Source organism: Ochotona curzoniae, unplaced genomic scaffold, assembly GCF_017591425.1.
Source record: "Ochotona curzoniae isolate NIBS_2020 unplaced genomic scaffold, NIBS_Ocur_1.0 contig_2723, whole genome shotgun sequence".
Lineage (NCBI taxonomy): Eukaryota > Metazoa > Chordata > Mammalia > Lagomorpha > Ochotonidae > Ochotona > Ochotona curzoniae.
The window spans coordinates 289,682-407,445 of NW_024465573.1; the positions used below are offsets into that span (position 1 = coordinate 289,682).

The 117,764-nt window shown below is 42.6% G+C and overlaps 3 protein-coding genes across 5 annotated transcripts; all 3 read right to left on the reverse strand.

Moving 5' to 3' along the window:
* Positions 1-11,528: 11,528 nt before the first annotated feature.
* CHEK1 (checkpoint kinase 1) lies at positions 11,529-33,560 on the reverse strand. 3 transcript variants are annotated; one of them, XM_040976758.1, is made up of 13 exons: positions 33,474-33,560; positions 32,775-32,859; positions 31,483-31,706; positions 30,295-30,359; positions 30,136-30,205; positions 25,582-25,770; positions 22,708-22,812; positions 21,468-21,563; positions 19,668-19,776; positions 19,277-19,454; positions 18,885-19,016; positions 13,367-13,468; positions 11,529-11,733 (listed from the first exon to the last, which is right to left on the reverse strand). In XM_040976758.1, the coding sequence occupies exons 2-13, from the start codon at positions 32,837-32,839 to the stop codon at positions 11,638-11,640; spliced, it is 1,431 nt and encodes a 476-aa protein (XP_040832692.1). In that variant the 5' UTR covers positions 32,840-32,859; positions 33,474-33,560; the 3' UTR covers positions 11,529-11,637. The 3 variants fall into 3 exon arrangements, with proteins under 3 accessions (XP_040832692.1, XP_040832694.1, XP_040832693.1); XM_040976760.1 differs by lacking the exon at positions 31,483-31,706 and having other exon boundaries at positions 33,474-33,546; XM_040976759.1 differs by lacking the exon at positions 13,367-13,468 and having other exon boundaries at positions 33,474-33,515.
* Positions 33,561-38,450: 4,890 nt separating this feature from the next.
* Positions 38,451-73,303, reverse strand: STT3A (STT3 oligosaccharyltransferase complex catalytic subunit A). Its single transcript, XM_040976757.1, has 18 exons — positions 73,235-73,303; positions 71,056-71,181; positions 69,580-69,640; positions 64,245-64,366; positions 62,552-62,697; positions 61,099-61,189; positions 60,019-60,125; positions 55,874-56,038; positions 52,276-52,456; positions 51,427-51,582; positions 48,936-49,027; positions 47,745-47,900; positions 47,336-47,524; positions 46,043-46,159; positions 45,831-45,933; positions 40,629-40,817; positions 39,840-39,955; positions 38,451-38,727 (listed from the first exon to the last, which is right to left on the reverse strand). Exons 2-18 carry the CDS (start codon positions 71,141-71,143, stop codon positions 38,689-38,691), a joined length of 2,118 nt encoding a protein of 705 aa, XP_040832691.1. The 5' UTR covers positions 71,144-71,181; positions 73,235-73,303; the 3' UTR covers positions 38,451-38,688.
* A 3,614-nt stretch (positions 73,304-76,917) lies between these two features.
* Positions 76,918-94,760, reverse strand: EI24 (EI24 autophagy associated transmembrane protein). The gene is made up of 11 exons (XM_040976761.1): positions 94,701-94,760; positions 90,541-90,653; positions 86,893-87,038; positions 86,347-86,407; positions 84,648-84,714; positions 83,518-83,642; positions 83,098-83,217; positions 82,694-82,805; positions 82,003-82,114; positions 81,561-81,635; positions 76,918-78,120 (listed from the first exon to the last, which is right to left on the reverse strand). Exons 2-11 carry the CDS (start codon positions 90,580-90,582, stop codon positions 77,958-77,960), a joined length of 1,023 nt encoding a protein of 340 aa, XP_040832695.1. The 5' UTR covers positions 90,583-90,653; positions 94,701-94,760; the 3' UTR covers positions 76,918-77,957.
* Between the last annotated feature and the right edge of the window lie 23,004 nt (positions 94,761-117,764).

A 117,764-nucleotide genomic window follows, 5' to 3' on the forward strand; every position in this document is an offset into this window, starting at 1 on the left:
TCTTACTACTTATTATGGTATGCAGACCTCAGCCTGCCCTGGACTCTTGAGTTTTCACTCATTAATAGAGTTAACAACATAGTGATGACAAAAACAATTTTGCTTTAGCTTATAATGCTCCATCAAAATACTCAGTTCACAATGACTAAATCTCTATCATGCATATTACTGAATCATCTGCACAGCATAGCTAGACAGGTAGAAACGATAAGCATTCTCTCACCTTAAGGTGTTTTCACATATAACGGTCCCATCTGATCTTCAGAAAAGAGCTCAGAAGGGTAGCTAGGAAAGAGAGCATCATCCTTACTTTATAAATAAGGAAATGTGACACAAAGATATTGATTTTTTTTTAAACTCCTTGTCCCAAGTTTATCAAGCTGGACCCATATTCCAAAACCTAATCTGCAGAATCTCAATCTGAGCTTTTCTCTCTCCACTGGACAGAAACAATCCCATCCTCCTGGCCGAGTCCACACACCTGCCGAAAGACACCTGAGCTCCACTGGGCCGGGGCTCTTAGCAATGTATTCTGCAAAGCAAAAACCTCCAATTTGGATCAAATTCAACTTATTTTTAGATTATTTTATGAATAAAGCCTAAGAAATCTCAGAAAAACATGCTTAGAAAGTTTTATTGTGTGTCAAGTTAAAAATGTATGCACACACAAATTATGGCCTCACCGCTAAAAATATTTGTAACTGTTGGGCCCGGCGCGGTGGTTAAGGTCCTCGCCTTGCATGCCCGGGATCCCATTTGGGCACCAGTTCTATCCCGGCAGCCCCACTTCCCTTCCAGCTCCCTGCCTGTGGCCCGGGAAAGCAGTCGAGGACGGCCCAAAGCTTTGGGACCCTGCACCCGCGTGGGAGACCCGGAAGAGGCTCCTGGCTTCAGATCGGCATAGCATCAGCCGTTGCGCTCACTTGGGGAGTGAATCATCAGACGGAAGATCTTCCTCTCTGTCTCTCCTCTCTGTATATCCGCCTTTCCAATAAAAATAATAATAATAATAATAATAATTAAAAAAAATTTGTAACTGCTTTCTCATCAATAATTATTGGCTGCGAGAAAATGGAACTTGTCTCCAAATTTTTGAATGAACACGATTTTGAACAAATCTACTTCTATATAAAGTGGTACTCAAGAATAAAGACCAAAACCATGAAACTAAAATTCCAAACACATTCTCAACTTGAGGTACAGAATGCAGGAATATTAGAGAAGAAGGTCGGCCAACATTACAAACTAGTTTTGTTTCTGAGAGGAAGGGATACATAGCTGTTAGCTAAAGATGATGAGGAAAAATTAAAAAAAAAAAAAAACATTTTAAAAAAGGGTTAGAAGTTCTGGCTTCCATTTATGGTTGAATGGTTTGAGTTGAACTAACCCTTGCTCCAGATGAAAATTATACATTCTGATTAAATACGAAGAAATGGGAGGGGCCCGGTGCAATAGCATAGCGGCTTTTAAAGTCCTTGCTTTGGATGCGCTGGAATCCCATATGGTCACTGGTTCTAATCCTGGCGGCCCTGCTTCCCATCCAGCTCCTTGCTTGTGGCCTGGAAAAGCAGTCAAGGACAGCCCAAAGCTTTGGGACCTGAACCTGCATGGAAAACCAGAAAGAAGCTCCTGGCTCCTGGCTTCAGATTGGCTCAGCTCTGGCCATTGCAACCACTTAGGTAGTAAGCCATTGACAGAACTTTCTGTCTCTCCTCCTCCATGTATATCTGCCTTTCCAATAAAAATAGATAAATCTTTTTAAAAAATAGGAGGATGTTTAACTTTTTAGGAGTTAAGATATTTACATCCTGTTTCAAACTGCCTGGGTTCAATGCCTCCATCAACTCTAGCTTCCACCTAATCAGATTCTGCAACAGTGACAGCTCAAGTATTTGGGTTTGGTCAGTGTGTTTGGCTCAACTGGCTAATCCTCCTCCTCCAAGTGCTGCATCCCTTATGGACACTGGTTCGTGTCCCAGCTGCTCATTTCCCATATAGCTCCCTGCATACAGCCTGGGAAAGCAGTGAAGGATGGCCCAAAACCTTGGGACTTGGAACCTGTAGGGCAGACCCAGAGGAAATTCAGGCTCCAACCTTCAGACTGGCTCATCTCTGGCTGTTACAGTCATGTGGGGAGTGAACTAGCAGATGAAAGAGCTTTCTGATTCGTTATCTTCAAATTTGGGGGTCTAATCTGTTATTCTCAAGCCTCTTCCCTAACATTGCAGCTGCTCTGCCAGCTCCAATCTGTTTTCTCTCAATTAGACTGGCTTTTTGCCACTCTGTGATGTGAAGCACACACTTTCAGATCTCATCTAGCATTTTCACAGCTTTCTTCTGAATTCCTTCCAAATTCATTCCCTCAAATCCCCAGTGGCCGGGACTGGACCAGGAAGAGGCTGGGAGCCAGGAATTCAATACATGTCTCCTATATTGTGTGACAGGAACTCGAATACATCTTCTTTAAGATTGATTTCTTTTTATTTCAAAGGCATATTTAGAGAGAGTAGGAAAGATAGAGAGGGAAAGATCCATCTGCTGCTTAACTCCCCAAATGGCCACAACCACCAGAACTGAGTTAACTGACCCGAAGCCAGGAGCCAGGAACTTCTTCCAGCTCTTCTATATGGAGGACCCAAGGACGTGAGCCATCCTCTGCTGCTTCCCCGGAACATAAACAGGAAGCTGAGTCAGAAGTGGAGCAGCCAAATTAATCTTTCATTTGGGTCTCTAATGTGGTAGGCCAAGCACTCGAGCCACCTTCTGATGCTCTCCTAGGTGCAGTAGCAGGGAGCTGGATTGGAAGTATAACCATGGGTGGCATTTTAACCTGCTGTGCCCGAGTCAGCCCCACAGATGTTTAGTACCATACTAAACTGTACCTATCTTATGTATGTATATGTATCTCAACCACTGCACACAATATCATACACAAGCATGGATTTTTTTTTCTATCAAAATTTTACCATGGGATGGTAAATCTATTTCTACTTCATAGCAGTTTGGATACAGCTTGAAATATAATAATGGATACATTTTTGCCTAAGTATAATAAACACTTGCTTCCTGGTGTTTTGGCCAAAATCAAGTATAAAAGTATAGTGTATATTACAGAAAAATTATGCATCTTGGGGGTTGGTGTTCCATACTAGAGTAGTTGGGCTTAAGTTCAACCTCCATTTCTGATCTTGCTCTCTGCTAATGTGTACCCTGAGAGGGAGTAAATGACTATTCAAATACTTGGCTAACACCCATATGGGAAACTTAGATGGAACTTCTGGCCTTTAGCTTCAGCCTAGCACATCCCCAAATATTGTGGCTTTTTTGGGGAGACAACAGTGTGGAAGTTGAGTACACCTAGTTCAGAATGCTTGGGATCAAGTTGTGAATTTTCAAGCATTGCAGATTTTCAATAGCAATGTTCAACCTTTAGTGTACACATAAACACATTTGAGGTTAAAAATAACACTACTTAAGATCAGCCGTTTTACAGAAGTTTTTAATATTTACAAAATTTAAGAGCTAGTCTGTCCAAATGTGAAATTTTAAGTTCCTCACCTTTCTGACACAAATTCCCAAACCAAGTCTTACTATCCTTCTATTAACTTTTTGCTAGCAATATACTGTGGTGCCTTCCTTCCCTGGTATTAATTCATTTAGTCATCAAATATCTATTTGGTCTATAAAGAGGATATACAATAGTGAAAAGGAATGACCATGTCTCAGTTTACATGTTGGTGGCACAATCAGAAAGCAAGTGAGTTCAGACAATCTCATGAAGGAACCAGCCAAACAACTGCAAGGAATTCTGACAGCAGATCACTAAGCACCGAGGCTCTGTGAGCAGAGAGGACACAGCACAAATCACGAAAGGCTTGAGAGGGAGGACACGGCAGGAATGACGAAAGGCCCGGTTAGGCTTTTTAGAGTTTCAAGTCCAGCCTTGACTCAATGGAAAGCCAACGGAATGAGATCAAATTTAAGAAAGAAGATGAGTTATTTAAACAACAGATTATTTGAGAAGGGACAGGCACTAGGCAATGACAAGAGTGAAAAGAGGGAACACTGGTTTTATTACAGAACATAGGCAATAAATGAAGGAACAGCAATAGAAACAGAAGTGGATAGCTACATATATTGTGTAAGTAGTGTAATGGGGCGCCATCATTGATGGCACTCACCACTTGTCAGGTTAATGGATAGCGGAAAGGGCACCAAAACGGGAGTTTCTGCACCCTGCCCTTCCTACCTCTTCTGCATCATTCAAGCTAATCACGAAAGGTGCACCCTACCCTGCCTGCCTTCCGCTCCATTCAGAAAAACTGACAGCGTGCAAATTACTACGGAGGCTCCGTGCACCTGGTCCCTCCTGCCTCCTTAGTGTACTAGACTAGGGTAACTACAGGAAAACTTTGGGCTCTGGTAACTCCCTTCCTGCCTGAAATGTTGTTTATACTGCATGGCTCTCAATCTGATTGGAGGATGAGAGGTAAAAACCCCTGACTGTGGCAGCTCAGCGCAGTGGCTCCTGGAGTGTAGCAGGAGCTGCTGTCACCAGGCTTGGGAAATAAAGACTCCTCCTAACATCCTACACTTGGGTCCAGTGTGATCTCTTTTGCACTCCGCAACAATAGATAGATCTGTTGATTTGTTGTTTCTGTTGAACAGCTATTTATTGTGTACTATAACGTTGTCATGCACTACTCTTAAGTGCTGGGGAATCAGAACTGACAGGACAGCTAAGGCCCTTGACCTTAAAGGGCCGATACATTAGATTTCGTATGGGTAGACACTGAATATATAAGCAAAATATACTATAATGTCAGGCAATAAGCATTAAGATGAGAAGTAAAAGCTGACAGATGAGGATTTTTTTTTTTAATTAAAAGATTTCTTAAATTTGAGAGACAGAGAAGGTGGGGAAAGAGAGAATTACCTGTGGTCCACCCTCTGAATGTCTGACCAGGAGCTAAGGATACAATGTAGGTGTTCCACATGGATGGCAGAGATTCAAACACTTGAGCTATCTATCAGCTGCTGCCTCCAGGGATATGCACTTTGAGAAGCTGGGCCCAGGAGCCACAGCCTAGAATTCAACCCAAGTGCTCCAGTGTTAGACCTGAGCAATTAACCTAGGGGGGTAAACTCCGGCACAGAATATTTTAGGTAAGCTAGAGAAAGACTACAGAGATGGGCGAGTCAGCGTTGCGGTAAATGGGGGAAGCCGCAGACCAGGACACTGGCAGCTCATAAAGGAGCTAGTTCAAGTACTAGTTACTACACTTCCAATCCAGCTTTCTACTAACATGCCCGGGAAAATAGCAGATAACCCCCCAAATCCTTAAGTCCCTGCACCCATGTGGAGACCTGAGTTATACACTCTTGGCTTCATTCTAGCCCAGTGGATCTGCATACTGAGCCAGTCAATAGAAGACCTAACTCTGCCTCTCATACAGATATACACATTTTAGAGAATCAACATAGTAGAATAGGGTAAAGACACATTTAAACAGATGCAGAAACATTAGCCAGTGTGAAACAGAGAAGACACATTCTGGGAAATAGGAACGGACAGAACAACAACAAGTGGGCGCCTGGAGACATAGGAAAGCAGAGGATACAACAGTGTGGTGTTGCAGTGACTGATACCCCAGCAGCATTCAGGGAGTAGCAATCTGAACTGCACTACCATCTGGAACTCCACCACAAAGTGGGAAGGGGTATTCACTGGGAGCTCCAGAGGTGAACCCAAAGAACTGCCCATCCTGCTGGTCTGTTTGATTTGACCAGGAGCAGAGACAGAGCAGCTGGTCCCAAATGGGCAGTGCAGGAATACAGTGGATTTTACAGCCCAGTCCATCCCCTAGAGCCAAATCAGGTGCCATTTTGTATAGGAAGGCAAAGGCCATGGACAGTACAGCACATGTACTGTACTGGGAGTAGCTCACTTCTGGCTCAGTGAACTGCAATAACGTGGCATCCTACAGGTGCTACTCAAGATAGGTTTGGGTAGCCCTTGGACCTGATGGCCAGCAGATCAAGAACTAGTAGTGGCACATCAGGTACCATTTTGTACAGTGTGGCAAAGAATTTAAGACTGCAGGAACAATAGTGAGTAGCACTTGCACTGAGCTGGGAGCAAACTCACTGAACTCAGTTCATTGCACTGGTCCCACAGGGAAAATAATACTGACTATGGCATCGTCCGGTCAAAATACGTCTGTGTGGTCCTCAGACCTAACAGCCAACAGGTTCTGGCAAGATCAGCACCAATAATCTAGCTATATAGGGCATTTGGTGTCTCCCTAATCCTGAAAACTGGTCTACCAGAAGTGGGAGAAATGTACAGACAACAGTGCAGCCTCAGCACAATATCACAGGAGGTGGAGTAGTGAGCCAGGAGCTGGGGCTACCGAGACCATGGTGGAAGTCTAACATAAGAACTCAGACCTGGAACTCCCTGAAGGGAGTGGCAAACATGACTGCAAACAAAGAGCCGTGTACCAACCACAATAAGTAAAATCAAATTGTAAACCTTTGGGCGAAACAGCTTAGAAACAAACCCCAAGGAGAAGAATCTGCTAACCACAAGTACAATGACCAAGAGCAAAAGAGGAGACAAAAGCACAGTGAATATTACTGAAGACTCCCCTGCAAAGGAGCAAAAGCCTCTGCCAAGCTCAGGGTTCACTGAGGAAGACATCAAGAAAATGGGGCATACAGAATTCAAAACACTTGCTATAAAACTTCTTATCAACAACAAAAAGCACATAATACAGGAGTTTAAGAAATTTAAGGAACATGTCACAATAGAAATGAATCAAATCAAAGCTGATATATCAGAAATTAAGGATACAGTGGAGCAATTGAAAGTACAGCGGAGAGTCTCCAAAACAGAATTAAGGGGGCAGAAGAAAGAATCTCAGAATTGGAAGATATTTCTTCTCACCAGGAGGAAACAAACAAAAAGCCTGGAAGCAGAGCTGGGTCAAGCTTAAAAAAAGCATTCTATAATTAAGGGACACTATTAAAAGGCCAAATATAAGGGTTATAGTCCCAGAAGGTGCAGAAAGAGAATCTGAGTTTACAAATGTATTCAATGAAGTAATGAGGGAAAATTTCCCTAATCTAGAGAAAGAATTGGCAAACAAGGTCCAGGAGGGACACAGAACACCCAACAGGCTTAACCAAAAGCAATCTTCATCACAACACATGATCATCAGCTCTTTTCAATCGAACATAAGGAAAAGATCCTTCAATGTGCATGTGAAAAAAAAAAAATCAACTGACATACAAAGGAATGCCAATTAAACTCACAAGAGACCTCTCACAGGAAACTCTACAGGCAAGAAGAGAATGGAGCAACATATTCCAGGTTTTAATAGCAAAAAATTGTCAGCCCAAGATAATGTCAGCAAAGCTTTTCCTTGTCTTTGAAAATAAAATTCTTCCACAGTAAAGAAAAGTTAAAAGAATATGCCTCTTCCAAACCTGCTCTACAAAGCATACTTAAAGATATTGACAGAGAAAAAGAAAAGCACCCAACAAAACCAAAGGCAAATGTAAAGACCATCCCAGTAAAATAACAACAGACTAAATCAATAAACAAGCCATTGCTAAAATGACCAGATCAAGTTAACACCTGTTCATGTTAACTCTCAAAATGGATTAAACTCATCAACTAAACGTCATGGGTTAGTAGACTGGATTAAAACACAAATCCCATCTACTAAAAACAAAACCCATCTATTTGTTGCCTACAGAAGACATATCTTACCAACACAGATCAGGGGAAACTATGCCTCACGGATTTGGATTGTTTCGTCTCTTTAAAACACTTTTTTTCTCATTAAATTCTTCAAATACTCATACATCATACAGTAGCATCATTTTCTTCAAGAAGGTTCTTGATTTTCTTTTTCATTTCTTCAGGGACACATTAGTCATTCAGTAGTATGTCATTTAATTTCATGGTGTTTTTAATTTCATCTTTTCATCCTGTTGTTGATTGTTTCGTGGCTTTTCATTTAAGGGTACATATAGTAACTGTGTAATGGAGACTGTCATATCTATTCACGTGTTATTTAACTTCATGGCATTGTAAGCTTCTTTTTCTTCCTTTTGCTGATATTGTATTGTGGCTTTTCATTAAAGGGGATGTACAATAACTGTGTAATGGAGGCTATCATATCCAGATGTGAGGATACAATGCAGAATACATCTCTAGTTCCAGACCAAAGATGGACTTCCAATGAAACTATTAACGGTCTCTTGACAATAGGGTGCTGGACTGTCATTGTCTGTGCCCACGATGATGGACATACGACTGTATGAAGAGTTATACTATAGAAATAATGTAGGGGAACACTGATGGGGGAGGGGTACCTGGAGAGGGGTAAGAGAAATACCAAGGCCTATGGAACTGTATCAAAATAATAAAGAAGACATATTTTAAAAAATAATTTTGCAGAGGAAGTGACATTTGAACAGAGGTCTAAAATGAAGCAAATATGAAGGATTCCTAAGTATTCTGGACATAGGAAAAAGGGGGAAAACCCTGAAGAGGGAATGTGTTTCAGGAGAACAGCAATCTTGGCATGACTGATACAAGACAGTGGCAAATGAAGTCAAGGAGGTGGCCAGGGTGTGGTCACAAAAAGCTGTATAGCTAATACACAGAATTTTCCTTTTTCTCTTAAATATGATGCAAAGTCAGGAAAATAGAAAACAGGACAGCAATGTCTGATTCACATTTTAGGGTGATAACTCCTACTTCTTTCCTGAAAATAGAGTGACGAGGGACAGAGAACATAGAGATGACACTGCCTCCAACGAGGGCACAGGTGTGAAGATGGATAGATACTGGGTACATCTGTGGAAATGAACGGCATTTGCTGAATTCAATACAGATTATGAAGAAAAGCATTAACGATTGTTTGGATGAACAAGTGGGGAAGCTGAAAGCAACATTTAAAGATGCGAGCATGAGGAGCCGGGAGACAAATAATTTGGAGGATAAGAATGAAAGTGGAGTTTTTTGTCACAAGATGCCTTATTCAAGTAGAAATATCAGCAGGCTGTAGCTATAAAAGGCTGAAGCTCTGGGAAGAGATCAAAGTAATAGAAGACTTTGTGGCCAATACTAATAGTACGCAATTTTTTGGAAAGATTTTTGTTGTTGTTGTTATTGGAAAGGCAGAAATACAAAGAGAGGAAGATCTTCCAGCTGCTGGTTCACTCCCTAATTGGCTGCAACGGCCAGAGTGAGTCAATCTGAAGCCAGGAGCCTGGAGCCTGTCTCCTGTGTGGGTGCCAAGTCGCAAAGCTTTGGGCCGTCCTTGACTGCTTTCTCAGGCCACAGGTAGGGAGCTGGATGGGAAGTGCAGCAGCTGGGTTATGAACCAGTGCCTTTATGGGATCCTGGCAGATGCAAGGAGAGGATTTAGCCACTAAGCTATCATGCTGGGCCACAGACAATCCTTAAGAACAAAACTTTGTTTAAACACTTAATTTTCTTTTTTTTTTTTTTTAAAGATTTATCTTTTATTTTTATTGGAAAGGCAGATATACAGAGAGGAGAGACAGAGAGGAAGATCTTCTGCCCAATGATTCACTCCCCAAGTGAGCACAACAGCCAATGCTATGCCGATCTGAAGCCAGGAACCTCTTCCAGGTCTCCCACACAGGTGCAGGGTCCCAAAGCTTTGGGCCGTCCTTGACTGCTTTCCCAGGCCACAGGCGGGGAGCTGGATGGGAAGCGGGGCTGCCGGGATTAGAACTGGAACCCATATGGGATCCCGGGCATGCAAGGTGAGGACCTTAACCACTTAACCATCGCGCCGGGCCCAAGACTTATTTAATTTTCTTGAAAAGGCAGATATTCATACCGAGAGGAAGATTTTTCCATCTGCTGATTCACTCCCCCAAGTGATTCACTCCACAAGCAATGGCCAGAGCTGAGCCGATCTGAAGCTAGCAGCCAGGAGCTTCCTCCAGGTCTCCCACACAGGTGGCCAAGTCCAAAGGTTTTGGACCGTCCTCTACTGCTTTCTCAGGCCATAAGCAGGGAGCTGGATGGCTATGAACTGGAACCCTTATTGGATCCTGACAGATGCAAGGTGAGGATTTTAGCTACTAAGCTATCATGCTGAGCCACAGACAATTCTGAAGAACAAAATTTCTGGAGTCCCCTAAACAGCTTCAAATAAAGAAAATAGGTACGAATTTATCACGCCTCTGGATATATCTCAGTAACACAATTTTCTACCATACGTTAAATAGGCATAAACTTCACATGTTAACTTCAGACTAATAATTTTATATTTATCTTTAAGAAGAAATTCATGACCTCAACACATTCAAAAATTAATACATTTTATTAAGAAAAGCAAAGTTTTTATGACTTATTTATTTTTATCTAAAAGACACATTTATATAAGAGGAGAGACAGGAACAGATCCTGCATCTGTTGGTTCACTCCCCAAATGGCTGCAACGGCTGGAGCTGAGTCAATCTGAAGCCAGGAACTAGGTTTCCTCCAGGCCTCCCATGTGGGTGCAGGGTTCCAAGGCTCTGGGCAATCCTCCACTGTTGCCTTCTCAGGGCACAAGCAGGGAACTGGACAGGAAGTGGAGCAGCTGGGATATGAACTGGTGCCCATGTGGGATGCAAAGCTAGCAGGCAGAGGATTAGTCTACTCAGACACTACGCCAGCTCCAGACAAATAATTTTGCAGGAAAAAGAATCAGGAATCAAATCTGTTCTTGTGCTAGCTTCAGCAGTACATATATTAAAATCTATTCCTATCATAGCTTCCTTACTCCTCCTCCCCCACAGCTCCTCATTACCTAGAAGCTTGTCCACCAGGAAGTTCACAAAGTTAGATATTTTCCAAATAGAATTTATTTTTGTAGTAAAGAATTAAAATATGGCTGTGAAAGTAGGAAATAGTATAGAAAAATATTTAAGGTGTGCAACGGTAATTCTTAGATAAACACTAGAGTTTATGCTCAATTTGTTCCTGAAAGAGCAACCACTATTTCATACATTACTAACTACACTGGAAAAATCCCACATACTTGCAATTTTAATCAGTTGTAATTTAAAAAGTGGTTTACAGGAACCAGCCGTGCCCTTTTAAAAATTAAGTAAAATCTTGTATATATATTTTTTTGAAACTGACCTCATCATAGACTGACAGATCTATCCCTAAGTTATACAGATCAAGCTTTTACTACTCCAGCTTTATAATTACATCAACATAAAAGAAATGCTACAAAATGAATGAAACAAAGCATTCTGGTAAAAATGAGATATTATCTTGGTATAGATGCTGGTAAACTCTTATACATCAAAGGTTTTCATCCAATAGATTTTGAATTGTGACACTAAACACAGCTAAAGCAGTGTCTAATGAAATCCATTCATCCCTTTCCCCAAATTTTACTTACAATTAAGATATACACATTATCTGTATGCAGAACATACAAGAACTGGGAGGTATTTGGGTGAAGGGGAGAGGACACTTCAGGAGCTATTTGTTTGCAGTTTGCAGAACAGAAATCATCTTCTCCAGGAAGAATAATGTCAGCATAGCAGCACTGAGTTTTCGAGGAATCCCCAGAAACGACGGGTGGATCATGTGGCAGGCAGCCACACTTTCTGGTTGCTGACAACATCACTCAGCTTCCCTTTAATCTTCAGGAAGTGTCTCTTGAACTCCAATCCATCACCCTGTATTAGGAACAATATTCACAAACAATGTCAAGAGTCATGTCATAAAATCAAACTCTATTTACTGGTCATTAAAGAAAAACATCCTCGGATAAATCCAGCCACGATTCCATTCAGTTCCTCTTAGGGAAACCAAACAATCCAGTAGAAGAAATGGTACGCAAATAATTCTGAGAATTTTTCTGAGCATTTTGTTCCCACCAAACTAAACTCAAGAGAGCAGAAAAATTCTATACTGCTGTTTAAAATAATAGTGGACTTAAGTCAATTCCTACTTGTAGTAGGTAGCTGTAAATAAAACAAATTACGTAACTTGTCATAATACTAAGGAAACAAAGTCAACACACTGAGTTCTGACGATGATTTCTTAGTGAGTCTATAGCAAGTCCTTGGAAAACAGTATTACAACATTATCTCCATCATAGGGAAGGTGAACTCTCTCCAGCCTTCTTTAGAGCTGCAATGAGATTAACTCAAAAAGTGTCTGAAAATTCAACCAAAGATCATTTTATTTCAGCACAAAGTTTTTTGCTATTCTTTTATTCATAATATTAAATCTAAAAAGCAAGTTGTAATAAATGTTAAACACCATGTAAGTAGTTCCCTTATAGAATACATAGAATACACAGAATACATTCTATGACTCCCAGCGGATGTTGAAAACTGCAGTTGTATCAAATGTGTTATTCTATGTATTACTTGATCTTATAAAACACTTTTGACAATATACTATAGTAAAACTGCCAGCATCACTACTTTTGCAGTTAGGGGCCACTGTTTAGGAACAATAAGAAATGACTTGAATCTAAGCAATATGCTATCACAAGAATTGATCTGATAACCAAGTGGGTTACTGTGCACTTGAAAATAAAACGATGCCAGCAAAGATCTAGGCAGCTGGGATACTGTCCCTTTCTGGCTGCCAGGCAACGTGATCTTTTCCACATTAAAGGTGAACAAGAAAATATCCACTATACCATAGGTGTAAGCTGTATGTCACGGGGCCACTGTGCCACTGTAGAAAGATCAGCAACCCCATTAACTGCCCCTCCCTACATAAAGACAGCACTCAGTGTGAGAATGGAATGTACCTCCTTAATCAATAATCAAGTCTGTTAAATATTACCATGCACTCTTGGAGTTTTAATGAAATGTTTTTAATTTTCAATGTGTTTTGTAACCATATAAAAATCTATACTATTCAAACCTGATTCAGGCACACACTCATTCTGTAAGAAACACTGAAACTAAACTCAGGCTGTGTGAACAGTCAACTCGGGCAAGTGATTGGTTGTTTATGGGTTTAAACCCTCAATCTAATTAGTTGGATGAACTTTAATGCTGAGTCTTCAATCAGACTGATTATTTCAGTTAGGATGACAAAGGCCTGATTGCCGTCCCATGTGAGACAGAGGACACAGGATTCCACTATGCTACTCAGAACCACGGATCACTTAACACTTCCCAACTGCTTATTTCTGGGATTTACCTCCCAGAAGTTTTACTGTGATTGACTTTATTATAAAAAGAGAAATTGTAGCTAAGAGAGAACTAATATATGCAAACACAACGCTATTAAAAATTATCCACTTAAAAATATACTAGAAAGAATAAAATGAAACATTAAAAATACCTTAGAAAGTCGGAAGTCAACCAATATCTTCTCATCCATTTCTACCAAATTCACTTTAAAAATCAGTTTATTGTTTCTCCTGTCAGTGGTTGATATAGTAACCTAAGGCAAAAATAAATAAATACGTGAAGCAAGGCTGGACATGAGTAAAGAATATTCTTGGTTTATTTAAATATTTATTTTTATTTGGAAGGCAAATACACAGAGAGACAGGTATTCCACCTGCTGGTTCACTTCCCAAATGGCCGCACTGGCCAGCGCTGAGCTGAGCTGAAGATGGGAGTCAGGAGCTTCTTCCCTGGCCTCCCGCACGGGTGCAGGGGCCCAAGGAGTTGAGCCATCCTTCCCTGCTTTCCCAGGCCATAAGTAGAGAGCGGGATGGGAAGTGGAATACCCAAGCAGGAACCAGTTCCCATATGGGATGTCTGCTGAGATACTGTGACAGCAAAAATACTCTTCACAAAAACTATGTTCTTAGGTCAATGATACTTCTGAGATAAAACTTTCCAAACCAAGAATAGTAATAAGTATGCAGAAAGTCCAGATTTCTCTTCTCCCAGTGGCTGCATGTGTCCAACCCAAACTTATAAACATAGTACAGTTCCGCGAGCAGAGACTCTGCGTGAATTCTTACCACTGAGAGAATTAACATTTCATCAAATCATAACTGAAAGAAGAAACAAGTAAAAATAAAAATATGGGGCCAGCATTTACGATGCTAGCTACTCCACTTCTGATCTTGCTTCCAGCTAAGGACCTGGGAAGACCCAAGTGCTTAGGCTGCTGTCAACCATGCAGAAGACCAGGAGGGAGGTCCTGGTTCCTGGATTTGGACTGATGAAGACCAGGAAGCATCTCTGGCTCTCAGCTTTAGTTTGGCCCAGCCCCAGCTAGATGCTGCAGTCTATGTGGAAAATGAATTAGCAGATGAAAGATTTCTTTCCTTCCCCCTCCCTCTTCGTGTGTATGTAAAACTCCAGCTTACCAATTAAAATAAAAGTTAAAAACAAACAAACAAGAAAACATAACAAGAAGGAATGGACTAGCAGATAGAAGATCTCTCAGTGTGTGTCTCCTCTCTCTGATGCTCTTTCAAATAAGCAAATAAATACATCTTTAAAAAATCAATTGAAACAAACAAAAGCGCAATGGAAAATTTGAGAAAAAATGACCTAAATGCAGAAAACATCAGAGAATATACTTATAAGTAACCATGAAATAAGTAATAATGAAAGTAAACATTAAACTCTCCAATTAAAAGCCAGAAATTTGGGAGGTGAGCATTTGCCTAAGTAACACTCACACATCCGCACTGGAGTATCTGGGTTCAAAATATGGATCGCTCTGCTCCTTATCTCTGCTCTTAATGGAGACCTCAGAGGAAGCGGGCACAGCTAAAGTAACTCAGCTGCTTCCACCCACATGGAAGCCAGACTGCATCTCTGACGCCTGACGCCTGACGCCTGGGCTTTGGCTCAGCCTGGGGTTGCTGTGAGCATCTTTGTGAAGTCAGCCAACAGGAAATCCCTATCTGCCCATCTCTGTCGCTCTCATTCCCTCTCAAATAATAATTTTTAAATAATAAAAAAAAAATCATTGAGAAGCATGAACTAGCAGACAAAACATAATTCAATTATATGTTGCCTACATTCACTTTAGATTCAGAGACTGAAAGTTAATGGTAGGAAAATAACAGTCCATATAAACAAAAAAGAGAATCAGTATGGTTACATAGTATCATACAAAATAGACTAACAAAAATTGTTATGAAAAAATAACATTATATAATATTAAAAGGCACAATACATCAAGAATCTGATTGAGCAATTAAAACCATTCATATTTAACTATCAATCAAACCCTAGGCCAAACTGAAAGATTTCAAGTAAGAAATAGTTCAGCAATTACAGTTGAAGACTTCAACACTAAATTCTCAATAAGGAATGTAAAAGATGAGAAAAGAAGACAAATAAGGAAACATGAGATTTGAGGAATACTATGAAGCAACTGCACCTAACAAAAATATACAGAACATAAAACAGAACACACTTCTAAATGCACCTGGAATACCATCAAATTAAGACCTCAAGCTAGGTGTAAAAAAAAAATCTCAAGACTAAAATTATACAAATGGATTTTTAATTTTTTCCTTTTAAGATTTATTTTTATTGGAAAGTCAGACATACAGAGAGGAGGAGAGACAGAAAAATCTTCCATGCACTGGTCCACCCCCAAGTGGCCACACAGCCACAGCTAAGACATCCAAAGCCAGGAGCATCTTTAGAATCTCCCACACGGGTGCAGGGTCCCAAGGCTTTGGGCCGTCCTTGACTGCTTTTCCAGGCCACAAGCAGGGAGCTGGATGGGAAGTGGAGAAGCTAGGATACCAGTGCATTCAAGACGAGGACTTTAGCCACTAGACTACCACTTTGGGCCACAAATGGATTTTAATGAAATATAATTATAAATCAGTAACAGAAGGAAATTAAGCACATAAGTAAGTAATGAATCAAGGAAGAAATCACAAGGAAAGTTATGGATATGGAGACAGGTGCTATGGCCAAGTGGGTTAAAATGCCAGTGCTGTCATCCCTTGCTGCTCTACTTCTCACCCAGTTTCCTGCTAATGCTCCTGACAAAGTAGAAGCTGGACCAAATACCTGTGTTCCTGTATCCATTGAGACTCAGATGAGGCGCATGGCTCTTGGCTTCTGCCTGGCCTAGCCCTAACTACCGCAACTGGGGAATGAACCAACAGATATACCTTTCCAATAAATAAAAGAATGTGAAAAATTGTTTTGATGCATTGATAATGGATAAAAATAAAAACATGGCATATCAAAACTGACAGGAAAGAGCCATGTTCAGAGGTAAGCAAATTCAAAACCATAAGCATTTACATTAAAGATAAGACTGCTGTGGAGAAAGGCCAGCACCACTGCAAAGCAAGTTAATCCTCTGCCTGCAAAACTAGCATCCTCTATGGGCACCAGTTCATGTCTAGTTTGCTCCACTTCCCATCCAGCTCCCTCCTTATGGCCTGGGAAAGCAGTAGAGGATGGCCCAAAGTCCTGTACCCATGTACGAGACCTGGAGAAGGTTCGAGGTTCCTGGCTCCTGGCTTCAGATAGGCTTGGCTCTAGCCATGTGGCCACATGAAGAGTGAACCAGTGGATGGAAGATCTATCTCTCCTTTTCTCTGTGTATCTGTCTAATAAACACATCATCAAAAAAATCTGCCTTGCAAATAAGTAAATCTTTAAAGTAAAAAAGGAAAGAAATGGGTAAAATGCAATTCACCAAAATTAATTTTATGTGTGAATCAAAAGACAGTAACAAAAAAGGAAAAAAAATGAAAAAAAAATTCCAACAAAACAGAACATATTTGCAAATCAGGTATCTGAGAAAGTTGTGTTCATAATATATAAAGAATTCTCGCAATCCAATAAAAAAAGTTAAAATGACAATAAATTGAATAGGGATTTCTCTGAACAGATGGCCAGTAAAAATATGAGGACAGGCTCACTAGTAATAACAGAAATGCAAATGAAAAACAAAATGACTTCTGGTTTCCAAATGTCTCATCTTCTGCACTCAGAGAAATCTCAGGATTCAGTGTATTTATTGCATTACTCTATTTACTGCTAAAAACTAATAATCTATACATGATCAAAGATCTATAGTAATCTATAATGATGTATAAACTAGTTAAGCTTGGTTCCTTAAAGACAATAAATCTGAGATTGTAGAAAAAAAAAATTGAGATGACACTTCCCATACAGTAAGATGGGAATAATGAAAAGACCAAAACTATCGCCAAGGATCAGAGAAAACGGAAACCTTCACCCACATGGCTGCTTGGGATAGAAAGTAGTTCATCTGCTATGGAAAAATCTTGGCAGTTCCTCAAAAAGTTAAACATAAGGATACATATGCCAAGCAATTACACTGTTGCACACATGTAACTAATTGGAAACACATGTTCACAAAAAAATTCTGCACCAGAAGATTACAAATATCCATTAATGAATGAGTAAACAAAATGTATCATAGTAATCCAATGGAATATTACTCAGTCACAAAAAGAAATGAAGTACTTACACATGCTATAACACAGATGAACTTTGAAAACACGCTAAGTTAAAAAGACAGGTTCAAGTGAACACATTATATGTCCAGAAAAGGCAATCCTCAGAGATAGAAAGTCGATGGGCAGATGTTGGGAGTAGGGAAATTAGGAATGACTGCTAGTGACACAAAATTTTTTACTATGTGGATGAAATATTTTAAAGTTAGAGGTGATAGTTGCACAACCCAGTGAATATTCTAAAAATCACTGAATATGCACACTTTATATAAAGTGATGAATTTCATGTAATACAAATTTAATCTCTTATGCTAAGAAAAAAAAAAGAAAGACAAAGTGAATCAACTATGTAACTATATTGGTGACAGGAAAATGAGGCTGGTCTTAGATTTCCACACAGTAACATTTCCCCCTAATTTTTAATTTTGGAAACTTACAAATCTAACACCACCACATACTTCATGTGTCTTATTCACCAAGATATGCATGTTTCATTGTCTTCCCTTGTGTTTCCAAAACTAAGCTGCAGACATCACACTGGTTTATCTCGCCTGCAGGCCTGTTTCATCACATGGTCAAAATCAGACACTGGTATGTCAACATTACATATTATACAAATGCTCAGCAACATTTTTTATGGTGCTTATTACTGGTGCTGTTCCCATCTCGGACCAAGTGAAAAGACCCAGCTCTGTGCTGAGTTATCAGGTCTCTTCTGTTTCTCTCACACACAAAAATACCCTCTTTCTGTCTTTGATGATACTGATATTTTTCTGAACAAAAGATTGTTTAGAATGTTACTATTGTAATTCTGCTATAGTAATACAACAAAAACTGATAGGTTGGCTCAGCGATGGGAGAAAGTACAGTAACTGTTATTATGTTCCTCTGTCCTAGAAGGGAGTAAAATGTTAATGAACTATACATTCTTAAGAAAATAGACTCCAGCTACTAATTTCTAGTAACCCAAGTGAGGTCTTTTAAGAAATATTATTTTTCTTTTAAATTGTATTTACTTCTTCGTGACACAGGGACTCAGAGAAAGCTCTGTCTGCTGGATTACTTCCCAAATAACTGCAATGGACATAGCCAGAGCCAAAGACAGAAACTAGAAACTCGATCCAGGTCTTCACATGGATGGTAGGATCCCAATCAGCTGACCCATCACCACTGCCTCCCAAGGTCTACATCACAAAGAAGCTGGAGTCGGGACCTCTGGCTGGACACTGAACCCTAACATTTTGACACAGGATGTGGCATCACTAGGCCAAATACTCATTGAGTAAAAAATTTTTTTACTCAAATTTCTCCAATTTTAACTGTTTCCTTTTCAAACTAAACCATCACTTTATTTCAAAATAAAAATACTTTTTACAAAAACACTTAGCTTTTTCTGCATGAAATGACATCATGAAAATAAATTAAATATACCTGATTCATACAACTCTTCTTCCACTGATAGCCCAATTTCTCACAGGTCTCCTTCAAGCACTGGTAAGATTTGTCTGCATCCAATTTGGTAAAGAATCGTGTCATTCTTTTGACCAAGCGTTGCCAGGGGTTCTATATGTCAAAGGAAAGTTGAATAAATCTACTGGAACCAAAAGCAGTCACATTGTAATTATTTAATCTAAAACATTCTTTTTTTGTGACCCAGAATTATTTTTCCTGAAGGCCTGCTCTAATTCATCTTACCTTATCAAAAAATATGTACAAATTAAAGTATTAATACTATATAGCTAAAATTTACATATTCAAAAAAGGCACTAAGTCAATAAAAATAAAGGGCTGTCATTATTTGTTTGGAAAATCAGTTCTCTTACTTGTGAGGATCCTGGGGTGCCAAGTAATTGACTATTCAGAAGCATATGATCAGGACACGTGGGCTGGGAAAAGCTGATCCCTTGTACCAGCTTATCGATGTAGGAGGGACTGGTGTCCCATAAGGAAAGACCTGTCCGTGGCTCTGGTTGGGAACTGGAGTACTTCACATTTTCTTCACTGAGTAGTAAAACAGAGGGTAAATATGTCTTTAAATAAGTAAAATATGCCAGGCCTTCCTTCTACCACACAACCATTCTCACATTTTTAAGACCATATTATTAAAAATATAAAGACATAAGTTAAATACATAAACATAAAAATATATACATGCATTATTCTTAATAGCATGAATATACCACACTAACAGTTCTCACTGTTCATTAGTCTCACCTAGATGCGCTGTTGACTGCAGAAAAGTCCAGATTGGATTGAATGTGCTTAGAGAATCCACCAGGAGATTCTGACACACCACCTGAAGTGGCTCGGGGTCTCTTTGCCCCTTAAAAAAAAAAATACAGATACTTTCAAATAGTCTATGTAGGCAATCTGAAGTAAAATCACATTTGTATCAATTTACAAGAAAGGTGGTCAAGTTACAAATCTCCTAAGAACTAAGACTCATTTGTCAAATTAGGTATTCCACAAATCATGACCTATAAGTAAGTTCCAAGTATGGAGTATCATGCTAAAACAATCATGTTAACAGTATTTTTCACAATTAAGCAATGTTCTACCAAGAATGTGAAATATATCTGTAAGACCAAAACTTTTTAAAATAAAAAATAATATGGCAAGAGCAATAAATGTTAGTTGCTCTTGCCATCATTATTTGTTCCCTTAAAAAGGCTTTACCACAGGGTGGGCTTTAGAAGTAGCCAATATCCCCTCCCCCTAATCTTTGCCCCCAGCGGATACAAGAGAAAAAGAAAAAATCTGGGAAATTTGCCCCACCTTCCTCTATGTCTTGACTCTCCCCCACGCTAAGAAGTGGCCCACATGGGTATACATTCTTCCCAACCATGAAAACAACAGTAAAAGTGAATTAAAAATAAAGAAATAGATAAGATAGTTTTTGGGATGCCGACATCCCATAATGCAATGTCTGGGCTTCAGTCCCAGTTCTGCTTGATTCTAGCTTCTTGTTTGAGTGTACTCTGGGAACTGGCAGATGAAGGCTCAAGTGCTTGGATCTGTCAACCAACTGGGAAATGGGACAGTGTTTCTGGTTCCTGCCCTTGACCTGACACAACCCTGACTGTTGCAAGTATCTGGAGCATGAACCAGCTGATGGAAGACCTTTCTCTATCTGCCCCTGATTATCAGCCTTTTTTCTAAAAAGAAAAAAAAAAAAAGTGAAAATCAGATTTTTGCAAAATTTAAGGTGTCAAGAATTTGGTAGCACAAGTTAAGCTGCTGCTTTAGATGCTCACATTCTATACTACAACACAGGTTTGAATTCAACCCTGCCTCTCATTCTAGACTTCTGCCTCTACACAGGTGATGGTTTAAGTACTTGAGTCTATGCCACCACACCTCAGACCCAGACTGAGTTCCCTACTCCTGGTCTTGGCCTGGCCCTGATCTGTTTATTTAAGGCTTTGGGGAGTGAACCTGTTGAGAGGAAATCTGCCTCTTGTGTCTTTCTGGCCTTCAAATTAATACAATTAAAAACAAACAAAAACATGTTTTAAATTAGCTCGGCCTGCAGCCTTTTATAGAAAGTTTGGTACTATAAATTCATTGTTACAACTGTCAGCTGAACCTTCTTCGTGGGCAATCTGAACCTGTAGTTAGATTCCTTTTCTTTCCCCAAATGGATAATTCCAAAACCTGGACATTCTTTTGAAATTCTCATGAGCTTCTCCATCACCCCATTACTCAGACGATGTCATTTCCTATCCCATTGGAATCATAAAAACGTTAGAGAGAATCTACTAGCCAGCTCACATTAATCTTTAAGTTTCAGAGTTAATGTAATGTCCTTAAGACGAAATGTGCTTCCTATTCTTTGAGATCTGGTCAAATTCTTAGCACTAACACTCTTTCCCCTTTATTAAACAGAATCAACTTTTATATTTGTTTTTCCTAATAGACATTATAATCATTATGAAAGCACAGTTCTTTTATTGTTGATTTGTAATCATTTTTTTTTTTTTGCAGAGAAAAATGCTTGTATTTTAATAACATTACCTTTCTTGAGTGGCTTGTTGTACCATCTATCTTTTTTTATGTCTGGGATGGTAATCCGAGCGGATGGATTCTCAACTAGGATTTTATGTAGGAGAGCTGAAATGAAAACAAGAAGACAACACTCACAAAAGAGTAATTCAGATTAGAAGTCAGACAGTGGGGCCAATGTTGTGACATAGCCGGTTAGGCCACTACCCAAGACACCAGCATATCATATGGGTGCCTGTTCAAGTCCTGGCTGCTCTGCTTCCGATCCAGCTCCCTGATAACATGTCTGAGAATGCAACAGAACACAGCCCAAGTTCTAGGGACCCTCAAACCAAGTGGAAGACCCTTCTGGAGTTCCAGACTCCTGACTTCAGCTGGCACAGCCAGGCTGCTGTGGCCATTTGGGAAGTAAACCACAGAGTATGGAATGTCTTTCTCATTCTGCCTCTTCTCTATCGTTCTGCATTCCAAAAAACAAAGTCCCTGTAAGTATTTTTAATATCAAACTTCATTGCTACAATATTTCACATTCTCATGTAACTTCATCTTCCACAATTTTAGAAATAAAACTTACCAATAGTATTTTGAAGGCTGGTGTAGTACATTAAGCTACTATTTGCAATGCCAGCATCTCCTAAACACCAGTTAAATTTCTGGATGTCTCACTTCCAATCCAGTTCCCCACTAATGTGTCTTAGAAAGCAAAAGAAGATGGGTCCCTGCCACCCATGTGGGAGACCCAGATGAAACTCCTGGCTCCTGTCTTTGGTCAGGTCATCCATGGTCACTGCGGCCATTTGGAGAATGAACCAGCAGATGGAATGAACCAGCAGTTGAGGACGGCCCAAAGCCTTGGGACCCTGCGCCTGCGTGGGAGACCTAGAAGAGGTTCCAGGCTTCTGGCTTCGGATCAGCTCAGCTCCAGCCGTTACAGCCACTTGGGGAGTGAATCATCGAATGATCTTCCTCTCTGTTTCTCCTCTCTGTATATCTTTCTAATAAAAATAAATAAATCTTAAAAAAAAAAAAACAGGCTACTGTAGCACAATCTCATTCTTCGTAAAAGTCTATTTATAATATATGAATAAACATTTATTACATGTATCTACAACAAAATACAGAAGCACATATAATACTCGTGATATTCTTAAAAGCTACTTACTGAGATCTTAAAGTATTTTTTTTCTTAATAGTGTAAGATTTCATTATCTAAGAAGTCAGTATTTTTATTTAATCAAGATAACCTGCTTACCTAGAGGGGCAGAATCGATTTTTTTCCAAGGATTGAGGTACGTTTTTTTTTCTTTCCAATCAGAATATTCCTGACAACTGTCACTGGGCTGGTCCCATGGCAATTCTAAAAATGAAACAAGTCTTAATTTTATAAGGGTACATCTTTATAAAGATTTCAAGAAAAAAATCAGTATTATATAAATATCCATGAAGTTTCCTCCACTACAGCTTTCAAACTAAGAATGCCAATCACAGAAACTCTAGAGACACAAAACTAAGTATTTCCTGTCCAATTGTTTCCAAAAGTGTTCACATGACTGTGTATAATGCAGACCAGTACACTGGGAAGTGAAGCTACAGTGTACTACGCATCTCTACTCCTGAACAGAAGGACTTCCAGTGAAACTGTTACAGATAGCTAACAGTATGACGCCAGACTGTCTACCTTTGTCTATACCTACAGTACCACGATGAACTTGAATAGCAGAATGTCAGGCCTGTAACTGTTGCTTAAGTACTACACTAATATGGAGGGAATGGTGAGAGCGGACTATTGCGAAGGAGAAAAGGGAGGGAAGGAGAGGAAAACTTATACCTACAAAACTGTACCATGGAAATTAATAACTTTAAAAATTTAAATAACAAAGTGTTCAACATGAAGAGATGAATGTAATTTTTTAAATATTGTATGAGTTTATTTATTTATTTTGGTTAATTTATTTTTATTGGAAAGTCAGATACACAAAGAGGAGGAGAGACAGAGAAGATTTTCTGTCTGCTGATTCACTCCCTAAATGGCCTCAATGGCTGAAGCTGAGCCAATGCGAAGCCAGGAGCCAGGAGCTTCTTCCAGGCCTCCCACACGGGTGCAGGGTCCCAAGGCTTTGGGCCGTCCTCTACTGCTTTCCCAGGCCACAGAGAGCTGGATGGCAAGTGAGGCCATTGGGATTAGAACCAACACCCATATGGGATCCTGGTGTGTGCAAGGCAAGAACTTTAACCACTAGGCTGTCGCTCCAGGTCCGATGCTGTAATTATTTTTAAAGAAATAGCAGCAAGTGGATCTGGTGCAATGGCTCAATGGCTAAATCCTCCCATGCATGTGCCAGGATCCTCTTGTACCTGCTGGTTTGTATCCTAGCTGCTCCACTTCCCTTCCAGCTCCCTGTAGAGGATGGCACAAAACCTTGGGACCTTGCATCCTCATGGGAGAACTGGAAGAAGCTCCTGGCTTTGAATCAGTTCAGCTCCAGCCATTGTGGCCACTTGGGGAGTGAACCAGTGGATGGAAGATGTCTTTTATCCATGTCTCTCTGTGAATTTGCCTTTCCAATAAAGAGAAATCAAATCTTACATATATATATATACACACACACACCTCACTTAAAAACCTTTGTGTACATATTATGAATTTTATAAATAAATTTAAATAGATTATAACTTGGAATGTACTTAATGTTTGCGAACCATTCCCCAGACATTTCACATTGAAACACAAAAATATGTATGTTGAAATCCTAACCCATGATGTTTCAGCATTTGGAATGAGATTACTGTCCTTATTTTACCATTTCAGAGTACTTGCTCCTGCCCCCACACCTGCTCCACACTGCTTACAACACAGAAGATGTCTACTCAGAAGCCAGAAAAAGGGCTCCCACAAGAACACACTGAACTGATCTCCAGTATCACGAACTAAGAAATGTATATAAATTTGTTGTTTCTAAATCACTTAGCCAATGAGGCTTTGAGCATAAATCCAAATTTATTACAACATTGTTATTTAAACGTAACTAGTGGAGGTGTGGGCATTTGGCCTAGCAGTTAAGATGTCTGCTTCTCAGCGGAGTACCTGGAATGGATTTCCTCAGGCTCCTGCCCTGAGTCCAGCGCCCAGCTCAGGTACACCCTGCGGGCAGCTGTGCTAACTCAGTTAATGCATTCCTGCACCCACAGGGGAGACACGGACTCAGTTTCTGGCTTCTGGGTTCAGCCCTGGCCCAGCTCTTGTTACCTGGGGGCATCTAGAGAGAGAAGCAGATGGGAGTGTGCATTTTTCTCTCTCTCTCTCTGCTTCGCAAGTAATTCTCCTTTTCTTTTTTTTTCATTTTTTTAAGATTTTTTTTTTTTGCAGGGGCGGGAAGGGGGAAGGTAGATGTTCAGAGAGGAGGAGAGACAGAACAAGATCTTTTGTCTGCTGGTTCTCTCCTCAATAACCAAAATGGCCAGAGCTGAGCTGATCCAAAGCCAGGAGCCAGGAGCCTCCTCCTCCAGGACTCCCACGTGGGTGCAGCATCCCAAGGCTTTGGGCCGTCCTCGACTGCTTTCCCAGGCCACAAGCAGGGAGCTGGATGGGAAGTGAGAGTAGCCAGGATACAAACAGGCACCATATAGGATTCCAGTGTTCACAAGGTGAAGATTTAGCCACTGAGCCATGTTGCTGGCCCTTTGCCAATAATTCCTCAAAAAATTTCTTGAGGTTGACATGGTGGCACAGCAAGCTAATCCTGCACCTATAGCACCATTATCCTGTGGGGCACCAGTTTGTGTCCTGCCTGCTCCACTTCCCACCTAGCTCTCTGTATATGGCCAGGGCAAGCAGCAGAGCACAGCTCAGATCCTTGGACTCCTGTGGGAGACTCCTGTGGGAGACCCAGAAGACTCTGCAGGCTCCTGGCTTCAGACTGGCTCAGCTTTTTGGTAGTGAACCAACAAACAGAAGATCTCTGTGTCTCCTTTTCTCTGTAAATCTTTCAAATATAAATAAATAAATATTTTTTAAAAATTTTTAAATATTATAACATGAACTCCTTTGGCTTATTTCCTTGATTTTAGTGCAAGAAATTTGACTTTCCTTAGGACAGGAACTTTACCACGATTGAGCAGCTTTTACCTCCAGCCAACATTGCAGTAAGTACTATTCCACAGGACCAAACATCAACCGGCTCTGCATGAAAATCTTTTCTCTTCAGAAGCTCTGGAGCAACATAAGGTAAAGTCCCACACATCTTGTTCAACAAACGCTCACGATTATTATGCCGAAATACTGTGGCCAGGCCAAAGTCAGAGATTTTGAGGTTATCTAAACCAAGAGAAAGAAGGACGAAACTGAACAAACGTTTTGCAAACAGGTAAGTTTCTGTTGGAAAATCACTGCTGTTAATTGAAGTTTTCAGGACTACTTTACCTTAAGATGAAAGAAAAAAGAAATGCTTGTAAGAAAAAAATAAAAGTCATTACCATCTATGATAAAATGAAAGATTCATCTCTTCCATTAATTTAACAGAAGTATCATCAATACATATTAACAGTCTGGATTAGGTTAAAACAAAGTGCTGTGGTCAAAAGGAGCCATGAATACTCAAAAGAGTACTCCAAACTGCTGAGAGCAGAGCAGCACCTTTCATCAGGCAACAGAGGACAGGGAGGAGGCCACAGCTATACATCAGGAACACCGCAGGCAGGATGTCCAACCCACCTTACACCTGACAAATACTGCTGTAAATGAATGGCAGACACTGTGCCAGCCAGTATCAAGTAGTAGATAAATCAATGAAAAAGACTGACAGTAGACAACTGCAATGAAAAGTTATAAAAATATAGAGGACAACAAGGATCTAACCGAGAACTGACAAGTCAGGGAAAGCCATCTATAATCAGAAGTGTTAACCAGTAAAACCGTGTTAGAGGGCCATGAGGCAAAAGATGTCAAAATTTGAATATTCACTCTTAGAACTAGCATGTTCCTCTTTTAAGACCACTTCCATGGAAACAATCCCACAAACTCATAAACTTAAGTATATTTAAAGCAATACTATTTATAAACAACTTATATATCCATCTGTAAATAAAATATCAAGTTTTGTAAAATATGTGTACAATGAAAACTATGGAGATAACTGCTTAAAAAAACAAGTTACATTCACATTCACTGACAAACAGGGATGTGCACAATTTTTATCATAACATGACTCAAACATAAAGAAGGGGCATCATTATTGTACTTATGTCAGAAAGTTACAATGTCTCATCTAGGTGACAAATTCCTTAAAAACCAAGGACATTCACAACAATGTAATATTTGAGCACTCCTGATACTTGCATTTGATTTCAGAGGTAGCTAGAGTATTTTATCTTTAAACAGCTATCTGTATTCTTTCAACAGCTACCTGGTTGACACAATGTGAAGAAACCATTTAGATGAAGAAGTCTAGGTTATGGGGCTGGCACGATGACTCAACTGGCTAATCCTCTCCCTACAAGAGCCAGCATCCCATTTATTTGCCAGTTTGTGTCCCAACTACTTCACTTTCCAGCCAGCTCCCTGCTTGTGGCCTGGAAGAACAACAGAGGGTGACCCCCCAAAAACTTTGGAACCCCACACTCACACGGGAGACCCAGAGGAAGTTATTGGCTCCCGGATTCGAACCAGCTCATCTCTGGCCGTTGTGGGTACTTGCAGAGTCAGCCAGCAGACGGAAGATCTTACTCTCTGTATCTCCTTCTCTCTGTAGATATGACTTTCCAATAAAATAAATAAATAAATATTTTTTATTTCAAGATTTATTTTTATTGGAAAGTCAGGTATATAGAGAGGAGAGACAGAGAGAAAGATCTTCTGTCTACTGGTTCACTTTCCAAATGGCTACCAGGGCTGGAGGTGATCTGATCTGAATCCAGGAGCCACGAGTTTCCCCTCAGTTTCCCATGTATGTGGAGGGTCCCTAGGCTTTGGGCCATCCTCTACTGCTTCCTCAGGCCACAGGCAGGGAACTTGATGGGAAGTAGGGCAACCAGGATTAGAATTGGTGCCCATTTGGGATCCCAAGTGAGGATTTAGCCACTAGGCTACCGTGTCGGGTCCTAAAATAAATCTTTAAAATAATGTGTCAGTCTCTTATAAGGGGTAATCATTTAAACTACTCATGAATGACTATACTATTCCTTGGACTATGTTGTTATATACTATGTCTGCAATTTAACACTATACAGAGAACTGCACATAGTAAGTTTAAAACTTAAGGATATGGTATTATGTGGCCTACATCAAATCCACAATCAGATGACTTAAAAGCTCACTCTCTTAACACTGCTATGTCACTTCTCATACTTACAGACACGTGCCCCTTTGCCAGAGGGGTTTATGTAGCTTGACTTCCACCTGTGCTGCACTTTCCTTTCTCAACAGGCCACCCTACAATATTGCTTCTCACATGCCATATTTTCTAAATATCTAATAAATTTTATTGTGTGCCTTATGAAAAAGCTTGCAGAAGGCTAAAAAAATAAACCTCATTGTTGCACAAGATCTTGGAAAGTACATTGGCCCAACTAGCCAAGCTTTTAAATTCCCTTTAAATATTCCTGACACCTAATTATCCAGTATTTGAGTTTAATGTTATAAAAATTCACCACATCCATCTCCTGTCCCGAGGACCAGATAGTAGGGTTATGTTGTGCTGCCTCCTACGCTGCCTCCTGTCCTGGGGAGAGGTTCATGCCCAGTTTCCCACAAAGGACTAATCAGCCTGCTCCTCTGAGCCAGCTGAGGCCCTGAGATGCCACTTCAAAAGACATAAAAATGCTGGGGCCCAGCACAGTGTCCTAGTGGTTAAGGCCCTCACCTTCAACGCGCCGGGATCCCATATGGGTGCCGGTTCTAATCCCAGCAGCTCCACTTCCCATCCAGCTCCCTGCTTGTGGCCTGGGAAAGCAGTCGAGGACGGCCCAAAGCCTTGGGACCCTGCACCCTGTGTGGGAGACCTGGAAGAAGTTCCTGGCTCCTGGCTTTGGATCAGCGCAGTACCGGCCGTTGCACTCACTTAAGGAATGAATCATCAGATGGAAGATCTTCCTCTCTGTCTCTCCTCTCTGTACATCTGACTTTGTAATAAAAATAAATATTAAAAAAAAAAATGAGAGCAACTTGTAGTGGCAATGACAGTGTGGGGGATACAGCCACTGTTACCAGCTACTTTATCTGGCTCATTCTGAACCTGGGACACCCAAGGCCTATACCCCGATCAGAAGGAAGCAGAGAACATGAGATGAAAGTGCATCCTTCAGTAACTATTAACAGGGGTCTGAAATCTCAGGAAGAAATGGAACAGACAGATAGGAAACTTAGATTCACAAACTAAAAGCTATTACACACCCCTCCACACTATGTAGTACAGTCTATATACTTGCTGGTCAAATGACCCCTTCCTCAGCTTGTGCACCCCCTAATCTGGGACTGTGGAATGGTATTATATAACCAGTCCCCGTCCCAGGCTCACAAGAAGCCAGGCAATGGGAGGCGTACCCTGTCTCCCCATAGACACAAGATAAAAACAGAAACCTCTCTCTCTCACCTTTCCCCCTCTGTCTCCACTCTAACTCTGAATGTGTTTCTGTGATTTCTTCACTTTTTAAATAAACTTCATCACAAAAATGTCTAAGAATAAATAAACAATTTGCCATATTCCACAGAAATCTGTTCAATTTTTGAACAGATCCACTCATGGAGGTCACAAATGCTAACTTTTCCCATGTAGTTTTCATCAATATATTCTGAAAAACCACATTTAATAATCAGCAGATTTTTCCCTAAATTCTTCTAATAATTTTTTATTTTGCACAGTACATAGTCCTTTTATCATTCAGGTCACCCTCTGGTAAGTTTTTTGGCAGTCACAAGCTTGTCACAGCGTGGTTCACAGGAAACCCATTACTGCCCCAGCAGCACCACCAGAGTAGTACAAGACTGCTACATTCGTTATTACGGACACCACTTCGCGTTATGTGAACAAATCACAGTGACAAGCGTCAAGTTTGTTGCTTCATAAATGTCCTTCTAAATCTGTTTTGCTGCCAATAGCATATTACTCCACTGCACTTGGTTAGTTTCCTCAAATCAAATGTTGGATTTCATATTTTTTTCCTATACAAAGCAACTTACTCGATTTATCTATCTCTCTTATTTGTCAAATTCACTCACTTGTAAATACTTTTGAAAGCTTACTTTTTTGCTATAGAGCATTAAACAAAACAAAAATTACTTCCTCACACAGCTGACAGCTTTTAAATCCTCAGTCTACAATCTCACACTTTTACTAACCATCTCTCTCATTAAATGGCATCCATAAAGTAACTAATTTTCTTGTATCTTTATCTAACTAGGCCAAGGCTAAGATCCAGGACATTACAAAAGAGTCTTAGCTTTATTACTCTATTGAAGAACTGAGACAAATATTACATTTATTCATCTAGTGAGCGGCCCCTGCTCAGGGTCAGATTTCCCTCCGTCATCTACATCGATAATGAGAGCCTTGTTTAGTCCAAATAGATTGAGTCTTGTACTGTTCCTTGATTTCTCAGATTTTCTGCCCTTAGTAACACAAAAGCCTCGATCCCACCTTGCATGGCGGTAATAACAGAGGCAGCGTTTAGAAAATGATAAACTTACCTCTGTCATCCAACAGGAGATTTTCTGGTTTAATGTCCCTATGAGTTATTCCAATACCATGCAGATAAACCTAAGGGAGAGGCAGATGCAAACACACCAGAATTTGATATTTCATTCCTTCTAAGTTTAAGTAAAAAGAAAATAGACAACTGTACCTACCACTCCTGCCATGAGTTGATGGAAGAATCTCTGAGCGTCTTGTTCAGGCATGCCTATGTCTGGCTCTGCAAGAATTAATGATGACATTTAGTTTACAGGATAAACATAATTAGGTATCAACCACAATTTCTCAAGTCAAAATTTCTTGACATTCATGACTGTACTTTAGCAAACAGAATCTTAACATGAACAGAAGATTCAGGAGTCAACCAACATGCGCAGTATTGAACACGTATTTTCTCATTGGCTAAATGTCAAAAATAAACTAATACCAGAGGAATATTACAGAGCAACAACAAGCCACCACCAACTCAAGACTGCAAGTTATGCTTCAAAAGCTTCTGCATAATGTTAAAATTATCCTGATTTATTTGGTGTCCTTCAAATTTTCCTCTATTTCTTATAAATGCTAAGGCAAAGATTTTTACACTTCTGAAATATAATTGCTAATGTGGAAATCTAGAGCTATACACGCCAGTATCACTACGTATTTAACAGTCCTAAATTTCACAGTTTCTCACACTACAAATCCATGAATATAAAGTTTCTTCAAAACAGTATCATTAAGAAATGTTCTATTGACCATTATCCTTTTACAAGTAACTCTAGATTTCCATTACCTTCAACTTCCTCTTGAAATTCACACATTAAATCTTCTAGTAATGCTAGTAAATTAGCTTTAAATAACAAAGTTAGATTCACAGAAAGTATTACATGCACTTCTAAGTGTTCTGCAGTACCAATGCTTAATTTGCATGAGTAGCAAATATAATTTACTGAATATACACAAAGCAGTCCTAGAAAATTCCCAATTAGTTCCCTTAAAAAAGGAATATTAAAACATGTTTGATATGTAAATGTGTATATGATTTCATGTAACTATAATCTCTATAAGGAATTATACAAAGCAACAATGTTGCATTTATATTTCATCATGAAATAATTCATTAAACTACATAAAATGGTGATCTTGATTTAAAAAAATCTTGTATCACTTGAAAAAAGAAGTTTTCTTTCAGTGATTCTATATACACTTTCACGTGTTAGTACAAGCTGCCAAGAAAAAAAGACAATTTAAACTTATTCCAATTTCACTGTTGCATTAGTAATTCTGAAAGGACAAGGACCAAGTAACTCCTCAAGGTTAAAACAAATTTAGAAACACAGATTATCAAATATTTTACATACCTATTCTATCAAAAAGCTCTCCTCCACTACAGTACTCCAAAAATAGATACTGGATATTGCCTTCTCGCCTGTGACCATAGAATTTCACTACGTTCTCATGATTTAACATTTTATTTATACAGATCTCTTTCTTGATATTTTCTGGGCAGTCTATGGCACGTTTCATGTCCACAATCTTCACAGCGACTGCCTCTTCCGTGATTCTATTTACAGCAAGCTGAACCCTAAAAAAGGAAAAACAGCTAAAACATTCCAGATCTTCTGACATCATTTCTCTCAAATTTTCAAGATTAAACATGATGCCTTTAATTTCTACTTCCTCCATTAAAAAGAAACCAAGGAAATGGTTTCTGCCATGTCTTCGACTGATACTACTCATTTCTGAAACATAAACGGTTACAATACTTCAACAGTCATCATGGGGACAGGCATTTCGCCTAGGTTTTCAGATGAAGCTTAAGATGTCGATGCCGCAAATCAGAGTGCCTAGGTAAAAATATCTAACTCATCTCCTGACTTCTGCTTACTGCTAATGCGGCTCAAGCAGCTGGGTTTATACCGCAAGAGAGACTGGCGAGTGTCCCAGCTCCTAACCTGGGCAGCGCCAGGCCAGGATGCTGAAAGTGGGTCAGCCACAGAGCAGCAGATGGGAGGTCTCTGTTTCTAAAATAAACACATAAATTTAAAAAAAAAAAGTATGTTGGACACACACAATAAAATCATAAGCTATCTTTGGATACCTAGTATGTACATCCTACATCCATGCAATGTTAACAGCATGATCTAACATTTATCAATTTTATGCTAGTCATGCCTATAGTAATGTTCTAAGCATCCATGGAGTAGGTACCATTACCACCACCTTACAGGTCAAGTACACAGACACTTGGGAAGAGTGCTTAAGATCACACAACTACAATGTGACAGAATGAAAATTTGAAACTAGGCAGGCTATGTGCAGGCTGTGTGTTCTTTTACTCATTGAACCACTAAGCTTATCAAGATTGTGTATGTGGGAGGGGAACCCTGGATTTGCAGATTTATTCCGGCTCCTTACAAAGGAAATGTTAGAAACAAACAAAAAAAAATAAAGCCAGCAAAACATATTTGTGTGCGTGTGTGTGTTCACAACAGACAGTATGACTTCATAAGTCTTGCATTGCAATTGTAAATGTCTACTCTCTAGAGTTGGATGAATTAGAGTAGTACAATTCCAAACAGTGAAACAACGAACGTGCACTCAAGCAACAGATAGGAAATGAAGGCCAAGAAAAATAAAGATTCAGACTCACTCTCCATAGGCCCCCTCTCCTAGGGTTTGCACCAAGTCCCAGTCTTCCACAAAGGGCACTGCCATGACTCTACCAAGAACCACGACTGTAAAACACAGGAACCCGGTCAGTACGGGGAATGGGTGTGGGCGCCTGTCACCGATGAAGCCACCGAGCTTTGGGTCCCCCAGCTTCTGCTGCTTTCCCCTCAAGATCTCATCCACGTTTATCCCAGCCTTCAAACCGCAGCATGTTCCCCGAACGCTGGCTTTCTGTGCCCACCCCCGGGCCCCCAGGAGATCCCGCGGCGCGCAGGGTGCTGCAGGGGCCAACGCTCTCCGGGGACGCCCTGAGCCGCGGCCGGCAGAGGGTCCAGGGAAGCCGGCCGCCCGCAGCCCCTCCTCCGCTCGCCCCGGTCCCCAAGGCCGGGAGGAGCCCGGGGCGGGGCCGCGCTGGCCCGAGAGGCGGAAGGACGGCGCCCAGGCCTCCGGGCCCCCCGGCCGCAGAGTGGCCGACTCCTCCGCCCCCGACGCCGCAGCGCTCCCGCAGCGGGGACGCCCTGGCACGGCACTCCTCCACCCCCCGAACCCGCCTCTCCGCGCCAAGTCCCTCCTGTCTTCCTCGCCCGTCGGCGACACTTTCCTCATCATGCCCTGCCACACTAACCTCCGAACCGCTTCCCCGGATTCCCTTCCCACCCAACCGGCCACTCCTCCTCACCAGCCTGTCCTTTGCCCACCACCTCGGGAATCCGAATGCGGCGCTTTTCCCGCCAAAACTTGGTCGCGTCACGGCGTCGCAAACGAGCGCACCCTTGCCGTAAAGCACGGCCGCGCGTTTCCATGGCGGCCTCGGCTGAAGATTGGCTGCAGCCGCAGGGCTTTCTGAGAGGCGTTTCTGCCGCCCGTGGCCGAGTGACCCGGGGGTCCCGACGGTCCCTGACTGAGGAGTAGGGAACGTTTCCCCTCACATCGCCGAGCCTTGGCGACCGGGCCGACGTGGCTGGGCTTCCGCCGTGCTCGGTCACCGCCGAGGAAGCGCCGGCTGCAGACCTGCCCAGCAGGACCCGGTGCTGCGGCCCTCCTAGTCCTGGAGACGACGCCCTGTGAGGAAGGAGACTCCGGAGTAAGAGCCAGGAGTTGAACGTGAGAAGTGAGGTAAAGGCAGTGAGCGGTGCCGCAGGTTGTCAGAGCGCCTGTTCGAGACCCAGTCCTGCGTCCTGCTCCACACCTGGGTGTCAGTCAGTCCGAGTACTTGGATCTTGGGCCCCTGCCACCCGCAAGACCGTGTTTGGCTGGACCAGCACTAGGTGTGGGACTTTGGGGAGTGAGTGAACCAATGGATGCAAAATCTGTCACCATGCCTTGCAAATAAATGTAGCTTTAGAAAAGGGAAAGGACTCGCACAGTTCCTATGTAGTCTGGATAGAACTGATGTCTTTCTAGCCTAAAAAAAAAAGGGGGGGTATGCAGATTCAAACAGGATATCAGACAGTATATATGAGGTGGCACATGAGAATTGATGTTCCCTTCTGAACCCTCACTAAAACAATAGTAAAGGATATTTAAGAGAATGGATAATGAGAAAATGTTAGAAAGTGGAAAACATTTAGCTGAAAGGTACTGACTTAAATAAAGGTGAACCCAAAAGGTAGCCGCGAATCAGCCGAGAAGCAACTCGATTTACATCTCAGAAATCCCAAAAGGTTCAAGTTGAATTGGTGAGTCTAAGTTAAGGACAAAGTGAGGCTAAAAACAGTGTAGACTGGCCCTTATCCCCTTTCCTCCAGGCACCAGTGATCTCATTAACAAAACTGGTGTAAGACTGGAGAGGGTAAATACACGGCCTATGAACTGGGCTGCGCAGATGGCTTCTGCCTCAGGACCTTTCTGAAAGCAGAGGGACTGACTTTGTGCAAAGTCGAGCCTTTGAAATCTTTCCCAGAAAGCTGACAAACCTTTTCGAATTGCTCTTACGTATCTGAAACAAAATATTCCTGTCAGGAATTTCCCAGTTTAATGGTCTAGCCCAATCACAATAGATTGTCACCGATGTCAGTAAGTTCTGCCCCTAGCAGATCTTCCAATGAGCTTTTTAGGATCCAAGTCAAAAAAGCAGACAACCAAAAATTTGAGAAAGTCTTTAATTGGAAAGATGTCAAAACAAGGGAATATTTAACCCCACAAAAAGCTCTTAACCACTAAAATTATAGAAGAAAAGAATATATTAAATAGAAAAATAAAGTTGAGGAAGTGCCCCAGAAGAAAGAAGAATTTATATTAGATTATTTCAGAAGGTTCAACATCAAAATAAGCGTATTTTTCAGAAAGAAAGTTGGTGGAACCCACATGAATTACAAGAATATTTGCCAAAACCAAAGAACTTGATTTTCCATATGTAAAAACTCAAAGCAGTTAGCAAAATGAATGACTTGCTCAAAATACATTATTGGAAAAAATGTAAAACATTTTAGAGAAGACTTTAAGAGGTCTGCAATGAGAGTGGGAGGGAACAGACATGCCAAAAAAAAAATATTCAGGACAGCATTCATTAATCAGTATTTAGAAGATAACAGTGGGCCAATGCCTTCACAATACTCCCAAAGTAAAACTATTTTCAACCTGAAATTTTATACCCAGCCAACCAATTAATAGAATGTGACAAGAAACATTCAATATTCCAAGAAATTGATCTTCACACATTTTCTCAGGAAGTGGTACTTAGAAGTGGTAAAAAAGAGGAAGCAGAGTGGGGCGGTGGGGAATATTGTTTGGGAGGCAGGCATCACCTACTCTAGAGTGGTGGTTCAAGTCCATCTGCTGGTCCACTTAGAATCTGCTCCCCACTAATGAATGTACTGGGAAAGCCACTGAAGATGGCCTAAGCGCTTGGGCTCCTGCTGCCAAGGACTCCCCCATTCCTGGCTTTGGCTTGGCCAGCCCAGTCAGTTGTGGCTTTTGGAGACTGATTTAGCAAATGAACAGTATATCCCTCTCTGTCTCTTATTTGCCTGTTGTCATTCTTTCTTTCTTTCTTTCTTTCTTAAGATTTGTTTGCTTATTTTATTGGAAAGATTTACAAAGAGAAGGAGAAACAGAGAAAGATGTTCCATTCACTGGTTCACTCCTCAAGTGGCCACAATGGCCAGAGCCGAGCCGAAGCTAGGAGCCTCTTCTGAGTCTCCCACAAGAGTGCACGGTCTCAAGGTTTGGGCTGTCCTCTACTGCCTTGCCAAGCCATAGGCAGGGAGTGGATGGGAAGTGGAGCAGCTGGGACATGAACTAGCGCTCACATAGGATCCTGGCACATGCAAGGGGAGGAGTTTAGCCACTGAGCTACCATGCTAAGTCACTCTACCTTTCAAATAAATAAATGTTAGAAAAGAAAGGAAGGGAAGGGTAAGGGAGGATTTTAACACATACCCAAGAGATGTGCAACAAACTTGGAGAGTAAAGCCAAACCAAACTGGATTATATCCAAACCAAAAACACACCTAAACATGAAAACTGAGTGTGTCTGAAGATACTAAAAGGAGGCTGGCACAAATTATGGAAAATCTGAAGATAAATTACTAGCACAAAAATACAAGCGAAAAAATTCCCTAAAAAAACAACACATGGGAAGAAAAATTGTTATAAAACATTGCTTACTCTGAATAATGGTATAATCTAAATTATAATAGAATAGTACTAAATCAAATTATAAAATTAAAACTGTGATAAATATAATTAGAAGATGGTAAAAATGTGTATCCATTGGAGTAAAATAATGCTAAAAACAGTTTCAACACCATGAAAGTTGATACATGGTGCCTAAAATTGAAAAACCAAAAACATGGTGCCTAAAATTGAAAAACCAAAGTGGCAAAATAAAGCAAATGGCTTACTTATGTGAAAATAACAAATGTGTACATCAATGCAGTTGAAAGTTACCTCTGAAAAGTAGAAAACAGTGTTGCTATTTATTTGAACTGTTCTGAGTTTTTTTTTACACTAAGTGTATTATAAAAAGTGAAAACTCAAATTTAAGAAGGTATCTTCTTGGGCCCAGCATGATATAGTGGTTAAGGTCCTTGCCTTGAACTTGCTGGGATCCCATATGGGCACCAGTTCTAATCCCGACAGCTCCACCTCCATCTTGCTCCCTGCCTGTGGCCTGGGAAAGCAACAGAGGCTGGCCCAAAGCCTTGGGACCCTGCACCCGTGTGAGAGACCTGGAGGAAGCTCCTGGCTCCTGGCTTCGGATCGGTGCAGCACTGGTCGTTGCACTCACTTGGGGAGTGAATCATCGGACGAAAGATCTTCCTCTCTGTCTCAACTCCTCTCTGTACATCTACCTTTCCAAGAAAAATAAATAAATCTTAACCAAAAAAAAAAAAAAGATATCTTCTTGCAGCCTAGAAAGTAACAAAATTAAAATCCTCTGAGCAACAGCTGCTATTTACTCATACTGGAAAATGTAAGTTAGGATAACATCTTCAGCAGGGAAGAATTCTATATATAAATCAAATATTGTATTTACATGTGGTACACCAATTCTTATATAAAATCTAAATCTCACCCAAAGTTGAAGCACAGGATACAGAAACTGGCTTAGAAGGCCACATTCCCTGGGTATACAAGCAGACCAAGCTCTCCTTTGGCAGCACCATTTTGACTTAATCTAAAAGCCGTACAATTCCTATTTTTTGAACCAGGTAACACGTTACCTCGTTTTTTTAAATGACTTGCAGTCTATATACACCAGTGATATGTCTTATGTTATAAAACACAACATCTGACCGTACTTATTTATATAAGGCTATTTGTCATGACATTAAATATGCATGAATCACAGTGCTTTTGAGTTAAAAAGCTTTTAAAGTCATTTTTACAATCAGTACCTATTAAGAATAATCCCCCCTTCTATTTTGTGGCTTTATGTGAAGAGTTTCAAAACCAAGTAACTGAGATTTTTTCTTTCATAGCATAGAATAACAAATAGGCAGAGATTAATAAAGAAAATAACTCTCCTTGAATAACCACAGATTTAGTGAGTCTAAAGAATATAAGAAAAGGGCAACTTATTGTGTCATGGATAGTGAGTACATGAAAAGCTAGATTTCAAAGAGTTGTGTATATTTAAGTTGATTCAAAGTATCTTATTAAGCCCTATATGTAGTGTTGGAAAGGTTTCTTCCTCTGTGCTGATAACAGTAATTTCATTTTTGTCATCACTCTTCAAAACCACTGATTTTGTCACACTTGATTTATTCCTGCTTCAAAAAAGAAACCAGAAACCCTGGCTATCCCTTGAAGTACTTGTTGAGATCAGGTCTGGCTAAGTACCTTCTGTCCATTATGAAGTCAAAGAGTCTCTAAGGACAAGAGAAACTGAACAAGACATCCTAGCAACAAAGCTCTCTTTCCTGCCCGGAAATGGCATTTCTGTGGTCCCATATTTATTCATCTGACAAAAGTTTACACAGTATGTGCAAGGTATCGTACTAGGTGCTGCAATGTAAAAACCATAACAAAACTGCTTATACATGTAGGATCTGAGCTAGTCCTTGATAGTTTTCCTGATCTAAAAAAGAATTCCACAATTTGATTCATTTAGAAAGCCAAGAACATGGATGAGGATGGTTATCCTATTTTCAGCCCAGCATATACTTCTGCCTTTGTCAGATCAGTCATAATTCAAAACAAATAAGGCACATTAAAAAAAAAATCCCCCCTTTAATTGATCAAAGTAAAGCCATGACATTTCATTTGGTAACCTGCTCAGAATTATAAAAATCATTTAATTTGGCCCAGCCCATACTGTCCAGGACAAAACTTCCAGACAATTTTAATCCCATCCATCTCGGTTCTTATAAACTGTATATTTTTAAAAATCTTCCACATCTTAAACATGACGCTCTCAGTGCGAAGAATATTCGAGCTGGATGTGACATTTATGTCCTTGATAAGCCTCGATTATCCAGGTCCTTTACCTGCAATATAAAAATGCCAGTTTGATATTCATAATCAGATTAACTTTGGAAAGCTTTTCTAGTGAAATGCACTCATCCAAAACGCGAGGAAGTATTTTGGGTTCTGCTATCTGGTTTGGTGTTTGGACCATAAGCATACCAGATTAAAGACTGGTTTTTCTTTGATTAGCCTTTTAAAGTACTTCTGTGAGGGTAAGTGTAAATTTTCTATGCTCCACATAGATCAAGGTTTCTCTAGCTTATATAAGAGATAGAGTAACCGACTATGGGACTTCTTGTGACTAAGCAGTAAGTTCTTTTATGAGTGATGCAGTTCAAGAATACAAATGTGAGCATGTTTGACACTGATTACAACGCTAACTGGGATTCCTGCATTCCATGGCAGCCAGCTTCATTCCCGATTGCAGCTTCCTGCTGATACGTACCCAGAGAGACAGCAGCTAATGGCTCGAGTACTTAGGTCCCTGCCACCTATCTAGGAAACTTGAATTGAGTTCTAGACTCGTGGCTACAGCCTGGCCAAGCCCTGGCTGTTGCAGGCATTTGAGCAATGTAATAGCAGATGGGATATCAGTCTCTGTTCTGTCTTTCAAATCAATAAAAATAATTCAACACACAAATGGGTGGGCGTTTGGCTTAACACTGGAGACCACTGGAGACCTTGAACCCCATCATAGAGCACCTGAGTTCTATATCCTGCTGCAGGTCCTGGCACAGGGTCCTGCTAACATACACTTTGGGAAACAGCAATAATGGCTCAAGCAATTGGTTTTCTGGAGTACATGGAAGACACAGATTGTCCAGTCCTAACTGATGTAGGCATTTGGGAAGTGAGCCAGATGACATGAACTTTCTGTACCTCTGTCCCACCAAATGTAACAGTGACTGAAACATGCTGACCTAAGTGTCAACCAGAAAACAACACTGCAACAATTGCCAAAATGACAGACAATGGGGATGTCTCCTAAGAACAATCTTGAATGCCAGCAGATATCACAAGAAATGTCTCTTTTCTGAGAAATGCATGGCCCATTTTCTAAGCATTCCAGTTGATCTGCAGACATGAGAGCTGTTTTCTGAGTCGAGTTACCGCCGGTTTACCATCTGCTCACCTTGTATATCCTGACCAGCCAATGCTCTGTGGTATAAGCCTCCTCCAGCACATCAAGCTCAAAGTCTTTATTCCCAATCTCAGCATTTCGGACACGGTCAAAGCCTGGTGGACGTTCTAAAAAGGGACAAAAAAAGAACACACTTCTTTCTATGGTGCTGATTGCCTCAAAAGACAATCATAGGATGAAAGATCTTCCTCTCTGTCTCTACTCTTCTCTGTATATATGACTTTGTAATAAAAATAAGTAAATCTTAAAAAAAAAAAGAAAGAAAGAAAGTCTGGCACCACCCCGTGTCTCAGTGCATGAGTTTGAGTCCTAGCTTCGATCCCAATTATAACTTCGTGTTAACAAGCATCCTGGAGGCAACAGGTAGTGGCTCAAGTTATTAGGTCCCCGCAACATGCAGGCCATCTGGACTGAGTTCCAGGTTCCTGGTTGTGGCCTGGAGCATTTGAGGAGTGAGTCAACAGACAGGAAGGAAACCAATCTTTGTCTCTTATGAAAACAATTAATAAAACAAACAAACAAAAAATCTAGAGCTAGTTCTAAACTCTGACCCTACCACCAGTCATATGCCATTAGGAAGTTAATAACCTAAGTAACTTATTTGTACCTCAATTTCTTTGTATAAACTGACAGTAGTACTAGCATCTATCTTTAGGTTGCTAGGTTTTTGGGTTGTTTTTTAAGAGTTAACAGGCATAAAGCACTGTAGGTAGTACTTAGCATGTGAAAAACTCGTTAGAGTAGAAGATACCATTATTTATGCTGTTAAACCTCACTCACTGGCTTCCGTGTAGACCTGTCCAAAGCGGTAGTAACACATCTTGTACATGAGACAGTTGAGCAGCACTGGCGAACCTTCACGGTCTACTCGGAATTCCCCAGTTGGAGTATAATAGTCATTTTCCTTGATATGTTTGCCTGTGTCTGTGCTGCCTCCAATCCGAACCATCCAAAGAAACTTGTTGATATCTAGGAGAAAAACAAAAAACAAAAAACTGCTACATCACAAAGGTGGTTGGAGTAAAATAACCTAATGAAAAGGCAGCAATTTCTAACACAAAATCCTATGATACTTTTCTAAAGGAAAATGATAGCAATTAGCTTAAATTTTTAAAAATAGAAACAATGTGGGCATATTTTCCCCAAAACCTGTTAATGATTCTTACAAATTATTTTCCTAAGATCTTATATTACTAGTCTAGATTAAACTATAATTGAAACTACATGTGGGAGGCTGGCATAGGTAGCAAGTTAAGCCACTGCCTGCAAGGCCAGCACCCTATATGGGCACCAGGTTCTGGCTGCTCCATTTCTGATCCAGCTCCCTGCTAATGCACCTGGAAAAGCAGAAGATGGCACACGCGCTTGGAAAAGGATGAAATTCCTGGCTCCTGGCTTTGTACTGGCCCAGCCCTGGCAGTCACAGCCATCTGGGGAGTGAACCCGCAGATATAAGATCTCTCTGCTTCTCCCCTGATCTCTGTTAACTCTGCCATTCAAATAAGCAAATCTTAAAAAAAAAAAATTGATGTTAGGTATCACCTGACACCAGGCTACTGAAGGTTGTAGTCGCTACTCACAAGTCACTGCTAAGCACAGTACAAATTAAGATGTGTTATAAGAAAAAAAAAATACATACCAGATTTCTAGGACTTAGAAAGGAACAAAAGGAAAACCACAATGAGTAAGATATACAAATTTAATGTTTTGACACGGAGATCCAGTTACTTGAGCCGTTACCATTACATCACAGGGCCTACATTAGTAGAAGCTGGAGTTAAGCAGCCACCGCTAGGGCGCTGGGAATTTCATCCACGTACGTACTCACTGCCTACTTGTTTTTGAGCGTTTGACTATGAAAATCCTATTATGGCCCTTTTTCCCCCTTGGATTTAATTTTTTCATGGTCAAATCTCACTTTTACAGTCAAATGCCTTTAGAAAAAGTATAAAAATGAGTTTGCACTGCTTAGCATAAAAATGCCCAAAACAAGTAGGCATTTAGCAAACAGGATAAGATGCTACATCCCATACTGGACCACATAGGCGGAGGAGCTTTCTGTCTCTCCTTCTCTCTATAAATCTGCCTTTCCAATAAATACAAGTAAATCTTTTTTAAAAATGCAGACATGAGAATGGTATACTTATTTTGATATAGCTGATCGTTTAGAAAGACATTATGTGGCTCCTTCTGTATTTGTGCTGGACAGTGCACAGCATTAACCTAGGGGGTAACAGATTTACCAACAAAGTAGACAGACCAGTATGCTCCTTGCTGACCTGCAATTACAAAGTTACAGGCCACCAATGCATATACAAGAGAAGCTAACATTTAACACTCTGAGGCTCCGTGGGTACCGGGTACCGACACCTCCATCAGCTCAGGGTATCCCTCTTGGAATGTATCATTCTCTGCATTGTTCTTATGGACAACGGGGAATCAACTGCATTTATTTCACTGGTTAGTACAAAAAATATTACTGATCCATAAAAAATAATATTCCCACTAAATAATCACAAATGATTCTAGAAGACACCATAGCTGTTAAGAACAGACTCTGAGATCCAAACTGCCTCAGTTTGGATTCTAGAACTGCCTAGTCACTCTGTGTGACTCTGAGAAAGTGAATTAATCTCTCTATGTTTTGGTTTCTTCATCTGTGAAGCTAGAAAAATAATATCTACAACAACAATACATTTGCTACAGTATTTTGAATATAAAACATTTAACATACTATCAAATATTAAGAAGTCCAAGGATAGTACTCCCAGGTGCGGCTCCTAACTCCAGCTTTCTATTAATACAGACCTTGTGATGTAGTGACAATGGCCCAAGTAATTGGATCTTTGCCACTTCTACTGGAAACCCAGCCTGGGACGCTGGCTTCAGTCTCAAGTCAGCACAGCTGCTACGGCCATTTAGGGAATGAACTAGCAGATAGTAAGATCTTACCATCTATAAGTTTATTTCTATTTCTTTGCCTTTAAAATAAATAAAAACAAATTTTACAATTTTTAAAAACATGCACAGGAATGTTCCCAAAGTACTACTCATAACAATCCAAAGTGTCCATGCACCTGCCAGCAGCACAGCCCTACATTCACACAATGTAATCCTACATAGGGCTGAGAATGAGTACGATGTAACTGCATGTAACACACCCACAACATAAATACATCCTTGCAAACAGAATATCCAAAACATTCAGCGGTCAGAACACTTCATTGTGTAGTATTCCCATTTACTAAAGTTCAAAAACAGGTAAAAATTCACATGTATTTATGCTAAAACCTATTAAATTAGACATTTTTAAAGTACGCAGTGTAGTATGCCAGTTATGTCTCAACAACTCTGTTTTGAAACCAAATGGTGGGCCCAGTGTGGTAGCCTAGTGACTAAAGTTCCCTCGCCTGGCACACGCTGATATCCCATGGATGACAGTTCATTGATCAGCAGCCCTGCTTCCCATCCAACTTCTTCCTTGGGACTCTGAGCCCATATGGGAAACCTGGAAGAAGCTCCTGGTTCCTGCCTTTGGACTGGCTCAGCTCCGGCTGTTGCAGCCATTTGGGGAGTGAATCATCTGATGGAAGCTCTTCTTTCCTCTCTGACTCTCCCTCTGTATATCTGACTTTCCAATAAAAGTAAGTGGATGTTTAACAAAACCAAATAGTATAAGAGAATTCATATTGTATTCAGAGTAGATATTGCATGGGATTGTAACAAATGTTAGAATACAAGTAACATTTTGTTTCTTGGCCTAGGAGGTGGATACAAGTTTGTTTTTCTGTGCAACTCATCAAGCTGTACACCTAAATATCTGCACTTTTTTTTTTTAAGATTTATTTATTTTTATGGGAAGTCACATATACAGAGAGGAGGAGAGAGAAATCTTCCATCCATGGATTCACTCCCCAAATGACTGCCATGGCCAGAGCTGAGCTGATCTGAAGCCAGGAGCCTCCTCCTGGTCTCCCACGCGGGTGGTATAGTCTCAACGCCTTGAGTGACATGTCCTTGACTGCTTTCCCAGACCACGTGCAAGGAGATGAATGGGACGCGGGGCTGCTGGGACATGAACCGGTGCCCATATGGGGACCAGGTGCATGCAAAGTAAGGATGTTAGCCACTAGGCTACTGCACTAGGCCCTGCACCTTTTTAAACATTATACTCCAATGTAAAATTGCCTTAAAAATTCATGCAATACTGCAGAAAGTTTGCAGAAAATGCAACTAAAAGGTAAATATTTCTTGGCATAAAAACACTTTGAAATCCACGTATCACTTCTCATGATTTGTACTGTTCTGTGACCTTTCTGAAGAGTCCTCAATGGACTTCAAAAATCAGTGAAAATATAAAACCAGTCAACCACATTTGATATTGAGAAATAAGAATGTTAAGTACTAGAAAATTAGCTGAGCTAGGGCTCTGACTACTGAATTAGGTTAGAGGGCATTTTTTAAAATTACAAATCTTTAAAACTATTCAACTTCTCAAAGGTAACTAGGTTTTAACTTACCATAAATATTTTAAAGCTACATTTGGATGTTTCTTCTAAAATATCTTTTTGCTATTGTATGGAACAAGAGATCATATGCCATTTTATACATTACATATTCACTTGTCATTATATATGTTATAAATATGTTCAATATATATTTTATACACACAGGGTCTTTAAAAGAATTCTTGTAAAATGCATATGGTTAATTGAAAAGTTTACGGGACAATTCCCCTAAAAAACCAGCAGTTTACAAGTGGATCATTTATTTTAAGATGGGACAAGGCAGTGTTGAAGATGCAGCCCACAGTAGCAGACCAGCCACATCAATTTGTAAGGAAAAATAAATGTTGCTCATGCCTGAATAGAAGACAATGGGTGAGTAACAGCAGAAACGGGTAATACCATAGACATTTCAACTGGTTCAGCTTACACACTGCTGATAGAAAAATTAAAGTGAAGCTGACTTCTAGCTGAAGCGCCCAAACCAGCTGCACACAGATCGTCTTCGGACAAAAAGAGCGCTTAGTGGAAATTCTCAACAACAGGGATCAAGATGCTGAAGTATTTCTTAACAAAACTGGAAGAAGAGATGAAACAGATTTCCCAGTACAATCTTGAAGACTATCAACAACCAATACCTGACTACATAGAGTAGAGAAGTGGTCCCTCAAAGCAGAAATGGACCGGTCAAAAGCAAAGAGCAATGGCAACAGCTGGGATGCCCAAGTCAGTTTGCTTTCGACTTTTTAGAGGCCAAACAACAGTAACATCTGTTTATTTGAATGTTTCATAGAAAAACACCCAGGAAATCTTCACCACGGAGTCCTCCACCCCAGCAATGATCCTGTTTATTCCTCTCATCCAACAAGGGCAACTTGGCATGAGTTTTGATGGAAAGCCATTATTAGCATCCACTACAGATCCCTATTTTGGCACCTTTTCACATCTTTTTGTTTCCTAATCTTAAGGGACCCATCCATTTTTCTTCACTTAAAAACGTAAACATTAACCATGTGTTGACAAGGTTAAATCCCTAGAAGCCTCAATCTTTAGGGATGGACTGACTGATACCCTCACTAAGAAGTAACTTGACCTGGAGGGATCTTGTGATGAAAAATAAAGATTGGATTTTTTATTTTTATCTTTCAATTCCATGTTTCTGTGAACAACCTAAAATTCCTCGTGTACATTTCAGATTGTGTTTTTTTGGCTAGCAATTACATGGTTTATACCCAATATATATATATTGCTAATTCTTAAGTTTACTTTCATAAACCTTATGTTCTTTGTATTACTGATTGTGTAACTATTGTATTTAGGCAGTTTATATCATATCTACATCATAATTATTCACATAAAACTTTGGAACTTTCCAGAGTATAAAATATCCTGATATGACAAAGGGAACTGAAAATAAAGTCATCTACTCTTCTCAGAATTCATGCCCTGCAGCTGGAAACAGGATCAAGTACATTACCATCAGAGGAATAACCAGTAAGGCCTCCAAAAATGACCAACACATAGCTGACATCAAGCTCCCTCATGATCTCATAGGCTTTTTCTTCTGTGGATGCCATTGCCTATGAAAATAAATGTACAATTCTCAGAGAAGATCTCATATCAGATGATCCCATCACGGAGAAATATTTTCCACTAGATACTGCTTATCAAACAATCCTACAATCTTACCTGTCCTACTCGAGAAATATGGGTATTATTCCATGTGTTATTGTCCACTAAAATTGTCCGATTTGCCATAGCTGTAATCTGGTAGCCATAATCCCACCATGACATAACCTTTGCATCCTAAAAAGAGAGGGAGAAATGGAAATCACAGACTTCTCTCTGCCTCAAAACACAAATACAACAGGAGTAGAAGGGCATTCTTCAACTTGATGGTTTTAATCAGTTTCTATACAAATTAATTCAGGCTTAACCAGAAACTAAATCTGGGCACCTATTTCACCATTTATGTAAATCATAAAATCTTACCAAATATCACATACTATCCTACACTCATATTACTTTGACACTGGAACTCTTTATAAAAACAAGCACTGGGGTAAGTACTGTGACTCAGCATGTAAAGCCACCACTTATGATGCCAGAATCCCGTGTGGGCATCCCATAAGGGCATCGGTTTGAGGTCTGGATGTTCTCACTTCCGATCCAGCTCCCTGCCAGCACGCATGGGGAAAACAGCAGAAGATGCCCCACATGCTTAGGCCCTGCAAACCAGCAGGAGATCCAGAAGAAACTCCTGGCTCCTGGCTTCAGACTGGCCCAACCCAGGCTGCTGCAGCCATCTGGGGAGGGAACCAGTGGATGAAAGGTTCCTTCCTCTCTCCTTCTCTTTCTCTGTAACTCTTCCAAATGAATTTTTAAATTTTTTAAATTAAAAAAAATAATAAAAACAAAACAAGAACCTTGAGATGCAAAGTGTGAAAATTTATGCAAAACAGCCAAATACATATATATTATATGTATTGACAATGTCATAAAAAATACATTATAATGATGAAAAGGAAATTAGCAGTTGTGGGATATGATGAGCAAGAGCTAAAACATTCTTAATTTCAATTTCTAATAAATATTAGACATGCTATTCCCAACAGCTACTGCAAAAGAAAACCACTTGAGATCTTCAAAAAGTATACATTAACATGTTAGAAATTGTTAATATTAAGCAGTCACCCTACAGAAAAAAATATATTTTTTCCCTGTTTGTATTTTTATTTTTCTACATTGAACATGAATCATGCAAAATCTAGATAATTACTGATAAGATCACCATAGAAGAGAGTCCTGAACTGAATGAAAGCTGACTGTAAAACTCATTCAAAAAAACTCATTCAAATGTAGGTTTCTAAAATTCGAATTTCTCCAAGCTTTTCACCCATCTAAAGGCTATATAATTCAATAAATATCAAATATCTTCCCTTGGCTCCTTTCCCCACAGTCCCATTCCTCCCCAATCTTTACCTCTGGAGTATTGTGACGAAGCCAATAATATGCTTCTCGGAAGTCATCAAAAATAATTCTACTGCCATCCCCACCCCGGGCAGACAGCACAATGGAGGGGGAAGAGTATGCCTCGCTGGTCACCCAGGTAGAATGAAAGGTATACGTGATGAGAAAGAAGGCCATGACCAGTATCATCCCACTGGCCACCTAAATGAGAAAGAATTACATAGTAAACCACAATGAATTTGCCCAACACATGACAGCTGCTTACGTACAATCGATACAAATGTGATAATCAAAATAAACTATGACCTGAATGTATTAATTCTGACTGCCTATGACAGTTTTCTGCTATATTCCCCAACTCAAATGCACACACACATAAATGCAGTTTCCCAAGACGATCTTAGCATTGCTAAATTCTCACCTCGTTCTTGATTGGGTATGTAGAATCCTGTTGCTTCTTGCTCTTCTTGTCAGGACGACTGATGTCCAGATTCTTCATATATGTGGACAGCACCTGAGAGACCCCAATGCCAGAGAGAATGCACATAACAGGTGCCAACACTAGCATCAACCGCACCTAAAAAACACAGGAAGCATGATCAGTTCAATCACTGCTTTACAGATTTCAGCTTCTTGTAAGATTATATCAATTTACTGATTTTTATCAAACAGGACTTCCCAATGAAAGTGCAACACACTTGAAGAAGCTACAGAGCTATGTATTTCTTACACTTTGCTTCAGGTATTTACAGATGTATATGTGTGCCCTGAGGAATGATACAACAAAAACTGTATTTGTTAACTGTAGCCTGGGATCAAAAAACTACAAGACAGACTGTTTTACTGATATGTATATAAATTTATATACATTTTACTTATATACATATACATTCCTTTTATAAAAATCCAGCACTGGATAACATTCCCAGGCTTCAAGAAAAAATTATCAGGCTCAGCACAGTGGCCTAGCGGCTAAGGTCCTCATCTTGAACACGCCGGGATCCCATACGGACGCCAGTTTTAATCCCCCAGTTCCGCTTCCCATCCAGCTCCCTGCTTGTGCGTGGGGAAGCAGTCGAGGACAGCCCAAGGCCTCGGGACCTTGCAGCCATGTGGGAGACCCAGAAGAGGATCTGGGCTCCTGGCTTCGGATTAGCACAGCACCAGCCATTGTGGTCACTTAGGGAGTGAATCATCAGACAGATCTTCCCATCGGATGGAAGATCTTCCTCTCTGTCTCTCTTCCTCTCTGTATATCTGACTTTGTGATAAAAATAAAATAAATCTTAAAAAAAAGAAAGAAAGAAAGAATGAATGAATGAATGAATGATCACCTCCCATTTTAAGACACCCAGGGTCACATCCTCCAATACAGTGCAAAAGTGACTTTCTAAGACAAAGCCATGAGTCTAAGAAAGCTGGACACCAACCCCACAAGCAGAATGTGTGTCTTGTACATTCCTTGGACAGATCAACAACAGGCAGCTCTCAAAGTCAGAGATTAGCACTGGCACAATCATCAAAACCTCTCATATTTTACCAGGCAGAAAAAAACAAGGTAACTCCAGAGTTTGGGGCTGAAGGGTTTGCTAGGACTGAGAGCATTCCTTACCATCACAGCTGAGAAGTACATGCTAGTCACACCATACATGATGATAAAAATCCGGGCATCAGACAGGTTACTGAAGCAGTAATAGAGGCCAACTACAAAAGAGGGGAGAGAAGTAAGCGGCTGAGCCCTGTCCATGGAAACCTACAAGGGAAAGTGTCTTCATTATATGGTTAATTACAAAAATCTAATCTAGCAATCCCACTTCCAGCAATTTATCCTAAAAACAATCATAGAAATGTGGAAAGAATCTTTACTTTAACAGTAAAATAGAAACAGAAAATAGAAAGAGATGGAGCCAGTATTGTGCTAGAGAGGGTTAAGGCACTGCCTGTAATACCAACATCCCCTATAAGTTCCAGTTCAAGTCCCGACAGCTCCACTTCTTATCCAGATCAGGTAGTGTTCCTGCAAAACCAGCTAAGGATGGCCCAAGTACTTGGGACCCTGTACCCAGCTTGCAGACACAGAAGTTCCTGGGTCCTGATCGGCTCAGCTCTAGCCATGGTGGCCTTTCGGGGAGTGAACCAGCAAATGAAAGACCTCTTTTTCTGTCTTGTCTTTCTCTACAACTCTACCTTTCAAATAAAAACAAATGTTTAAAATAAATAAGACAGAGAAGGATCAGAAACAAATGTCCACTAATGAGTTAATTATTCAACGGAATATATTTTGATTTCAGCCTCCTTTCAACTAGCATTCCAGGGGGCAGCAGGTAATAACAGCACAAACAGGAGACTCAGATTGAGTTCTAGGCTCCTGACTTCAGACCAACCCAGCCCAAGCTCTTGCTGGCATTTTGGGAGTTAATCAGTAGATGTAAGATATCTCTCTTTCAGAAAAATGAAATAATTAAAACTTTTCAACAGGTAACTTAAAAAAATAGAATTTATCAACTAAATATTACCACATTGGGACAGCTCTGTGATGCCACCTGTGACACTGGCAAAATATATTAGCATCGGTAAAAGTCCTGGTTGCTCCATTTCCAATCTGACTCCTGCTAATGTATCCGAAAAAGCAATGCAAGGTGGTCCAAATAGTCGAGTCCCTACCACTCAAGTAAGAGTGGCAGATAGAGCTGCTGGTTCTGGCCCATCCCCAGCCACTACGTTCATCTGGGGAGTAAAGACCAGCATATGTGAAGATCTCTGTCACTCTACTATTCAAATAAATAAACAAATAAGTTTTTTAAAAAAAGAAACCCTGCGTAAGACTCTGGACCATTTACTTCTTAAACCATTTTCATACCTCTTCACTTTAAAACACTAACAAATACTGTATTTTAAATAATTCTAAAAAATAATAGTAAGTCAGAGAGAGATGATCACAATTCCTAATAAAGTTAAAGAAAACAGAAGGGACAAAGAAACTGTGTAATCTCATTCTTATTCACTAAATAACTGAATAGGGTGGCCATCTGGCTTAATGGGTAGCACGCGACTCAGGATGTCCACAGCTCACGCTGGGTTTGAGTCATCACTGCTACTCCACATCTGGTCCAGCTTCCTGCTAACGTATACAGGAAGCATAGGGTATCTCAAGTGCTTCAGTCCCTACCTCCCACTTGAGAAGCAGACTGAATTCCCAGCTGCCAGTATTTGGGGAGTGGATCAGAAATGGGAGCTCTGTTTCTTACTCCCTGCTTCTCAAATAAATACCTTAAACAAATCATTGGATGTAAACTAAAATATTAATAGTGGCTACAAATACATGGCGAGAATTGTACTCTGTTTCTTTTCACTGATATTTATATCTGTATATATATGGAGAGATACATTTTTTAAAGATTTTTATTGGAAAGGCAGATACACAGAGAGATGAGATGGAGACAAAGATCTTCCATCTGCTGATTCACTCCCCAACTGGCCGCAACAGATGGAGCTGAGCTGATTAGGAGCCATGAGCTTCTTCTGGGTCCCCCGGGCAGATACAGGGTCTCAAGGCTTTGGGCTGTCCTCCACTGCAATCCCAGGCCACAAACATGGAGCTGGATGGGAAGCTGGGCTGCCGGGACATGAACCACTGCCCATATGAGATCCCGGCACAAGCAAAGCAAGGACTTTAAAAGCTGCTGGACTACTGTGCCAGGCCCTATCTCTGTATTTTTTACAATACACAAATTATGTTCATAATATGAAAATTTTTTTTGTAAGAAAAGATCCCTAACATTAGCAAATTCTAAACTATATGGATTTTGTCAACAGATAACTTAGGTAAGTAAAAGGCTTCAGCAGTGGCTATATTGGCATTTCAAGGTTGCCACAAGGAGAAATGAGATGGAAAGAACTACAATGAAAGTATCAAACTAACTGAGGCTCTAAATACCCATATCTAACACCATTCAACCTCTCCTCCACTTTAAATATCAGAAAATACGTTTATGCTTCCTATTTATGATATAGAGCAAAAAAACCTGGATAAAAGTAGTTCACATAGTTATAACCAGGTGGTCGTTCTTATAACGAAGCCCGCTTTTGAATGCAAGACAAACCTGGGAACATGAAGACGAGGAGTTGCAGATCAAAATAGTAAGAGGACCAGGTTGTAGGCTGATGCTCAGACACAGAAGCAATGATGGGGATGTTGTTCTTCGCGTACGACGGATCCAGCAATGAGTAGAAACGCCCCGTCCAGGGAGATATTTTTCCTGGAAGCACAGAGCCAATACAGTTACTTCACAAACAGCCCTGAAACAACCTCTCAATTGGTCCTAGTTAATAAAAGGTCCCATTTCCATAAGATTCTCCGAGATAGAGAAGGGCTAGGTTTTTGCATAAATGCCACAAGAGCTTCACCTTCCTTTTCCAACTAAAAGGGTTTTACTCAGCACTGCCAGGAAGATAAAGTCAGGCTGTACATAAACTCAGAGAGAAGTAGAGATGCCAAACAAAAGATTTTAGGTGAAATCTGGTCAAACCAAGCTCAACTCTGGAGGAGACTAAGTTGATTACATCCTCAGGTCCTGCTCTGAACTAGCCAATACACAAGGACCTGAGCAAAACCAAATCAGAAGTGTGGAAAATGAAGAAACAAAATGCAACATGGTTTAGTCCAAACTGAACTAAAACTTTCAATTAGTTCCACCGAATTAGATGGATGCTACTTTGTACAGTCTAATAAGCAGTATAAGGATTTCTACCACCAGATCAACAGAAAAGTCACTCTGCTAAGCTGAATCCAAACACTGGGCTGACAGGTGGGATAAGCATAAAAAAGTGGCACTTCATGGGCTTGAAATAAAAACAGAAAAAGGAAGAAGCTTCTGTGATCACAAAATACTTCTTTCTTCGAAGTTATTCTATGTCTGTTTCCAATTGTGCTAAGTGTGAACCTTCCCCACCTGTTAGCATGAGAAGAGCTCCCACAGTGAGAAGGACAAAGCCCACCAGGGAAATGACACTCCGGAACAGGACTTCAAATTGTTGTGGGTTCAACTTGCTGCGCAGGTAATCCACAAAGGCATGGATCTGGCAGAGGCCAAAGACTCCAAAGGCCGCCATGTGCTCCGACGAAAGAACAGGCTGCAAGGAAGGAAGGTGGTAACAGTAGGGGAAAGATAAGTGAGTGCAGCTCCCTGAAGCGCATTACCTGATCTAGTTCAGACCAGAGGGTCAAGAGAGTTCTGAAACCCCCGAAGGGTGTAGGGCCAGTTTTAGGGATTGTTTCATTCGATCTGTGCTATTTTCTAAGAGATACTTCAGGAGTCTCAGAAAGCATATCATGTATGATCACAGTCATGTCTGCCTTTTGCTGAGGCTCTTTTCTTAGTATCAACCACAATATTCCCTGACTTTCCACTCACTGAAATTCTCATCATTAATGATCCAATACAAACACCAACCCTTCCCTGATCTGTCAAACCAAACCACCGTTCCTCATCACATCAGATTTCTTCCAGCACTCGTGATTCTGTCCTTTAGATCAGTCATTCTCAAACTCTAGTGAGCATCACAATCAATTGTGTGCTAAAAATTTTAATAACATAGATTTGGACCTTCTCTAAATCCCTAAAGGCACAATACTTCACTCATATGTTACAAGATTCAGCTGGTTAGAACATGCTTACGTCTAAAACAGAGTGATAAGTGATTTTTTTTTCTGTTTATTATTTTTAGTTTTTAACAGATACAATATAGATACAATCCTATGAATATCTTATCTTTCTAAATGCCTTTTTCAGAGACAGAGAAGCAGGCAGAGGCCCAAGACAAATGAAAAATAGGACTATATCACAAACAAATCTGTTTCGTAAGAATTTGGAAGCTGGAAACTAAATTGATAAGATATTGGCCATAAATTCTTCACCAGCCTATATATGCCCCCAGACAAAAGCTCTCCGTAGGGCACGGCGCAGTACTCTAGTGGCTAAAGTCCTTGCCTTGAACGCACTGATTCCATATGGTGCCCAGTTCTAATCCCAGTGGCCCCGCTTCCCATCCAGCTCCCTGCTTGCGGCCTGAGAATGCAGTCGAGGACGGCCCAAAACCTTGGGACCCTGCACCTGCGTGGAAGACCCAGAAGAGCTCCTGGCTCCTGGCTTCGGATCAGCTTAACTCCAGCTGTTACATCTACCTGCGGAGTGAAGCAGTGGACTGAAGATCCTGTTGTCTCTCCTCTCTGTATATCTGACTTTCCAATAAAAATAAATAAAATTTTTAAAAAAACTCTTGTACTCTCAAAGTCAACAGACTCAGCAAAAACTCTGGAAATGGACTTTGTCACCTTGGACACATTTATTCAGGATTTGCCATATTTTGTTAGCAGTGATTGACTATTTTTCAATGACATCAATAATTAAGTAGTAACTTTTATTGTATTTAAGCTTCATTTCTTTGAAGTTCTACAATATTTATTTTAGTAAAGACTTAGTCCTCCTTTTAATTCCTCATGATGTTCAAAATTGTTTTTATTTATTTTTATTGATTCACCTTTTTTAAGATTTATTTATTCTTATTGCAAAGGCAGATATACAGAGAAGAGGAAAGGAGAGGAAGATCTTCCGTCCTATGATTCACTCCCCAAATGAATGCAATGACCGCTGTTGAGCCGTTCCAAAGCCAGGAGCCAGAAGCTCTTCCAGGTCTCCCACGTGGGTGCAGGGTGCCAAGGCTTTGGGCTGTCCTCAACTGCTTTCCCAGGCCAAATGCAGGGAGCTGGCTGGGAAGTGGAGCTGCCAGGATTAGAACCAGTACCCATATGGGATCCAGGCATGTTCAAGACGAGGACTTGAGCTGCTAGGCCATCGCACCAGGCCCCGAGATTGTTCTTAAAGCACCTGTCTGCTGTGCTCGCTTTGGCAGCACATATACTAAAAACATCTGTCTGTTGATACACATCCAGAAAACACACTTTCAGCTCTTGTGGAATCTTCACTACCAATCACATGTGTCAGTGGCTTCCTTCAGTCAGTCTTCATTCCATGTACAGTAATGGGATAAACTTGGGAATATGTACTGAAGGATCAAAAAGCTCATTTTTTAAGGGATCTTGGTTAAAGAGTAAAGATAATTCCTTTTGGGCCCGGCACACTAGTGTAGTGGTTAAAGTCCTCACCTTGAACGCACCAGGATTCCATAAGGGTGCCCGTTCCTATCCCAGCAGCCCCAATTCCCATCCAGCTCCCTGCTTGTGGCCTGGGAAATCAATGGAGGGCAGCCCAAAGCCTTGGGACCCTGCACCCACATGGGAGACCAGGAAGAGCTCCTGGCTCCTGGCTTCGGACTGGCTCAGCTCCACCCTTTGCAGCCGCTTGGGGAGTGAACCATCGGATGGAAGACCTTTCTCTGTCTCTCCTCTTCTCTGTATATCTGCCTTTCCAATAAAAATAAATAAATCTTTTCACCTGTTGTTAAAACAAACCTATGGTGCGCAGTGCCCATTTAGAAATCAAACATCTTTGCAAACCATCCAAAAGCGGAGTCCAGAAGGGCAGCTGATCGCACTGCCTGAAGCTCAGATTCTGCTCCATTTTGACAGTATGGCTGCTTCAAAATAGCAATGTTTTTACAAGTCAAAAGCTTCAAATAGAGCCATACAATGGCACGTGACATTTTTACCATTAACTAACAAAGCTATCAAAACATCCAACAGGAAAAGTTTTAGGAATTCTTTCTGCTGGTGTATACTTACAATATCAGACTTCTGCAGATGGAGTTTTACAGCCATGTTCATAACACATAAAAAGTATATGAACAAATAAAAACAAGACCACGAGCTGAGCCCACCCCTGGAGTCTCTGACTGAGGGGCTTGCGAAGGAAATCAGAATTTGCACTGACACAAGTACTAAATATACGGTCTGGGAATTGAATTTCCAGAACTAGCACTCTACTGGCTACAGACGGCTGCATGGATTCTTTTCCTCTCAAAAAAGACTGAAACTTCCTTCAAGACAGGAGCCACAATTTCACTCTCTTTTATAATTTCAAGTGATTAATAAGCTGCAATATAGCAGGCGATCAATAAAGAAACACCTGCTGACCTCTAAATAAAAGTTCTGCACTCATGAAAATTTTGATGAGAAACTGTACATTATTCTGATCCAATAGCTGCCTCTTCATGGAGTAATAAGGTTAAAAGTGTGTACTTTGCTTCCTGAAGAACCTGCAAGAAGGCCCTAATATGAACATGGGAATTCACTACTATTAAACTGGGTCATTAGCATTACAAGGGATGAGAAAATACAACTTTGAACACTCAAAAGAACTTAGCTCAATCAAAACATTCCTCTGGCTCCCACAAACTGTAGGCAAACTTGAGTCACTGAATTCAGACTTCCTGGAACAAACACATTTTGACATATTCCAGAAAGCAGACTGTAAAAACCGATGATTCTGTTGCTTCAGTTAACATAAGTAGCCCAAGCTGAGCTGTGAACAGCGTGCTTGAAATTGCTTGGGAAAAGTAGCAGCTAAACATTGCCCGCAGTCGAGGACTCACCTGGAAACCCACAAAGGAGATCTGCATGGAGAGAATGGTGCCCAGGCAGTAGACAGTGCAATAGGCCACATAGATACGATGGGAGAAGCGGCCTGTGAGCATCAGCACCAGGACGTGGAGAGGGATCAGGTTGATCAGGAACACATAACCTCCCCAGGAAGAGACCTGCAGCAGGAGAGAAAAACCACACTTCTGAGCACTCCTCCTCAGACCACCAAAACCCTGGGCTCTCCTGTGACCTCTGCAATTATGAGATGCAGAGTTACAGAGAGAAGAAGAGACAGAGAGATCTTTCATTCACTGGCTCATTCCTCAAATGGCCAAAACAGACAGAGCTGGGCATTCCAAAGCCAGGAGCCAGGAGCTTCTTCCAGGTCTCCCACATGGGTGGCTGGAGCCCAAGCACTTGTACCATCTTTCCCAGGTGTGTTATCAGGGAACTGGATCAGAAGTGGAGTGGACGAGTCACAAGCCATTGCCCTTACGGATTGCTAGCACTACAAGAAGCAGCTTTAGTCAAGATGCTACAGTGCAGGCCCCACCTAAGGCCTTTTTAAAGAGAATCTCTCTCTTTTTTCTATAGATTTATTTATTTTTGTTTGAAACGCACGTTTACTAAGACAGGAGGGCAGAGAAATCTTGTATCCGCTGGTTCATCCCACAAATGGCCACAAAAGCCGGAGCTGGGCCAGTACAAGTCCAGAAGCATATAGCCTCTTCCAGATCTCCCAAGTGACTTGAGCCATGCTCCACTGCATTCCCAGGCACATTAGCAGGGAGCTGGATCAAAAGTGAAACAGCCAGGACTTGAACAGGTACACATATAGGATCCTGGCACCACAGACGGAGACTTAACCTACAATGCCACGGAACCAGCCACAAAAGAGCATCTCTTTATAATAACTATAAAATTTACATTTGCCAAGTGGCATAAAAAGTTTAATTCAAACCTATTATTGTACCTCAATCCCTGTTCCCTGTAGCTACTAATTTCATGATCGCCGAAGAAAAAATATCCAGGTCTCAGGTAATCAAGACACAACCCAGTAAAGAAGCCAAAGGTTATACCTAATGGAAGAAACATCTTTAGTACAAGCATTAGACTGAGCAGGAAAAATACACTAGATGGGCTAGATGTGCAGCACAGCAAGTTAAGCCACTGCCTGTAATACCAGCAGCATCTTGTATCAGATCTGCAATTCAATTTGGGTGCTTGTCATTCATGCAGGGGAACTGGATGGAGCTCCTGGCTCCTGGCTTTGGCCTGGGCCTGGCTTCAGCCATTTGTGGAGCGTATCAAAAGATGGTAAATCTCGCTCTTCTTCTGTGACCTTCTTTCAAATAAATAAAGTAGATTTTTAACACCAGGGCTCCAATTTCCATCACTCCTAGACGAACAATAAAACTTTAAAAAAATTTTTTTAAAGAAAATAGATTAGAAAGGAAAAAAAATTTAAGTGGAAAATATCGGTAAAGAAAGTTGGCTGAAGCCAGTTTTGTGGCACAGCATATTAATATGCTGCTTGCAACGTCCTGGCTGTTCCATTTCCAATCTAGTGCCCTGCTACTCCCGTGTCAAAGGCAGTGGAAGGCGGCCCAAGTACAAGTACATACACCTGCCATCGACATAGGAGAAATGGCTGCAATTCCAGGCTCCTGGCTTCCGCCTGGCCCACTCCAAGCTGTTGCAGACATTTGAGACATAGGGAGTAAACTAGTGTATGACCTTTTTTTGTGTTTCTCCATTTCTCTCTGAACTCCATCTTTCAAATAAGTAAAACTTGAACAAAAAAAAAAAAAGGTTGGATACCAGAAGCCAGTGTGAGGCACAGCAAAGCAAATTAGGCTGCGACCTGCAACACTGATATTCCGTATCAGCACTAGTTCGAGTCACAGTAACTCCATTTCCAATCCAATCCAGTTGCCCCCTAATGTGCCTGGGCAGGCAGCAGGAGATGTCCCATGGGTGCAGGCTATTATGCTAGGCCACAGAACCCGTAAGTGAGTGCTAGGACTGGGAGCAATCCATGTCAGGCTGGGCCATAGCACTCGCCAGCACAAGCAAGATTGGGGGTTGTGAGCAGGTCTGGTAGGGGAACTTGGGAAACTCCCTTGTTAGACAGTAGCTCCCACTGGTGAGTACAAGAGCCAGGAATAGCAGCAGGCCAGGCCAGGCGGCAGCACCCATCAGTATAACATGTCGGGTGAATCTAGGAGCTGGGCCAGTTCACAGCACACACTGGCACAAGAGAGAGCCAAGATGTGACACAGGTCTGGCCAAGTTACACCATAACACCCCACAAGTTCACATGAGAGCTGGCTGGGGCCGGGGGGTGTACAAATTAAACTAGCTGGCTGCACCTGCCAGCGATAGATGGGACTGGAGGTGGGCCAGGTTGAGTCAGGTTGCAGCACCTGAAGGTGAATGCCAAGAATGGGAACAAGTCATAACAGATAAGGCCACAGCATAAGCTGAAATGCACAAGATCCAGGGTTAAGAATGGGCCTGGCAGGAAAACTCTAGGGTCCCCCTGCTACGCTGCTGCTTCCACTATGAAGAGAAATAGCACTGAGGGTGGGTGGGCTGCTCTGGGCTGTAGCACCCACTGGCAAGTGCCGGAACTGGAATAAATCATGTCAGGTTGGACCACAGCACTCCCTGGCAAGTATGAAATCCAGGTCTGGGAGTGGGCCTGGTAAGAAGCTGGGTACTCACCTACTAGACTATAGCTTCTGCTGGTAAGCATGAGAGCCAGGGCTGGGGGCAGGACAGGCTGGACAAGGCAACAGCACCCAATCAACATACATGAAGGCCAGACAGCCTGAGCTAAGCTACAGCACCCATGGGTGTGCATGAGAACCAGATGGGATGTGGCCCAGTCTAGGTCACTGCACATGCTGGCCTGCACAAAAACCAGGGCAAAGAGCTAGCCTTGGGGGAGGGGGCCAATGGGGGTCAACTCCAACTAGGCCACAGCGTTTGCTGGTGTGCGTGAGAACCAGGCTTGTGGCAATCTAGGATGGGCTAGGCCACAGCACCCTTTGGTTCATGTGGGAGATGGGGTTGGTAACGGATCTGATCAGTCAGCTGCATCCATCAATATGTGTGTTGTCTGGTTCAAGTGACAGACTGAACCTGAACCTGCACTGGCTGGTGCACATAAGTGTCAAGTCTGAAGTCACCCCAATGAGGTTTCCTGGGGGACTCCACAACTAGCATGCTGAAACTCCAGCCACAGGGAAAATTGCAAGACATGTGGTCCAACCTGAGAGTGCATATATCAGGACTGGACCTCCTCAGTTGCTGATGCCTATGCAATGGACAGCACGTCCAGATGCACATGGGGGACATAACAGCCAGCTCATTTGGCCCAGTAGAGGATGTGAAGTGCCTCAGCAGAGGATGGAAAGCAGAAGAAGATATACAACTCTCCTGGCCAAGCTACAAGTTTCAGGGTCTGTGGATGTCCTAAGGTGGACCTGGTCAGCCAACAGACCATGGATTTTCTCAGGCTTGGTTCAACAAAGCTGATGATGTCTCTGAACTATCAAAATCACTCAGTTAACACCTTCAGAACATTCTTCCCCACACTGGAATCTCTTACTGTTCCCCAGCCTTGGGTGTGGATGCAGTTTGACAGCAAGGAGCAGTCTACTCCCCTGCCTTCACCAACTGACAGAGGAGAAAAGAAAAAGAAAAAAACAACAACCACCACCACAAAAACTGAACATTTGTCTCACACACCTTCCTCCATATCTCGACCCTCTGCACCATAGTAAGAGGTTCACATGGGCATGCATCCCTCTCAACTATATAAATAATATTAAAAATAAAATTAGAAATCTTTAAAATAATAAAAATTAAAAAGAAGAAAATGGCCTACCTACTTGGACTCGTGCCACCCACAGGGGAGATCCCCATGGAGTTCCAGGTTCCTGGCACTGGCATGGATCAGCCCCAGACACTGGCAATTTGAGGAATAAACCAGTGAATGGAATATTAATCTCTCTCAATCTGCTTCTGCCTCTTTCTCTCTGTAATCTGCCTTTCAGATAAATGAAACAAAAACAAACAAAAACAACCACAAAAACACCTGGTCAACTAACTTACATCCAGAGGAAAACGCAAAATGTAAAAAAGTTACCATATAGAAATAAGCAAGGGCACACTTCGCTGCCCAATAGATAGACCCCGTCTTTACTGCCTTGATCCACATGTAGTAGGTAAGCAGCATACAAAAAATAGCAATCCCTGTAGAAAAAAAACATACCAAGTTAAACAAAAACTAAAGAAAAAGTCAAATGAGCACACCGACTATAAATACTGCTGTGAAACAGACTGCTTAGCTTCGTATCTCAGGCCCAGTAGCAAGTAACATTGGAAATTCAGACAAATCATTTTATCTCTTTCTTCCCAGTGTCCTAGAAACAGGAGTAATAGCATGCACTTCATAAAACTATTGTAAAGACAAATAGAATTAACATATGCAAAGCACTCAGAAGAATACCAAGCATACATTAAGCACTCACTAAATGTTAGTTATTATTATTGTAGTCCTAATTAGTGCATTACCCTGCTTTTACATCTTAACTCAAGCTCGTCCTTAGCCCTTTTGCACCTCTCATTAAAGAAGTCCAACTTCAGGGATCAGTTCAACCTGATCCACTTTCCAAAAAGCCTCCCTTGGTCCCAGCTCTAAATTAATCTCAACTTAAAACATTCTGTTCATATTTCTAACAGTGCACATAGTATCAGCTATTTTTCTTTGGAGTTATCTCATTTTTATCTTCCTTATCAATTATTATCCAATGTAATCTTACTCATAATCTATCTTTTTATAGTTTATAACACTATGTCTTCTCAATAACATTCAAAATACTCTAAATTTTAAAATAAGTCAATAAAAATTACTAGGTCTTAAGGGTACCCATCCCCCTTATCTAATCAACACAGCAAAAATGATTATGTTAGAAAAACAATTAGCTATAATTTCCTGAGTTCAGAAATAAAACCAAAAACCTGTAAGTAACCAGCTCCTGTTTCAAAAGGGATGATGCGACAAGAATCTGAACATGCCTGAAATCCCTTCCTGTCCATGTCTAATCTCCCCCAAATGTCACCCTTACTAATGCTCAGCAGCAGACCTGAAACCCAATTCTCCAGAACCTCAGGAAGCTCTGGTGGACAAGATGAACAAATCTCCTGCAGTATTTTACAGCCTCACCTTCGTTATCATAGGAACCAGCCACAGATCGGGAGATGTACCCAGGAACAACAGCTATCATGGCAGCGGCAAGAAGTCCAGCCCCTGCATCCTGTAAGAAGAGAAGGGATAACAAGAACTTAACACCAATAAACAGGAGTCAGAACAGCAGAACAAGTCAATCTGTTGATAATGAGACTAGAGAAGATTCTAACTGCTTCCAAGGTAGATGTGAGATCACAGAAATGCCCAATGCACAAAAAGCAACAAATTTCACAACGATTTCCTATACTGATACCAAATCTGAAACTGAGTACACAAATGCTGAGGACAAATAAATTATGTGAACTGTCAAATACCAGACACTGCCCAAGAAGTTTTATTTCCACTATCTGAAGGCTTATCTGTCTCTCCCCGACAGCAACTGTATCTCCCAGAAACAAAACACCAGTCCTGGTTCTAAAAGTCATGTAAGAGGACAACCAAAGAATAAAATTATTAGAGTTAAAAAGGCAAGAGCAGGTATAATCTAACTAGAAGAAAGATGCCAGGATCTTAAGTCACTATGTTGAAGTATCACAAGGCAACTTCACAGAGTTTAGAATAAATGGCTGGTACTGTGGTATAACAAGTCAAACCACCAGCTGCAAAACCAGTAACCAATGGGTGCCACTTCTGATTGAACTCGCTGCTAACAGTCTAAGACATGCAGCGGAAGATAGACAGTGCTTAGGCATCTGCAGCCCATGTGGGAGACACAGATGAAGCTCGTAGCTTCTGCTTCAGTTTATCCTGCCATCCATCTGCGGAGTGAACCAGCAGATGGAAGATTCTAATTCTGACTTTCAAAATAAATACATCTTTAAAAAAAGAGATAGAGACAGACAGAAAATGCAACCCATAAGTTACAAGAGTAAGAACTTATTTAATGATAAGACTCAAATTTAGTCAAAGGCAGCAAGGAGAAGGATGAACAATTTCCCAACTAAACTCAGGATTACCAAGCCCTCCTACTGGTTTATCACCTCTCAGGTACCTCCCTGGCATTAGGGCCACAAATTAGGAATAGCACCCAGGGGACTAGGGTCAGCAGTGCTGAAATCTTGAAGGAGAGCATTACTGAATCTACAACAGAAGTCAAATGGCTTTAAAACAAATATTGGAACGAAACTGAGTGCTTGTTTCCAATGGAACACATCTCTGGAAAACATCACGAAAATTTCCTCTCTCTTCCTTACATTTTGAGAACTCAAATTTTTTTCCTCTATGTGACAATTTACATCTGACTTTGAAATGTTCTCTCACGAGGATAAGTTATTCATAATGATAAGAAATAACATGTCTTAGGGATGGGTTGGAGTGAACCCAAACTGTCGTTATCCTTGGTCTCCCTTGTACTTCCACCATTATCTAGCACCTACTAGCAAGGTTCAACAAAATTCATGCCAAGCCTACTGTCACCCAAATCCTTCACCTTGAGCTCTTTGGTAAGGTGGTACGTGACGATGGTGGTGAAGGAGGAGAAGAGAGGGGCCAGGAACACACAGACATTCCGAATGTCGATGGTGATGTGGAAAAAATGGAGTACATGGTAGATTGCAGCAGAGGTGATCATTAAGCCTGTAATGGGAAGAAGAAACTCCATTAGGTTGTCCTCGTAAGACAAAAAAACAAAAACAGGAAAAGAAAGGGTAAATTCAAGTATCAGTAACATAAATATTGACAAACCCCTGGAAATGCTATTATGGCAGCTGAAGGTGGCTTGTAAATTTGTGTCCTAAGGATTCAATCACAAGTCTAGATTGTAAACTCTTCCCCATTTCTTCTCTTCAGTATATGAGATACACTTACAAGACTCTAACCAGGATGGAATTACAAGTGCCACAAAATGAAGCTAACAGAAGATAAGACACTGCTCTACATCCAGATATAATACTGTGCCCTTATCTATGGGGGATACATTCTAATACTCCACTATGGTTGAATAAACTTTATCCTCATCAAAGCCAATGCTGAGACTTAACTCCATAATTCAGCAATGCTCGGAGATGAAGACTAGTTAAAGGCTTCTGGATTAGTCACTGCACATTCACAAAGACACTAATGACTTTCTCATAGAGATGGGCTAGCTATGGTAGGAATTCAATTCTCTTTTCTCTCTGCACAGGTCCACTTGCCCTTCCATTTTTTGTCACAGCAATAAAGCACAGGGCCCTCACTGAAAACCAAACAGAAGATAGTGTCCAATTTTAACAAAACTTTCCAGCCTCCAAAACCAGGAAAAAAGCTCAGGAGATGCCTTTGCTTTATAAGCTATCCAGTCTTGGGGCTGGCATAGGTGGTAAAGCAGGTTAAGCCATTGCTTGTGAAACTGGAAATCCCATGTTGCAGTGTCACTTCCAATTCAGTTCCCTGTTAATGTGCTTAGGAAAGCAGAGAAAGTTGGCTCAAGAACTTGGGCCCATGCCACCCAAGTAAGAAATCAGGATGGAGTTCCAGGCTACTAGCTTGGGCCAGGACCAGCCTCAAATGTTGCAGTCATTTGGGGAGTAAACCAGCAAATGCAAGATCAATTAATCTCAATCTCTCTCATATATATATATATATAGATAGATAGATAGATAGATAGATATACACACACATATATATACTTATATACATATATACTTATATACATATATATACTTATATATATATACTTATATACATATATATATATACTGCCTTTCAAATATACATATATAGACTGCCTTTCAAATAGTCATAGTCTTAAAAAAAGGTAACAAAACCAAATTATTCAGTCTTGAATATGTACTATTACAACAGAAAATGGACTGAAACAGGCTCCAATTGAATCTTTGAAATTATGCACAGTACTGAACCCTATAACCAAGTATAATCACAACAGTTGTTATATGACTGACAGGTGGTATTTACAGTGTGTGGTTATTTTGCACAAAGAGAATATTCACATCCCAAAAAAACGGCAAGAGTTTTCATCATGCTACAGCATATAATTAAACAATGATTCATTGTTGGGATTTTTATTCAACATTTTCAGATCATGGATAACTGCACACAAATGAAACTGCTGAATGCAAAACTGTGCGTAAGGTGGCTACAGTTTTCTATTTGCTTTTTGGTTTTTTAAATCCTAACCACCTCACCTGGGTAAATCGTTCCTCCTATGATTCGTCCCAAAGGATACCAGGCCCGGTCATCAAACCAGTTATGGAACTTATAAAATCCCTCCTCAGCCAGGAACCGTGTAGTCCGATAATTAAAGTACCTATAGCAAGGGGGAAAGAAAGAAAAGATGTTTCCTCTTTATATTCGAGCATTTACACTAAGTTGCTCTGAACTGTGCTCCTCAGGCTACTTCACTGAGGAATTTTATCCCTACTCAAATGAAAGTGAGTTTGATACCAAAGGTTACACTGTGAGAAGCTTCAGAGAGCTTCCGTAAATGTGCAGATGCATCACCTGGAACTCAGGCAATGGCACACAAGCACTGAAGACGAAGACCAAAGTCCAGGAAAGCATTTCACACATACAACCAAACAACTTCAAGGCTGATCAAAGTTAGGGCGCCAACGTTGTACACAGTAGTTTAAACCTCCACATGGGTACTAGTTCAACACCCAGCTGCTCCACTTCTAATTTACCCACCTGCTAATGTGTCTGGGAAAGCAGCAGAAAATAGCCAAAGTGTTTGGGCCCCTGCACCAAAGTTCCTGGCTTTGGCTTGCCCAGTCCTGGCTGATGTGGCCATCTTGGAGAAAACTAACAGATGGAAGATTGTTTCTCTCTTTCCTGTCTGACCTACTAACTCTGCCTTTTTATTAAAAAAAAAAATCAATAAACAGAGAATCTAGATCAACCAGTGGATTTTGAGGCGATCACATCAAGCTTGGAATGGCAAGATTGACAGCAATTCAGACCTGCTGAACTATCAAAACCACTTGAGCAAGACATTGGGGACCTGGGATGGGTAGGAGGCTGGGTGGGGCTTCTCTCTTTTTCTCTTTCCTTATCCCAGATACAAAAATTAATAATAATAATAATAACGTGGAAACAATAGTCTTACCCTTTTTCCCGTAGCCCTTGACCCTTTGTGACCTGATCAACTATGTAAAAATTGACAAAATAAAATAATTATAAAAATAAAATAAAAAATTTTAAAAATCAATAAACCTGAAAAAAAGTTACTAACCTGAGAAGATAAACACTGAGCGAACTCAAAGTTAACAGAGTGAACAAATATACAAAAATTTTATAAATATACAAAAGGAATTTGGCAAAATTTCTAAGGGGCCTTTCTCTGAGACCTCTACAAAAGAGCTGATTTCTAAGCAGAGCCATGAAAATGAACCTGTTAATGCCGATGAAGCTACAAGATTAATGGTCCAGTTGGAATGCAGCAGTAAAATAATGGAATCCTCAAACAGATCAATACATTAAATGCTATACCCAATTTTTTTAAAAAAATCAATTTACACTACTTGAATTTCCCCATTTCCAGCTCTAATTTGCTCCGATCCCAAGAAAATGAGAATGGAGATTAATAGTACAACATAGCACTCCAGCTGGAAATTCGGCAGGCTGGCAGGAGGAGGCCAGGAGGCCTTATAAACAGCCAGAGAATTCAATCACCCAGAAAACAAAACGTGGGCATCACACATTTTGGGTTTTTCTGAGTGACAGGAACATAACAAAAATAACTTCTATATCACATACAAGCAATTTCAAGTGATAAACATCTTTAAGTATATTGGTATAACATCATATGCAGGAAGCCAAAAAATTAACCCATGTTAGTAACACAAACTTCTTAATAAGTCCTTAAACTCGTATGTTATTTAAAATACTTCTGAATTCTCCCTACATAGTACCATAAAAATGTAGACATATTAAAAATACAAAAAAAAAAAAAAAAAGACTTAAGGAAAAACACGGTTATTCAGGGCCATGCTACATAACCTTGAACTTAAGTTTTACATTTAAAAAGAAATAAGAAGGGTGGGCTTTGTGGCCCATTGTAGGTAAAGCCTCTGCTTGGGATACCCACATTTTTTTTTAAGGTTTATTTATTTTTATTGGAAAGGAACATATACAGAGAGGAGAAGAAACAGAGAGGAAGATATTCCATCCGATAGTTCACTCCCCAAGTGAGCGCAAAGCTGGAGCCGTGCCAATCCAAAGCCAGGAGCTAGGAGCTCTTCTGGGTCTCCCATGCGGGAGCAGGGTCCCAAGGATTTGGGCCGTCCTCAAATGCTGTCCCAGGCCACAAGCAGGGAGCTGGATGGGAAGCAGGGCTGCCAGGATTAGAATCGGTGACCATATGGGATCCTGGCACGTGCAAGGCGAGAACTTTAACCACTGCGCTATTGTGCCAGGCCCGGGATGACCACATTCTAAATTAAGAGTGCCAGTTCAAGTTTCACTGCTCTTTTTTTTTTTTTTTTTGGTCCTAATTCTCATTTATTTGAAAGGCAAAATTACAAAAAGAGAACTCTCATCTGCTGGCTCACTCCTCAAAGGCCATTAAGGACCAGGGTTGAACCAGACCAAAGGTAGGAGCCAGGAGCTGTATCCTGGTCTCCCAGATGGCTGGCAGGCACCAAATCACTTAGGCCATCTTCTGCTGCTATCCCAGGCACATGATCAGGGAGCTGGATTGGAAACGGAGCAGCCAAGACTCAATCAGGCCTATATGGGACACCAGCACACACCAGTTCCTCCACTGAGCTACTTTTGATTCAAAACTCTGGGAAGGAGCAGATGATTCGAATACTTGGGTCCCTATTACCCACTTCAGAGACCAAGATGGAATTCTTGGCTCCTGATTCAACCTGGCCTAGCCCTGGCCTATACCACTGTTTGGGGAGTGAACCAGAGAATAGATTCTCTTTCTCTCACTCATTGTCACTCTCAATCTCTCTGTCACTCTGCTTTTCAAATAAACAAATAAACCTTAAATAAAAATAAAAAGAGAGTTGGTATTGTGGCACAGCACATTAACACCACTAAACAAAGCTGGCATTCTGTGTCAAGAGTGCTGGTTCAAGTCTCAGCTCCTCCACTTCCCACGCAGCTCCTGATTAAGCAGTGGCAGATGGACCTGACACAAATCCGAGAGACCCAGATTAGTTTCAGGCTCCTGACTTTGGCCTGACCCAGCCTTGACCAGCAAGGCCAGTTGGGGAGTGAGCCAGCAGACAGATTTCTTTTCCTATATGTCTGTCCAGCATTATGCCTTTCCAATGAATAGATGAATATTTCCAAAAAAAAGAAAACAATAGAAATTAGGAAAAAAAAAAAAGCAGGCAAAAATAAGTAAGTAAATACTAGGATCTCAAACTAGGATAGTTTAATTACTGCAGATAATCATGACTAACCATCCTCCTGTCTATTTCCCTAACCTTAGGTCCACCTTCGATCTTGGTTAGACAAGTTTTAATAGCTGAAGTTCAGGCAGCAGATGGCAGAAATCTCCATCCTTCTGTCTGCCACTGATGACTATTACTTTTCTAATAAAAATCTAGAAGAAGGGTCAGCATGTGAAAGAACAGTGTGTCCTTTCCCTCCCCAGCAAGAGGCAGAAGGGGAAGTATGTTAGTGGGAATAGGTCTGAATTAGTCTTTCTGGGAGCCTCGGTTTCCTTCTCTACAAACCATGAATCAAATCCCTTACTTCTCATGGTCCCTTCCAGTTCTATGACTCGGAGGAGTTACCTCTCTTTCCCTGACAATCTCATCCAAATGTCTACTCTTCCAGGAGCCAGCACCGTGGTGTATCAGGTTAAGCAACCACCTGCAGCAACAGCATCCCATTCAGGTGCCAGTTTTGAGTCCTGACTACTCCAGTTCTAGTCCGGTTCCCCAGTAATGTGCCTGGAAGGCTGTGGAGGATGAACTAAGTCCTTGGGACCCTGCACTGACGTAGGAGACCTAGAAGAAGTTGCTGGTTCCTGGCTTCTGCCTGGCCCACCTTGAGAATTGCAGCTACTTAGGGAGTGAATCACAGGAAGGATGCTCATTCTCTCTCTCTGCCTCAACATCTTTGTATCTTTTACCTTTCAAATAAATAAATAAATAAATAAATCTCAAAAAAATTTGTTCTCCCAGTGGGTTTGAGAAACCATTAACAGACCATCACCAAGAAACTACAAATTCATGCAGGGAGGCTCCAAAGCAATTATTTGCAAAACCTCCAAAATGCATCCTTTAAAAATAATTTTAAAGATTTGTTTATTTTACTTGAAAGTAAGAGTTTCAGAGAGAGAGGGAAAGACAGAAAAAGAGATCTTCCATCCACTGGTTCACCTCCGAAATGTTTACAGCGGCCAGAACTGGGCTGATCTGACGGTGGGAGTCAGGAGCTTCTTCTGGGTCTCCCATGTGGGTACAGGGGCCCAAGAACTAGAGCCATCCTCTGTTGCTTCTCCAGGCCATTAGCAGGGAGCTGGATTGGAAGTGGAGCAGCCAGGACAGGAACCAGCATCCACATGGGATGTCAACACGGAAAGTGGAATATAAGCTCGTTAAGCTACCACACTAGCCCCCAAAATGCTTTCAATTATCTATGCAAAACAAGAAATTCACAAATAAGGGAAGGCATTCAACTTTTCAACCAATGTTTCACAAGTTGAATAGAAATTGCAAAAATTGCTATTCTGGCCCTACAAAGTTTTTATAATCCTAAATTTGAGGCAAAGCTACTCTTTTTTTCCTTTTTTGTTTTTTAAGAGGTCTTCTTATTTTATTATTTTTTTATGGTAACTGTTTTTTTTTTTTTTTACAATTTTGTATAGGCTGGGATTTCTACTCTTTTAATTCCAATCTGGAAACCAGATGAACACATATCCAAATCTTAGCTCCTTCACTTCACATGTGTGTAACCCTGGACAGCCTGAGTCTCCGCATTTGCACAAAGGGGTATATAACAGTACATCCACTCCACAAGGTTATTGTGATTCGGAGAAATGCGGAAAACAGGAGATCTAATAAAATGAATGCTCAGTACGATCTTAGTTGTCACTATCATCAGGAGCTTTCACCTATACATTTATCTAACAAAATCCCTAATCAATCTTATGGCTTTGAATTTCTCTCAGTGCCTTAGAATCTAACTAATAAGCCTAACTTCTATTATATAAGCTGTTAAACAGTTCATGACTTCTAACTCCTCTTTATCACACACCTGGCCCCTTCTGTTCTGGGAGCCTGGGACTCTGGAGCGAGCAAGAAGCCAGACTTCCCATATCACAGCCAGGTGTCCAGCAACACACAGGCACAGCAGCCAGGCCCTCCCACACTTCCTGAGCTTAAGCCTCGGTGCTCACCTCCAACAGAATGGTATAAAAGGGTAATGGTCTCCCCTTGTGAAAAATACTGCCAACATCACCACATCGCTGACAACTGGCTAGAACGTGACTCTGAAACCAACATGACAGAGTGCCTCAAGCAGGAGATTCCCCCAGATCAAGCAGAGAGTACTCACGGATCAAACTCATGGATAACACTTTCAAATCTCAGGACAGCAAAGAGACGAGTGGAGAAAGCTGCAAAAACAAAACAAAAAACAGAGGATTCATATTTTGATGGCAAGGAACCATGAAAGACTAACTGTAAATAGACAGCATTATCGATAAAATAGCCTTATTCAGCACAGAGGTCACACAATATAAAACAACACTTGAGGAAAGTCTTGAGCTCTCTCCACACAGACGGAACAAGACTTCGCTTTCCTGCGGCAATGGCACCTACATTTTCTACTTGAGGGGGATCCTTTAACAATTATATTCATCTATCAACACCAAACTGAACATACATGGTCATCTATTATAAATGTTGACTCCCTCCTCACATACATTGAGCTTGGAGCAAAAGTAAAATTTATGGCAAGCTAAACAACACTTTTGACTCATAATGAGCAAGAAATATTTAGAGAATGGAGTAAACTCTCAAGATTCTTTCAAAAATGCTAATGTAAGTGGGGTACATGGCACAGCAAATGGGATACGGTTTGGGATGCCCATTATCAAAGTGCCTAGGTTTGAATCTGCACTCAGCTTCTGATTCTATTAGCTGTTAATGAATATCCTAGCAAGTGATGATGCCTCAAATAACTGAGTCCCAGAGCTGGCACTGTGACACAGTGGGTTAAATCTCCACCTGGAATAGCATCCCTCATGAGTGACTGCTGATTCAAGTCCCAGCTACTCTACTTCCAATCCAGCTCCCTGTTAGAGCACCTGGGCCCCTGCCACCCACACAGGACACTCGGATGAAATTCAGTGCTCCTGTCTCCTAGCCATTTGGGGAGTGAGCCAACAGACAAAAGATCTCTTTCTCTCTCCCTCTAACTCTGCCTATTAAATAAATAACTAAATCTTAAAAAAAAAATTCTCAGTTGAAAAATAAGAATTTACAGTTCCTGTCAGTTATATGAATGTCTCAGCTCTGGTTCCAGCCTGGCTTTAGGCACTTGGGCTCTATCTGTCTTTTTCTTGTTCTCTGCTTTTATTTTTTAAAAATTATTATTCTTTTGTTTTAAAGATTTATTTCTTTTTATTGGAAAGGCACATATACAGAGAGAATGAAAGACAGAGGAAGATCTTCCATCCGATGATTCTCTCCCCAAGTGGCCACAACAGCCGGTGCTGCACCAATCCAAAGCCAGGAGCCAGGAGCCTCTTCCAGGACTCTCACATGGGTGCTGCTGCCAAGGCTTTGGGCCGTCCTTGACTGCTTTCCCAGGCCACAAGCAGGGAGCTGAATGGGAAGCGGGGCTGCTGGGATTAGAATCAGCACCCATAGGGGATCCTGGTGCATTCAAGGCGAGGACTTTAGCCACTATGCTATTGTGCCAGGCCCAAGACATTATTTTTAAATAAGGCATATTAATAAGTCAATTTAAATTTTTTCAAGATTTTATCCTTTATATTCCTAACGAGAAGTCCACATGCACACTCACATAACACGGCAGCCATTGACAGAATGAGAAGCTTCAGAAGCGTGTCCTGCTTCTCATAGGACAACCTCAAGAATCCAAGCTTGGTCATCTTGACATCAATGGTGGCAACAGATGACACTCACAGGGCTAAAATGGAAAAGTCAAGGCCATGGAATGCTGATCACCTCCAATTCACTTAATTAGCATTTACTGCTTAGGATGAGAAAAAAAATACAATTAAGTTATATAAACACCAGTGAGGGTCAGGAACAATATCAATGCCCAAGTGCTGCCCCAAGTATGTTCTACCTGTAAGGAAGCAGGCACGAATCACATCTACCTATCAATACTACAATGCAGTGAACAAAACCACTTATAATTAAATCACCGGCTGCCTCACAGATAAGGGCTACCTCAGCACAACTGCAGAGCATACCGCTCGGCAGGAGCAAGGAAGAAACAGGAACACAGAAAACAAAGTGCAGGGGAAAGACGCAAAAATAAAGTCAAAAATGAAAATTCAAGGGCATCCTGGAACAGGCAGAGCATGGAAAAAAGCAAGGAATGCACAGAGTACAGAAGTGAAAGTAAAAAGGAAAATCCGAAGTTCCCTCTGCATCTGCACAATTTCCAGTCCTAAATGTAAGCCACACACTCTTCTGTGCCAGTGGGGCTGTGCAGGGCTGAGAACAGAGCAGAAACGAGATTACTAACAAGGGAGTGGGCAACACACACACACACACACACACACACACATCGGGCACTTTCACTCTCCAACACCACACTGTATCTCCTGCTCAGGTCACAAGGGGAGGCATCTCTGTAACCAACTCTGCCCTTGAAGCGACAATCAATCCTTTACACAAAGACAGTTCATGGCACCAGATCTGGAGGGAAGAGAAAATCAACCTTTCCTATTGAAACAGAAAAAGGTCAGAGGGGGAAAAAAAGCAAAACATAAAAAACTAGCTTACAATAGAATACTGAGGGAGGCAGTCTGTAACTGGCTCACAATATTAGTTGCCTGATAGATAAAAACTGCCTATGGAGTACTAACTTACCATAAGAAGTTAGCTAGTTTTGTATAATATAGTACCACCTTCTTCAGTGGTAAGCCCATCGACGCCTACATGATACAGACATTAAAAAAACAGAGTTGACATAAACACAATTCCAGACTGTTCAAACAAAATACAGGAACCTACATTCCTCCACTAGGCCTGGAGAAGAGGAAAAAATACTGCTGGACCAGGGAGAGGGCATGAAGAATCACATATTCCAACGCTCTACAATGAGAAGTTAACCACCATTTCCATAATTAGCCATCCCAGAGGAGCACCTTCAGATGTGAGTGTATTTAACTACAATCCCAAAGGAAAATCTTATCTTCAAATTAAAAAAAAAAAAAAAGCCCTAACTACAGGAACCTAACTACAGAAACTCAACAACCCATCCCAATCTGTCAGCTCCATAGCTGTTTTCTGGAACACCTGGAACAGAAGTAATATCAAACAAAGATAACACTAATGAATGGATAAGGGTCACATAACCGGCAAAGCAAGCAAAGATGTACGAGTGCTACAAGCTGAGTAAAGGAGCAGGTGAATTGAGGCGGGCTGTAACGGAGTTTCTATCGCGTGCTTTCGGGTCATCTGCACACTCCACCAAGGCAAATAGGGTCAAAGTCGCTGGTCCTGAAAACGCTCAGAATCTGCTCTCTTGGACCGTGCCCTGCAAGCTGCAACCACCTGTCTGTCGCACTCTGGATCCAGTTTCCAAGCCCCGTCTTCTTACAGACGTCTCCCCAGTGCCTCTCACTCCACCAACTCGCCTTCTCCTCTTCCCTTCTGCGTTCCCCTACAGGTCCCACCTCCCTCTCCCTCCCGCTCTCACAGCTCCAAAACCTCACACATCACCCACCTACCACCTCCACGGGCATCCTACCCACCTTCCCCTCCACGCCTAGCCCAGCCTTTCCCACCTCCTTCTGACCTAAGCAAGACCCCTCCTCCCCAGCCCCTCACATCCTTTCATTCCAGGGCATTACCACACCACGCCCCACGCCCCCTCCTCTACAAGGCCCTAAGCCTTCCTCCCCTCCCCCTTGCAGAGTCCTGCCTCCTGCACTTCCTTCATCCCCACGAACGTCCTAGACTGTTCCTGCCAGCGGTTCTCCGGTTATATCCCACGGCCTGCTCACCTGGCCAGCGGTGCCCAGCAAACCACTCGGCTCCTTCTGCCATCCGTTCAGTGGCGCACCCAACCCTGGCAACGGCCGAGTCAACCTCCCGGTCGCTTTCTATTGGCTGACTCTGGTCCAAGACGCCCACGATGAAGAGTGACGGGATTGTGGTGCTGTCTGTCAAAGGGAGAGGGGCCGGCTGCGCCGCTCTCCCGCTTCCTAATTGGTCAATACTGCTGCCACTTAGCCGCCCTGGAGGCGTGACCCTGTGCTGCCGCCGAGCTGTCATTGGCCCGGGCCCCGGAGCTAGGAGCGCGGAAAGAACGTGCCGCGAGCAGTTTGGTTGAGAGTGGAGCAGTGACGTGTCGGTCTGCGGCCAGAAGAAGTAGTGGAGGGAAGGGGTGGCGAGTTACCCCCAGTCACGTGACTTGGAGCGGAATTGCGCTGACGAGTGGGCCGAGACTGCTGTTCCCATAGGCGGGCTCTGAGGCGGCCTGTAATCCGGCTCCTCTCTTCCTGCACAGGAATCGCCGATAACCGGACTTCCTCGGCTCCTGGCTGAGAGCGAGTGTTGTTCAGTCCAAAGGGAAGCATGAAGGCTCCACCGGCGCCTCCACTGCCACCGAGCACCGCGTTCTCCTCCCAGCCCTGCTTTCTGGGTTCACCTGCTCGCAGGGTGCTTTCCTGCCAGAGAGCTGCCTTCCCGACCTTGCGTGGCCCGTGGGGAGATCCTACAGAGCGCCCACGAGGGGTGCCATCGTCTGGTCCTCCCGCACTTCTTCCCCGAGATCCTAGCCCAGAGGAGGAAGGTGCAGCGATTGGCCTCACGGTTTTCCCGCTGCGACTCCGGAAACCACCAGAGCAGTAGGAAGCTCAGCCGTTACGGGGTTTCAGATGTCTTCTTGACGAAGTTCACGGACCTTATGATTCAACACATCTGCTTTTTTGTCTTCAGTTTGAGTTTTACTGTAGCTGAAGGAAACTGAAAGTGAATCAGAAGGATTGACAGAACTTCAAGAAAATTCTTCAAAACAGAGTTGCTGCTTAAGAAACAAGATTTGCTTGTTTGAAAGGCAATGCGATAGAGAGGAAAAGATATGACTTCCCTTTACGCCCAAATGGTCGCAGGGTTGAAGCCAGGAACCAGAAACTCCACCAAGGGCTCCCAAAGTGGTTAGCCCCCGCCCATGTGTTAACAGGAAACAGATCACAAGTCATTGCCTTGCACAAGAAATTTTCAGATGTGTGACAGAGTAGCCATTGTATGGTAACCATGTTCAATGAAAAGAATACACAGACCAGGTGGTTGTCTCAGAACCTAGACCCCAGCCTGTATGCAGACCGGAGGTTTTATAGATACAGGAAGTGAACACTCTCTCCTCCCTTTTCCTTCCTCTGGGATAATGCTGGAGGACTTCTGGACTGGGGATCTGCAGTTTATTTCTATATTGGACCTAACAGCGCCCTTGCACAGAGCCTAGGACGATTCTTAGCTGTGCCCTGGGAAAGAGTTGACAGCATGTTGCAAGGTTTCCAAGCAAAGTTCCCGCCCCCCTCCCCCAAGGCTTATGTAGTTCAAAGAGATTTTTCCATCTGTTTGCTCCCCACATGGCCACAAAAGGCAGAACTGTTGAGCCATCTTCCACTACTTTAGCAGGGAGCTGAGTGGGAAGTGCGGCACATTCAATAATGGCTGAACTGGGCGCCCACAAACACCAGGCTGCAAGTTCTAATGTGCACATCTGTCCAACTTGTAACATATACACCTACATTTCTTCAGCCTCACTGAAAGTCTGTTCTTACTCTACAACCCCTCTCAAGTACACAGGTTAGTATCTGACACTTATCTGCTGCTTTCCCCATCAGTAAGGGGCCTGGATCAGAAGCAGAGCAGCCAGGACTCCAATATAGGTTGCCAGCATTGTAGGTTTTAGCTTAGTCTGCTGTATACAAAAATGGCTCCAAGTTTTTTTTTTTAAGTTTAATTTCCTTATTTTAAAAAGTCTGTAGTTTCTTTGCTTGATGGAGTTCTCATTAGTTTTTTAAAATTGTTTTTATTGGAAAAGTCAGATTTACAGAGGACAGAAAGATCTTCCACCACTGGTTCACTCCCCAAATAGTCCATAAAGGCCAAAGCCGAGCCAATCCAAGGCCAGTAGGCAGGAACTTCATCTGAGTCTCCCCCGTGGGTGAAGGGCCCCAAGGTTTTGAGCCATCCTCCACTGCTTTCCCAGACCATATGCAGGAAGCTGGATCAGAACCGGAGAAGCTGGGACACGAACTGGCACCAGATAAGATGCTGACATTTGCAAACGGAAGATTAATCAATTGAGCTATTCCACTGGCTCCTCTCATGAACTTTTACTAAAGACTTGCTTATTTGAAAGAGTGGCAGAGGCAGGGAGTAGATCTAACATCTGTCTGCTGGTTCACTCCCTACCTGACCACAATGACTAGGGCAAGGCCTGGGCTTTATCCAGGTTTCTCACTTGGGTGGTAGGAGTCCAAGCACTTGGGGAATCTTCCACTGCTTCCCAGGCACATTAGCAGAGCTGAATGGTAATCAGAGCAGCCAGGACACCAACTAGTGCTGATACGGAATTCCACAACCCTGGCATCTTGAGCAAGTTTCTTATTTTGTTGTTGTTGTTGTTGTTGATTTTTATTGAAAAGATTTACAAAGATCTTCCATCTGCTGGCTCACTCCTCAAGTGGCAACAACAGCCAGAGCTGAGGTGATCCAAAGCCAGGAGCCAGGAGCTTCTTCTAGGCCTCTCCATTGCTTTCTCAGGTCACAAGCAGGGAGCTGGAAGGGAACTGAAGCAGCCAGGATAGGAACTAGCTCCCATATGGGATCCTGGTGCATGCAAGACAAGGACTTTAGCTTCTAGGTTACCGTGCCAGGCCCTCTTATATGTTTCTAATGAAAGTTAGGCAACTTTGGAAATTAGTTTAAAATGCAAGCTTATGTTTTAGATGGCTCCTTGGCAGCACAGTATAGGGAGCAAGAACATGCACAGCATAAATATAATCAGAATGAGGGAAATAAGGTCAAACAATTTATTATAAAATAACCCAATATTGTACCTAAATTCTTTGTCTCAATCCCCTCCTCCCTCCTGACTTGAGAAAATGTGTTGTTTTAGACAGCACTCTTTTCACTATTTTGTAAGTTGCTTAACATAAAGCTTTGAGGCTACGCATTTAGTACAGCAGTAAGGCCTCCCTGGGATACCTACAGGTTGGGGTCCCAGCTTCCTGCTAATGCAGACTGCAAGAGGCAGCAGGTGATGGCTTGGGTCCTTGTCACTCACACAGAACACCCCAGATGGAGTTCTCTGCTCCAACTAAGTTTTTTTTTTAAAGATTTATTTGAAAGTAAAGCTACACAAAGAGAGGGGAAGATACAGAGAGGGATATTCCATCCACTGTTTCATTCCCCAGTAGTTTCAGAAAGATTTCCCATCCGCTGGTTCACTCCTCAAATGGCCACATAGGCCAGGGGCAAAGCCAGGCTCCAGAAGCTTCTTCTGGACCTGTCAGAAAATGTAAACATGACTGTTTCATACAATACAAATTTCCTCAAGGAATATTCCTTAGGGCCAGTTTCTCAAGACTGCACTCAGGTTTTCCAAGACAGTTGCATGTTTTATCAATATCTCAAGGTCACGTTTTATAAATTCAATCATTTGCACACTTAGTGGGAAACCAGCTCACATTTAATTGTGACTTGTTTTTAAATTGTACAAGTATTTTGACATCTGCCCCATTCCCCAACACATGTTTCTCTTAAAATGAAAGGAAAACACCAACCAATCACAGGTTTCATGGGTTTAAGAAGTTTATGCCTTCGGTTCCCACTCGCAGCACCCAATACTTCTCTGAAATAGCAGACAGACCGGCAGTGCTAACAGTAAATTTCCACCCTCCACAGATGAAAAGTTCAGGTTCTCTGAGCAATCTCTGTTGTAGTGGCACTTGTCCTGAACTGGCACCTCCCCACAGATGGGGAGCCTTAAATGTACCAGTGAAAAGAATTACATCCCCTTCAAGGGGAAGAAAAAAAAAACCCTCCTCAAAACCCAACAAGCTGGCTGTAGGGTTTTCCCTCCTCCTGTCCCATCTCTTCAGGCTTGTTGTTTGTGTGTGTGTGTGTGTGTGTGTGTGTGTATGTGTTTGCAGTGGAGTAAGAGAGACCAAAACCTAACCTGAGTTACAAGAAACAAGACAGTGATGGCTGTATGGGGAGTGTCCAGGAGCAGCTGAGACTCTCCTTTAGCCCCCCCATTTGATGAATGTGCTTCACAGAAAAACAACAAAAATAACAAATCCACAAAACACAACAGCTACAATTACAAAACCCATTCATCCAAGGGTGGCAGAAGGTAGGAAGGAGAGGTGGGAGGGGCCATGGCACAGGGAGAAAACAAAGGAGTCAAACCAGTCCTGGCGCAGCGGCTGGCAAAATGCTAGAAAATAGCTGCAGAAAACCTGTGGTCCTTTCAGACTCACGGAGGTGTTAAAAATCCATACTGGTGTCAAGAAGATGCTGCTTTACGTGCACCAAAGGCAAAACTTCCAATTCCTCAGAAGGGAATATGCAGAGGGCCCTTGGCAGAGCGAGTCCTGCCTTCCCCAGTTGGGGGCTATAGGGCAAGGTGAGGCGTGGTGGTGTCAGAGATTAGAGAAAGCTGCCACAGCCTCCTTCCAATCCCACCCAGCCCCTCTGATGGCAGGCGACTCAGTGGCCTGCAGCAGCCTTCAGTTTGGCAGGAGACGCATGTGGTGAAGGGAACTTCTCTGCAGAGGTGGAGCTGCTCAGCGCAGACTGCAGGTAGACTGTCTTGTGGAAGAGTCTGTTGCTTAAGAAGACCACCAGGGAGAAGAGGCGCAACTGGAAAAGACTAAATGGCAAGAGATCCGGCAGGTTAGCATCCCAGATCAAAATGATTGCTTCAGTTATGTGGCAACTACATAGGGAAAGACAACACAATGAGATGTGACCAACAATTAGACGTGCCTGCTGAAGCAGAAACCAAAGAAATGTACTGAGTCCTGCTGCTATCTTATATTCACTGAAACCACTGGTCTCAAAGTTTCAAGAGATATGTTTTAGATTACGTCTGCCTGAGACTACTTTTCTGCAGCTGATTTCAGGGCACAAACTTCAAGCCATGATCTGAAGATATCACATGCTGTGGTTTAAAACATTGTCAGAAAAGGCCAATCTCGGTAATAGCTATAAAGGGGAACATGCAAAAGTCCTAAACAGACCTAACATTTGTAACACAAGTATTCTCCATTGGTTTGACCAAAGCAGTTTTTCTTTAAAGCAATAGAAGCAGTGGAATTTTGGAATTTTTGCTAAAAAAAAAAAAAAAAAAAAAAAAAAAACTTTAAAAATGCTTATCATTTTTTTAAAAGCTTTATTTATTTATTTGAATGTCAAAGTTACAGAGACAGATTCCCCAACTGCCATTTCATTCCCTAGACACCCAACTGCCAGAGCTACCTAGGCCAGGCTGAAGTCAGAAGCGTCACCCAGGGTCTCCCACATGGGTGGCAGGGACCCAAGTACCTGGACCATCTTTTGCTATTCCTAGGCCATTTGCAGGGAGATGGTTTGGAAGTCTTAAACTGGCAGCACCCGTATGGGATGCAGGTGGCATCATAGGCGGTAATTTTACGATTATTAATAAAATCAAGTGGCCGGACCATACTGCCCACTACTTCTTTTAAAAGTTGGCCACTCAAGACCGCAATTTTAACATGGTAATTTAAGCCACTGCCTGCAACGTTAATATCCCATGAGAGTACAAGCTTCAGTCCAGGCTGTTCTTCCCATCGCACTCCCTACTACTTTGCCTGGAAAAGCACAAGATTGCCCAAGTGCCGGGAATCCTGATGCAGCACAGAGGGGTCTTGGCTTCAGCCTGGCTCAGCCCCAGGCATTGTGGTCATTTGTGAGTAAACCAGGAGCAGACAACATATCTCTAACTCTGCTTAAAAAAAAAAATGATTTATTTATTTTTGTTTCAAGGCAGATTTACAGAGGAAAGCAAAGACAGAGAGAAATACCTTCCATCCACTGGTTCACTCCCCAAATAGCTGCCACAGCCAGAGTTGGGTGAATTCAAAGCCAGGAGTCTAAGCCTCTTCTGGATTTCCCATGTGGATGCAGTCACAAGGCCTTAGGACATTCTTCACTCTTTTTCTAGACACTAAGCAGGGAGCTGGATTCAAAGTGGTGCAGCCAGGGACACAAACCAGCACCAATATGGCAATCCAGTGCTTGCAGGTAGTGTTAGCCCGCTGAGCCACAGTGCTGGCACAACTCTGCTTTTCAAATAAACCAAAGTAAATGCTGTCCATTCTCACAAAAAATGAGCTTAACTGCATATGTCATCCTAACTGCTAAATTCTTGTGGTTTTTGTTTTTGTTTGTTTAATTTGAAAGGCAAGGAGATAAAGATTTCCTATTCACGGGTTCATAGGATGCTGGATCAGACTAAGGTTGGGAGGTAGAAACTCAACAGGTCTCCATGTGGATGACAAGGACCAGTTACCTGAACCATCACTTGCTCAGGCTATACATCAGGAGGAAGCTGGACACCTAAGCAGCCTCACAATGCAAACCCAGAGACTGCAATATTGGATGGACAATCCTAAGCAGCCCCTTACCTACTGCACCAAATGCCCAACACTGAATTGTTAACTTCTAAGAATGTTGATAATAATAATTACTTCTAGAGGACAGTGTGGTGGCATATCAGGTTAATCCCCCACCTGCAGCATCAGATATTCCATTTTTGTGCCAGTCCCAGCTATTCTACTACTGATCCAGCTCCCTGCTAATGGCCTGGGAAAGCAGCGGAGGATGGTCAAATTCCTTGGGATCCTGCTGCCCAATGGGAGACCCGAAGAAGCTCCTGGCTCCCAGGTTTGGACTGGCCCAGCTCTAGTCTTTGTAGCCATTTGGGGAGTAGCAGATGGGAGATCTCTGCCTAATTTTTCTAATCAAATCAATAAATATAAAAAAAAAAATCAGGCACTGCACTGTAGCCTAGCACCTGAAGTCCTCACCTTGCACACAGAAGAGCCCATATGGGCGCCAGCTCATCCCAGCAGCCCCGCTTCTCATCCAGCTGCCTGCTTATTGCCCGAGAAAGCAGTGGAGGACAACCCAAAGCCTGGGACCCTGCACGTACAAAGCAGACCCAGAGGCTTCTGGCTCCTGGTTTCAGATTGACTCAGCTCCAGCCGTTGTGGCCACTTGGGGAGTGAACGTGTGGACAGAAGATCTTTTCTAAACATAGTGGCAAGCATGGGAACCAGGGTAGGACGGCAGGCCTGGTGGGGGTAATGGGGAGTTGCCCATCTAGGCTGCAGCTCCCACTGGTTTGCGTGAGGGCAGAGTATGAAATGGACAGGATCGGGCTAGACTGAACAACCATTGGTTCGTGTGGAAGACAGGGCTGGAAACAGAACTGACCCAGCAATTGCAATGACCAGCCTATGCATAAGCTGTTATGGTCGACAGACTGTTTCAGACCTGTACTGGCAAACACAAACGAGAATCAGGGCTGGGATCACCTCAGATGAAGTTTTTCTGGGGATCCTTCCAAGTGAACTGCTGATCTCAGAACCCCAACCATGAAGAGATTATGTCAGCCAGTATATTCTGAAGAGATTTCATCATGCTTGGAATGGCGGGAGTGACAACAATTCAGAACTGCTGAATTATCAAAACTGCTTGAGCAGGACCTTCGGAGCATGCCCCACATTGGGGAACTGGGATGGGTGGGAGGCTGGGTGGGACTTCTCCCTTTGTTTCTCCCCTCACCCCAGATACAGAAAAAATATATATTTCAGTGTGGGAAAAAAAAGATCTTCTCTGTCTCTCCTCTCTGTATATCTGCATTTCCAATAAAAATAAATAAATCCTTAAAAAAAATTACTCGGGCCTGGCGGCGTGGCCTAGTGGCTAACGTCCTCACCTTGAATGACCTGGGATCCCATATGGTCGCCGGTTCTAATTCCCGGCAGCTCCACTTCCTCTCTATCTCTCCTCCTCTCTGTATATCTGACTTTGTAATAAAAATAAAATAAATCTTTCAAAAAAAAAATTTTAAAAACATTACTCTTAGAAATACAAAATATTTGCATACATATATTTATGGAGAGAATCTTGGAATATATTACAGTGGTATTTTTCTCTATATACACATTAAGGCTTTCCTGCAATATAAGAGCTTACTAAATTACCACTGATGTAATTACAGTGTTACAGTCCCATTCATTTACTTGAGGAAAACTTCACTCACTACCACTGGTTTATACTTACTATGCTTTTCCAGGGGTCTTTGCTTCATTAGCGCTGATAATGAATAAAGGGAACAGGATGGAAAAGAGGCATCCACTATTTAAAGGGAAAAAAAAATAAAAGGTGGGGGTGAAAACAAACAAAAATAATTAGTCACATGACCTTAGAGAAGACATTAAAATTGCTAATCTTTGCCTCTAGTACAAACGTCTTAATGGAATCTTACTATATCAATGCACTTTTAACGAGAAAAACTATCTAGGCACTGAAATGTTGAATACTGGATCCAGGAAGCCATATAAACAATATACGATGACGCATCACGCAGATTTCAATTTTAACGCTGACAAATGCCTATGACTGTCAAGGAGGAAAATCCCACGTCCTCTAAGCACAGAACTGGGGAAGCAGAGGGGCTCACTATAGGAATAAATTTTATTTCAAATCCCTCTGCCCGAATTACCTGATGATGTATGAGGACTGCATTGCTGTGAGAAAAGCCAAGGGTAAGCCAAACCCAAAGTAGTAAGGCCAGTTCCTTTCTATGTTTGACAACCGCTGGTGCATTTCAATTCCTAAAAAAAGTGAGCCAAACACAATTACACTGAGATTTCCTTTTACTCTAGTAACTAAAGAACTACGGTCAACAAACTGAGGCTTGATTTTGGGTGCAAACCTACCATTTTACAACACAGGTACAGCATATAAATTAGCACTGCGCAAATCTGATATAAAGCTTGTATGCAAAGTTTTTATAATTCAATAATCACAATTTCAAGGCTCAGAGGCTAAGTCAATTAGGACTTCAGCAGCAGTATCCTTTGTCAGGACTAGCCTGGAACAAAGCATGACATCAATAAGAGGGATGCATCTTGCAGGAACCAGCTACCCTCACTCAACCACACTCACCCAGACATAATGCCAGTCTTCTTCTGGTGCTGTGGGAGCTACATATTATTAAGCACCAAAAGGATGGTGTGTGATACTGATACCTCTCCTAGATTCAAAGTTAAACGTTAAACCCATGAAGACAAAGCAGGCTTCTTTCCAAGATGATCTGCCAAGGGCACTAGGTGCTGACTCATTTAAGTCCACTTGGCACTAGCATTTCCAAACCTACCCACTGCATTCTGGGGTTCCTGAGCTGGACTTACCTTTATTGAACCAACGATATTCAAAGCAGTACAGGGAGTAGAGAAGGGACATGTGCAGGAGACTAACCAGCTGGCCAACAAGATGAATGGGAAAGAGACTCACAAACATCCCCTGAAGAACAAAAACAACAAACTGTCATCTTGAAACTTCAGAGACTTAACTCCATTCCCTGCCACACTCCCACCATCACATAATACCCAGGACAGCCAGCAAGAGCAGATAAATTCATATTTCTTTTAATTTTGTGATTTTTAACTTCCCTGTTCCTCTCAAAAAAATACATTTAAAAATCATTACTTCTCAGAAAGAACACACCAACATAAATGTCAAGGCCTGTGTTTGTGATACTCCTTCTAGAGAAACATCTGTGTAACCTGTCCTTGTGCCCAGGGACCAGTCTCACCTGGATGAGGAAAAGAGCCTGCAGCAAAAGGTTGAAGAGCATGTCAGCAATGATTTTGCTCACACTAGGGAAGGGGTGAGGCTTCCTCCCTGACACCTCAAATGCCAAATCAGCTATATCCTACAACAGAGAAAACAGCACACCAACACATGAATTCAATAACCCTGACACCCATCCCAAAGTTCAAAGTCACTACTTTGCCACCAGAACTGCCAGGTGAGAAAAGACCCCAGGTGAGATGGGAAGCTCCAGTGATTTGAGATCATAATTCCATTTCACAAGAGTACAAAGGTCACCCACAGTCTGATTAGCCAAGAAAGGTTAAGGCTGAGAAACAGGTACCTCAACAACAGACTGGGACTGGTCACCTGTCGCCCTATCAGGCTGAAGGATGCACTCTCCATTCTGTCCTAGACCTACCTGAAACCAAATGGCATTCACAACTTTGCTGAGCACGAACAGGGGGAGCACCCACAGAGCACTGAAAACTGACGTGAGGAAGAATTCCAACCATGACCAAACATCTCCATGCAATGATGGATCACCTAAGAAAGGAAAAATTGCACAGAGAAATCAAAACCTGAAAGCCTGATAAGGAACCTCCATTCTGTGATTATTCTTTCTTTCTTTTTTAAGATTTATTTATTTTTATTGGAAAGGTGGATATACACAGAGCAAAGACAGAGACGAAGATCTTCAAGTGGCCGCAAAACGGCTGGAGCTGAGCTGAAACAGCCAGGAGTCTCTTCGGGGTCTCCCACGCGGGTGCTGGGTCCCAAAGCTTTGGGCTGTCCTCGACTGCTTTCCCAGGCCACAAGCAGGGAGCTGGATGGGAAGTAGGGCTGCCAGGATTAGAACCGGTGCCCATATGGGATCCTGGCGTGTTCAAGGTGAGGACCTTTACCACTAGGCTATCGTGCTAGGCCCAATTTTTCCTTCTTACTCCTCTTTGTTTCTTGGTAACACATCACTATAACTCAGATGATCTTATCCTTGGTGGATATCTCACATTCTGGCCAGAATTCTAACTCAGGGTAAACATGGCCATGCACTGCTTTATCTTGAAACAGGGCCACATATACCTTGGTGATCCAGATGTTATAGTGACTAACAGCACACAGTAGGCAGGAAACCAGCAGGCTTACTAACAGTTCAACTTTGGTAACTAACTTCCATTATATATCTCAAAAGGTATTTGAGAGTTCTACATTAGAAACAAATAAAGCTCAGGGATGACATTATGGCAAATGCAGCAGAAGATGGTCCATGTCGTTGGGCCCCTGCAACACACGTGGGAGACTTGGATAAAGCCCCTGATTGACTGGCCCAGATCCAGTTGTTGTGGCTATTTGGGCTGTGGAAGATGTCTCTATCTCTCCCTCTCTCTTCTGTTAACTCCACCTTCCAAATAAATCCAAAATAAACCTTAAACAAAACAAAAATCTAAAGCTCCTTGTACACAGGAAGTATGTTCAATAAGCTAAAGGAGAATGGAAACACTACCTCCCACCTCCATCCCCAGACAGCAAGGAGGCAAGACACACACTTACCAATGATGCGAGCTGTTACTGACTGAAGCACTGGGATAAACACTCGATAGAACAAGAGGAGACTGAACTAAAAGAAAAAAGTAATACAGTAAACTTCAAAAGCTCCTCTTTAAAACAAGAGTTTAAGCTTCGCAAGCAGGATTTCCCTGATGGAGGCACCTGTTACTAAACAGAAAGCCTGACAAAGTACCAAACTTGGACCTATTTCCAGTTCCCAATGTTTCATCCAAGAGGCACAACCTCATTCTGCCTATGAAACAATGAAAGAAGACAGATCTAAAATATTCAGGCTATAAAACAGGTATCTACTACTAAGCTAAGCACATAGTAACAATTTTTTTTTTTAATTTTAAAATTATTTTTGAAAGGCCAAGTTATACAAAGAAGAGCGACGAGGACATAGAGTGATCTCCCTTCTGCTGGTTTACTCCCCAAACGGCCACAACAGCCAGGCTGGGCTGGTCAGAAGTCACGAGCCTCTTCTGGATCACCCACATGGGTACAAGAGCCCAACCACTTGAACCATCTTCTGCTGCTTTCCCAGGTGCAAAAACAGGGAGCTGGATCAAAAGCAGAGCAGCCTGGACTCGAATCTGTGCCCAAGTGGGATGCCGGTACCTTAGACGGCAGCTTTGCATGCTGTACCACAGTGCTGACCTCCAATATTTATTAGTTAAATCTAAAATGAATACCTGAAACCTGGTGAACTCTAGATAATGTTGAGCTGGGGTGGGGCTGGGCAGGCCGCACTGCAGAACAGATTAAGCTGTTGCCTGTGATGACAACAGTTCGAGCCCTCCCCAGCTCCACATGTGATCCAGCTCCCTATGAACACACCTTGGAAAGCAGTGCAACAGAGTGCAAGTTACTGGACCCCTGCAGCCAAGCAGGGAAACCTGAGTGAATCAACAGATGGAAGGTCTCGCTGTCTCTTGCTCTCTATATCTGCCTTTAAAATAAATAAATCTTTATTAAAAAAAAAAAAAAAGATGAGGGGTCTGGGTATGAGTGAAGTGACTGCCTATGATGCTGCCACCCTCCATGAGCATCCACATGAAGACCTAGAGGGAGTCCTGGGGCCTAGCTCGGTCCCAGCCATTGTGGTTACTTGGGCATGAGCCAGCAGAATAAAGATCTCTTATCCTCACTCATCCCCTTTCTGTGTGACTCCCGCAAATAAGTAAAATAAATCTTGAAAAAGAGATGAGTTTAATTACACGCGATACGCAGTCAAAAGGAACAGTTAACCACTTTGCCTTTGAAGTCACCAAAATTCACTTAAGCTTGTGTTCACTCCTAGTTAACAAGAAGGCAGGTTGTCTGTGAGTTTCAACAGCAGCCATCTCTAAAGCACAAGGAGCAGAAGAGCAGCGTGAACCTGCTCCTTGTTGTCCAGGCACATCCACCTTGTCCTCCGACCCCAAATGCTGCTCTCAGCCAAAGCATCTAGACAATGTCAAGACAAAACATCATCTGTCACACTACCAAAACTCCTGGGGATCTTCAGGGCTCTCTTTAATACCACTATTCCCTTATACATGGCAATATCACTGCAGGTGTTCAGAATCCCATGTCACTACACTAACAAATAGCTAAAAGCCGATTCTTACTGTTTCAAAGAAACAGTAGGGAACAATTAACACAGGAACAATCCAAAGATATTTATATGGTACATGGAATCTGAAGAAAAAGAACCTACCCAAAACACTCCGCCATTCCAAGCACAGCACTGGAATATTCTACTGACGATCCGTGGCTCACTAGAAAAGACAGCATACACTTTATCTGACAAGGCACTTCCTCCAACAGCTGTCTACCTTACACACACTAACATTCCCCCATTGTCCTAATGTCAATGAGAGAACATGGAAAATATTTCTAGAGAACTTGTTCTTCTAAAGCACATCACACAGTCTTCTGAAATCTGAGGTTGAAGAGGATTAAAAGGCAGCTTGGGTTAGGATTCTCCTGCAAGTATCCATCAAACCAAATAATTTTTCTGTGGTTCTTAATTTGCCATTCTGACTTTTTTTTTTTAGCACAACATTTTGAGCAAGGATTGCTGTTAGACACACATTTAAGTAAATGTGTTGGGGAAGTAAAACCATCTATAAAACTGATCTGGGAGAAAACACAAAACACAATGAGGATGGTGACTATACAGGAACTTTATTCCATGCTACACAGCCAGTCACTTCCTCCAGTGTCCCCGGGGTACCTTCTAGCACCACACTGCTCTCCTTACCTCTCCTGCTTCCGTTCTACACTCTGGGCTCTCCTCTGTGCCAGGACACTGCTTGCCCTTCTTCGACGTTGTTCTTCTCTCTTTTGCTGGATTCGAGCATCTAGCTTTGAGATGGTGCAGATACCCCAGATCGAATCTTTGATACCCTAGAGACAAGGATACTGCTTTAAAAAAAAAAGGACAACGATGGAGATGACTTTCAAAGCTACATAAAGTGAAAATAGCAGGGGCCAGCATTGTAGTGCAACACATTAAGCCCCCACCTTTGCCACAGCATCCCATTTGAGTCCCAGATGCTCCACTTCTGATCCAGCTCCCTGCTAATGCACCTGCAAGAGCAGAGGAAGAAGGCTGAGTGCCTGGGCCCCTGTACCAGCATGGGAGACCTGGATGAAGTTACAGGCTGCTTTGGGCTCGGTCCAGTCTCAATGTTGCAGCCATTTAGGGAGTGAACCACCAGATGGAAGATCTCTAGTACTTCCTCTCAGCAACTCTGCCTTTTCGAGCAAATACAAATAATAAACCTTCACCCAAAAAACTTACTTAAGGGCGCTCTAAAAAAAAAAAAATCAGAATGAAATAACTATGAAAACCACTGTAGTTTATTGTTTCTAATTCTTAAAAGACTCAGATTTTTAAAATTTTGAAATAACTCCTAATTTACAGGAGAGTTGCAAAAATAATGGAGAACTTGCAAATATCTTCTCAGATTCATCAGTTAATATTTTACCATATTTACAGATATAGACATATATATGCATATATATATACACATATTAACTTCCTGAATTATTGAAGTTAGTTGCTACATTATGTCCCTTTACTTTTAAATTCACTGGATGTCTTTTTTCTTTTTTATCTATTTCAAAGGAACAATAACAGATATGCATATATATCTTCCATCCACGGGTTATTCGCCAAATGACCACAACAGCCAGTGCTGAGCCAGGAGAAAAGAACTTCATCCACGTCCACAGGGGCCTTAAGTATTTCAGTCATGCCTACTTCCTCCCAGGAGCATTTAGCAACAAGCCAGATTAGAAGCAAAGCAGAATGGAAACTTGAATCAGCCCTCTGATATGGAATGCCGAGGTTGCAAGCATAGGCTTAACTTACTGTGCTACAATGCCAGCCCTTTTAGCATATATATTTTAATATTTGTTTTTTCTTTGAGAGAGGAGGAGGATAAAGCAGGTGGGGAGGGGGGAGGAGAGGAGAGAGATATGAAGAGATGCTTCTTTAGGTTCACTCCCCAAATGGCCCCAGTGGCATCTTCCACTGCTTTCCCAGGCCCATTAGCACAGAGCTGGATCAGAAGTGGAGCAGCCAGAAGCTTAGACTGATACACCACAGCTCCAGCCCCAGTATATTTTTCTTTCTTTTTTAAGATTTATTTTATTTATTTGAAATATAAGAGAGAAGGAGAAACAAAAAGGTCTTTCATCCACTAGTTCACTCCTCAAATTGATGAATCAACTGGGTTTGGGCCAAGCTGATGCCATGAGATTTTTCTGGGCTTTTCACATGGATGCAGGAGTCAAAGTGCTTGGTTCTACTGCTTTCCCAGGCACATTAACAGAAAGCACATTAGAAAGAGCAGAGGGGCTCAAGTGGTTAAAGTCATCATCTTGCATGTGCTGGGATCCCATATGGGTGCCACTTCGTGTTCTGGCTGCATGCTTCCCACCCAGCTCCCTGCTTGTGGCGTGGGAAAGCAGTCAAGGATGACCCAAGGTCTTGGGACCCTGCACCCTCGAGGCAGACCCAAAAGCTCCTGGCTCCTGGCTTCAGATAAGCTCAGCTCCAGTTGTTGTGGCCACCTGGGGAGTGAAATCAGCAGACGGAAGATCTTTCTCTCTGTCTCTGCTTCTCTCTGTAAATCTGACTTTCCAATTAAAAATAAACCCTCAAGGAAAGGAAGGAAGGGAGGAAGAGAGAGAGAAAGAAAAGAAGGAAAGAGCGAGCAGACAGGACTTGAACTACTGCTCCTATGGGTTGCCAGCACTGCAGGCAGCAATTTAACAAGCTATACCACAGTACCAGACCATCAGTGCATTTCCTCAGAACATTTTTCACAAAACCGTAACATAATTAAGAAATTCGATACAGGTATACAGAAGTACTGCAATCGACGCCATACTCCAGTTTCTCCATCTGTCCCAACAATGCCTTCTACAGCACTACCTCCATCCAGAAGTCAGTCCAGAATCACACTGTAGCTACTTCTGCCATCTCTTCACAGTCTCAGTTGAGTCAGCGAAAGTGCTGAAGTTTTTGTTTTTCTTTTGCAATATGGACCAGTTATTTTAGGGAATTCCCTCAACTTGAGTCTGCTTCCTCATGCTGAGGTCCAGGCTGAGTAATTTTAGCAGGAATTCCAGAGGTGAAGGCATGCCCTCAAGCCATGGTCTCAGGGGCATGAGACCCGTCTGCCTTTGGCTGGGGATGTCGATTTCAATGTCAAGGTACTAGCCAGCTCTTCACTGCATGCATTTTTCCTCTTGCAACTCATCAGCAATCTATGGCGAGATGTTGCTGAGACTACACAAATGCCTTGCTTATGAAGACCCTTCCTCCCAGGCCTGACACCCGAAACCAATCTTGAAAAACATGGCTGCAAAATCAGCAGTTTTTTAATTCCACCACACACATAAAAACTATGAAACTAAGATAACGCTTTTCCCTATACCTTTTCAGTACTATTGAAATGCCTGCAATATTTCCTATATCCTGTGCTAAATCAAGAGATACAATGGATAAAACACTGGTCTCTGAAAGAACTAGGGCTGGACCAAGATTGGAGGAAGATAAATAATTACTGTCAACTATAAAACGCTGCAGGGTAAGAGCATGTCACACAACACAAAATAACGGGAGGTGTAGCTGGAGGAATGAATATACAGCATAGTAAAGGTAAACAGTAAGATTTATGTCCAAAGAAGTCCTAGGACTGGAATATTCCACCACATGAAAAGGCAGGCAAAGAGATTCCAGAAGCAGTGGCCAATCTGGATTGAAGGATGGCATTATCACCTACAATGATCAGCCAAATAAATGTTAGAAATACCCAAGATACAGAGAAATGGCATGTTCAGTTACTGTCTGATGATAATGTACACAGGAACAGTATGCACCAAACCCTTGATGTCTGAGCAACTTTTAACTCTTATTCTGCTTTTAACTATAAAACTGCAAGTTCTATTTTTTTAAAACCAGAAATTTGACAGCATACTGTAGAGCTGATCTAGGTTTGAGAGTTAACAGTACACAAATGGCAAAACAGTGAAAGCATTACAAGAGGATCGTTAGCTCCTCTAAAACACCCCCTTCCCCCTTCTGTGGGGACATGGCTAGGAGAGTCACAACTGAGCCACTAGACCGCACATTCACGAACAGTAATGGAGATTTGTGCCACTGGTAATCTGAGTGACCAGGAAAGATGGCCTAAGTGCTTGGGCTGCCACTCACTTGGGAGACTGGGAGGAGCTCACGGCTCCTGGCTTCCTCCTGGTCCAGCCTGGCTGTCACAGGCATTTGGAGTGAACGCCACTCTGCCTTTCAAATAAATAAAAAATACACACATTTCTAAAAACACCTAAAGCATTTTCCAGTCAGCTTCTTCAGTGAAAAAGGTCAAGAGGTACTCACCCTGGCTAGGTCCTGCAGGAAGGTTTTGACACTGTCGGCCATCTCTTCACCACCCAAACTATCAACTACACAGAGGAGAGAGGAATGCCCCCAAATCTTTCATCATGAAGGACCTGGAAAATACGGAAGACACATTTATCTTAAGCAAAAGCTACTTCACACCCATTGCTATACCATGACCCCACATACTTACGACCCTAAAATGACAGCATTAGACGCCAGCTTGTAACAGTGAGGAATTGGTATCCCAGGATCCATGGAAACCTAAAAACTATAGTATTTTTTTTTTAAATCACTAACTTCTCTTCCACTTCCAGAGGGAAAATGTGCTCTTAGACCCACGCCTTCAATGTGGAACCCCAGCAAATCTGCTGCTACACTTTCCAAGATTTTTTATTGACAAGGTACTGAATGGCAAAGTGTCTCAGGAGCAATTTTCAGGTTTGCTGCCTATCACCCAGTGCTTAAATAAAACAACAAGAGCTTCGTGGAAGTTCTTACAAACTGTCTAAACGTGCACCTGAGTCAACAACAGAGGCCTCCAGCACACAGCAATGCTTAAGGTATGGCAAAATCACTGAGCAAGGTCCAAAGAGGACTTCCGGCTTTGTCATTTTAAATAGATACTTATGCATAATAAAACAAGCGCACAAGTACCAGTAGATTTTGAACTAGGCCAAGAGGCGGCATTTGGCAGAGCAGTGGAAGGCTGCTTGGGCACACCCACAGCCCATAGCCTGTTCTGAGGCCTGGCTGTTCTGCCAATGCACATCATGGGGAAGCAAGTGATGGCTCAAAGGATGAAGTTCCAGCCACCAAGCTGGGACACCTGGATGTGAATGGAGCTCCCAGGTCCCGGCTTTGACCCTCACCGTTACGGGAGTTTGGGGAGTAAACCAGCCAGCAGTTGGGAGTGTACTCATAGGCTCTCTGTCAGCATGCTTCTGGATCTCAAATATAAACAGGGACCAGCTTTTTAAAATTTTTATTAGAAAGTCAGATATACAGAGAGGAGGAGGAGAGACAGAAAGGAAGATCTTCCGTTCCTTGATTCACTCCCCAAACAGCTGCAGTGGTTGGAGCTGCACTAATTTGAAGCCAGGAGTCCAGAGCTTCCTCCAGGTTTCCCACACAGATGCAGGGTCCCAAGGCTTTGGGCCGTCCTCCGCTGCTTTCCCAGGCCACAGGAAGGGAGCTCGATGGGAAGCTGGATGGGATTAGAACCGGTGCCCATATGGGACCCTAGTGCATGCAAGGCAAGGACTTTAGCTCTAGGCTATCGCACCAGGCCCAAGACAAGCTTTATAAAGTGTGATTAAGATGCTGCTCATTATGCCGGCTTTCTCAATCAGGATCTGGGTTCAGGTCCCCACTCCACTCCTATCCTGCCTCCTAACAAGCTGAACTCCAGAGGGCAGTGGGAGACGGCTCTGGCACATGCAGCCTTGCCTTCCATGTGGAGCTGAGGACCAGGTACAAGACACCTGTCTACCCAGGCCTAGCTGTTTAGGATAGGAGCTCAATCTGCCTTTCAAAGAAATAAACAAAAGTTATGAAAAGCAAAATTCAGGGACTGGGATTGTGGCATAGCAGATAAAACCAACACCTGCAATGCCAGGGTCCTCTGTGGACGCTGGTTCGAGTCTTGGCTGCTCCACTTCTGATCCAGCTCTTTGCTAAGGCACCTGGGAAAGCAGCAGAAGATGGAACAAGCACTTGGGTCCCTACAGTACCTGTGCAGGAGACTGGATTAAACTCCTGCTCCTGGATTCAGGCTGGTCCAGTCCTAGCCATCATGGCCATTTGAAAAGTGAAACAGCAGATAGAAGATCTCTCTCATTACCTCTCCTTCTCTATCCATAACTATACCTTTCAAACTAATCTTTTTTTTTAATTATATTTAAAAATGTGGGCCCGGCGCAGTGGCCTAGTGGCTAAAGTTCTCGCCTTGAACGCACCAGGATACCATATGGGCACTGGTTCTAACCCCAGCGGCCCAGTTTCCCATCCAGCTCCCTGTTTGCGGCCTGGAAAAGCAGTGGAGGACAGCCCAAAGCCTTGGGACCTTGCACCTGCTTGGGAAACCCGGAAGAGCTCCTGGCTTCAGATCGGCACAGCACTAGCCATTGTAGCTACTTGGGGAGTGAATCATCAGACAGAAGATCTTTCTCTGTCTCTCCTCCTCCTCTCTGTATATCTGATTTTGCAACAAGAATAAATAAGTCTTTAAAAAATTATATCTAAAAATAAATAAAATTGAAAGTGCCCAGGAAAAAAGTTGTGATTCTATAGTTCTCAACCTCCTACTAAACTAAGTGCACTATTCTCAATTTAAGAGAATTTTACACACAGCAGCTTGTGTAAGTTTCAAAGCATAAACACACTTTCCCTGACCTTTAACCATCTCAACGAACTGCACCTCACTGACGCAACTGGACCTGGGCCACTTAGAACTGGAAGAGCAGGGACTAGAGTGGCAGGAAAGCTGCTTGCACAACACCCACAGCATCTTCTGCTCGTGGGGTTAAATCCTACCAAGGCTCTCCATGCAGGAACTCCAGTCTCCAGGATGAGAAACGCATCCACTCTCCTTCCGTCCAAGCAAACACCTCAGAGTTCTAGACACACCTCTGAGGATGCCCTGACAGGACTCTAGGCCCGGAGGGGTGGGGGTATGACAGCAAAGCTGAAGGATGAAGCTCAAGACTTCCTATGTGCGCATCAGTTCACGTCCCAGCTGTTCCACTCCAGATCCAGCTCCCCGCTAAAGTGCCGGCTGGAAGGAGATAGCCCAAGTACTCGGGCCCCCGCGACCACATGCGAGACCCGGATGAAACTCCTGGCTTTGACCTGACCAGCCTTGGACACTGAGCGTATTCGAGGAGGGAACCAACCAACAAAAAGCTCCCTCTCCATATCTCTTTCTCTGTGTAACTCTTTCAAACAATAAATCGTTTCAAACAAACAGTACTGAGACTATAAAGTGGAACAGATGAAAACGAAGCAAACATAATCCCACTGAAGACCAAAGCAGCCCGGAGCTGTGTAAGGCCATCAGTCACGCAGGATTTCTCACGGGACACGGACCAGGAGCCAGCCCTGGGGTCTGTGTAGCTCTGCCTGGCTCAGCCTGGCTTGAACTTGGGCCAGTTAACACCTGGCTGCTGCCTGCACCAAGCAACAGGGAACCTACTAACCAACAGCGGCGTCTGAAGCACAAGCCATTTTAGTTTTACCCCGAGATTCTAACATCCTTCTCCAAGGGTGTATGGGGACTATCTGACAAACAGCCTGGGGTATGAAGAAAAATTTGTCACCCTTTTGGAGCACACGCAGTCCCAATAAGAGGCTGTAGTTTAAGTTCTGGCTGCTTCTCATTCCAGTATTCCTGCTCTTGGTCACCCTGGAAGTCGCTGGCTCAAGTCCCTTGGGACCCCTGCCAGCCAGGGCAGAGATGCAAACTGGTTCTTACTTATCTCGTGGCTGCTGTCTGTCTTTGGAGATGAAACCAGAGAATAAAGATCTGTCTCTGTCCCTCCGCCTTTCGGATAAAACAATTTCCCAAATTTACAGAAAGCGGCCTGGAGTTGGGAAAGCGGCGTTGGGCCTTCCTACTTTAGCTCTGCAATGAGGACTTGAGTTTAACTGAGCGCTTTTCACCGGACAAATAACCTCTCCGACGCCTTCAAAGACGGCGGGCCATGACATTCCTGACTGTCATCAGAACTCGTCAAGCATCTACTGACACAGCAATGCAGCTTCATTTACAGCACTAGTCCCAGGAAGCAGGAACCTGGCATAACCCCTGCCCAGGCACAGAGAAGGTAAACACGCTCTCTTCTCCCGGGGCGCCACCTACTACCTGTCACCACTCGGCCGCAGCTCCGCGGCCATCCGACGGCAAGGCCAGTCTCCCTGCCCAACCACAGGCGTGCACGGAGTGCTGCCCACGCTCACCACCAGCCGCACCACGCCGCGCCCGTGGCAGCGTCGCCCCCAGCGCCGGGTCCTGCGCCACGACCCTGCGCCCAGCTCAGCCCCTCGCCCGCAGCCTCCGGAACCCGCGTTCGTGCGCCGGGCCTGCCCTCACCGCCCCGGCCAAGCAGCAGCACGGGCTGCGCACGGGGTCAACGCGCCGCGGGACCCGCACTTCCCCGTACCTCGGCCGCCGCCGCTCGGCCCGGTCCCTCGGCTCCTCCGCGCCCGGCGCCGCTCCGCCGGGGCGCTCCCAGGGCCGGAGCCACAGCGCCCGCACTGGGCATGCCCGGCCGCACGGGGCGGCTGGGAAGGGGGCGGGCGCGCCGCGGGGCGCCGGGGCCGAAGGGGGCGGCCCGTGCGCAGCGGCGGAGCCTGGGAAATGTAGTCGGCGCGGGTCCGCCCGTCGCGCGCCCGTCCGCCCGTGGCGGGGCGCTGGGACTCCGCCTGGTGGCTGCACGCACCATGCGCGCCGTCTCCGCTGGGGTTCTGCGCTCTCAGGTCCTTGGTCCCGATTCTGCTCTCACAGGTCCCTGCTCCCCTTCCTTCTCCTACCCGCGTACTTTCTAAGATCCTATACTCTCATACCAAGGTCACCTTGCTTTGTTGGGTCGGAGATTTTCTGTAATCAAAACATACAAAGCAGGGTGGGTTAAATTTGATTTAACGCAGAATGATTGAAAAAAAGATAAGTTGCCATGCAGTTAAGTATTTGCCCTGATGGTTTTTGGGAGTGGAGGTAAGGGCGATGTAGGCTATTGCTATTTGCGTCTCTTCGTCCCATCAACCCTAAATCTACAAAGGCGATAAAGGATCCCCTGCGGAGTCCTTGTAGAGACCCTGCAGGCCCAGCTAGCACCGCTCCGCCCAACTCAAAGCGTTAATTTTATGGGCGGTTGGTTTAGTCTGGAAGCTCTCAGGGAGGGACTCTAGGCTCGGTGGTATCCAGCATCCCCCTCTGCCTCAAAGAGACTCTGGAGGGGCTTAGGTTCAGGACTAAGAATGAAGCTGTAGCAAGAGAGAAAATCGTGCAAATGTCCATGGGAGCCCTTAAAAGCAAAGTGCCAAAGAGCTAGCAAAACCCACTGCTTCCATAGATGAGATTAAGTATACAGGCAATTGTAGGACAGTAAACTATGTGAGAAGGCTAGAAGAATATAAAAGTTACTTTAAAGAGGTGTCTTTCTACAGGATCCTCCACTTCTTTTTCTTTCTTTCTTTTTTTTTTTTTTTAATAAGAAACAGAGAATTACAGAGAGATGGAAGATCTTCTGTCTGCTGGTTCACTCCCCAAATGGCAGCAACCAATGGTTGGGGCTGGACTGGGCTGGGGCTCCTAGCATGGGACTCCAGCTCACAGTAACATCCCAGATTCCTTAGCGAGGGGCTAGAGGGGAAGTGAACCAGCTGGGACTCAAACCGAGGCCCATAGGGGATGCCCAACTTACAGGCAGGCATTTTATACACTCTACGACAATGCTGACCACCAGTTTCCCATTTTTTTTTTCTCAAATTTTATTTCCTATTGCAAAGTCAGATATACAGAGAGCAGGAGAGACAGAGAGGAAGATCTTATGTCCAATGATTCACTCCCCAAGTGACCGGAACAGCCAGTGCTGCACCGATTCGAAGCCAGGAACTAGGTATTTCCTCCAGGTCTCCCACATGGGTGCAGGGTCCCAAAGCTTTGGGCCATCCTCAATTGCCTTCTCAAGCCACAAGCAGGGAGCTGGATGCAGTTTCCCATTCTTGATGTTACTTTCCAGCTAAGACAAGAAGCTTATTTCCGTATGGGGGTTTTAGAGTCAAAAATGCCTTTCTTTGACTTGTATTTTTCTTTTGTTTGTTTTGGAAGTGCTTTCGTCTCAAAACAGCCTTTTGCAAAAGTAGTGTAATTTAGGAACGGTGTATTCTCTCACCCTTTGAAACGATCAGGCCTCCTCTATGACATTTTTTCTCCCTTCTTCCCAACCTGCTGTTTTACCCCAAATCACTCACTTCCCTGCTTTCCACTTCCCACTTCTATCACCTCTAGCACAAGCAAGATACAGTGTAAGAGAACACTTGAGCAATGCAGGCCTGATTGATAGTAAGCTGCACTTCAGGTGAGTTACCACTGCCCTGTTTATATCATCATGAGGAAATGAGGAAATAGGAAAATGGGGAGTGGTGCTTTGGGTGGAGTTTTCCAGGAATTTGGATGTTGCTCATTTTCTGGCTTTGTAAGGAATAGTGTATACTCAGGGACCCAAATACTTGGGTGATGGCTCAGGTGGGTCTGTTGGAGACCTAGATTGGGTTACCAACTCCATGGTTTGGCCTGGTCCACCTCATTTCTAGAAAAGAAAGAAATGGAGGAAGGAAAGAAGAAAGAAAGGGAAGGAGGGAGGGAGGAAAGCAGGTTATTCCTGAAATTAAAAATAGGAACTATGTGTGTTCTTTCCTCAGCTTCATATAGAAATAAAAGACTGGGAATCCATTGCAGACAGGAGTTTTATTTGTGAAGTGAGTGAAGTGAAGCTGAAAGAAGGAAGAAAGGGATAACATTCCTGGGAGGAATCCGGGAGATGGGGTGTCTCTGGAAAGAAGAGAGACACCCTGGATTTCAGGAAGTGTCGGGCTGCTAAGGGTTCCCTGACTCCTTGTCTGGACAGGAACTACAGGTCTTCCCAGGCAAATCCTATGTTACCCACTTAAAGGTGTTATTTTCCTTGTCGCTGGTAAAAACAGCGATGTTCCTATAAACATCTATGGGGATAATGCCCCCAAAAAAGCTACCATTTACAATGCAGAATTTTTTAAAAGAAGTGATAAGACATTGCTATAGCTGACAGCCACTAGATTTGGCATAATGGATAAAACTGCCACCTGTGATGCCAGCATCATATATGGACATCAGTTTAAGTCCTGGTCGCTTTTCTCATGATCCAACTCCCTTCCAATGGGCTGGGAAACCAGGAAAGGATGGCTCGAGTGTTTGTGCCCCTGCACCCATGTGGGAGACCAGGAAGAAACTCCTGACTCCTGGCTTCAGTCTGACCTATCTCCAGCAACTACAGCCATTTGGAGGGTGAATGAGTAGATTCTCTCCCACTGTAACTCTGCTTTTTACGTATATAAATCTAGAAAAGAAAGAAAGAAAGAAAGAAAGAAAGAAAGAAAGAAAGAAAGAAAGAAAGAAAGCAAGCAAGCCAAAGTAGCAACAGCACATCAGAGAAAATTAATCTCATGGTACAATGAAAGACTATGATGAACAGCAGAAACTGAATCAACGTGGACATTGAATGTCATTAGATAAGCGGGAAGGAAAGAAGAAAGGAAGAAGAAAGAAGAAAGAAGAAGAAAGAAAGAAAGCAAGCCAAAGTAGGCAACTAGCAACATCAGAGAAAAATTTAATCTCATTGGTGTCCTAATTGAAATAGACCGATGATGAACAGCAGAAACTTTAATCAACACTGTGGACATTTGAATTGTCTCATCTTACATAATGCTGGCTGAAAAGTTAAAGAATATTCCTATTCAGTGGGTGCCATGGGTGCCAAAGTATTGTGCCCAGATAGGCTACAGAGTACTCAATGGATGTTTTAAAGATTTGATTTTTTTTTTTAAGTCACAGTTATAGAGAAAATGACTGCAACAGACATGACTAGACTAGATTGCATCCAGGAGTCAGGAGCTTCATTTAGGTTTCCTGTTTGGGTGACTGTGGCCCAAACACTTAGATCACCTTTTGCTGCTTTCCCAGGCACATTGGTAGGGAACTGGATTGGAAGTGGAACAGCTGGCAAAACTGGCACCCTTATGGAATGGCAGCACTGCAGACTCAACCTGCTGAGCCACCGTGCAGGCCCCTCCATAGATACTTTATGTAAGTGTAATCAAGAGCAAAATGCATTTCATTCTGTGCCCACATGGGAGGGTGGCAGGCATGTCTGGGACCTAGGGGTGTCGAGCAGGCAGGGGACATGTGGGAACGTGGGGACTCGTGCCCAGGTGGGAAGAATGAGCTTGGAGAATTTCCCACGTCCTTGGTCCTGGGCAGGATGCGGGTAGGGGATGGGACAGACCTAGGATGGAATGCTTGGAAATCTACCTTTCAAATAAATAATGGCATTGGACTCCACTCCTCTCCCAATCCAAGCAGGGAGCAGGATCAGAAGTGGCACATCCACAACGTGAACTGGCCTCACTGAAGTGAGTGAATGAGCTGAGCTAAGTGTGGCTATGGTAAAATCAATAAGAAATGAATTGCCTTGAGGGATGACACTCTGATTACCTATTTTCTTGCTAAATACAGTATCATCTGCATGAAAGATCTGATTCATGAGATCTATACAGTCGGAAAACACTTCAAAGAAACAGACAGCTTCCTATGGTCCTTCAAGTTATCTCTTCCCTGAGGTGGGATGAAAAGAACCCATTTTATAGAAGGTAGAGATGCTGGCAGCAGGGAAGACCAGATCAACAGGCTTATAAGAATGAAACTCTTTGCAAAAGTGTGCCACTTGATGAAAAGACTGTGATGAAGGACATTTTCTTAATACTACTTTTGGATAGCTTTCTGAAAATACTCTTCTTTTATTCAATATCTTATTTATTTTTATTGGAAAGATATATTTGCAGAGCAAAGAAGAGAGCCAAAGATCTTCCATCTGCTGGTTCACTCCCCACATGTTTGCTATGATAAAACCTTGCTTTCAACTTAAGATCAGTTCAGCTTTGTCCCTTGTGGCCATTTGGGGAGTGAACCAGCAGATGGAAGATCTCTCTGTTTCTCTTCTCTGTTTCAAACTCACCTTTCTTTCTTTCTTTTTTTTTTTTTTTGAAGATTTATTTATTTTTATTAGAAAGTCAGATACATACAGAGGACATACAGATTCACTCCCCAAGTGATCACAACGGCCAGAACTGAGCCAATCCAAAACCAGGAGCCTGGAGCCTCTTCCAGGTCTCCCACATGGGTGCAGGGTCTCAAGGCTTTGGGCCGTCCTCGACTGCTTTCCCAGGCCACAAGCAAGAAGCTGGATGGGAAGCAGAGCCACGGAGGTAAGAATCAGTGCCCATTTGGGATCTGGTACATGCAAGGCAAAGACTTTGGCCGCTAGGCTACCGTGCCAGGCCTGACAGCTCTTTCTGTCTTTTTTTTTTTTTTAATATCTTAGATCTATTAAGAGTCAGGGTTATTATTTTTTTAAAAGATTTATTTATTTTTATTGCAAAGTCAGAGATATACAGAGGAGAGGAGAGACAGAAAGGAAGAGCTTCCATCTGCTGATGGAAGTGACCACAACAGCTGCTGCTGCGCCAATCTGAAGCCAGGAGCCAGGAACTTCTTCCAGGTCTCCCACATGGGTGCAGGGTCCCAAAGCTTTGGGCCATCCTTGACTGCTTTCCCAGGCCACAAGCAAGGAGCTGGATGGGAAGTGGAGCTGCCAGAATTAGAACCAGCACCAATATGGGATCTTGGCACGTTCAAGGCAAGGACTTTAGCCACTAGGCTATGGTGCCAGGTCCCCGACAGCTCTTTCTTAAGATTGATTATTTGAAAGGTAGATTTGAGGGCCTGGCATGTTGGCCTGGCAGCCTTGCACATGCTGGGATCCCATATGGGCACTGGTTGGTGTCCTGGAAGCCCCACTCTCAATCTAGTTCCCTGCTTGGGGCATGGGAAAGCAGTCCCAAAGCTTTGAGACCTTGTGCCTGCATGGGAGACCCAGAAGAAGTTCCTGGCTCCTGGTTTTGGATCGGCTCAGCTCCGGTTGTTGTGGCTACTTGGAGAGAAGATCTTCCTATCTTTCTCTCCTCCTCTCTATATATCTGCCTTTCCAATAAAAATAAATAAATCTTAAAAAAAAAAAGAAAAGAAATTTGGAAGTCCCAAGAGGCAGCTTTACCCACTATATCACAATCCCTTCTCCTCTTTTTTGATACCTCATGATACTAGTGAAAATAACTTTCTTATCCTTTATATTTTATTCAAGAACCTAGTCTCCAATTTGACCTAACAAATGTTTCTTATTTTGGAAATCTAAGACTTAAGCCCATCTTTTATAAGATGTTCCCTTTCACTCAAAATACTTGCAAGTAAAGGCGCCGTAGTTATTAACATGAAGCCAGCTGGTGTGCCAGAAGGAGGTTGATTTTCTACTCATTCTGTTTCTGAATTTTATTGCCCATTTTTGGAGAAAGAGATCAACTTTACACTCCTAACTAAGAGCAGGTGTAGTGGATCAGAATGTGCTGTTTTGGACAATTTTCTTTACCTCTCTCATGCTTTGGTGTTCTCTAATGTTTCCAGGAGCACTCAAGTTACAACCAGGTGACCAGCCTTCTACGTGCCGGGGATGAGCCTGTTTGAACAATCCGGTAGGAGTTCATAGAGCTGGTACTTGTTACAGGCAGAGCACAGGGAGATCATTTGCTTAACACTGCCACTGGGTCCCCTGTCACCTAGAATGCCTGTCATCAAAACCGAGCATACATTCTCTTTGTCTGAAAAGAGAGAGGGTCTTTAGATGGGAAACTCACTTTAGTGAGAGTTTCTCATAGGTTGGAGGAGAGTTTTTGTTTGTTTTGGTTTATTTCTCATTTATCTGATAGACAGAGTTACAGAGACAGGAGATAGGGACAGTCCCATGACAGCTGGGGCTGGGCTAAACTGAAGCTGGGAGTGGCTGTCATCCAGGTTCCCTCTTGGATGCAGGAGCCAAAGCACTTGGGTCATCTTCTGCTGACTTCCCAGGTACATCAGCAGAGAGCTGGCTCAAAACTGGAGCATGTGGGTCTCAAACCAGCCCCCATATGAGACGACAGTGCCGCACACTGAGGTTTCACTTGCTGTGATGTAACTCAGGCTCTGAAATTACTTTCTTTACAACACGACTGGTTATAAAGATCTTCAAAGAGACGGATTGTCTCTGAAAGGAAGCTTCTGACAAGAAGACTACAACGTCTTTGAAGGGTGATGATGATGCAGGGGACACAGCCGTTGACACCAGCTACACTTTATGGCTTGTTAGATGGACCCATTAGATAAGACAGGAAGAGATTTCCAAACCCAGGACATCCAAAACCTACACTCCTAATCAGCAGGAAGTAGCTACAGAAAACATGATGAAACCACACCCTTCAGCAACTTTAAGAATAGGGATTCTTTCTGAGGAAGGCACAATAGTTCTGGCTGCAGAGTGTATGCTGGCTCACTCCTGCCCTTTTTTTTTTTTTTAAAGATTTTTATATCTTTTTATTGGAAACGCAGATATACAGAGAGGAGGAGAGAGAGAAAATCTTCCGTCCGATGATTCATTCCCCCCCCAAGTGGCCACCACAGCTGGATCTGAGCCAACCTGAAGCCAGGAGCCTCTTCCAGGTTTCCCATGTGGGTGCAGGGTCCCAAGGCTTTGGGCCATCCTCCATTGCTTTCCCAGGCTACAAGCAGGGTGCTGGATGGGAAGCGGGCTGCTGGGATTAAAACCAGTGCCCACTGGGATTAGAACCGGAGCCCATATGGGATCCCAGCTACCATGCCGGGCCCTCACTCCTGCTCTTGGCTCACCACTGTTCACATTTGAGGAGGAACAAGTTGGGTCAGAAAGTCGCACGGCAACCATAGCTTTTAGAGATACCAGAAAGACATCCGTGGGTCATTTACCAGATTAGTATTTCCCTGACCAGTTGTATCATCCAGTACCTAGAGCAGGTGTGTGCTGACTTGCCCAGTTACAGCTATTGTATAAATTTGGGGTGTGAAACAGCAGGTAGAAAATCTCTCTGTCTTTCCAACTCTCTCTGCCACTCTGCTTTTCAAATACATAAATAAATCCTTTTTTAAAAAAAATGTGTGTGAGGAACCGGCGCTGTGGCCTAGATGCTAAAGTCCTCGCCTTGAACATGCCAAGATCACATATAGGTGCCGGTTCTAATCCCGGCAGCTCCACTTCCCATCCAGCTTCCTGCTTGTGGCCTGGGAAAGCAGTCGAGGATGGCCCAAGACTGTGGGACCCTGCACCCATGTGGGAGACCTGGAAGGGGTTCCTGGTTCCCGGCTTTGGATTAGCTCAGCTCTGGCTGTTGTGATCACTTGGGGAGTGAATCATTGGACAGAAGATCTTCCTCTCTGTATATCTGACTTTCTAATTAAAAAAAGTGTGTGGACAACATTTAGTACAATAGTTTAAATGCTCGTTGGGAAACCCATCTCTCACATGCCTGGTTCAATGCAGCTCCTCAGCTTCTGATTCCAGATTCCAGCTCATGATAACAGGCTTCCTGAAGGTCTGTGGACACTGTGGCAGGCAGCAAATGGTGTCCCAAGTATTTGAGTTCCTGGTTTAGGCCTGGCCTATCCCCACTGTTGTAGTCATTTGAGGGGTTAATCAATGGATAAAAGGATCCATCTGCCACTTTGCTTTTCAAGTAAGTAAACAAATCTTTTTTTTGAGAGATAATAATGCATTAACCTAATAGAAATAAAGAAGGGGTAGGCACCATGCCAAGGCAAGGTAAGCCTCCAGTTGAGAAGCAGGCATCCCATATCATTTATTTGTATTTGAAAGATAGATTTATAGATGTGAGGAGAGACATAGGTTCACTCCCCAAGTGGTTGTAATGGCCAAAGCCGAGTCGATCTGAAGCCAGAAGCTTCCCCTAGGTTTCTCACACAGGTACAGGGTCCTAAAGCTTTGGGTCATCCTCACTGCTTTCTCAGGCCACAAACAGGGAGCTGGATGGGAAGTTGAGCAGCTAGGGCATGAACCAGTGCCCATATGGGATCTTGTCTCTAGCAAGGCAAGGATTTAACCAATGAGTTATTATGCCAGACCCAAAAATAAATCTTTAAACAATAAAAGCACAGAATTTGTCAGACTGCTACAAAACTTAGAAAGCCAACTAAATCTGTGAGAAAAGGCAACCACCCTTGAACTTATACTGCTGCTTAGTGTTGCAGGGTCCAAGAAATATCACTCCAAAAGAGTCTAGGATATGCTAAGACTCTTAATTAACCATGCTTGGCAATGGCTGTGCCCACTAAAATTAGCAAATAACAAGCCTACATAGCAATCAATCTGAATTGAAACCCTGAGAGAAACAAATGGGCATTACCGTGAAATCCTGTTAAACTGAAGACTGCTGCCCCAGCTTCCCCAACAATGCAAGCAAGCCCAGGAGATGTGCAACCTAACACATTTATAAAACTGCAGACATTCACCTTTACCTGGCTTTCTGCCCACATTCCATTCTTAAAGTTCACCTCTCCTGGAACTGTTAAAAGTATGCAAGTTAGAAATACAAAACATCTTTTTTTATTTTAAAGATTTATTTATTTTTATTACAAAGTCAGACAGAGACAGAGAGGAAGATCTTCCATCCGGTGCTGCACCGATCCAAAGCCGGGATCCAGGAACCTTCTTCCAGGTCTCCCACGCAGGTGCAGGATCCCAAGCATTGGGCTTCCTCGACTGCTTTCCCAGGCCACAGGCAGGGAGCTAGATGGGAAGTGGAGCTGCGGGATTAGAACTGGCGCCCATATAGGATCCTGGCATGTTCAAGGCAAGGACTTTAGCTGCTAGGCCAGGCTGCTGGACCCAGAAATACAGAACATCTTAGCATTTGCCTCTTTACTGACTTACCCAAGCAGTGAATAGAGTGTGAGGAATACAGATGTAAGCAGGCCTTGTTTGAGGATCATCTGTGTCCTCAGAGTCTGTGGGAAGCCAGAGATCAAGCAGATACCGAAGAGACCAAGAGTAAGAGTGCAAGCTAATGAAAGCATGTGACCCAGACACCCAGCCCCTCTGCTGTCATGGACTTTTATAGAGGCTTGCGAGGAGAGTGGTTACTCAACAACTCAATACGGGGCTCCCTCTTAGGTTCCAGGTCATGATAGGTGAGTGCTGTTTCACTCATAGGTGGTCAGAAAGAATTACCTAGGTGAGGGAAGTGTGGCATCCAAATTCATGACCTTAAACTACTAAGACCATAACATTAACCATGTAGCTCTTTTCTGTGTTCCATCATGCTCTCTCAACCTTCATCCTCCGACTATATCTGCAATTAATGAAAACATGGAAAATCTCAATAAAGAGATGATGTTGTAATATTTTCCTTAAGCAGCAAACCCATTGGAAGTGTTATGTATACTCCCTGAACACAAACAGAATTTAAAGCCTTTGTCTCAAGATTCCCTTATAACAATCCAAGGCCTACTGGAGTTTTCTAAAGAAGTTCAAATTACTCCCAAGTCTTTGAATCCTGGTTTTTCTGATCAATTCTTTTAATCACTGGGAGTAAATCCAAAGAATGGTTTAAGTTAGTAGAGAAAAAATTGCTATATGATTGTGATAACATACACACTGATGCCCAACTTGGTGATTAGTTCCGTGCAATGCTGCCCACAGTTCTTCCCAGTCATGTATTGGGCTAAGAAAGAACACATAAGACCCAATGAAATGATTCCTGATTTTAATATTTACCTTGAAAAGACTTTCAAACACTACTCCAGGATCCCAGCCTCCACCTTCAAAATATGGATAATTTTGAAAGACACAGAAGTAACAACTTTCTAAATTCTGGCTACCGATAAAGACTTTGTGAATAATTATCTTGCTGGATATAATTCATGTACTAAACAATTCATTTAGTTAACTATATAATTTAATGCATTTTTATTATATCTACAATGCTGTATAATCATTACTTAATTTTAGGATTTTTTTCATTATTCAAAAGAAATCCCATACCTATTTGCAGTCACTGTCAGTATATTCCCAACTCTGCCACCACTAAGCAGCCACCCATTGATTTCCTATCTCTATGGTTTTGTCTATTAAAAAGAAAAAAGGCAGGGTGGAGGTGATGGCAGTCAAGGCTAAAAAGTTTGTCTGTTTCGTTTATTTACTTAATTCACGTAAATGGAGTCACATGATATGTAGTCCTCTGTGACCAGCTTCTTGCACTTAACATAATGTTTTCATAATGTTTCCATCCATGTTTTAGTATCTATCAGTTCTTCATTCTTTTTTTATGGCCAAATAATGCAATTCAAAGAATTCTAGCATGCAAACTATCTATTGATGCTTTCCATTGAAAAGTTGATGGGCCTTTTGAAAGATCTCTGTAATGTGCAATCAAACCATTTGCTTGGGCAAAACAGTCCGGGAAAAGCAAGCAATGCTAATGAATACAGTGAAATAGCGAAGTCTTTTTATTGTAGACAGCAGGGTATGGCTTCAGTTCTCAATACTTATCTCATAGGGATGATGCAAATAGAGCACTTAAAGCGGTGCCTCAAAAGTAAATTACTCAGGAAATGTAAGCTCTCTGATTATCCATATTGAACACTTGAAAGCCAAATTTCTTCAGATGTGATTACAAGATAGCTGAAAGATAAAATAAACCTATATTGAAACCTTTTGTAAAGTAAATGTTTACCTTCTTAGCTGAACCATGGTATAGTGAAAAAAAAAAAAAACCTAGGATCAGAAGTGCTTCTTAGCAGAAACAGAAAGACAATTAAAAAGTAATTTTCAAAGAAAGTAAAACAGGACTGTATTATAGATTTAAACAGACAAGCAAAATGTCTATAAAAATGCTTACTCCAGGCAGAACAGGAGAGACCTAAGTCCAAGACACAAAAGCTCCATGACTTTTCTTGAGTCTTGGGAATGTCTCAAAGTAATCAAATTATCACAAGTTATGTGACAGTAAACTTTGATTAATCACACAATAGGCATGCACTGGCTTGGCCTGAAAAAGCAGGCTTTAGGTAAGCAGAGGCTGGTCTCTCAACAGGTTGGAGATGACACTTTTAAAAACACTGCTGTATATAAGCACATTTAGGAACAGAGCATTCCTCCCAGGGTGTGTGTCAGCAGGAAGCTGGAATTGGGCACAGAGCCTGGATTTAACCCCAGCTTTCCAATAAAGGATGTGGATATCCCAAGCACAAACTTAATGCCCATACCTACCTTTTTCTTTATTTATTTTTACTGGAAAAGCAAGAGACATAGGAAGAGAGAGAAAATCTTCCATCCACTGGTTCATTTCCTAAATGCCTGCAAGAGCTACACTGAGCTGATGCTGGGAACCTGGAACTCCATCCTAGGTCTCCCACGTGGGTAGCAGGGACCTTAGTACTTGGGCCACCATCTGTTGCCTTTTAACATGCATGAAATCAGAAAGTTGGATGGGAAGATCCAGGCATTCCTATATGGGCAGTAGATATACCAAGAGGCAACTCTGCTGGGCCAGTTGTAATCAACTTCTTTCTTTCTTTCTTTCTTTCTTTCTTTCTTTCTTTCTTTCTTTCTTTCTTTTTCTTTCTTTTCTTTCTCTCTCTCTTTCTCTCTCCCTCTCTCCTTCTCTCCCTCCCTCCCTCCCTCCCTTTCTTCCGTTCTTCCTTCCTTCTTTCTCTTTCTGCAGAGTGTATGTTGGCTCACTCCTGCTCTTTTATTTTTTAATATTTTTATTTATTTTTATTGGAAATGCAGATATACAGAGAGGAGGAGAGAGAGAAAATCTTCCGTCCAAAGATTTTCTTCCTTTCTTCTTTCTCCCTTCCTTCCTTCTTTCTCTTTCTGTTTTCAAAATTTTTATTGATTTCTATTTGAAAGGCAAATTTACAGAGAGAAGGAAATAGATGGAGAGAAAGAGATCTTCCATCCACTGGTTCATTCCCCTAATGGCCAAAATGGTCAGAGTTGAGCCAAACCAAAGCCAGGAGCCAGGAACTTCTTCTGGGTCTCCCACATGGCTACAGGGGCTCAAAGGCTTGAATCATCCTCCACTGCTCTCAGAATCCATATGCAGGGAGTTGGATGAAAGTGAAGCAGCTAGGGCCCGGCGCGGTGGCGCAAGTGGTTAAAGGTCCTCGCCTTGCACGCCCAGGATCCCATATGGGTGCCTGTTCTATCCCGGCAGCCCAGCTTCCCAGCTTCCCTTCCAGCTCCCTGCCTGTGGCCTGGGAAAGCAGTTGAGGACGGCCCAAGGCTTTGGGAACCTGCACCTGTGTGGGAGACCCGGAAGAGGCTCCTGGCTTCAGACCGGCATAGTATCGGCCCGTTGCGCTCACTTGGGGAGTGAATCATCGGATGGAAGATCTTCCTCTCTGTCTCTCCTCTCTGTATATCCGCCTTGCCAATTAAAAAAAAAAAAAAAAAAAAAAGAAAGTGAAGCAGCTAGAACATGAACTGGCATGAATATGGAATGCTAATACTTCGGTCAGATTAGCTTGTTTAGTCACGGTGTCAGCCTCTCCCTCTATTTCTAATGGCCGAAAATAAGTCAGTTGAATCTTTACCTGGCAGAGTTAATTTGCACGACTATAGAAAAAAAAACCAATATTTTATGATGCTGTAAGTTATTTGCAATTTTCAGAATTGTGAAGTAACTCAAAGGCCATGAAAATCTGAGTATGCATTCTGGTGTTCCTCACCAATTCAGTGTTTTTCCACATCAGTTCTCCCATTATCTAACACCGACTTGATGTCCAACAACTAAAATAAATTCAGACACCAGAGGTGGCCATGTAGTCCAGCAGTTAAAATGATCATTTGCTGCATCAAGTTCAACCCGTCTGCTCCACTTCTGATCATTCTCCCTACCAGTGCACCTGGGAAAAGCAGAAGATGGCCCAAGCACTTGAAACCCTTTCAAGCTCCCAGGTCCTGGTTTCATCATGGCCCAGTCTTGCACTATCAGTGGATACATCTTCCTGTCTCTCCCTCTCTCTGTGTGTAACTCTGACTTACAAGTAAATCAATAAATTTATTTTAAAAATATAATGCAACAGTTATTAGTATATTCTAAGAGTTGTGCACACCATGATCTAAGTTTAGAATTTTCCTTCTCCCTAATGCTACACATTAACCATCACTGCACTTGTCACTGTACCTCCCCTGCTCTGGGCACACACTTATAGACATTTCATATAATGGAATCATATTATGTGTGATGTGTTGTTAGGCATTTTCCACTTCATAATATTTTTAAGATTCATTAATATTGAAAGAGTGAATTAGTACTTCATTACTTTTTTTTTTTAAAAAGTCTCTTTTTATTTGTTTGAAAGACAGACAGAGTACTCCCATCTAATCCGTTTTCCAAATGCCTGGGCCAGGCAGAAACCTGGAGACAGAAACTGAATCTAAGTTTTCCACATTAGTGATGAGAATTCAATGATTTGAAGCATTATCAGCTGCCAGCCAGAATCTGCTTCAGCAAAAGTCTGGATTCAAGGGCGGCTGGCACCAGGAATTGAACCCAGTACTCTGAAGTGGGGTATAGCTCTCCTAACTGGAGTTCACTGAGTAAAAAGCTTCATTATATTTTATTACAATTAAGGCTAGAAAATATCCAATTATATGGACATATCATGTTTTCTTTACCACTTAATTACTTGATGAACGTTCACCTTATTTAATTTTTTTTTTACTATTGTGAATGATTCTGTTATGAGCATATATATATATGTATATGCACACATACTATATGGACATATATGGTTTTCTTCTCCTTGGGTATGTACACACCCACATGCCGAACTGCTGGATTATATGGTAACTTGAGTGTGTATGTGTTTCAAAGATTTATTTCTTTGACAGGCAGAGTTGTACATACATATATATGGAGAGAGACAGAGAGACAAATTTTTCATCCTGTATTTCACACTCCAAAAATGCCTACAACAGCCAGGGCTAGGCCATGCTGCAACCAGGAGCTAGGACGTCCATTCGTGTCTCCTACATGAATTGAAGGAGCCCAAGAACTTGGGCCATTGTTAGCTGCTTTCCCAGGAGCATTAACAGGAAGCAGAACAAAAGCAAAGCAGCTCTCCAATATGAGATATTGGCATTGCAACTACCTGCTTAACCCACTGTACCACAATGTCAACCCTTGCCTCATTTTATTGACAACCTATATAAGCAGAAAGAATATTTCAGGGCCCGGCGCAGTAGCCTAGCAGCTTAAAGCCCTCGCCTTGCATGTGGCGGGATCCCATATGGGAGCCGGTTCATGTCCCGGTGGCCGTGCTTCCTATCCAGCTCCCTGCTTGTGGTCGGGGAAAGCAGTCGAGGACAGCCCAAAGCTTTGGGACCCTGTACCCGTGTGGGAGACCTGGAAGAGCTCCAGGCTCCTGGCTTCAGATTGGCACAGGACCAGCCATTGCAGTCACTTGGGGAGTGAACCATCGGACGGAAGATCTTCCTCTCTGTCTCTCTTGCTCTCTGTAAATCTTTCCAAATAAAAAAAAAATCTTAAAAACAAAAAGAAAAAAGAAAATTTACCATAGCATAGCAAAGTTCAACATCTTGGATAAGGAACTGGTTATAACAAAAGTTATATATATAATATATATGTGCATTATATAATATATATTACATATATACACAAAGATTACTTTAGTTGTATTTGGAAGGCAGTTACGAAGAGACAGAGAGATCTTCCATCGATTGGTTCACTTCCAACATGGTTGCAACAGCTAGAACTGGACCAGTCCAGGTCCAGACCCAGAAGCTTCCTCCAGGTGTTCCCTGTGGAAGCAGCAGCTCAGTGACATCCCATGGGGCTGCTGGTGGCACAGAGGCTTAGCTCGAAACACTTCTAAGAAAGCTAGTATTTTTTTTTAAAGAAATAATTTTTTTTTTAAATCTTGGAACTATGTGTGATTTTCTGTTACTTTATTTTGGGGTTTGATACTAAAATATATTTCTTCAAATTTGAGAAAACAAACTTTGTGTAAGAAAAATTCATGTGGCCATTAAGAGAAAAGCAGTTCTCAGAGAAGGAGTCCCGCTCTTTTGCCTGATTCCTAGCTGGACAAAGAACACAGATGTGTTGGAATAGTTACATGATCTTCACAATGTGGTGTCTATTTGGTCCCCACAATAAGCAAAACAATAGACTTGAAACAGTGCCAGGCGCCTCTGGTCCTAGGTTTAGGAGACAGAGAACTTGTGCATAAGCAGCCAAATCCCGTCCAAGGTCCAACCTGGAGTCATCATGGCTAAAAAAAAAAAAGGTCCCTCTTGCAACATCTCTCGGGTCAACACCCTTTCTTTTCCCTTCCCTGCTTTTTTTTTTTTTTTTTTTTGTGCCCAGGGACATAATGGTCTCTCTTGCTCTTTTGGCCATCTGAGCTGCCTATGGGAATGTAGCAGCTCTTCCCAGTAACCATGGGAACTTTATTGGCATGGCAACCTGGCAACCAAGTGGAAGGCAGCTGGGAGGGAATGGAGGGGAGGGAAACAGTGGGACGTAGTCCCCAGAAAGAGCGGAGGGGGAAGCAGCCTTCCATCCTGCTGGGGAGAGAAAAGCAGCAGGAAAGACTTGGCCAGCCTGTCCGTTTAGCTCTCCAACTGTGCCGAGGGCAAAGCTCACTCCTTATTTCATTCAGGAAAACCTTGGACAAGGCTGTAAGCCAAACTGGGCCACAAGACCTAAGCTTTTTGCTGATGTTCTGTTCTAGAGGACACAGCTCAGCAGCACCAGGAAAGGACTCGGGGCTAGGAAACATAGTGCAAAGGATCTCACAAGTCATCAGGGCTGAGGATATTTCTAACCAGCAACATAAAAGAAGAAGTCAATCTTTGTAAAAGAAAAGAAATACACACAGAGTCAGTATTTTGCTGGCTTAGAGTGTAGTAGAAAAAGGAGTAAATAGGGGCCGATGCAGTGGCTTAGTTGGTTAATCCTCCACCTGTAAACATCAACACCCTTTATGGGCACTGGTTTGTCTCCTGGCTGCTCCACTTCCCAGCCAGCTCCTTGTTTCTGGCCTAGGAAGGCACTGGAATGGCCCAAGCCTTGGGAGCCTGTACCCATGTGGGAGACCTGGACTATGCTCCTGGCTTCAGATGGACTCAGCTGTGGTCATTGCGGCCATTTGGGAAGTAAAACATCAGACAAAAGATTGCTTCTCCCTTTCTCTCTCTCTCCTTTTCTCTGTAAATCTGCCTTCTCGATAAAAAGATATAAATCTTGGGCCCAGCGGCATGGCCTAGCAGCTAAAGACCTCGCCTTGAACACACCGGGATCCTATATGGGTGCTGGTTCTAATCCCGACAGTTCCACTTCCTATCCAGCTCCCTGCTTGTGGCCTGGGAAAGCAGTCGAGAATGGCCCAAAGCTTTGGGACCCTGCACCTGCTTGAGATACTCGGAAGAAGTTCCTGGCTCCTGGCTTTGGATCAGCTCATCTCCAGCCATTGCGGTCACTTGGGGAGTGAATCATTAGAGAGAAGATCTTCCTTTCCATCCGACTTTGCAATAAACATAAATAAATCTTAAAAAAAAAAAAGAAAGAAATCTTTAAATAAATCATAAAATAATAAATGGACCTAGAACTCCCTGTTAAGGGTCTAGGTATTTTAGTTTTTATTCCAGGTTCTTACTCTCATTGGCACAAGAATTGAAAGTAGAGGTACGGCTGCAGTTCATAAGCGAAAGCAGAGCATGAACATACGCTCATGCGTGAATCTGGGCCACCCTACAGGGAACAATACCTGTCGTAAGCAGGCCAGAAGAGAGACAGGGTTAGGAGGTCAAGAGGGAGACCCAAGCACTGCCAAAAGTCAAAAACGCCCCGCTCACATCAATAGTCTCTTATGAGATGATGGGGGTTCCTTCACGGAATAGACAAGGCAAGTTCAGCATGCATTAGGTTCGTGGAGATTTTATCAGGGCCTCCCACGCGACCACTGAGCAGGCAAGCGTGTCTTGGTTGTCCTTCGTTGCCTGGATTTGTTGTTTCATGTTCAACAGAGAACGAAGACACGGACACAGAGGAGTGAGCCATGGGCAAAGCTGAGTGTTACTGAAGTCAATGGACAGCGCTCACAGCCAAGCAGCTTAGTGAGACAGACCTTAAAACACAGAAAGAGCCCACCAAAGGGAGTGGAGAAAATTCTGGAAAAGCAGCTGGGACAGGCTTCTCTCAGCAAGAAGCAAACAGTTGGCAGGAAGAGGCCTGCAGAAAGCCTGTACGGGGTCCTGGAAGACAAGAGTTCACCACGCTCTGAGCTCATCCTCCCTTATTGCCCGTGCCCCTCATTCGGTCAGCCTGGAATCTCAGGTGTTTGCACCTGCAGCCCCAGTTTTTTTCTTCTTTTTCTTTCTTTTCCTCCTCCTCCTTCTTCTTTTTAATGATTTGTTTATTTATTTGAAAGAGAGGGAGAGAGATCTTTCATCCTCTGATTAACTTCCTAGATGACTGCAATGGCTAGGGCTGGGCCAGGCTGAGGCTAGGAGCTGCTTTTGGTTATAACAAGTGGAGGCAGGGGTCCAAGCACTTGGAACATCTGCTGTTGCTTTCCCCAGGTCCCTAGCAAGAAGCTGGATTGGAAGTGGAGCAGCCAGGACAGAAACTAACACCCATATGGGATGCCCACATTACAGGTGACACTTTATTGCTATGCGGTAACACTGGCTCCTTCTTTCTTCCCAATATTCTTTGGGTTGCTAATTATGATTTATGACCCTGCTCACCTTATGTATAGCCTTTATTTGGCTTCTAATTGCCTGTCTTTTAAATCCAGGACTTTGTGTAAGGCTTGCCTCCCTTTACATTAGTGTAAAGTAGGCTTTATTCTCCCCATGCTGTAGCTGTTGTCTTCACTATCTACTGAAGTTTCATCTAACCTAAGTAGCTTGTTCCTGTGTGCATCAATAGCATCCCTTCCTGGTCCAGGATGAGACACGGATGCATCGCAGAATGTGGGTATACCAGGCTGACAGGTGAGGGGATAAAGTTACAGTGCCAGGGCTGGCAGAAAAGTCTAACCCTAACTCTGTTTCCTCAATATTATCACCAGAGTGCTATAAATGCTGCTTTAAAGGGAAAACGTTTGTACTACCACAATGCAGAGGGAAATCTTACACCTGATCTGATTAAAGCACAGCTTCTCAAAAATACAGCTGCCACTAACCCTGTGTCCTGTTCGGGAGAAAACAGCATAAAAAACACGAAGTCAGCTGACAAGCTCTCTTGCAGCTTGTCATAAGAAATACAAGCAGCTGGGCCCAGCACGATAGAGGAGTGGTTAAAGTTCTCGCCTTGCACGCCCAGGATCCCATATGTTTGCTGGTTCTTATCCCGGTGACCCTGCTTCCCATCCAGCTTCCTGCGTGGAGCCTGGGAAAGCAGTTGAGGATGACTCAAGGCCTTGGGACCCTGCACCCCCGTGGGAGACCTGGAAGAGCTCTTGGGTCCTGGGTTCAGATTGGCTCAGCTCCAGCTGTTGCAGTCACTTAGGGAGTGAATCATCGGGCAGAAGATCTTTCTCTCTGTCTCTCCTCCTCTCTGTAAAAAACAAAAACAAAAAACAAAACAAAAAGCAAGCAACTGACGAGCCACAATGGAGACTGCCCATTGAAAACAGAATGAGAAAGTTCTGGAGAATCTGCTATACTTTCTCAGTGAGGCTTTCACCATCACATGCTTTTGTCAAACCGATGCAATAACCCTGACTCCTGGCTGAACTTCCCCAGGCATATGTAAAAAATAATCTTCTCTATTGTGTCTATTGCCAGTGAATTTCCAGGCCTTCACCACTAGAGCCCAAAGTGGCAGAAGGCAGGTGAAAGAATTTTCACTGAACAAAAAGGAGCCAGTAGCAGGTCAGTTGGCAGCATACTGCCAGTCTTTTTATAGAGCCAGGTAGGATCCCCATTATTTTGGGTTTCTCATGGACAGAGCAAAGAGTAAAAGTACTCCATTGGGGTGTCTCTCTCCCTCCCCCTTTGGAGAGGCACCCCACCTCTTGGCTTTCTCCCGGGAGGTACTTTCCCTTCCCCTTTCCTTTCCTGCTCACCTGGTCCCTTCGAAAATAAACTTTTCTATCTGCAAAACAAAACAAAACAAAACAAAACAAAAGTACTCCACCACATGGAGGGAGAGGCAGTGCTGTGGTTTAGCAAACTAATCCTCTGCTTGTGGTGTTGGCATCCCATATGTGTACCAGTTCGAATCCCAACTGCTCTAGTTCTGATCTGGCTCTGATCCAGCTTCCTGCCAATAGCTTGGGAGAGCAGTGGAAGATGCCTAAGGGCTTCAGCCGCTGCACCCACTGAGAGATCCAGAAGAAACTCCTGGCTCTTGGCTTTGGTTTGGCTATTTGGGGAGTGAGCCCACAAATGCAAGATTTCTTTCTTTCTGTCTCTCCTGCTCTCTCTGTTATAACTCTGCCTTTCAAATTAAAATAATTCAATACATGTATTTTAAAAGAGCTATGCTGGGCATTGATGTCAGGTGACTCGGTTTCAATCTTTGCTTTATCTCTTTCTAGCTGTGCGATCCCAACATAGATTACTATGTCTCTGAGTCCACTTCCTCTTCCTCCCCAAACAGATAGTAACAGTACATTATAATAATACTTAAGGTCTTTTTAAAAGATTTATTTCATTTTTATTGGAAAGGCAGATTTACAGAGAAAGAGAGGAAGATCCTCTCTCTACTGGTTTATTCCCCAAGTGGCCATAATAGGTGGAACTGTGCCAATCCAAAGCCAGAATCTAGGCGTTTCCTCTAGGTCTCTCATACAGTGCAGGGTCCTAACGCTTTGGACAATCCTCTATTGCTTTCCTAGACTATAAGCAGAGAGCTGGATGGGAAGTGGAGCAGCTGGGACACTAACCAGCATCCATATGGGATGTAGGCATTTGCAGGAGAGAATCAGCCAATTAAACCATTGTGCTGGATCTATAATTTTTTTGTTTTGTTTTGTTTTGTTAAATGACTCAGCAGCAATTAAGGTCTGGCTAGTGAAGATTCATACATAAAATGGAATGTGAGGTTAATTTTTAGATTTAGTTTTCTTATTCTCTACCTTAGGTTTTGTATAGTGAATTATTGTTTCCTCTCACTTCTCATAATATCCTCGTGAATTGTGGATGAATCTGCAAATGAAGAAACAAAGGCAAACTATTAATATACTCTGTCATCCATTAGTATATTTTAAGTCAATTTTCACAAAACTGAGGTCAGTTAGGGACAACTTTTTGAAAGACGACAGAGTTTAGACTCATGAGAGTTAAGAGTGGGAAATGATCTTGGTTTAAACCTTTTATAGCACACACACACACACACACAAATTGAAGTTTAGAACTGAGGAATTTTCCCTGGGTCACAAAGTTAACAAATGGTAATGCTTGATACGGAAATCCCAGGGTCCTGACTGCAGCCCATGGGGCTGTCCCCGATTTAACAAAACCATGAAAACTTCTACTCTCCCCTTCCCTTTAGTTTTCTTTCTTACTGTGGTCCAAGTATTAGATCAGCCGTAAACACACAATTATATGAAACAATAAACTGGGAATTTTTCTAAATCTTGCAAGTAATGCAGAACTGGATTACCAATGTATATCAACTATTTTTCTGTCCTAAATAAGGCTTTCACAAAGGATTTAAGAATATATTTTATTCATTTCTTTTTTTTTAAGCCATAAAGCTACCATTATCAGCCAATCTTTTCTAATATGTGATAAATGAACTTCCTTTGATTCACACAATTTGCATTCTACTCGGGTCCCAGCCTCATACCCCATGAACACATTCTTAACCTGTAATGTATCTGGATTGATTTGAATATGCAGATTTACAGCCTGAGGAGATTTGGAATGATCTAAGATTGCCAAGCCCCTGGCAGCATCTGATTTTCTATTCATTGTAAGCCTAGCTGTTTTGTGTGTTTCTAAGACACCAATCAGTGCCCTGCAGCCATGGCTTCTCCCAAGGCCAGGGCTCTGATCAATAGCCAACGACACATTTGCCTTTCATAGCTCTGCAAAACTCAGTTGCAATGCCAGGCTCTGTCAAGCATTTCACAGGAGATCATTTGCTGTACATGTTCTTGAGGGAGCTGTCAAAGAAAAAAAAAAAGCATTTGATGATACTTATTAAAGTGTGGCAAGGCAGAACGTATTCAGGACCATTGTGATAGATTTGGAAAGTACAGCAATGAGATTTTGCTATAGGGGAAAGGGGTTAGTCTCAACCCTAAATAGAGCACAGCTAAGTGGGGCTGTATAGACTAGGAACAGGGTGGGAGAATGGGGTTAGCGGATGGGAAATTACTAAGGAGAAACATTGAGTGTAAATGAGATTTTGGTGAAGGATGTACAGGACGCTAGCTGTGACACATCAGAGTGATCACACATTGCTGGAGATATTGGAGGAGGAGATCTGCTATCCCATCAAGTGAGGTGGGGAGATTCTAAATCAAGCAAGGTACTTTTGCTAAAATTGGATTTTACAAAGGAGTTTGTAGACAGACCTAGGAGGTCCACAAACTGGACTACAGTTTGGTCAAACAAACTCTTCTTGGGTGTCTTGATGAAGTAACAAGTAGAAGAGATTGGATTATTTAAATCCTGGCAATTATGATTTTAGGAAAAAAACTAATTGCTGAAAAAAAGGACTTTGGAGGAAATGTGGGGATTTTTGTTAATCATTTTCACAGGGTTGGAGGCACATTTATAACTCAGAGCTGAGGCCTTAGAGAAGAGCCAGCTGTAGCCAAGGCAGCAGCTGCAGAGCATGCTGCGCATCGAGGGTTTGTTGGTGGTGAAATGATTGTTATGTGACTAGACCGGGGCAGCGAAATGACACTGTATTTTCACATTGATTTTTTCAAGTTCATTTCTGAATCGTTCCAGTTCTGAATCCCTGGGCATCCTGGGGGTAGTAGAAAATAGAGCCTAGGATGGGTTGGAGAGGGAGCCAGTCCAAAAAGGTTTAAACAAATGCAGTCCCTGCCGTGAACTGATGGTCTCGGGAGAATAGAGTTCTATGAAAGGGGAATAATGGAGTGGCGACATCTTGTGAGTGTCCCTTGCCCTCCCACCCCACTCCCATCATGCTGCTGCCCGCTGAGAACTGCAGCCAAAACCTGAGGAGTTAGAAGGGTTAATATGCTGTTAGGAAGGTCCCTGTGGGAATGAGAAACTTCATGTTTGTAGGAAACCTGTCATTCACTGATTAGACAAAAGATATTATCCCAAGCACATGAAAAGATGGAGAGCTAGAGAACACAATTGGTCCCTTACCCATAGGTAAGTGAGAAACTGGCTAAGAGAGAAACTAGGGCCAGGCATCACACTGGCACACGCTACAAGGCAGCATTTCTCAAAGACTTAGCAACTTACCAGGTAGTCATATCCTGCCTTGATTGGCCGGCTCAACAATATTTCTTTTTAAAATTATTATTTATTTTTATTGGAAAGGCAGATATACAGAGAGGAGGAGAGACAAAAGAA

Coding starts and splice junctions, on each gene's coding strand:
- EI24 (XM_040976761.1), bottom strand. CDS start 90,582: ATGGCCGACAGTGTCAAAACCTTCCTGCAGGACCTAGCCAGG. Junction 87,039..90,540: donor TCCTGCAGGACCTAGCCAGG/GTGAGTACCTCT, acceptor CCTTGTCTCTAG/GGTATCAAAGATTCGATCTG. Junction 83,218..83,517: donor TGAATGCCATTTGGTTTCAG/GTAGGTCTAGGA, acceptor TCTCTGTTGTAG/GATATAGCTGATTTGGCATT.
- STT3A (XM_040976757.1), bottom strand. CDS start 71,143: ATGACCAAGCTTGGATTCTTGAGGTTGTCCTATGAGAAGCAGGACACG. Junction 56,039..60,018: donor CCCTTGCTTATTTCTATATG/GTAACTTTTTTA, acceptor CTCCTGCTGCAG/GTCTCTTCCTGGGGAGGTTA. Junction 52,457..55,873: donor TCTCCTTTGTGGGTTTCCAG/GTGAGTCCTCGA, acceptor CCTTCCTTGCAG/CCTGTTCTTTCGTCGGAGCA.
- CHEK1 (XM_040976758.1), bottom strand. CDS start 32,839: ATGGCAGTGCCCTTTGTGGAAGACTGGGACTTGGTGCAAACCCTAGGA. Junction 31,707..32,774: donor GGAGAGGGGGCCTATGGAGA/GTGAGTCTGAAT, acceptor TTCCTTTTTTAG/GGTTCAGCTTGCTGTAAATA. Junction 30,206..30,294: donor ATCAACTCATGGCAGGAGTG/GTAGGTACAGTT, acceptor CCTCTCCCTTAG/GTTTATCTGCATGGTATTGG.